This window comes from Mobula hypostoma, chromosome 10 (assembly GCF_963921235.1).
Source record: "Mobula hypostoma chromosome 10, sMobHyp1.1, whole genome shotgun sequence".
Classification (NCBI taxonomy): Eukaryota; Metazoa; Chordata; class Chondrichthyes; order Myliobatiformes; family Myliobatidae; genus Mobula; species Mobula hypostoma.
The window spans coordinates 32,270,839-32,415,017 of record NC_086106.1 but is presented as its reverse complement, the minus strand read 5'-3'; the positions used below and the strand labels follow the sequence as shown (position 1 = coordinate 32,415,017).

The following is a 144,179-nucleotide window of genomic DNA, read 5'->3' as shown; positions in this document are numbered from 1 at the left end:
CCTCGCGGTTAACTTGCTTATGCAGCTCAGTGGGGTTTGAACGAGGTTGGTGGGGGAGTGGGGCCTAAAGCGGAAGGAGGCTGGAAGCCGAGCTGGAACTCAGTAGACAGACTGGGCAGGGAGCAAGGAAGGGCCATTGGATTAAATTGTATTTATTTCAGTGCAGGAAAGTTGGATGGACTCGGGGCTTGGATAGCGACATTGGACTGGAATATCATATCTATGCTACAGGAGGGACAGGGGTGGTAGCTAAATGTCTCAGAGTACGGCTGCTGTAGGTGGGGGAAAGCCAGGATGGAAAATACATTCCTGGTGAAGCAGAATACCTCAGCAGTACTCCGAAACAATATCACTGAGGGGTATTCGAGTGAGGCTTTATGGGTGGAGCTGAGAACTCAGAAGGGGGTGATTGCCTTGTTGAGATTGTGCTAAAGTCAATAGGAATTAACAGAGCACATATGCAGGCGGACTGTAGAAAGATGCAAGAATAGTCTTTGTCATAGTAAGCAGTTTTAGACTGTCAGTGGGCCGTGGGCTTTCAAGGGGTTGAATTTGTTGAGTGTGGTCTGGAGAGATTTTTGTACAATCTGTTGAAGGCCCCACCAGAGAGAGGGCAAAGTTCAAAGTAAATTAATTATCAATGTCAGCAAATACCACCATGAGATTCATTTTCTTGCAGGCATTCAACTAGAAATAAGAAATTCAATAGAACCAACGAAAACTACACACGAAGACTGACAAACAACAGATGTGCAAAAGAAGTCAAACTGTGCAAAGCAAAAATCAAAAACAAATAATAGATACAGAGAACATGAGTTGTAGAATCTGTACATTAATCAGTAGGTTGTGGGATCAGTTCAGTGTTGATGTGAGTGAAATTATCCCCTCCAGTTCAGGATCCTGATGGCTGAGGGGTGATGACCGTTCCTGAACCTGGTGTTGTGACTCCTGAGCTCCTGTACCTCCTTCCTGATGGCAGCGGCGAGAAGAGAGCCTGGCCTAGGTGGTGGGGGATCCTTGATGATGGATAGCAACTCACACAAAATGCTGGAGGAGCTCAGCAGGTCAGGCAACATCTATGGAGAGGAGTAAACAGTTGAAGTTTCGGGCTGAGACCCTTCTTCGGGACTTTCCTGTGACAGTACAGCATGCAAATGTGGATGTGCTCAATGGTGGGGCGGGTTTTACCTGTGATGGACCGGCCTGTAACCATTACTCTTTGTAGGATTTTCTGTTCCGGAGCATTGGTGTTTCCATACCAATGTAAATGTTGACATTCTCATGGGAAATGGGTTGGGACAAGTGATTAAAGTGTCAATGGGGCAGCACTTTGACACCTGTGACCATAGTTCTGTTAGTTTCAAATTAGTTGGGGAAGGGGACACACTGGGTACACAGCAAATTTTGATGGTATCCGATAGGAACTTGTTAAATAGGCAGAGTGACATCTGACAAATGGGAAGCTTTAAAAGTAAGATATTATGAGTTCAAGATCTGGATGTTTCCGTTAGAGTGAAAGGAATAGGAATCCTGGATGACGAGGGATATTGAGGTTCTGGTCAGGAAGACGGAGGCACAGGTAAAGTACAGGCAGGTGGGATCAAGTTAATACCAGGAGTACTGCACCATTACAGGGGAACAGGAAGGAAATCAGAAGAGCAGAAATTGGGGATGGGGTAGCATTGGCAGGGAAGATTGAGGAGAATCCAAACAGATTTTACGTATATCAAGGGGAAAGTATAACCAGAGAGAGGACAGAGCCCCTCAAAGATCAAAGTTGATGCCTTTGTGTGGAGCCACAGGAGACTGGTGAGGTCCTAAATGAATACTTATCCTCAGTTAAGATGGACATGAAGACTTGGACTTTGAACCAGTTAATGGAGAGGTCTTGGGTATAGCCTGCATTGCGTCAGAGGGGGTATAGAATGCCTCAAAATGTATGTAGGAAGATAAATCTTCAAGGCTTGGTCAGGTATATCTAAGATCACAGCATGCAGAGGGACTTGGGAGCACTTGTGTATGAATTGCAAAAGGTTGGTTTGCAGGTGCAGCACTTTATCACGAAGTCAAATGAAATGTTGGTCTTCAATGCTAGAGGGAGTAAATTTAAAACCAGGGAGATTATGTAGCAACTGCGCAGGATACCAGTGAGGCCACACCTACAGTACCATGCGCATTGCTATTTGAAGAGAGGTGAACTGGCTTTGGAGGCAGTGCAGAGGAGGTTCACCAGGTTGATTCCAGGGATGAGGGGGCTAGATTAGAGAGAGATTGTGTCATCTGGGACTATACCCCCTGGGCGCCACTGTAGCAAAATGATTACCGCAACGGCATTACAGGTCAGGGCGTTCCAGCGTTCAGAGTTCAGCTTCAGCGCCGTCTGTAAGGGAGGAAACCCATGTTCTCTCTGTGACCCTGTGGGCTTCCTCCTGGTGCCCTGGAATCACCCGCAGTCCAAAGACACTCCGGTTTCTAGGTTAGTTAGTCAATGTAAATGCTCCCTTAATTAGACTGGTATTAAATCGGTGGGCTGTGCTGAATGGTGCGGCTCGTTGGGCCGGAATATCTCTGAACAAAATAAATATGTTTTTAAAAAACAAAACGGATGTTTTTAAAAAACTAGTAGGAAAGGATCTTATGGAAACATTAAATTATGAAAGGGTTAGATAAAATCGAGACAGGGAAATTATTTCCACCGGTAAATGAGATTACAACTAGGAAACATAATCTCAAATTACACGGGAGTAGATTTAGGACGGATGTGAGGAGAAACAGTTTTTCCCAGAGCGGTAAATCTGCGTAATTTCCCCACAGAAAAGCAGTAGAAGCTACCTGATCAGATGTATTTACTCAGTTACAGTAGATGGGTTTTTGCATAGTTGGGGAGTTATGGGTTTGGGGATAATGCGGGTTGGTGGAGCTGAGTCCGCGGCCCGATCAGCACTGAAGTAGAGGTGAGTATCAGGTGCGGAAAAGGACACATTGAGGTAAGAGTGGCGCGTCTACAGGGCCCAGAGAGGGCAGAACGGTGTGTAGGTGGGGCTTCATTGTTCGGGCTGGGGTTTGTTTCTGTGAAACGGGCCGTATTTGTGCCAAGCGGTGTGTGGGCGGGAGCTTCATTTTGTCAGTGAGTTGTGGTGTAGAACCTGATGTGGTCCGGACTTCATTGTGTGCAGCGATGAACTGCAGCGGTTTCGCGGTCTGGGCAGATGCGCGGCTGGGCTTCACTTTGCGGGACGATACCATCTCAGTTGCGTGGGTCTTGGGGAGGGGAGGAGACCCTGAGTGATAGAACAGGAGTGAGAGGACGTGGAGCGTGACGGCGCTTCAGTCACACAGTGAGAAGGGGGTGGGGGAACGTTGACAGTTCGCGGATTCGGTTCACATTCTGATCACAGGGGATTGTTATCATATATCAGTGAGAGTTCACGTCCAAAGAACCAAAGTTCAAAGTAAAATTTATTATCGGAGTACATACACGTCATCACATATAATTCTGAGTTTCTTTTCCTGCGGGCATACTTAGCAAACTTATAGAACAGTAACTGTAAACAGGATCAATGGACAACTAACTGCGCAAATGCAGATATCAATAAATAGCAATAAATGACAAGAGCACGAAATAACAAGATAAAGAGTTTTTCAAGTGAAACCATCACTTGTGGGAACAGCAGAAATAGAATGAGTGACGTTATCCCCTTTTGTTCAGGAGCCTGGTGGTCGAGGGGTAGTAACTGTTCTTGAACCTGGTGGTGTGAGTCCTGAGGCACCTGCACCTTCTACCTGATGGTAGCAGCGAGAAAAGAGCACGGCCTGGGTGGTGAGGATCTTTGATGATGGATGCTGCTTTCCTGTGACAGTGTTTCGTGTGGATGTGCTCAATGGTTGAGAGGGTTTTACCCGTGATCTGCAGGGCCAAGTCCACTACCTTTTGTAGGATTTTCCACTCAAAGACGTCCCATACCAGGCCATAACGCAGCCAGTCAGCACACTTTACACCACACATCTATAGAAGTTTCATTAATCGATTGATTTGTTGAGATACAGCACTGAATAGGCCCTTCAGTGCCGCCGAGCTGTGGCACCCCCCAATCCTCGATTTAACCCCAGCCTCATTGCGCGACAATTTACAATGACCAATTAACTTGCTAACTGGCACACCTTTGGACTGTGGGAGGAAACCCACGTGGTCACAGGGAGAATGTACGAAGTCCTTACAGTCAGTGGCAGGAGTTGAATTAGCACCGTAAAGCATTGTACCAGTTCTCTCCTGTGCCGTGTTATTATTAATGTAAAATGTTCAGGGTCTGGTGCCTATCCCTGCAACGCCTTACTGGGGACAGTTCTATCCTCTAACCAATGTTCCCCAAAACAGAGCTTTTATGCACTGATCTTTGAATGTTGTCTTATGCTACATCTTCAAGAAATCCTGAAATGCTTTTTTAAATAAAATTATTACCCTTTCATAAATATGATTTTGTTAGGTAGGCTGTGACTGCATTCTTAATAATAGGTCCTAGGATTACAATTAGTACTTTTTTTTATTCCCCCTACAGTGTGAAGACAGGCAACTTAATCAGATGTGATGATAATTAACTGGATTAATAGGAAATAATCCAATTAAAATGAATACTGCAGAGACTGGAAATATGAAATAAATTCAGGAACTGCAGAAGTACTCAAGATTCAAGACCCAAGTTGCTGAGGGAAATAGAAGTTAATCATTAGTCTGTAAATGTCAAATTGTCTATTCAACACGGGCACTTTTGACATTTTAATAATCTCAGGTCTCAGAAATCAACTGCCTGTTCATTTCCATAAATGCTGCCTGATCTCCAGCATACTACGTGTGTTGTTCTGATTTCCACAATCTGCAGAATTTCTCATGTTTATGATTTCCATAATCTTCCCATTTTCCTCTTTCTAACACCCACCTCCAGCCCCCATCACTTATTTTCATCCCCATCCCTCCTTATTCCATTCACCTACTACCCCTACCCACCTACCCTTCATCTAATGGTTCCTATTATCACTGATCAGATTCCAGTCTTTCTTATCCTAGCTGTCACCACCTTCCCTCTGCCCTCTCCCCACCCATTTCCATCACCTCTTTTTCCTCCTTTGTCTGCTCCCAGCTTTTATCCACTCAACTTTGTTTGCCAGCTCCATCCCTCTCCCTCCTGGCTCCATCTGCCCGAGATCCTTTACCATTCCTCAATCCACCAATTACCTCCTTTAATCCAACTGTTTTCTGTAAGGCAGCTACTTCCAAATCCATTAGAACAGGCTACCTGCAATGCTGTAAGTTTTATTTCTCAGTGGGCACCAATCAGAGCAAAAGGTCATTTACTGGTGATGCAGAGAGCGGTTTAAAAAGAGCTCAGGTGCTTTTTGGCTTTTTTTTTTGGGCATGCAGCAATCGGCACAAGGACAATAAAAAGAAAGGGTGTAAGCGGAGCGGCCATTGTTAAAGTGGGCATTGTTAGAGTGGTCCAGCTTTGGCTCAACAGGCTTAGGCAAGCATGAGTGGAGGTTCTAAGTAAGTAAGAACGTTTCTAGTAAGTTGTTTTCCTCATTAGTACCTAGCTAGTGGGCTGAGAATGGATCTGGAGGTAGTGGTATGTTGCTTATGTGGGAAATTTGGGAGACCTGCAGTCTCTCCGTTAACTACCTCAGCACGATGCATCAAGATGCAGCTCCTTAGAGACAGTGTTAAGGAACTGGAGCTGCAGCTCAGTGACCTTTGGCTCATACAGGAGAACAAGGAGGGTTTAGTCACCCCTAAGTTGCAGAAGGGAAGTCCCTGGGTGACCGTCAGCAGAGGGAAAAGGAAGATACTGCCACTGTAGCCGACCCTCAATAAAATAGCTTTGGAGAATGTATTGGGGGAAGTCTGGCTCTGTGGCACAGACGGGAAGTGGGGAGAAGAGGAGTGCAGTAGTGATAGGGGATTCCCTAAGTAGAGGAGTGGAAAGCAAATACTCCGGTTTGAAAGAGACACTCGAATGGTATGTTGCCTCCCGGGTGCCAGGGTCAGGGATGGATCAGATCAAGTCCACAACGTTCTATAGGGGGAAGGTGAACAGTCTTGGGTACATATTGGTACTAATGGCATAGGTAGGAAAAGAGAGGAGGTGCTGAAGAGAGAATATAGGCAGTTAGGCAGAAAGCTGAAAACAGCACAGTAATTGTTGGATTACTGCCTGAACCACATACCAGAGAGAGTAAGAATGGGACAAATTGGTAGATGAATGCATGGCTGAAGAATTGGTGCCAGCCTAGGGTTTCAAATTTATGGTTTATTGGAATCTCTTCTGGGAAGGTATGACCTGTACAAAAATGATGGGTTACTCCCGAACCCAAGGGGGACAAGTATCCTTGCACACAGGTCCGCTAGAGCAGTGGGAAGGGTTTTTAACTAATTTGGCAGAGTAATGGGAACCAGAGTGATAGGGCTGAGGAACGGGCAGTTGGTAGACAAGTAGGTGCAGTGTGTAGTGAGGCTGTGGGGAAGGACAGGCAGATGATAAGGCAAAATTGCAGTCAGTGGGAGGAGTTAAAGTGAAACAAGGGGCCAAAATCAAAAAGGGCATGCAGTATATGGAATAATGTAGATGATCCTGTAGCACAGTTAGAGATTGGCAGGTATGATGTTGTGGGCATCACTGAGTCATGGCTGAAAGAAGATTATAGCTGCAAGCTTAACTATCAAGATACACTTTGTATTGAAGGGACAGAAAGGAAGGCAGAAGGGATGGTGTAACTCTGCCGATAAGAAAAAAACAAATCAAATCCTTAGAAAGAGGTGATGTAGGATCAAAAGGTGTAAAATCCTTCTGGGTACAGTTAAGGAACTGCAAAGGGCAAAACATCCCAGATGAGAATTATATACAGGCCTCCAAACAGTAGCCAAGATATGGGCTATAAATTAAAGCAGGGAATAGAAAATGCATGTCAAAAGGGCAATGTTATGATTATCATGGGGGATTTCAGTATGCAGGTTACATTTGGAAAATCAGGTTGGTGCTGGGTCCTCAGAGAGGGATCTTGTGGAATGCCTCTGAGATGGCTTGTTAAGAGCAACTTGTGGTTGAGCCCACAGGGGGGAAAGCAGTTCTGAATTGGGTGTTACATTATGACCCAGAATTGATTAGGAAGCTTAAGGGAAAGAAACCCTTAGCAGACAGTGATCAGAATATGATGACTTCACCCTGCAATTTGAGAGAGAGAAGCTAAAGTCAGATGTATCAGTATTATAGTGGAGTAAAGGGAATTACAGGGGCATGAGAGAGGATCTGGCTAAAGCTGACTGGAAGTGGACACTAGCAGAGATGATGGCAGAACAACAATGGATGGTGTTTCTAGAGGAAATTCAGAAGGCACAGGAAAGATAGATCCCAATGAAGTACTATTCTAAAGAGAGAACGAGGCAACCGTGGCTGACAGGGAAAATGAGAAACAGCATAAAAGAGAAAGAGAGGCCATATAACACAGTAAAACAGTGGGAAGGCAGAGCGCTAGGAAGCTTTTAAACACCAACAGAAGGCAACTAAAAAAGCGATAAAGCAAGAAAAGATGAAATATGAAGGTAAGCTAGATAACATATAAAAGAGGATACAAAAAGTCTTTTCGGATATAAGGAGTAAAAGATAGATGAGAGTGGATATCAGACCACTGGAAAATGGCGCTTGGGAGGTAGTATAAGGGACAAAGAAATGATGGGTGAACTTTGCATTAGTCTTCAATGTGGCAGACACTAGCAGAATGCCAGAACTGTAAGAGTGTCGGGGGGCAGAAGTGAGTGTACCTGCTGTTACTGAGGAGAAGGTGCTTGGGAAGCTGGAAGGTCTGAAGGTAGATAAGACTCCTGGACTGGATGGACTACACCCCAGGGTTCAGAAAGAGGTGGTTGAAGAGATTGTAGAGACATTAGTAATGATCTTCCAGGAATCACGAGATTCTGATTGCCAAGGTTTTTGATAATACGCCAAATCTCCGCAGGTTCTGGAGGAAGTGGAGGCACTGTTGTGCTTTCTTTGCAATTATATTTATATGATAGGTCTAGGACATCTGAGACAGAGACACCCAGGAATTTAAAGTTACTGACCCTCACCACCTCTGATTTTCCGATGAGAACTGGCTCACGGACCTCTGCTTTCCCTCTCCTGAAGTCTACAATCATTTAAAACCAGCAAGATCAGTAAGATGGGAAAAGGATCCCAGTATACTTACTGCAATTATACAGGGCACCTGGACGATCGTGTGCAGGCTGCTCTCTCTGCCCAAGGAAAATTATAGCTGTAATAGGGGAGACAGAACGAAGGTTCTCCAGCCTGGGACGTTGCATGAAGGTTTATCCCATGAGGAAACATTAAGTGGCCTTCTTAAGTTGAAAAAGACAAAAGGTGATCTCAGTGTAGCTAACATAAGGCTTTCAGGTCCTCAGCTTTGTAGAGGCAGTGGTCATGTCTCCTGTGATTGGGGAACAATGACCCAGGAGTTGCAGAGAGGGTGGGGAAAAGATTAAACATGAATAGGAGCATAAGCAAGACACGTGACCCTTCAATGCTGGCCCGCCTTTCACTCTGGTCCTTGCTGATCTATCCAAGCCTCGATCTACTGCTGGAATTCATCATTGCTCTCAGTCCACTGGTCTCTCCTTTAACTAACCCCAGCAATCCAGCCAGGCTAGTGATCTCCAGAGATTCACCAACCTCTGCAAGAAGAATAGAGATTACCATGCACTTTGGTTTAATGACCAAAGTCAATATTCTCCCGCTGGTGGAATTAGTTCAGTATCTATCCTGTCATGGATGTTGTATATTTCAGCAAGATGACCTCTCATTTGTCTAAACCTCAAAGTCATGGACCTAGTTTCTTTTGACATGTGATAGGGCAACCCTCTGATCCCAGGCATTAGCCAAGAGAATCGCATTTGGACTCTCTTTAAAGCCGGTCTAGCATTTCCAAAGTAGGATGAGTAAAACTCCACACAGTGCTTCAGAAGTGGCCTCATCAATCCTCTGTAATCATAACAGTATTTCCCCCGCAATTTCTAACCTCCAGCCCTTTCTTGCCTCTTATCCTTCCTAAGCACCTGCTGCACCTAATGTGCAAGAACATCTGGATATCCCTGTAGTTTGTTCATCTGCCGTTTTCTTGGTTTGGATAAATCTTCCTGTAGATGTGCATGGCCTCGCACTTACCCACTTTAAACTCTACTTGACAAGTGTTTCCTGGTTCGCTTCATCCATCTGCATCCTGATGGTTTCAAATACTTTGCCCTCATCTCAATGTGCCCATTCACCTGCTCTTGAGTCATGGGCAAACCTCAATGTCATATGCTCTGCCAGGCTTCCGGCTCATAACTAATTACTCTGCTGGCTACACCTTTCCAATCTGAAAAAGGCAAGTTTATTCCAATTCCCTATTCAAAGTTGAAACTAATTTATTATCAAAGTACATATATGTCACAATACTACCTTGAGATTAATTTTCATGCAGCCATTCACAAAGAAAGAAACACAATAGAATCAGTGAAAAACTCCACACAAGGACTGACAAGCAAACACTGTGCAAATACAAAAAAATTATAATTAATAAATAATACTAAGAACATGAATTGTAGAGTCCTTGAAATTGAGTCTATAGGTTGTGTTCAGTGATCAGTTCAGTGTTGTGGCGAGTGAAGTTATCCACACCGGTTCAGAAGCCTGATGGTTGTAGGATAATAACAGCTCCTAAACCTGGTGGTGTGGGACCTGAGACTCCTGTATCTCCTTCCCGTTGGCAGCAGCCAGAAGACAGCACGGCCTGAATGTTGGGGGTCCTTGATGATGCATGCTGCTCTCTTATGGCAGTGCTCCTTACAGATGTGCTCAGTGGTGGGAAAAGTCTCTCCTGTGATGGACTGGGCTGTCTCCACCAGTTTTTGTAGGCTTTTCCATTCTTGGGCATTGGTGTTTCCACACAAGGCCATGATGCAACCAGTCAGGATACTCTCCACTGTGCATCTATAGAAGTTTGTCAAAGTTTTAGATGATACTTCAAGTGTTAGATGCAATAACCAATCTATGATCCAGGCTAAATTACTTTACTTAATATCCAGAATTCCTATCTTGGAATCAGAACCACCTTGTCAAATACTCTCTGAAAATCCAAATATACTATGACCGATGTTTCCTCTTCATCAGCAGTTGTTATTGCATTCCAAAGAACTCCAGAAAGTCTTCAAACAAGGTAGGTGATAACACTTATATTTAATGTGAGCCAAAGGGCCTGTAATGTGCTGTTGATTTCTATGTTCTAAGTTCTCTCAGAATCAGAATTATTAACACCAAATTATAGGACATGAAATTCATTGTTTTGTGCCAGCAGCTTTGTGCAAAGACAGATAGCACAAAATAAAAAGGTAGCGTTCATGGGATCATGGGCCATTTGCAGACATCCCACCTCTCCCGGAAGTTCCGGGAGTCTCTCACGTATTGATAGTGGCTCCCTGATGCCCACAAATTATATACAATATCCCGGAAATCGATTTTTTTGAGAGCGAGCGAGCGAGTGAGAAAGAGAGAGAGAGAGAGAGAGAGAGAAAATATAAAATGTACATCACCCCAGACTACACTAAAGTGTACCCCTGCCTAATAGGGGTCAAAAATAATGACAGTGTTGCTCGCTGCACTGTTTGCAACAGTGACCTTTCTATTGCCCATTCTGGGGTTAAGACTGTAAAAGACATGTTTAGGTGAGTTTAACGGGTGTCATTTGTTCATTAGCACAGGTAATGTTATTTAAACTAGCTGGCTAGCTGCTAAGGAGCCACTCTATTGCAGACATCCCACCTCTCTCGGAAGTTCCAGGAGTCTCCCGTAAATTGATGGTGCTACCTCCCTGAAATTAGTTTTTGCAGGGTGGGATGTCTGCATTTGTAAATTTGATAGTGGAAAGGAAAGAATCTTTCCTGAACTATTGAGTGTGGGTCCTCATGCTCCTGTACCTCCTCCCTGATGGTAGTAACTTGAAGAAGGCATGTTCCGGATGGCGAGGGCACAATGATAGATGTGGCCTTCTTGACGCACCACCTGTTGCAGATGGCCCCCCACGGTGGGGAGGGCTGCCTGTGATGGAGCTGGCTGAGCCCCTTTCTGCAGCCTAGTGCAATCCTAGGCATTGGAGGCATTAGCTATATAGAGAGTCCTGGAAATACGGAACACTACAGAATAGAGATAGGCCCTTCAGCCCATTTAGTTCATGCCTGGTCCCATCCGCCTGCACCTGGACCATAGCGCTTCCATCCATGTACTTATCCAAACTTCTCTTAATGTTCAGTTCAAATCCACATCCATTACTTCCGCTGGCAGCTCGATACACACCCTCACCTCCCTCTGAAGAAGCTGCCCCTCAGGTTTGCCTTAAAAATTAGGCCTCACCAGTGTTTTATACGGCTTCAAAATAACATTTAATTTTTAGCTATTAGACTCCAGTATCTTGCCAACAACTGCATGTTAAGCAAAAAGAGTTATTCGAGCCTGCTTTTTTTTCAGTCTTTTCCTGAACTATTGAGCTATATTTGCCATTTTCCAAGCTGCTGGCACTTCCCCAGAGTGACCTTCGCCAATGGCTCCACTGTGTCTGGACCAAGTCTGTTAAAACATAAAGGAGCAGCCCATATGAGCCTGGTGATTCTTTCTCCCTTTTCATCCCTTTTCCTTCTTCTAATACCTCATCCTTTGCATTTGAAAGTGTTACGGGTTCTTCCTTTCAAACCAACCCATCAGACACCTGTATCTTGGGGTGTTTACAATCAAATACCTGTATCTTGGGGGATTTACAGTCAGATACCTGAATCTTTGGGGGTTTACAATCAGATTCCTGTATCTTGGGGGATTTACAATCGGATACCTGAATCTTGCGGGGTTTACAATCAGGCGCCTGTCTCTTGGGGGATTTACAAACAGATGACTGTATCTTGGGGGGATTTACAATCAGATACCTGAATCTTGGGGGGTTTACGATCAGACACCTGTATCTTGGGGGGTTTATGATCAGATACCTGTATCTTGGGGGATTTACAATCAGATACCTGTATCTTGGGGGGTTTACGATCAGATACCTGTATCTTGGGGGGGGGGTTACGATCAGATATCTGTATCTTGGGGGGTTTACAATCAGACACCTGTATCTTGGGGGGTTTACGATCAGATACCTGTATCTTGGGGGGTTTATGATCAGATACCTGTATCTTGGGGGTTTTACGAACAGATACCTGTATCCTGGGGGGGGGGGTACGATCAGATACCTGTATCTTGGGGGGTTTACAATCAGATACCTGTATCTTGCGGGGGTTTACAATCAGACACCTGTATCTTGGGGGGTTTACAATCAGATACCTGAATCTTGGGGGGTTTACAATCAGACACCTGAACTTTGGGGGTTTTACGATTTGATACCTGTATCTTGGGGGATTTACAAACAAGACTTCTGCTGCAGGAACTCTGGAGCATAAACAGAAAGAGCTGGAAATGCTGGTCGTGCTCGTGTGTTGCTGGAAGTAGATGTAATGGGTGAACCTGTGGGGAGCCATCTTCACTCAGAAGGTGGTAGAAGTGTGGAACGAGCTGCCAGGGGAAGCGGTGGATGTGGGTTCGATTTCAACATTTAAGAGAAATGGATGGCTGTGGCCCAGACGCCAGTTGGTGGCACGATGGTTTGGCATGAGCGAGAAGGGATTAAGGGCCACTTTCTGTGCTTTATGACTCTCTGACTAAGTTAGGCTGCCTCTGCTGAAAGAGGAACTGTTAAAGCTTCAGATTTAAGGCTCTTTGCCTAAGCTGAGTAAACACGTCTTTGTGACGTTTTTAGTGTTCACCACACTGAGGACTGACACTAAAGTATTGATTTAATTTATCTGCCGTTGCCTTGTTTGCCACGATTCATTGCCCTGCCTCTCTTCCCAGCAATCCCATACATTCCTGAGCTAATCCCTTCATTTTCTACACAACTAGAGCAGCCCTTGTTTGTTTTTATATCACTGACCAAGTCAACACACACAAAATACTGGAGGAACTCAGCAGGCCAGGCAGCAAAGAGTAAAGAGTCGCCATTTCGGGCCGCGATCCTTCAGGAGGACTGGAGGAAAAAAGATGAGGAGTCAGAGTTAGAGGGAGGAGAGAGAAGCACCAGGTGATAGGTGAAATTGAGAGGGGGGTGAACTAAAGAGCTGGGGAGTCGATTGGTGCAAGAGAATCAGGGCTGGAGAAGGGGGAATCTGACAGGAAAGGACAGAAGGCCATTGAAGAAGGAAAGGGGTGAGGAGCCCCAGAGGGAGACGATGGGCAGGCAAGGAGATAAGGCGAGAGAGGGAGATGGGAATGGGGACCGGAGAAGGAAGTGGGGGGCGCTATTAGTGGAAGTTCAAGAAATCAAAGTTCATGCTATGAGGTTGGAGGCTATCCAGATGGAATACAACGTGTTGCTCCTCCAACCTGAGTGTGGCCTCATCGCGGCAGTAGAGGAGGCCGTGGATTAATATGTTGGAATAAGAATGAGAAGTGGAATTAAAATGGGTGGCCATTGGGAGCATAGGTGTTCGGCAAAGTGGTCTCCCAATCTACGTCGGGACTCACCGATAAACAGGAAGCCACACCGGGAACACTGGATAGAGTAGATGACCCCAACAGACTTACAGGTGAAGTGTCGCCTCACCTGGAAGGACTGTTTGGGGCCCTGAATGGTGGTGAGGGAGGAGGTGTGGCACTTGTTTTAATTCATTTCTCACTCCTTAGTCAGTCATTGCTGGTTCTTGCCTGACGTCATTTACTTGTCTTGTGAGTTCGGGTTGATGTGCATGTTACCAAAAAAGGCATTTAAAGTGCTGTGCAATTTTCAGGCTGTGTAAAGATGTCGCAGTCTTTGACTTTAGTATTTTCCTTGACCATTTTTGCAAACTAGAGTCAGAATCAGGATTATTATCAGTAACATTTGTTGTTTTGTGGCAGCGGTACAGTGCTAGACAGAAAATATTCTATAAGTTACAATAGGAAATATTTAAAAAATTATGTAAGTAGTGCAGATAGTGAGGAGGTGTCTATCGGTTCATCGTCGGACAGAAGTCGGAAGGGAAGAAGCTTGGGTGTGTGTCTTCAGGCTCCCGTACCCCCTCTCTGATGGTAACAATGTCCCGGGTGGTGGAGGTCCTTTTGGTGCATTTCTGAGGATGTCCTCAATGCTGAGGAGGCCAGTGCCCACAATGGATCTGGCTGAGTTTACAACCCTCTGCATCTTTTTCCGATCCTGTTCAGTGGCCCCTCCGTACCAGAAGCTGACTCACCACCCCGGGGATAAATCTCAGCTCATCATTGTGAACTATCTGGGTTAAGCAGTTGCTCCTTCTCATTCACTGACCTTTCCCTTTTGCACTCCATCAGACTATAAGGTATAGTAGGCCATTCAGCCCATTGAGTCTGCTCCACCATTTGGTCGTTTGAGTTTTTTCCAACCCTATTATCCTGTCTCCACCTTCTATCCATTAACCCCATTCCCAACGGAGAACCTATCAGTCCTATAAATATAACCAATGACTTGGCCTCCACGGCTCTCCACGGCAATAGATTCCATAGACTCACAACCCTCTGGCTGAAGAAATTCCTCCTCATCTTGGTTCTTAAGAGCTGTCCCTGCATTCTGAGGCTGTGCCCTTGGATTCCAGACTTTCTCTAGACACATCGTCTCCACGTCCTCCCTATCCAGGCCTTTCAGCATCTGGCAGATCTCAATATCTTTCTGAACTCCATCGAGTATAGGTGCAGAGATATGAAATTCTCCTCAAGCATTAAGTCCACTCCAGACCACTCTATTAAGTCCAACTCTACCTTCATGCCATTATCATTATTTAAGTTAAGTACATAGGCTTGTGGGCCGGCCAGTGGTGTAGTGACATAAGCCGCAGACTCCAGGGCGGATGGTCCTGAGTTCAAAGTAGCATCTATGCAGAAGAGTAAACAGTCACTGTTTTGGGCTGAAACCCTTCACTGGGTCCTATAATTGCGATGGGTCAGCCGCATCATCCGTGTGCCTGACTCCTGCCTCCCTGAACAACTCCTGTTCCAACAACTCAAGGGTACATTTTGTGTGTCTTGCTTTGAGTTCCAGCATCTGCAGATTTTGTCCTGTTTGTGAAGCCATCTTCTCATTGCAATCATCAGAGAGCAGTTACAGCAGCCTGAAGACCCACACTTAACAACTTAGGGACAGTTACGTCCCCTCCGCGATTGCTTCTGTACTATGTACACTGCAGTACGTAAACTACTGCGAGTTGTGATAAGAAATGTGTGTGTGCGTGTGTGTGTCTGTGTATCTGTGTGTGTGTGTGTGTGTGTGTGTGTGTGTGTGTATCTGTGTGTGTGTGTGTGTGTCTGTGTATCTGTGTGTGTGCGTGTGTGTGTGTGTGTGTGCGTGCGTGTGTGTATCTGTGTGTGTGTGTGTGTGTGTGTGTGTATCTGTGTGTGTGTGTGTATCTCTGTGTGTGTGTGTGTGTGTGTGTGTATCTGTGTGTGTGTGTGTGTGTGTGTGTGTGTATCTGTGTGTGTGTGTGTGTGTGTGTGTGTACGCACGCGGGCGCGTATGTCTGTGTGTTTACGTGTGTATGTACAGAATATATTTCTCATTCCAATTATTGTTTAAGTATTGCTGTGTACTGCTGCTGTGAAACAATAGATTACGTGACGTGCCGGTGATTATAAGCTGATTCTGAGCTGCACTCAGTGCAGAGTATTCTGTCACACTCCTGACACGAGCCCTGCAGATGGTGGACGGGCCTTGGGGTGTGAGGTAGCACCACAGGATTCCCTGTTCTTGCAGCCACACTGAGTACGAAGCTGCCCCAGCTGAGTTTCTGATCAATGTAAACCTCGAGGATATTGACAGCGAGGGGGGGGATGGTGATGTCATTGACTGCCAGGGAGTGAGAGATGGAGTTTTCTCTTGTTGGGTATCATCATCGCCTGGCACTTGTATGGGGGGAGCGTTACTGTCACCTCTCAGCCCAGACCTGGATCTTGCCCAGATCCTCTTGCATTTGGTTGTGGTCTGTTTCATTACCTCAGGAATCTTGAATGCTGCTGTAGGCATCCGTGAAGATCACACACACACAATGCTGGAGGAACTCAGCAGGTCAGGCAGCATCTATGGAGAAGAATAAATCCTCAAAGTTTCAGGCCGAGACCCTTCATCGGGACTGGAAAGGAGGAAGCCAGAAGCCAGAAACAGAGGTTAGGTGTGGGGGGGGGGCGTGTAGGAGGGGGGTGGAAGGAGTACAAGCTGGCAGGTGATGGATGATAAGTCTGGTGAGCACGTAGTCAAGGAGTTGCAGAACAACAGAGACCAAAGAGGGGGAGCAGTGAGAGAGTCTCTCACTAAACTCCCCATCGAAGAGAAGGTTTAAACTTCTCCAAGGTAGGCATACCTTGAAGAGACTTTGCAGAGGAGCAGAAAATCATAAACACAAGAGATTCTGCAGATGCTGGAAATCCAGAGCAACACACACACAATGCTGGAGGAACTCAGCAGGCCAGGCAGCATCTGGAGAGGACTAAGCGGTTGACGTTACGGGCCAAGACCCTTCGTCACATGTGTATGCTGCTCTGGATTTCCAGCATTTGCAAAATCTCTAGTGTTAGTGAACAACTCCACTTCTGACCTTATGACTGATGGCAGCTGAAAAAGGCTGGGCTTTCTACGAGAGATTCTGGAATCTGCAAATGTCCCTGTAGATTTACGAAGGCTGGGCTTTCTATGACAGATTCTGGAATCGGAAAATGCTCCTGTAGATTTAAAGGTTACTAATGTAAACCTGTTGTTCAGAAAAGTGAGAGAGAGTGAAGAAATGGCCGAATATCAAAGGGAAGGAAATGCTGGAATGTGTCATGGATGTAACAAACCAGCAGAACAAGAATAGGAGTATTGAACAGAGTGGATTTATGAATGGGAAACTGCGTTAGACTGGGCTGCTGGAGTTATCTGAGGATGTGATTGGCAGAACGCATCAGCAGGAACTAGAGGATGTGTTCTGACTGAATTTTCAATACAGGAACTGGACAAAGTTGGAAGAGGAAACAGTTACCCTACAGCCACCAGGCTCCTGAACCAGTACGGATAACTCCACTCACCACAACACTGAACGGGTTGCACAACCTACAGACTCACTTCCAAGGAATCTGGAACTCTTGTTCTCAGTATTAGTTATTTATATTTTACTTACGCAATTTGCCTTCTTTAGCACATTGTTTTATTCTGTTTTTGTTCCCTAATTTCTATTGTATTCCTTTATTTTCTGTAAATGCCCACAAGCAAATGTCCGTCAAAGGTCGTCTAGTGACATAGACATTCAACGTAGCTTGCCATTGCATTGGCATGCATTGAGAATTTGTTATTGGACAGAAAGTAAAACATGGGAAGAAACTTTTCTTTAACACAGAAAAAGATTTTGAAGATGGGTTGTGCAGTCAGATTTTCATGGATACCTGGGCACACTAGGGTGGAGGGAAATGAAATTGTGGATGGCATTGCAAAGTCTTCCTTACAGAGCAGGCAAGTAGAAATTAGAGTTCCCCTCAGCAGAGCAGAATTGAGAAGTAGGATTAAAAAAGGTATAGAGAAGAAGTGGCAGGAGGATTGCAAAAATGAATTAAGGGGCAGGCATTATTTTTCTAGTCACCCACAAGTTAAAAAGGTTTCAGACTGTTACCTTTTAAGTTGTAGAGATAAGGTGAAATTTACAAGACTTAGGTTGGGGCATTGTGGGTTAAACTATTATTTAAAGATAATAGGAAAACATCCTACTGGATTATGTGACTGTGGTAGTCCAGAGACAGTCCAGCATGTTTTGCTGAGCTGTAATCGATACAAAATTGAAAGAAGCATGTTGTTCAAGTGGCTATCTGGCTTAAATTTATTGTGGTTTTCTATTAAATCTTTGTTTGGCCATCAAGAGAATGAACATCTGATTGAAGAGTCTATTATTCAGTTTATACGTGAGACCAGGTTGTATTCGAGAATTTGAGTTTCTTGAAGTTCTATAATTAATTATACATCCTACGGTGGGCTGTAATACACCTAGATGCATCCAAACAGCCGGAAATAGAAGATGAAGATTTCTGCAGATGCTGGAAATCCAGAGTGACACACACAGAATGCTGGAGGAACTCAGCAGGTCAGGCAGCATCCATGGAGATGAATAAACAGTTGACATTTCAGGCCGAGACGCTTCTTCAGGGCTGGAAAGGACAGGGGCAGAAACCAGAATAAGGAGGAGTGGTGGGGGCGGGGGGAAGGGAAGGAGTATAGACTGGCAAGTGATGGGTGAAACCGAGTGAGGGGGAGGAGGGCTGATGTGAGGCACTGGAAGGGGATAGGTGGAAGAAGTAAAGGGTTGAAGAGGAAAGGAGAGGAGAGTGGACCATGGGAGAAAGGAACGTGGAAGGAGGTGATGAGCAGACGAGGAGAAGAGAAGAGCTGAGAGGTGAACCAGAATAGGAAATGGAAGAGAGAGGGTGGGGATATTACTGGACGTTAGAGATATTGATGTTCATGCGTCAGGTTGGAGGCAGCCCAGGTGGAACCTGAGGTCTTCTTTCTCGGGTTGGCAGCTCTGACAAATGGAAGAGCGGAGACCGGCTCCTCAGGTCCTCAGCTCTTCGCAACGTGTCTCAGGGGGTGGGGACGGTGAGGGAGACACTAAATGTTACTTCCACCGGTTTGTTGATGATATAAGGCAAGGGTGCAATAGAAGGAGATGCAAAGAGACTTCACAGGATGCAGATGAAGTGACTGAGCAGGTGAAGTATGGAATGTAACATTTGTCATTGCTAATTAACTGGGCTCTGTCAACTCGTGCTCATTCCTCAATCAGACTCTATTTACTGGCGCTCAGGGAGAACGGCTTGGGCCCTGTCATCACGCTGTTCTGAGGTTTTGTCCAGAGAATGCCATTTTCAAACAGAATTGACTAGCGAATACGGATATTGGCCATTTGGCTATCATTCAGGACGCCCATCTCCCAGGACATGCCCTCTTCTCACCGCTACAATTGGGAAGGAGGTCCAGGAGTTTGAAGACCCACAGTCAACGATTCAGGGACAGCTTCTTCCCCTGTGCCATCAGATTTCTGAACGGACCATCAACCCATGAACACTACCTCACCGTTTTTTATTCTATTTTTACACTACTTATTTAATTTAACTATTTATACACACAGATAAATATATATTACTGTGATTCACGTTTTTCTCTATTATTATGTATCGCATTGTACTGCAGCCGTAAAGTCAATAAACTTCACAACGTAAGCCAGTGATAATTAAACCTGATTCTGGTGAACTGTGTATGTTTTAAATCCTTATTTGTGAGATCATTTACCCAGTCACAATACAGGTGTCGATAGTCAATGGAAACTACAAGTGAACAACCGGGCTCCAGCCCTTGCTGGGCAAAGGGAAGCTATGGCCTTCAAAGCCTCTGTTGCTTGGGTTGACTGCACACGACCTGTCAACTATCCTAGTGTTAGCCCTTGTCCTTATCGTGCCACTACTTCCAAACATTGAAAAGTCTGAGTTATCCACTTTGCGTAACAGAAACACAGCAGTTGCTAGATACGGAGGGATGGACGGTGTTGATGTTCAAAAGATTCAGCTGTGTTGTGTATATGTGTCATTGAAAGGTCACACTGGTACAGTACAGTGCATAAAATGCAAACAGTATGTTGGGTCTTCTTGTGAAATGGTTCTGTTACAGCGAAGGAAGTTCACCTCTGTCCCAGGATACTGATGGACTTTTACCGCTGTACTATTGAGAGCATACTCACCAACTGCATCTCAGTGTGGTATGGCAATTGTCCCGTATCGGACCACAAAGCACTCCAACGTGTGGTGAAAGCTGCCCAGCAGGCTGCATCACTGTCTGGTACGGAGGGGCTACTGCACAGGATCGAAAGAAGCTGCAGAAGATTGTAAATCTAGTCGGCTCCATCTTGGGCACTAGCCTACAAAGTACCCAGAACGTCTTTAGGGAGCGGTGTCTCAGAAAGGCAGCGTCCATTATTAAGGACCTCCAGCACCCAGGGCATGCCCTTTTCTCACTGTTACCATCAGGTGGGAGGTACAAAATCCTGAAGGCACACACTCAGCGATTCAGGAACAGCTTCTTCACCTCTGCCATCCAATTCCTGAATGGACTTTGAAGTTTTGGACACTACCTCATTTATTTATAGTATACAGTATTTCTGTTTTTGCATGTTTTTTAATAATCTATTCAATATACATAATTGATTTACTTGTTTATTTATTATGTCTTTATTTTATTTATTATTATTATTTTTTTCTCTCTCTGCTAGATTATGTATTGCATTGAACTGCTGCTGCTAAGTTAACAAAATTCACGTCACATGCCAGTGACAATAAACCTGATTCTGATTCTAGTTTATTTCAGCAACACACAGACACAAAAATACTGGAAGAATTCAGCAAACCAACAAGTATCTATGGAGGGGAATGTTACTTCCCTCCATAGATGCTGCCTGGCTTGCTAAGTACATCAAGAATTTCTTTTTCTGCAAATGGTTTCCAGCATCTGAAGAATCTCTCATGCCTGCCTCTTTATTTATCTAAACAACACATATAAAAGTTGCTGGTGAACGCAGCAGGCCAGGCAGCATCTCTAGAAAGAGGTGCAGTCGACATTTCAGGCCGAGACGCTTCGTCAGGATCTTTATTTATCTACTCATTTACATTTGTAAATGTTTTCCTCTTGGACTGTACTGCTGACATAAATCAACGGATTTCATGATAAATGTCCGTAAGACCATCAGACAGGAGCAGAATTGGGGCATTCGGCCCATCGAGTGTGCTTCTGCATTTCATGATGGTTGATCCATTTCCGTCTCAACCCCAATCTTCTGCTTTCTTCCTGTTACCTTCCACGTCCTGACATCAAGAATCTATCAACTTCTGCCTTAACTACATCCAATGACTTGGTCTTCACAGCCCCCTGTGCCAACAACTGCCACAGATTCACCACCCCGGGTTAAAAAAATCCCTCCTCATCTCCATTCTAAAAGGATGTCCCTCTATTTTGCGATTGTGTCCTCTCATCCTATACACCCCGACTATAGGAAACATCCTCTTCACATCCACTTTATCTGGGCCTTTCAACACTCGGAAGGTTCCCATGAGATTCCCCTCTCATCTTCTAAATTCCACCCAAGTACAAACACTCCTCATACGATGAGCCTTTCATTCCCGGAATCATTTTTGTGAACTTCCTTTGCACCCTCTCCAGTGTCAGCACATCCTTTCTTAGATAAGGACCCAAAACTGCTCACAATACTCCAAGTGAGGCCTCACCAGAGCTTTCAAAAGCCTTGGCATTACATCCTCATTTTCATACTCTAGTCCTCTCGAAATGAATGAATAATTACATTTACCTACCTCACCACCGACTCAACCTGCAAGTTAACATTTGGGGTGCCCTGAATGAGAACTCACAAGGTCCTTTGCCTCTCAGATTTTTGAATTTTCTCCCTGTTTAAAAAATCCTCTGTGCTTTGAATCCTTCTTCCAAAGTGTATGGCCATACACTTCCTGACACGGTATTCCATCTGCCAGTTCTTTGCCCATCTCCTAATCTGTGTAAGTCCATCTGGAGCCTCTCTACTTCCTCAGAACAACCTGCCCCTTCACCTACCTTTGTGTTGTCCTCAAATTCGGCCACAAAACCATCAATTTCATCATCCAAATCATTGACATACAACGTTAAAAGGAGCAGTCCCAACACTGACCCCTGCAGAACACCACTAGTCAGTGGCAGCCAATTAGGAAAGGCTCCCTTTATTCCCACTCTTTGCCAATGCTTTGTCCATGCTAATATGTTTCCTGTAATACCATGGGCTCTTATCTTGTTAAACAATCTCATGTGTGGCACCTTGTCAAAGGTCTTCCAAAAATCCAAGTACACAACATCCACCAATTCTCCTTTGCCTATCCTGCTTGTTATTTTGTCAAAGAATTCCAACAGATTTGTCAGGCAAGGTTTTCCCTTAAAGAAACCATGCTGTCTTTGGCCTATTTCATCATGGGCCTCAAGTACCCAAAATCACATCCTTAGCAATCGACTCCAACATCTTCCCAACCACTGACGTCAGGCTAACTGGCTTATAATTTGTAATTATATTCTTCTGCCTCTCTCCCTTCTTGAAGAGTGAAGCGACATTAGTAATTTTCCAGTCTTCCAGAACCATTTGAGACTCCAGTGATCCTTGAAAGATCAGTAGTAATGCTGTCACAAGCTCTTCGTCCACCTCTTTCAGAACCCTGGACTTTAATCCATCTGGTCCAGATGATTTATCTGAATATAGATTTGCCCTAGTAATAGCAAATACACTCACCTCCGACCCCTGACACTCTCGAACTTCTGGCGTTCTGCTAGTGTCTTCCACAGTGAAGACGGATGCCAAATACTTAATCAGTTCATCTGCCATTTCCTTGTCCCCTGTTACTACCTCTCCAGCATCATTTCCCAGTGGTCCAGTATCTACTTTTGCCTCTCTTATGCTCTATATATTTATCAGAAAAAAACTTTTAGTATCTTCTTTGATATTATTGGCTAATTTACCTTATTTTTCCCCTCCTCATGGCTTTTTAGTTGCCTTCTGCTGGTTTTTAAAAGCTTCGCAATGCTCTAATTTCCTACTACTTTTGCTCTATTCTAAGCCCTCTCTTTTGCTTTTCTGTTGGCTTTGACTTCCCTTGTCATCCTGCCTTTAGACTTGGGGAAGTATCTATACTGACCTTACAAACTGCTCACAAAAACTCCATCCATTGCTGTTCTGCTGTCATCCCTGCTATTGCTCCTACAGCCAGCTCCTTTCTGATGCCTCTATAATTCCCTTTACTCCCCTGTAATACTGATACAGTTGACTTTAACTTCTCCTTCTCAAGTTGCAGGGTGAATTCGATCATATTATGATGACTTACTCCTAAAGGGTGCTTTACCTTCAGCTCTCTAATCAATTCCAGTTACTCACACAACAAGCAATCCAAAATAGCTGATCCCCGAGTGGGCTCATCCACAAGCTAAGGAAGCCATCTTGTAGGCATTCTACGAATTCTCTCTCTTGGGATCCAAAATAAGCAGCAAGCTGATTTTCCCAATCTACCTGTATAATGAAACTCCCCATGACTACAATAACATTTCCCTTTTGACATGCATTTTCTATCTCCCTCATAATTTGTAGCCCACATCCTGGCTAGCGTTTGGAGGCCTCCTGTAAGGATTTTTACCCCTGTGGTTCCTTAACTCTACCCACAATTCTACATCTTCTGATTCTCTGTCAGCTCTGAGGATTTGATATCATTATTTTTTACCAACAGAGACATGCCACCCCCTCTGCCGACCAGCCTGTTCTTTCAATACAATGTGTATCCTTGCATATTCAGTTCCAAACTATCATCTTCCTTCAGCCATGACTCAGAGATGCTCTCAATGTCGTACCTGCCAGCCCCTAACTGCGCTACAACATCATCTACCTTATCCCATGCATTCAAATATAACACCTTCAGTCACGTACTCTTTGCCCTTTCTGATTGGATATGTCACTGATGATAAACGTGATTGTGATTCTGGTTTAGATCTGTGTTTATTGAGTTTGTGATGTACTATTTATGATGAGCCAAAAGCTCATTTTCATAGCATTTATACTCCTTGCCCGTACGCCAATAAACTTGACTCTAGGTTCATTTATTATCAAAGTATGTATGCAGTATAGAATACAACTCTGAGAATATTCTTCTCCCACCCCCACGATCTCCCCCCCACATAAAACACAGAGAACATCGACCCCCCAGACCCCACCCCCACACAAACCACAAAGAGAACATCAACTCCCCAAATCCTCTTCCCCCACACAAAACAACGAGAAAGAGCCAGTGGAAACACAGAATATAAAAACTATAAAACTGAAAAAGAAGTCCACAATCCCTATCGATTTCCTTCACTCCTTTAATCCTTTGGGCCAGTCCAGTCTAAATCTTCCTGGTGGGATATGGGAGCAAACGGGAGTGCCCGGTGGGATATGGAGGAAATGGCACCCGGGGGGATATGGGTTGAAACGGGAGCACCCGGGGGGATATGGAGGAAATGGGAGCTCCAGTGGGATATGGAGCAAATGGGAGCTCCGGTGGGATATGAAGGAAATGGGAGCTCCGGTGGGATATGGAGGAAATGGGAGCTCTGGTGGGATATGGTGCAAACAGGAGCTCCGGTGGGATATGGTGCAAACGGGAGCTCCGGTGGGATATGGAGGAAATGGGAGCTCTGGTGGGATATGGAGGAAATGGGAGCTCCGGTGCGATATGGTGCAAACGGGAGCTCCGGTGGGATATGGAGGAAACGGGAGCTCCGGTGGGATATGGAGGAAATGGGAGCTCCGGTGGGATATGGTGCAAACGGGAGCTCCGGTGGGATATGGAGGAAATGGGAGCTCTGGTGGGATATGGAGGAAATGGGAGCTCCGGTGGGATATGGTGCAAACGGAAGCGCCCGGTGGGATATGGAGCAAATGTGAGCTCTGGGGGGTATGGAGGAAATGGGAGCTCCGGTGGGATATGGAGGAAATGGGAGCTCCGGTGGGATATGGTGCAAATGGGAGCGCCCGGTGGGATATGGAGCAAATGGGAGCTCCGGTGGGATATGGAGCAAATGGGAGCTCCGGTGGGTTATGGAGGAAATAGGAGCTCCGGTGGGATATGGAGCAAATGGGAGCTCCGGTGAGGTATGGAGGAAATGGGAGCTCCGGTGGGATATGGAGCAAATGGGAGCTCCGGTGGGATATGGAGGAAATGGGAGCTCCGGTGGGATATGAAGCAAACGGGAGCGCCCGGTGGGATATGGAGGAAATGGCACCCGGGGGGATATGGGTTGAAACGGGAGCACCCGGGGGGATATGGAGGAAATGGGAGCTCCGGTGGGATATGGAGGAAATGGGAGCTCCGGTGGGATATGGTGCAAACGGGAGCGCCCGGTGGGATATGGAGCAAATGGGAGCTCTGGTGGGATATGGAGGAAATGGGAGCTCCAGTGGGATATGGAAGAAATGGGAGCTCCGGTGGGATACGGTGCAAACGGGAGTGCCTGGTGGGATATGGAGCAAATGGGAGCTCCGGTGAGATATGGAGGAAATGGGAGCTCTGGTGGGATATGGAGCAAATGGGAGCTCCGGTGGGATATGGAGGAAATGGGAGCTCCGGTGGGATATGGTGCAAACGGGAGCGCCCGGTGGGATATGAAGGAAATGGGAGCTCCGGTGGGATATGAAGCAAACGGGAGCGCCCGGTGGGATATGAAGGAAATGGGAGCTCCGGTGGGATATGAAGCAAACGGGAGCGCCTGGTGGGATATGGAGGAAATGGCACCCGGGGGGGATATGGAGGAAATGGCACCCGGGGGGATATGGGTTGAAACGGGAGCACCTGGGGGGATATGGAGGAAATGGGAGCTCCGGTGGGATATGGAGCAAACCGGAGCGCCCGGTGAGATATGGAGGAAATGGCACCCGGGGGGATATGGGTTGAAATGGGAGCACCCGGGGAGATATGGAGGAAATGGGAGCTCCAGTGGGATATGGAGCAAATGGGAGCTCCGGTGGGATATGGAGGAAATGGGAGCTCCGGTGGGATATGGTGCAAACGGGAGCTCCGGTGGGATATGGAGGAAATGGGAGCTCCGGTGGGATATGGAGCAAACGGGAGCTCCGGTGGGATATGGAGGAAATGGGAGCTCCGGTGAGATACCGGAGTACCAGGTGGAAGCCCCATATGGTCACAGGGTGAGCTTGCAAACTCCACACAGATCACACCTGAGGTGAGGATTGAACCCGGGTTACTGGAGTTGTCAGACAATCGCTCTACCCTCTCTGCTACTGTGCCAGCTCCTCCTCGGCCTCCACACTTGCTTCAAATTACTGAACTTGCAGATGTAACAGAACACCATCGACCTTAATCTGCTTCAGCAGAATTGGCCTGAGGTGCTGTAGTTTCCATTTCAGTACTGAATACAACTTCCTGTTCGCTCCCAAGCTGATCCAGGTAAAAATCTTTGAATATATTTGCTTTCAAGATTCAAGTACATTTATTATTAGAGAATGTATAAATTATACACCCTTGGGATTTGCTCACAGGTCGCCACAAAGCAAGAAACCTGAAAGAACCCAGTTAAGAAAAAAGACTAAAAAATGAAAATAAAAGACCACCACTCGATACAAAAGAGAAAAAACACAAATCACGCGAACGATTGGAGCGAGCGACAGCAATATGAACCGAAACCGAGTCTTCAGATCTGAACGCTGGAGTAGCCCAGTAGAGTAGGCCCAAAGCCTCCTTTATCAGTTTATCAGATTAGCTGGCACGGAGCACAGCAGCTGGGGCCGTCGTCATAGCCTCAGTGCTGTGGAGAGAGGAGTGGCCATCGTGGAGAGCGGTCCTCACCTCTTACATCTATGCATCATGAATGTTAGGTATGTGTGGAGCAGGAATGCCAACAGGGTGGCAAGACCAAACACTTTTACTGTGTCAGGTTAACCATAGTACTCGCAAGGCAACTTGACGCAACTACACCTGAGATGCAGACTTGACAACCGCGTAAAGAGAGAGGGGCCTTCCGCACACAGGAAGCCTCATTAAGTCACCACTCGATGTGAGAACTCGTGACCGCGAGGGCTTGCCTCCGGCCTCTTCCCACAGTCCAAAGGTGTAACGGGTCGGTCATTGTAAACTGTCCCGTGATCAGACTCCGGTTAAATGGTTGCTTGCTGGCTGTGTGGCTCAAAGGGCCTATTTCACGTAGTAGCTCAATGAATAGATAGATAGATAGGAAAGAGACAGGTGTTATTGGCTTGCCAGGCAGAGTAACTTAATGCCAAGTTCTTTTACATTGTTCAAGACGTCAGCTTTCTTTGTGTGTTGCTGTGCTGGAGATCGTCGTGCAGCAAGGAAGGTTTTATAAGCTGCTTTTCCCTCCCGCTTGTGAAACCTCCTGCTCCGGACAGCAGCGAGACTGTGGAACTTGCAAGCACGGGCAGTGGCCGAGAGGAGGCAAAAGCTCAGTGCAGTGGGAAGGCAGGAAGGCAGGAACAGGAGGATGCCGGGCTCCCTCAGTACACAACCATGGGCAGAGGGCCAGGCTTACCTCCGTGGCCGGTGCATCCACTGAACCCTACAGATTGGAAGGAAGCCATTCAGCCCAGAGGGCCAGTGCTGCCTTTAAGACATAGACCATTCAGCCCATCGATTCTGCTCCATCTTTCCATCATGGCTGATTTATTATACCTCTCAACCCCATTCTCCTGCCTTCTCCCTGTAAATCATAAACAGCAGAGAGCAGGAACAGACCCTCCATCACATCATGTCTGTGCCAGTCACTGTGATGGTCTCACTAATCCCATCGGGCTGCACGTTCTCCATATCCCTCTCGTCCTGGACAAGTGACAGGTCTGTGTAAGCACCTCTTAAATGTTGTATTAGGTTCCACCATTTCCCAGCTGCACATTCCAGATGTTTGCCACCCCCTGTGTAAAACAAACACTTGCCCTGCATATCTCCTGTAAACGGATCCTCTCTCGCCTGGAAGCTATGCTCTCTCGTATTTGACATCTCCACTCTGGGCAAAACGACTCCATCTATCCCATCTAGAATAAAGTTTGTTCATGGAGTGTACATCGAAACCAACAGTGAAACGACGTCAGGAACGTCAACGACTCATCATGGTAGCATAGTGGTTAGCACGATTACAGTACCCACGACCAGGGTTCACTTCCCGTCGCTGTCAGTAAGGGGTTTGTACGTTCTCTCTGTGACTGCGTGGGTTTCCTCTGGGTTCACCCCTGACCCCCAGCCCCACAGTCCAAAGGCCTGCCGGGTGGCAGGGTTGTAATTTGTCCCATGATTAGGCTAGGACTGCTGTGCAGAAAGGCCTATTCTGTGCTGTATCTCAATATGTAAATATTTTATAATTTTATAACCCTTGCTCAGCCTCCGACACCGCAGAGGAGGCAAATCCACACTCCTACCTGCTCCAGGTTTCCTCACTCCTACCTGCTCCAGGTTTTGTCACCTCTCACTGCTCCAGGTTTCCTCACCCCTACCTGCTCCAGATTTCCTCACCCCTACCTGCTCCAGGTTTCCTCACCCTTACCTGCTCCAGGTTTCCTCACCCCTACCTGCTCCAGGTCTCGTCACTCCTACTTGCTCCAGGTTTCCTCACCCCTACCTGCTCCAGGTTTCGTCACCCCTCACTGCTCCAGGTTTCATCACCACTCCCTGCTCCAGGTTTCATCACCCCTCCCTGCTCCAGGTTTCGTCACCCTACCTGCTCCAGGTTTCGTCACTCCTCCCTGCTCCAGGTTTCCTCACCCTACCTGCTCCAGGTTTCGTCACCCTACCTGCTCCAGGTTTTGTCACTCCTCCCTGCTCCAGGTTTCCTCACCCTACCTACTCCAGGTTTTGTTACCCCTACCTGCTCCAGGTTTCCCCACTCCTCCCTGCTCCAGTTTTCATCACCCCTACCTGCTACAGGTTTCATCACTGCTACCTGCTCCAGGTTTCGTCACTCCTATCTGCTCCAGGTTTCATCACCCCTACCTGCTCCAGGTCTTGTCACTCCTTCCTGCTCCAGGTTTCATCACCCCTACCTGCTCCAGGTTTCATCGCTCCTACCTGCTCCAGGTTTCGTCACCCATACCTGCTCCAGGTTTCGTCACCCTACCTGCTCCAGGTTTCGTCACTCCTCCCTGCTCCAGGTTTCCTCACCCTACCTGCTCCAGGTTTCGTCACCCTACCTGTTCCAGCTTTCCTCACTCCTACATGCTCCAGGTTTCCTCACCCCTCCCTGCTCCAGGTTTTGTCACCCCTACCTACTCCAGGTTTTGTCACCCCTACCTGCTCCAGGTTTCCCCACTCCTCCCTGCTCCAGTTTTCATCACCCTACCTGCTACAGGTTTCATCACTGCTACCTGCTCCAGGTTTCGTCACTCCTATCTGCTCCAGGTTTCATCACCCCTACCTGCTCCAGGTTTCATCACCCCTACCTGCTCCAGGTTTCGTAACTCCTACCTGCTCCAGGTTTCGTCACTCCTACCTGCTCCAGGTTTCATCACCCCTACCTGCTCCAGGTTTCATCTCTCCTCCCTGCTCCAGGTTTCGTAACTCCTACCTGCTCCAGGTTTCGTCACTCCTACCTGCTCCAGGTTTCATCACCCCTACCTGCTCCAGGTTTCATCTCTCCTCCCTGCTCCAGGTTTCGTCACCCCTACCTGCTCCAGGTTTCGTCACTCCTACCTGCTCCAGGTTTCGTCACTCCTACCTGCTCCAGGTTTCATCACCCCTACCTGCTCCAGGTTTTGTAACTCCTACCTGCTCCAGGTTTCGTCACCCCTACCTGCTCCAGGTTTCGTCACTCCTACATGCTCCAGGTTTCCTCACCCTACCTGCTCCAGGTTTCGTCACTCCTACCTGCTCCAGGTTTTGTAACTCCTACCTGCTCCAGGTTTCATCACCCCTACCTGCTCCAGGTTTCATCTCTCCTCCCTGTTCCAGGTTTCGTCACCCCTACCTGCTCCAGGTTTCATAACTCCTACCTGCTCCAGGTTTCGTCACTCCTACCTGCTCCAGGTTTCATCACCCCTACCTGCTCCAGGTTTCATCTCTCCTCCCTGCTCCAGGTTTCGTAACTCCTACCTGCTCCAGGTTTCGTCACTCCTACCTGCTCCAGGTTTCATCACCCCTACCTGCTCCAGGTTTCATCTCTCCTCCCTGCTCCAGGTTTTGTCACCCCTACCTGCTCCAGGTTTCGTCACTCCTACCTGCTCCAGGTTTCGTCACTCCTACCTGCTCCAGGTTTCGTCACCCCTCACTGCTCCAGGTTTCATCACCACTCCCTGCTCCAGGTTTCATCACCCCTCCCTGCTCCAGGTTTCGTCACCCTACCTGCTCCAGGTTTCGTCACTCCTCCCTGCTCCAGGTTTCCTCACCCTACCTGCTCCAGGTTTCGTCACCCTACCTGCTCCAGGTTTTGTCACTCCTCCCTGCTCCAGGTTTTCTCACCCTACCTACTCCAGGTTTTGTTACCCCTACCTGCTCCAGGTTTCCCCACTCCTCCCTGCTCCAGTTTTCATCACCCCTACCTGCTACAGGTTTCATCACTGCTACCTGCTCCAGGTTTCGTCACTCCTATCTGCTCCAGGTTTCATCACCCCTACCTGCTCCAGGTCTTGTCACTCCTTCCTGCTCCAGGTTTCATCACCCCTACCTGCTCCAGGTTTCATCGCTCCTACCTGCTCCAGGTTTCGTCACCCATACCTGCTCCAGGTTTCGTCACCCTACCTGCTCCAGGTTTCGTCACTCCTCCCTGCTCCAGGTTTCCTCACCCTACCTGCTCCAGGTTTCGTCACCCTACCTGTTCCAGCTTTCCTCACTCCTACATGCTCCAGGTTTCCTCACCCCTCCCTGCTCCAGGTTTTGTCACCCCTACCTACTCCAGGTTTGGTCACCCCTACCTGCTCCAGGTTTCCCCACTCCTCCCTGCTCCAGTTTTCATCACCCTACCTGCTACAGGTTTCATCACTGCTACCTGCTCCAGGTTTCGTCACTCCTATCTGCTCCAGGTTTCATCACCCCTACCTGCTCCAGGTTTCATCACCCCTACCTGCTCCAGGTTTCGTAACTCCTACCTGCTCCAGGTTTCGTCACTCCTACCTGCTCCAGGTTTCATCACCCCTACCTGCTCCAGGTTTCATCTCTCCTCCCTGCTCCAGGTTTCGTAACTCCTACCTGCTCCAGGTTTCGTCACTCCTACCTGCTCCAGGTTTCATCACCCCTACCTGCTCCAGGTTTCATCTCTCCTCCCTGCTCCAGGTTTCGTCAACCCTACCTGCTCCAGGTTTCGTCACTCCTACCTGCTCCAGGTTTCGTCACTCCTACCTGCTCCAGGTTTCATCACCCCTACCTGCTCCAGGTTTTGTAACTCCTACCTGCTCCAGGTTTCGTCACCCCTACCTGCTCCAGGTTTCGTCACTCCTACATGCTCCAGGTTTCCTCACCCTACCTGCTCCAGGTTTCGTCACTCCTACCTGCTCCAGGTTTTGTAACTCCTACCTGCTCCAGGTTTCATCACCCCTACCTGCTCCAGGTTTCATCTCTCCTCCCTGTTCCAGGTTTCGTCACCCCTACCTGCTCCAGGTTTCATAACTCCTACCTGCTCCAGGTTTCGTCACTCCTACCTGCTCCAGGTTTCATCACCCCTACCTGCTCCAGGTTTCATCTCTCCTCCCTGCTCCAGGTTTCGTAACTCCTACCTGCTCCAGGTTTCGTCACTCCTACCTGCTCCAGGTTTCATCACCCCTACCTGCTCCAGGTTTCATCTCTCCTCCCTGCTCCAGGTTTTGTCACCCCTACCTGCTCCAGGTTTCGTCACTCCTACCTGCTCCAGGTTTCGTCACTCCTACCTGCTCCAGGTTTCGTCACCCCTACCTGCTCCAGGTTTTGTAACTCCTACCTGCTCCAGGTTTCGTCACCCCTACCTGCTCCAGGTTTCGTCACTCCTACATGCTCCAGGTTTCCTCACCCTACCTGCTCCAGGTTTCGTCACTCCTACCTGCTCCAGGTTTTGTAACTCCTACCTGCTCCAGGTTTCATCACCCCTACCTGCTCCAGGTTTCATCTCTCCTCCCTGGTCCAGGTTTCGTCACCCCTACCTGCTCCAGGTTTCGTAACTCCTACCTGCTCCAGGTTTCGTCACTCCTACCTGCTCCAGGTTTCACCACCCCTACCTGCTCCAGGTTTCATCTCTCCTCCCTGCTCCAGGTTTCGTAACTCCTACCTGCTCCAGGTTTCATCACTCCTACCTGCTCCAGGTTTCATCACCCCTACCTGCTCCAGGTTTCATCTCTCCTCCCTGCTCCAGGTTTCGTCACCCTACCTGCTCCAGGTTTCGTCACTCCTCCCTGCTCCAGGTTTCCTCACCCTACCTGCTCCAGGTTTCGTCACCCTACCTGTTCCAGCTTTCCTCACTCCTACATGCTCCAGGTTTCCTCACCCCTCCCTGCTCCAGGTTTTGTCACCCCTACCTACTCCAGGTTTTGTCACCCCTACCTGCTCCAGGTTTTCCCACTCCTCCCTGCTCCAGTTTTCATCACCCTACCTGCTACAGGTTTCATCACTGCTACCTGCTCCAGGTTTCGTCACTCCTATCTGCTCCAGGTTTCATCACCCCTACCTGCTCCAGGTTTCATCACCCCTACCTGCTCCAGGTTTCGTCACCCCTACCTGCTCCAGGTTTCATCACCCCTACCTGCTCCAGGTTTTGTAACTCCTACCTGCTCCAGGTTTCGTCACTCCTACCTGCTCCAGGTTTCATCACCCCTACCTGCTCCAGGTTTCATCTCTCCTCCCTGCTCCAGGTTTCGTAACTCCTACCTGCTCCAGGTTTCGTCACTCCTACCTGCTCCAGGTTTCATCACCCCTACCTGCTCCAGGTTTCATCTCTCCTCCCTGCTCCAGGTTTCGTCACCCCTACCTGCTCCAGGTTTCGTCACTCCTACCTGCTCCAGGTTTCGTCACTCCTACCTGCTCCAGGTTTCATCACCCCTACCTGCTCCAGGTTTTGTAACTCCTACCTGCTCCAGGTTTCGTCACCCCTACCTGCTCCAGGTTTCGTCACTCCTACATGCTCCAGGTTTCCTCACCCTACCTGCTCCAGGTTTCGTCACTCCTACCTGCTCCAGGTTTTGTAACTCCTACCTGCTCCAGGTTTCATCACCCCTACCTGCTCCAGGTTTCATCTCTCCTCCCTGTTCCAGGTTTCGTCACCCCTACCTGCTCCAGGTTTCGTCACTCCTACCTGCTCCAGGTTTTGTCACTCCTACCTGCTCTAGGTTTCCTCACCCCTCCCTGCTCCAGGTTTCATCTCTCCTCCCTGTTCCAGGTTTCGTCACTCCTCCCTGCTCCAGGTTTCATCACCCCTACCTGCTCCAGGTTTCCTCATTCCTACCTGCTCCAGGTTTCATCACCCCTCCCTGCTCCAGGTTTCGTCACTCCTCCCTGCTCCAGGTTTCAAACAACACATGAAGGTGCTGGAGGAACTCGGGGTCAGGCAGCAATGATCGAGGAAAATGGACTGTCCCCCGCCACGGGTCGGGACCCTTCATGATGCAGATTCCGGTGTCTGCAGCCTCTGACATCTCCTGGCTTAGAACACGCCCGTCAAATCTCCACTCAGTCTCAGGTGTAGTCAGAACCCCAGCGTCACCGATCTTTCAGTCGTGACCCTTGCAGTTCAGACGTTAGTTTGTAACTGTAACACTATTTTCCTGTTTTCTGTTGTTGATTTTCCATTTGTACCATCTTGATGGCCTGGCTGGATTTGTTTTTTCCCCCTTTTTTTTGTTTATTTTTGTCACACAGCAGCAGATCAGACCATTACACAGTATTGAGGTAGGCAAGATAAAACAATAACAATGCGGAATAAAGTGGAAATGCACTGTAGATAAACAAGAAAGTGCAAGATCGTAAACTAGAGAGAATCTGCAGATGCTGGAAATCCAGAGCAACAGACACACAAAATGCAGGAGAAACTCAGCAGGTCAGGCAGCATCTGTGGAACAGTCGGATGTTTCGGGCCGGAAGCCATCATCAGGACTGGACTGAAAAGGTGAGGTCAGGGTAAGAAAGTGTGTGGGAGGGGGAGCAGAATGTGATGGGTGAAACTGGGAGAAGGGGAGGAGAGAAGTAAAGAACTGGGAAGTTGATTGGTGGACGAGATAGCGGGCTGGAGGAGGGGGATCGGATAGGAGAGGGCAGAAGGCCATGGAAGAGGTTGAACAAGTTGGATCTTTATTCTTTGGAGCATAGAAGGTTGAGGGGGGACTTGATAGAGGTATTTAAAATTATGAGGGGGATTGATAGAGTTGATGTGGATAAGCTTTTTCCATTGAGAGTGGGGGAGATTCAAACAAGAGGACATGAGTTGAGAGTTAAAGGGAAAAAGTTTAGAGGTAACATGAGGGGGAACTTCTTTACTCAGAGAGTGGTGGCTGTGTGGAACGAGCTTCCAGCAGAAGTGGTAGAGGCAGGTTTGATATTGTTATTTAAAGTAAAATTGGATAGATATATGGACAGGAAAGGAATGGAGGGTTATGGGCTGAGTGCAGGTCGGTGGGACTAGGTGAGAGTATGAGTTCGGCAGGGACTAGAAGGGGCGGGATGGCCTGTTTCCGTGCTGTAGTTGTTATATGGTTATAGGGTGGGGTGGGGTGATGGGCAGATAAAAAGATAAGGTGAGAGGGGGAGATGGGAATGCTGAAGATGTGGGGTGGGTTGGGGGGGGGCGGAATGCCAGAAGTTCGAAAATCAATTTTCATGCCATCAGGTTGGAGGCGACCCAGACGGAACACGAGGTGTTGCTCCTCCAATCTGAGTTGTCCCCTCATCGCGTCAGTAGAGGAGGCCATGCATAGACACATCGGAATAGGAATAGGAATTAAAGCAAGCGGCCACCGGGAGATCCTGGTTTTCACCCCGGGGACGTAGGTGCTCGGCGAAGTGACGCCGGGCCTCACCGGGCGCACCGGATACAGTGGATGACACTAACAGACACACAGGTGAAGTGTCGGCTCGCCGTATCAGGCAGATTGTGAGGTCAAGAGAGAATCTTATTGTTCAAAGTAAAGTAATTATCTTAGTATGTAAACCATAATCTATCAACCTTGAGATTGTTAGTCTTGCCGGAGCCCGCAGAACAGTAAAGTCAACGAAAAAAAAAGACACAACAAAGGCCGACAAACGTCAGATGTGCAAACGGGAACAAATCGAGCAAACAGTAAAAAAGTAGATAATTAATAAAAAGAACGTGGAAGTGCGGAGTCGATGGAAGTGAGTGCGGGGTCGGTTCGGCGCCGAGGCGGGCGAAGCCGGTCCACAAGCCCGGCCACGGCCAGAGCAACGGCTGACCCGAACCTGGCGGCGTGGGAGCCGAGACTCCAGCACCTCCCGCCCGGTGGCAGTAGCGAGAAGAGAGGGAGGCAGCCGGGCTCAGGTAGGGAATTACTGTACCAGGGAACCAGTGGGGTGGAGACTGTCCTTGGGCCTGCAGGGATGTGCTTTCGGCCTTCTTGTGTCTCCTGCCCGATGGGAGAGGGGTTTCAGGGGGTGTGGGGGTGGGTCTTTGCTTATATTGGCTGCTTTACTGAGGCAGAGGGAAGTATTGAAGAGGATCAGTCGAGGGGTGATTTGTTTCCGTTATGGGCGGTGCTGTGTCCATAACTCCAGTGGTTTGTTGCGGTCACGGGCAGAGCAGTTGTCACAGCGGACCGTGATGTGTCCAGAAGGACGCTTTCGATGGCGCATCATTAATTGGCTCTCTACCTTGATACGGGTGGCAAAACAATCCAACTACCAGTTATTGTCCCGTCCATTTCTGCTGGGCCGGTTCTTCAGCGGCCAGTTAAAGACTCAGCGTAATATGTCACATTATAGACATTAGGTGCAAGGGTGGACCATTCGAGCCAGCACCGCCATTCACTGTGATCATGGCTGATCATTCACAATCAGTACCCCGTTCCTGCCTTCTCCCCATATCCCTTCACTCCGCTATCTTTAGATTAGATTCAACTTTATTGTCACTGTGCCGAAGACAGATACAAAGCCAATGAAATGCATTTAGCATCTGACCAGAAATGCAAAGAATAATGTTATTTACAAAATAACTGCAAATAAAAAAAGTGCTACAGCACACAAATAGAAAAGTACTGAGACAGTACAATATGGGTGCAGTACTGCTTAGCGCTGTGATGAGACGTTCAGCGGTGTCACAGCCTCAGGGAAGAAGCTCTTCCTATCTCTTGAAAGCATCCAGAGAATTGGCCTCCACTGCCCTCTGAGGCAGAGCATTCCACAGATTAATTATGAACGTGTCATAATTAAAACCATAAGATACACAGGAGCAGAATTCGGCCATTTGGCCCATCATGTGCCCCACCATTCGATCACGGCTGATTGATTCTCCCCCTTAACCCCATTCTCCTGCCTTACAAGTCCTTATTAATCTCCACTTTCAATATACCCAGTGACTTGGCCTGCGCGGCCACCCATGGCCAAGAGTTCCACGGGTACAGCATCCTCTGGCTAAAGAAATTCCTCACCTCTTCTACATGCTTGGATTCTGATATGATGAAGACTTGATTTGTCAGTCTACCCCGTCATGTCCTTTCCATCGTTGTGTCTACCTGCACTGCACGTTCTCTGCAGCTAAACTGTGACATGGTTAATCTGATCATGCTCTTCCCTTTCCTACCAGCTCAATGTAATGACGTTGGGCAATGATTTGCATGGTTGGCATGCAAAGCAAAGCTTTTCGGTTTACTGCGGAGAACGTGAGGAAAATAAACCTTACATCTCACAGCACCAGGGTCGGGAACATTTATTCCCTTTCAGTAATCAGACTGCTGAACCAGCGTGGGTAACTTCACTCACCTCAACACTGAACTGATTCCACAATCTACAGCCTGACCTTCCAGCACTCTACAATTCATGTTGTCAGTATTAGCTATTTTTTGATTTGTACCAAGAGGACTCTCTGATCTATGGGCTGTTCCCGGGGACGCACACGGAGACCGACATCCGGTGCTGCTGGCAGATCATCAACTCGGTGAAAGATGCTCTTTGGTCGGCCCGAAACTTGATGATCTACCAGCACATGGAGATGTCCGTGGGAGAATGCTGCCGACTGGCACATTCTCGGCTGCAGGAGTACATGCTGAGGGACGCACTGAAACTCGGTGCAGCCACCGCAAGGGCCCGGTGGGGAAGGCCCACGGTTTAGGTTTCTTCCGCAGGAGTGGGAGGGGTCAGGGGCGGGGAGTTTACCCCTCAACAATGGTGTGGTAAGGTGAACCAACGGAGCGCCACGTGGGTGGCCAGAAGTATGTATATGTAGAGAGCATAAGGGAAATATATGTAAAGGATTGAGAGTCATTGAATGGTTTATTGTACATAATTTTATTTTTGAATAAAGTATATTTTGAAATATTAAAAAATTGTCTTCTTTTACACATTGGAGGTTTGTCGGTCTTTACAGTCCCCTCCCCCCACTTGTAAATGCCTGCAAGACAGTAAGTATATGGGTGACATTTACAACATGTACTTTGATAATACATTTACCAAACTTGGTGAAGCCCATAGATCCCACCTGTATTTTAAACAACCTCAGTGCCACCACAGATGCTGCCTGGAGACGCAACAGAGACCGAGCTTGCTGGAAATTCCAGCAACGCACAAAGCTGTGGAGGAACTCAGCAGGTCAGGCAGTGTCGATGGAGGGAAGTGGGCAGTCAATGTTTAGGTGGAGACCCTTCATCAGGGATGGAAAGGAAGAGGGGAGATAGTCAGGAGACATGTGGGTCCAGGTGAGGGAGGGGAGAGTGGGAATGATCTCTGATGCTGGGACGAGAGAGGCAGAAGGCCGAGGAATGTGGAGCATGGCTAAGGGGAGGCGAACCAGTGGGAAGAGTGTGTGGATGATGGGCTGATGCAGAGGGTGGAGGAGGGGAAAGGGAGGCAGTGGTTGGGGCCGGAGAGAGAGAAGAGATGGGGTAGGAAATGCCACCCGAGTCGGTAAGCTGCTCCACCAGTTAGCATCTCACTCAGGTTCCAGCATCTGCAGCATCTTGGAAACAGATTTATTATCAGGTGTACATTTGCATACAGTGAAACATGTCTGTGGTAACAACCAACATACCCAAAGATGTATTTGTGGCAGCCCACACACGCCGGTGCCAACATATCGTGCCCACAATGCCTGGCAGGGCAACAGGGAACACAACAAACTGGAACGCACCAAGCAACAAGAGCAAGACAAGCTCTATCCCCCTCCCCCACCCATCCAGTCTTCTAACCCCAGGGCAGATCATCATCTTCACCTACACCCTCACTGCTGGCCTTTGAATGCAGACCAGAGGCTTAGATTCCGGCCTGTCTTCTAATTCCCTCCATTCCTGTACCCAAACCCTATCTCCTCTCTCCACCCACAAACCATCCCCAAGAGCCCTAAGCACATGTATAAAACAACTAGGTCTGACACACAAACTCAATGGAGGCTGCAGCTTTGCCCCATCTTGTCCACTCGGTATCTCCATTCTCACTTCACCACGCGCCCACTTTGAAATTCCTCTGCCCGACGGGATTCCTGTGAAATCTTCTCCCACTGCTCTCTGGCCACGTTCTGCACACTCACCACCAGGCGCCCCTTCACCCCCTTCCCACCAGCATTCCTGGCCATTGTTCCCACCACTCCTTGGCTTTTGGGATTGGGTGAGTCGCCCCACCCCCACTGTCTGCATTCATATTCCTGATTGTGGTTTCCTTCTTCCTGCTAGAGGTTATCAGTCAACAGCAGAAGCAGAGAGAGCTCAACCAGCCCTTTAATCCCAGTACAACGATGGCTGACTTACCCATTCCCGCACCACCTCCATTAGCCTGGACCTTTTAGTTCCAACATTTACTGTTTCCAGTATCTGTACAGTTTTGCTCTCAGGTTAATGTTTATTCACCAACATTGCTTTTGCACTTAGATTTTGGCTCTGCCCACATTTTTTTCCTTTTCTGTTGAAAATCACTTTCATTCTCTTCACCCCCCCCCGCCTTTTCTGTATCTTAATACTTGTTCTACCTCCACCTTTCCCCAGTTCTGACAAAAGGTCATTGACTAGAAACTCTCCCTACAGGTGTGATTGACCTACTGGGTATTTCCAGGTTTCTAACTTCCAGCAGATGCAGTGTATTCTTTTTTTGGATTTCAGCTTTGTTGACTGTCGCTTCACTTTGAGGATTGCCGCTCCCCCGCCCCTTTGTTCCATTTGCCTCTTGTTCACCCCCTTCCTCTGAATGGGATCAGAAATACCTTCCCTCTCCTCCCTCCTTCATCAAAGACGTTTCACCTCCAGCCTGTCCCATCTCTGATGAAAAGTCATTGACACGTACTTCGCTCTCCACAGTTGCCGACTGACCTGTCCAGCATTAGCACTGTCATTCTCGTTCAGTTGATTTCAACATCCGTGTCATATTTCTTGCCACACAGAGGGAAAATCAAGTCTACATCAGCTCTTGGATCGTTCCACCCAGCCCCAGTTCTTACATGTCCATGCTTCCCCACACCTTGTCCCCATCCTTCCACAGCTACTTATACAGCACAGAGACTGATCCACGTAGCTTTGGGATGAGTGTGGAAACCCATGCAGGCTCAAGGGGTGCACACATTGCACACAGACAGAAGCAGATCAAACCTGGGTCACTGGAGCATGGGAGACTGCCTCTGGCATGATTTTCAAGTATGACACTGGCTTCATTGAGAGCTCTTGGCATTTGGATCATGGGTTGAGGGGAGGATTAAATGGAGATGACAAAATACAATTATCGGAGGAGTGATGGGGGGGGGGACCAATGCCTCTGATCTGAACCCTGTAAGTTGAAGCTATGCTCAGAAATGCAGTTAAGGATCAAACATTGCATGGGATCCCCTCCACTCACGCCAGAGGTACAGAAGCCCAAAGTCCCACACCTCAATTCAAGAACAGCTACTTCTTTTCAACCATTCCATTCTTGAACTGACGAGGCATCCCTAACCACCTCATCAGAATAGCAACACCACGGCCACCTTGCCCCAGACTGGACCTCATTTTAGTTGGTTCTATTTCCTTCTGAAAAATGTGTGTAATTTATGTTTTTGTGAATGCTGTTTATGTGACGCTACATGCCTGTGACACTGATGCAAATCTCTTTCATGCACTGGTGCATTCACGTGTGTGCAGAAGGTCATAAACTGCAGGTTCAACTTTCCTGCAGATGCTGCAGTTGTCCCAGTGCACAGAACACAAGGGGCCCCCTGCCTGCAGTTCCAGCCCACTCCTGCCCTGCCTAGTATTTCCACACACCTGAATGCAGCATCATATAGTGGACACAGCTCTGCACAGCATGGAAACCAGCCTCCCCTCCTTGGGCTCCGTCTATATTTCTGACTGCTTCAGTAACATAATCGAAGTCCCTCCACCCATCCCAGACTGTCTGTCTTCTCCCCTTTTCTCATCAGGCAAAAGATACAGAAAGCATACGACCTGGCTCCAGCTCAGTTTCCACCCCAGTGCAACAGCTTTTCCCCGGAACACTTTCCCGCACAGCTTTCCTCGTGCAGCACAGAATAACTGCACAAATCTTTAACTGTCATGATCAGATATGATGGACAGCCACTCAATCGGTTAACCTCTTTTTTAAAGAATACACCTGAAATCATATTGACAGGTTGCAGGTTGAGTCAGTGGTAAGGAAGGCAAATACAATGACAGCATTCGTCGCAAAAGGACTAGAATATAAAGGAGGTGTAGTAAGGCACTGGCCAGACTGTATGTGGGGTATTGTGAGCATATCTGGACTGTTTTATCTCAGAAAGGATGTGCTGGCAATGGAGAGCATCCAGAGAAAGGTCACATGTATTATACCGGGAATAAAAGGGTTATCGAACGAGGAGTGTTTGATGGCTCTGGACCTGTACTATCTGGCACTTAGAAGAATGGGGGATCTCATTGAAACGTATCGAACACTGAAAGGCCTCGACAGAGGCGACGTGGAGAGGATGTTTCCGATACCGAGGGAGTCTAGGACCAGAGGACACAGCCTCAGGACAGAGGTGAAGAGGAATTTCTTTAGCCAGAGGGTGAGGTGAATCCATGGAATTCATTGCACATATGGCTTTGGAGGTCAAGTCATCGGGTATGTTTAAAGCAGAGGTTGACCATCTACCTCTCCCACCCCTCCCAAAGTGCCACCAAGCACCACACTATCATGGGTAACTACAAAGAAAGTTTATTGATAAGTAAGCTTCAACAGAAACAAGGCTTAAACAGACAGCGAGTGTAAGCTTAGGTTTACAATACTTGGTGGATTTTACAGCATCTATTCCGAAACAACAAATAAAGCAAGGTTTCCTCTCCGTTCTTCCAGTTGTGGGATCAGGCTGAAACATGCATCTTTACAAGCAGCTTGTCTGCGCACAAGAACGTTGGGCCTGAGTGGGAGGGAGTCAAGCCCACCCCCTTACCAGTTAACAGCCTGCCCGTCAACGCCAAGGCCGCGCTGAGTAAAGCATACATTCCAACCCTTCCCCCAACCCCCACACACCCTCATTCGAGGCTGGGCTCATGCTCTGGCGCAGCAGGGGTGGGGTGCTGGGCAGGGAGGGTGGGGGGGGGTTAATCAACGCCGGTCGGCCAGATGCCATAGGGGTGTGAACCGTTCAGCCCAAGGGGAGGGGGGGGGAAACAGCAAATGCAAACACCAGAAGAGATCACACAGAGGATGTGTGGGGAATGCCCGAGGGGCCAGACAGCAGCAAAGAGAGGCAAACACTTCAGGCTGCAGAGTGGGGAGATGGCAAGAAAGGAGGGTGGGTTATATGGGGGCAAAGAAAACAGGAGGGATAGTCTGTGGCAGGGGAGAGGAGATCAGCCGGAAGTTTCAAATAAAACAAGTGATGACAGTGCACAGTTGTACCATCACCCCTTTTGTTAATTCATCGTCCCCCACATCCCGTTTCCTCTCCCCACTCCTTCTCATCTCCACCGCAGCTTCCGAAGAAAGGCTGTGGTGTTGAAAAGTCAACTCTCTCCACATGGACGCTGCCTGATCTGCTATTTCCTGCTTCTTTAAAACTTAGACTTCCACCTCCACAGTATTTTAGTTTAAAAAAAACACAATGCTGCCTTGCTTTCGAAAGCGCTTATTCGAGACGGCTTCGCCGCGCGAGCCCGATTATTGGGAATCAGCTCTGATTTACAGAGGGCACCAGCCCCTCTGCCACTTCCACCCCACCCCACCCCCATGCACCGGCAATCCGTCCATTTCCCAGGCATTGCACCAGATTAACATAAAGAAAAAAAGAATCACCTACAATATACAGAGATCCTTAGAAATCAATCTACTGAAAGCCCCGATCTACCTAGGATTTGCACCCTACCGCAATGATATCCAAAACGCTGGCTGTCAGATAACCTCCGAGTGAAACCTGACACCAGGGTCACTGACACCCCAGTGGCCGCCTCCTGTGCCCAGGCCACAGACACCAATCCACCCTCCCCTGTTGGTGGATGAAACCAACCCCACATCAACCTTCCCACCTGCTCGAAAGAGACCCCACAGGAACTTCCTCAACTCACAAGTATCCCCCTTTGACTCTGTGGAGGCACACAGGCCTTCACTCCACCAACATAGTCCTCACTGCAGAAAAAAATGATTTGCCCTTCCCCTGCCTGACTCGAGAGCACAACGCACCAAAATGCCTGGAATGAATTTCACGACACATGCCAGTGATAATAAACCTGATTCTGACTCTGATGAACTTCCTCTGTCATCCAGCAGGATTTTGCCGAAGAAAACGTCTTTGGGAAAAAGTTCCGCCTTCTGTAAATCAAGTGACTGTGGGTCAAAATTCAGTGCGTCTGAACTGGACCTCGTTCACGGAGAATCCCCGACAGAGAGCCTGAGAGGGGTTCAACTTCCTCATTCTCCCCTAGTTCTTTCAGATTTGCCCAACACCAATGTTAGCAATCACCCGTTTTGACACACACGCCAGCTCTGGCCGCAGTGATCACCCAACTCGCGCCCCAGAGGTGGAGGGGGTGAGTGCACACCCTCTCACCCAGAACGCACTGGAAAGGGGAAACCAGGCCCAAAGGAGTGGGGTACAGGGCTGGGAGTGGAACACGCTGACTGTCACAGAAAAGTACAGAATGCTCCACAAATCTAATACCAACATGCCCCCCACCACCGTTCACCCGCTATCTGTGCTCCAACCTTTCTCTTTTAGGCCAAAACTCACCATGGTCCGCCATCACCCCACAGGCTCTCTGGTGAGGGAGGTGATGGTAAGAGCGGGATGGAGTGAGGGGGGCTGGCAGAGGGAGGAATGGGATGGGACAGGGATGGGTGGGGCAAGAGGAGGAGGGCAAGATGATGACAAAGGGAGGCAGGGATCGAGTCAGGGGAAGCAGAGGGCAGGGGAACCAGGGAGAAAGGAGGAAATGGGGACGGAAAGAGGGCCGAGAAACTCCTTAGGCCCAGTGAGTCCATACTGACCGCCAATCACCCACAGAAGCTAATCCTAGGCTAATTAATTCCCACACAACCCTCACCCGGACCATCCTCCTCGGCTACGCTGCGGAGGGAATTTGTGACGGGGGTAACCGAGCAACTGCTGGGACGTGGAAGAAAGGTCGAATCCCTGGGGGAAGTCCCACTTGGTCAATATGCCAACACCACCCGGACTGCACGGGGGTGCCAGGACCGAATCTGGATGTCTGGAGCAGTGCAGTGGGCATCTTGGCAGAACACTCCCCACCCTCGATTTCTCCCTCAGCCAGACCCCACCCCAATATTACCATCCAGGCTCTGAGGCCAAAAGGGAATTCAAAAGCGTGGGGGGCGGGGGGGGGGATGGATTAAAACAAACCCAGGCGGTTTGGTTGGACACAGATGATCAGAAGCACAGACAGACGAGCAGACTGGAGGAAAGACGGTTGGGGGGGGGGCCCAATCTCTCCCCTCCCCTCCCCTCCTGCCCCTTCAGACGTGGACCCTCTGGTGCCGCAGCAGGTGGGAGGAGCGAGAGAAACCCTTGCCGCACTCGGAGCAGGAGAAGGGGCGCTCCCCAGTGTGGATGCGCTGGTGGGTGAGCAGCGAGGAGGACTGGGTGAAGCCCTTCTCGCAGACAGAGCACTGGAAGGGCCGCTCGCCACTGTGCACCCGCAGGTGCCTCAGCAGGTGTGACAGGCAGGTGAAGGCCTTGGCGCACACCGAGCACTTGAAGGGCCGCTCACCGGCGCGGGACGGGCGGCCTGTCAGCAGCAGGGAGGCGGGGGCAGAGGGGGAGATGAGGGGCGGCGCGGCGCCGGGGTCCAGACCCTCCCCGGGAACCGGGTCCTCCCCGGCGACCGCCTCCTCCCCGGCCGCCGCGCCCTCGCCCTCCTGCTGCCGCCGCCGCTCCTCCTCCTCCTCCTCCTCCGGGTAGCGGACGGGGTTGTTCTCGGCGTGCACGTGCTGGTGGGCCAGCAGCAGCGAGAGCTGAGCGAAGCCGCGGCCGCAGATGGAGCAGCGGAAGGGGCGCTCGCCGCTGTGGCTGTGCTGGTGGGTGAGCAGGTGGGAGGACTGGGTGAACTTGCGGCCGCAGATGGAGCAGGCGAAGGGCCGCTCGCCGGTGTGCACGCGCTGGTGGGTGAGCAGGTGCGGCGAGCGGGTGAAGCCCTTGCCGCAGACGGAGCAGACGAAGGGCCGCTCCTCGGTGTGGAGGCGGCGGTGCCGCAGTAGCGTGGAGGAGTCAGTGAAGCCCTTGCGGCAGACGGGGCAGGAGAAGGGCCGCTCGCCGGTGTGCAGGCGCTGGTGCCGCAACCGGTTGGAGAGCTGGGTGAAGCCCTTGCCGCAGACAGAGCAGCTGTAGGGCCGCTCGCCGGTGTGCACGCGCTGGTGGGTGAGCAGGTGCGAGGAACGGGTGAAGCTCTTGTCGCAGACGGGGCAGGTGAAGGGCCGCTCGCCCGTGTGCACCCTCTGGTGCACCCGCAGGTCGGAGGAGCGGCTGAAGCCCTTGCCGCAGACCACGCAGGCAAATGGGCGCTCGCCGGTGTGGCAGCGCCGGTGGCTGTCCAGCTCGGACTGGGTGCCGAAGCCCTTGCCGCAGTCCCCGCACTTGAAGGGCTTCTCGACGGCCGTCTGGGTGCCCTTGTCTCTCGCCGGATGGGCTCGCGGCCCGGCGCCCGGATTCAGCACCGGCTCCGCGGCGGCCTTCTTGCCCCCGCCACCGTCCTCGTCCATCCTCGGAGGCCGGCTTCCCTTCTCAGCCGCCGGCTTCGGCCGCCCCCCTCGCGCAATGGCTCAGCCTCGACGTCGAGCACCTCTGTCAACCGAGCTCGCCTTTCCAATCCCCTGCAAAAAGAGCATTTGACCAAACGTCACTCGCACAGCAACAGAGAGCTCTAACAAATTACAGACAGCAGCATCAAGCACTGAACTCCGAAAGAGAATTCAGCAAATAAATGCTTATTGTTCTTTAGAGAAACAGAAGATTTTGGAAATGGACTGCAAGTCAGTCAACAACTTTGAGACCCCTTACCAGAAGTGGGAAAGAGAAACGGTTTGGTCTATAAGTAGCAGTGGCGTACACCTTCCTGCTTGTGCAGGGATCAACCAAGTTAACGTTTTGCGGCCAGGGACCAAAGGTCAAAATGCTGGGCAAAAGTTGGAAGGATCAGTAGCTTAGCGGTTAGCATTATACTATTACAGAGACAGTGGCTCGGGAAACGCAAATGAAGCATTGCACTGTGTGTTTCAATGTACACGTGAGAAATAAATCTGAATCTATCCAACTAGAATAAACGATGCCCAGCACAGACACTGTGGGCCGAAGGGCCTGTTTCAGAACCAGAATCTTCCATCATCACTGACAGATGTCATGAAATTTGTTGGTTAATTACTGAGTTACAAAGGTCTGTGAGGCGGGGACTCGAGCTGACTGTAAAGGCACCGAAGCTAAACCCCAAAGGGACGGGGAGACCGCCGTGTCAGGGTGCAGAGGGAGCTCGAGAAAGCAGGGAAACGGGATCAAGGGTATTGGGGTATTTGTGAAAATAGGTTTGAGTTGGAACTGACAAGCTGTGAAGATGTTGGCTTTGACATGATCTTCTGGAACTGGGGGATTGGCTTTAGACTGAATGGCCTCAGAATTATACAGCACAAAGAGGGGCTTTTCTACCCAACTCATCTGTATCAGGCAAGCCGCCTACCTGAGCCAAAATCCCCCGAGACTTTTCCTATCCATCTACCTGTCCAATTACCTATTGAATGTTGTAACTGAATACAGGTCAATACTAATGGCCATCACCCTGTGAGAAAACATTGCCTCCCAGGTCCCCTTTGAACCTTTACCCGGAATCTCTGTCCTGTAGTCTTACACGACCCTACCCCGGGGCAAAGACAGTGACTCCATACCTCTCCGAGGTCACCCCTCAGCCTCCCGAGCTCGAGGGAGAACAGCCCTCGCCTGAGGCTTACAAGAGGTTCTGCAGATGCTGGAAATCCAGGGCAACGCACACAAAATGCTGGAGGAACTCAGCAGGCCAGGCAGCATCTGAGGAGGAGAATAAACAGTTGACGCTTTGGGCCGAGACCCTTCATCAGGAAAGGGGAAGAAGCACGAATATCCGGGCAACACACACGAAATGCTGGAGGAACTCAGCGGGCCAGGCAGCATCTCTGGGAAAGCCTACAGTCAACAGTTTGGGCCGAGACCCTTCCGCAGCACTCTCCTTCCCACGGATGCTGCCTGGTTCCTGCTGAGTTCCTCCAGCATTTTGCACGTGTTACTTGGCTTTCCGGCATCTGCAGATTTTCGCTTGTTTGTGATAAGAATATCCAATTTCTCCTCATAACTCAAACTCCCCCCCATGGCAATTATTGTTTGGGATATTGCCGCTATTGTGCTGTTCGCAGAGTGTTTGGTTGTCTGGCTTCTTTACGGCCAGTGTCAAGGCAAAACCCGGGACACACAAAGCAAAGAGTACTCCTCGGAAGTGTTGTACCAATCAACCTAACCGGCCGCATCAACAACTCATTTGCAAAGAGCACTAGGCAGAAAATCCCTTCCCTCCCCAGCACAGTAAACCCCACCTCTTCAAGCCGGACTCTTTAAAACCAAGTACAAGGAAGATAAAGGCCCCCTTTTCTGTAGCAGCCCCGAGCCAGCTGACAAAATTGCTCGCAAGCACACTCACCTACATGACACATGTACAGCATTCAGATTGTGCACAGTAAGATGTCACAGACTACAATGAAATAATGAGACCCGCTAATCCTTTTGTAGCTAGTTTAGCTGAGAAATCGGCCCCGGGGCTGGGTAAAATGTTGGATCTGGCACCAAAGCGGCGTGAGATCAACACGGCTGATACTGCTGAGAGACAGACACCATGGCAACAGCTGAATTTAAATTCATAATGAATTAAGTCTGGACTTTGAAAAAAAATATATCGGCAGTGGTATCTATAAAACTATCTGAAACCACATCTGGCTCACGAATGTCCTTTGGGGAATGAAATCTGCTAGCCTTACATAACCTGCCCTACTTGTGACTCCAGACCACCCAATCGGCTGGGCTCTCAGCTGGGACAGACAATGAATGCTATCGCCATCACTGCCTTACACAAGCAGCAGCAGCAGGTCAGTCTGCCTCGCTCTCTGAGAAGATCGCAGTGTGTTCGCCCTCCACCTCGTCACTACCATCGCCCTTCTCTTCCATACTCCGGCTCCCTTGCGATCTGACAACTCTTCCTACCACAGCTCTCTGAGTTCGACAACTCCAACGATGCAAAACCCTCCGGAGATAAGAAACCCCTCCTCACCTCCACCCTGCTCCTCCCACGAAGCTCGCGATCACCATACTCAGTGAAATGTCCTCTCAGCTTGTTTACGTCCCTCCTCTGAATCTAACCTCTCGTCCTTCTAAACTCCATGTGTGTAGGTCCCCTCTGAACATCAACTGTTCAATAGCAGGGACCAAGCCCATGAACCCTCCAACATAGACCAGTACTACCCACTCTAACCCTCCCTTCCTACACAGCCCTCTACTTTTCTATCATCCATGAGCCCATCTAATAATTTATAAAAATGTATTTGCCTCTACACCATCCTGGTAAGGCGTTCCATGCCCTATATAAAAAAAAGGCATCCCTGACACCCCCTCCCCATATTTTGAATGCATCGTTCCTTCACTACAGCAACTGAAATCATACACAGCTCTCCAGCCGTGGTCCCATTCACGTCCTACAGAATCCCATCAAAACCTTCCCCCGTTTATACTCCACGCCCCTTGCAATAAAGGCTATTGTTCCACTGGTCGTATTAATTACCAGCTGTACTTGCAATGCCAACTTACTGTGGGTCCAGACCTTTGAACCTCAGTAGTTTGGAGTCTTGCTCCATTTAAATAATAACTTGGTCATTCTTGCCCCCCCCCCCAAAACTGGATGAACATTGTACTTATCCACAATTTGCCACAACTGCTAACCTCTTGTCCACTTAACCCTCTGAATGTCCAACCACACACTCCACAAACTTGGACTACCCTGCGTTTGTCTTGTCAGTAAATCTGGCTGCAGTTCCTCTGGTCCATTCAACCAAGTCATTACTGTAGATGAAAGAGCACATAAACAGATTCTCCAGCCCAGAACCACCACCAACTGGCCACCCCACACCAATTTCATTGTATTCTTCCTGCCTGCCCGTCAACCTCCCCCTACATTCTACCAGTCATCCACTGCTGGCAACCTGCAGCTAATAACCCCACGCGGCCGCGGGAAGAACGCAAGAACCCTCACCCAGGCAGAGCCCAAAGTCTGGAACTGTGAGGGAGCCGCCTTACGGGACTGCCCAGCCCATGATCTCTGTGCTGCCCCACCAGGAATTACTCCGTTAACCCATTAATGGTGCTGCTGGGCAAGACCAACACTGCGAGGCCCAATCTCAACTGTCCTCAGTAAGTCACTCTGGAGTCCAGGATTCAGACCTAGTGACTATGAAGCACGAGTCCTGCCCACAACATCAATGCCCCCCGGATGATGATTACAGAAAAATACAATTTCAGCAGAGCACAACATCAGAATAGGCTATTCAAGCCATGGCACCTGCCAGTTTTAACTAATCCCTAGCATCTACACTGGGTCTATGTCCCTCCTTCCCCTGCTGTCTAAATCACTCTAAAACGTTACTGTTCTATCCTCAAGTTCCAGACACCTACCACTCTCTGTGTTTTATAAAAAAAAACTTGCCCCGTGAATCTCTTAAAGTCCCCTCCCATCTCAAACTTGCAATGCCCTTTTGTATTTGACGTTTCCACCCAGGGAAAATGACCAACTCGCTCCCCAGCTTTAAAAGCACCGCAGGACCTATCATGCCTGCTTCAAAGAGTGCAGAGGACCTGGGTTTAATGCAAGTGAAAAGCAGCACTTCTACAGGGAAGCTCACTGCACGCCAACCTAGACTGTTGTGCTCAAGTCTCGGGAGGATGACTGGCCTCTATGACCTCCTGACAAGAGTTGAAAAAAAGTTTAGCCATTTAGACACAACCTCCACAAGAAGGTGACTATTATGTCATGGGCTGCAAACCAAATCCGAAAGGCCAAGGTCACTGGGGGAAAATGCCAATGCAATCACATACTACACTAATGAGGACCCTCTCTAAGAAATACAGACAGAAGTGCAAGTGCCCCTTTAAATATCTGCCCTGGTTCCACGATCTGCAAACTTAGAAGAATGGGCCCAATGGAGTTCTCGGAGATTCAGGTCACTAGGAAGCTAAGTAGGCCATTCAGATCTCTCAGTCACCAATTAGATCAGTGCTGACCTGACAATGATCTATCAATCTCTACCGATGCACCAAGATTTTTACGGTGTGCTCACTCCTCCTTACATAAAAGGCAGCACACTTCATTTATGAATGTAAACAAGACAATAGTGAGTCACAGCCTTTAAATGCGATATCTCCTCCCCCCCCACCACACACACACACACACACTCAAGCAGGAATATTTTACTGATGGGAGCACCCCACACACAGAATGGGGCACTTTACACGGAGGCTGTCTCTCTCACGGACATCAGCACAGATGCTGCCCCTTGAAGAGCCGGTTGCAAGGCGACAGGCCGGTTGTACAGGAGCGGATCAGGCACCAATGCTGCTCAGGAGGAGGATCTAAGGCGCCAGGACTGCCTCCTGCTTGCGGGCCACACGCACGGGGACTGTCCCTTTAAGAGCCGGACCCTCCCCCACTCTGCAGCCTCACCGCCCTGAAATCCCAGGGAAAAAAAGGAGAGGAATCTTCACAAACCGCAGGCTGCAGATTTCTTCGAAGATTCTAATAAACCTCCAGATCCCTCTCTGCAGAATGCATAAGGGTCGAAGTGCCCGAGCGGCGGCGGGGCGGTGCACGGAGCCGGCGCTGCCCTGCCCGGCCCGGCTCGGCTCCTCCAGGGCTTCAGACAAAGAGACACTCGCCTCACCGACACCGAGCTGGCTGGCCCCGGACACGCCCCCTCCCCGCCGCCATTGGCTGCAGGACAATCGCCGGCGCCCGCGCCCTCCCATTGGCCGCGCCGCCCAGTCAATCACCGCGGCCGTCGGCGTCGGGGCACGCGACTTACGCTCGGCGCCGGCGTCACGCACGCCGGAGGAGTCGGCGCGTCGGATGGAGCGGAAAAACACTAGTCCAGTGAAATACCCCGTTTCCTGTTAGATATTTACAGATAAATATTTCTAAACATTGTAGATATAAGTTACAGGTTGATCACATTAAATATTTTCCCTACTGGATTGAAACTGCGCGTGAAAGCTCTTCTTTTATAGCCATTAATGGCGGCGCCGTTACCCGGCGTGCCTCTCGAGCACTACACTGCTCTATTCATCACCCTCACCACCACCAATGGTCCTTCTCTTCACAATCAGGCTACAAGAAACACTCATTAACTTACTTTAAGCGACGATGTGGAGAATCGCACCGCCCTACACGGCGGAATGAGGTCTCGTCCTCAATTTTGGTCGACCAATGCGCATGTTCAGACCGCGGACGTCAGCGCATGCTCAGAAACGAAGCCGCGCTGCTGCGAAATGGAGGTCGTTGTGTCTCGGTAAGGTAGGGTGATCGCCTGTAGCTGGGTTCGGAAGGAGGGCCGTGCAATGCCACTTATGAACTCCGGCTGTGGTTCCTGGGCCGAAGGAACACGTGCAGAGTGCTGAGGGGCGTTGCAAAGTCAGCAACAGCTTTCTTTCAAAGCCATGGTGTAGGGTTGCTAGGGAAACCAGCCGCCATCTTATTGGAATTGGGACGAAAGGGCTGCGCATGCGTGGGGGGGGTTGCTCAGTTAGTGCGCATGCGCAGGCGCTGCCTTGGCCCGTAGTCCCTGGTATCTCAGAAGAGTGGGATAATCCTGGCGTTATATACAGTGTCAGTATAATGTGAAAGGGCTGCTTTCTCACATCCAAGGTCCTCTGTGGGTTTAGTCACTTGCTCTTAGTGAATCTGAATTCAATGCAGAATTTTCAATTTGGTTGACAAGTTGAAGTTCAGACCACAAACGTCCCTGCTATCACCACATTTGTGAAAACCTGTGGCAGGAGCTGCTGCCGAAACCCTGGTCTAATGTCGTTTTGTCACCTCTACCATTCGCCCGTCCCTGTCTGGTTCGAAGCAGAAAGCGAAAGTACTGAAACTCAGCACCTGCAGAAAAAGGAAAGGAAATAGTTAGTGGTTCAGGCCCACACCCTTTATCAGACCCTTCAGTCTGATGAAATAAGACCATAAGTCATTCGGGTAGAATTAGGCCTGATCTGTTTCGCCATTCGATGTGCTATTGCTGTTGCTGATTTATTATGCCTCTCAACCCCATTCTCTTGCCGTCTCCCTGTAGCCTTCGACGCCCTTACTAATCAAGAACTTAAATACTGTATACCCAATGACTTGCCGTCCACAGCCATCCGTGGCAATGAATTCCACAGATTCATCACCTCTGGCTAAGCAAATTCTTCCTCATCTCTGTTCTAAAGGATGTCAATACTTTCTGTCTTCATGGCTGGGAGTCTCCTAACCTGTTGAGTGTTTCCAGCGTTGTTTTTAAACATGTATTTTACTTGCAGAGTATCTTACAATTGTTAGTGTGGCAGGCACTCTGGCCATCTAGTTTAGAATAGAACCTAGTATAGCATTCTGGTTAGCCAAGATTCCCACTTTGTCTTTTTTAACCCTATATTGCCACATTTGTTGCTGGGCAAACTTGATGATTCTGCATTTGTGAGAAGAACAAGTTCTGAGCCAGTATCCTTCACCAGAAGCAATCCCCTTTGAAAATGCTCCTAACACTAGTTCCAGCTAACTGTTAACTTCTGCAGGCTTTTGAGTTGATGGTATCACGTGCAGGATTTCAAGCCTATAGCCAGTCTTCGGCTATTTCATGGTAGTCCTTGTGTTTACTGGTAAAACTTGGTTATTTGTTTAATTTCTGTTAGTAGAGGTAGAGTCCAGGTTCTGGCTATCTTTAGATGTCAAGATGTCCCTTGGCCTTTTCCTACGTTAGCATCCTGGCAATTAGAGTTGTTTTCTTTATTTGGGAGTATGGGTCTCACTGGTGAGAAAATTTGCAGATGCACACACAAACTGCTGAAGGAACTCAGCAGGCCAGGCAGCATCTATGGAAAAGAGTAAACAGTTGATGTTTCAGGCTGAGACCCTTCATCAGGACTGGAAAAAAAAGATGAGAAGTTAGAGTAAGAAGGGGAGGGGAGGAAGAAGTAAAAGGTGATAGGTGAAACGGGGGGGGGGGAGGAGTGGTAAAAAGCTGGGAAATTGATTGGTGAAAGAGATACAGGGCTGGAGAAGGGGGAATCTGATAGGAGAGGACAGGAGACCTGGAGGAAAGGGGAGGAGCACCAGAGGGCAGTGATGGACAGGTAAGGAGATAAGGTGAGATGGGAATGGGGAATAGTGAAGTGGGGGTGAGGGGGGCATTACCAGAAGTTTAAGAAATCGACGTTCATACCATCAGGTTGGAGGCTACCCTGACGGAATATAAGGTGTTGCTCCTCCTGTGTTGTCCACCCGCTGATTTCCCTGGCTGTGAGTGGTTTGGCTAGAGGAACAGTTCAGATGGAACAATAAGCAGGGCTTTTCTCTTTGGAGCAAGGACACTTGTTAGAGCTGTATAAATTGATAAAAACCATTGACTGAGTGCCTTTTTCCCAGGGCAGAGATGGCTAATACGAGACAGCATAATTTTCAGGTGATTGGAGGAAAGTTTCTTTTTTACACGGAGTGGTGGGTGATTGGGACGTGCTGCTGGGGATGGTGGTAGAGGCAGGTACATTAGGGACATTTAAGAGACTGTTAGGTAGGCCCCGGTTTTTCTCTTTCATCCATGTGCCTATATCGGAGCGAAGAGTTAACTGACCTTCGAGAAGGTTGAAAGGTTGGCCTGTAGGGCCTGTGGTGAGATCTGTTCTGTGTATATTTATATGTTGCTGTGCTCTGAGACACACTGGTTACGCCAAGTGAAGGTAGAGGCTTCTTCTTCGTAGAAGGATCCCACCCATCCATCCAGCATCTGATGCATAAAGACAAGAACAGTCAGGATGTGAAACAGTTTCTTCCCCCAGGCCACTAGGCTTCTGAACTGCCGGCCACATTGCATTCAAAGTGTCACTGGTTAACCTGTTCCGTACCTTCCAATATTCAATATCAAGGCACTTTAGTTAGTTATTTATGTGTGATTTATTTGTAGGTTTTATCCTTACCTTCATAAGCTATCGTGTGTTATGCAGGCATCCCACCCTGCAAAAACTCATTTCAGGGAGGTAGTACCATCAGCTTGCGGGAGACTCCTGGAACTCCCGGGAGAGGTGGGATGTCTGCAGTCGAGTAGCTCCTTAGCAGCTAGCCAGCTAGTTTAAATAACATTAGTTATGCTAATGAACGAATGACACCTGTTAAACTCACCTCACATGTGTTTTACAGTCTTAACCCACCATGGGCAATAGAAAAGTCACTGTTGCAAACAGTGCAGCGAGCAACACTGTCATTATTTTTGACCCCTGTTAGGCAGGGGTACACTTTAGTGTAGTCTGGGGTGAGGTACGTTCTATATTTTCTTTTTTTGGAATACTTTGCCATGTCTCTCTCTCTCTCTCTCTGTCTCTCTCTGTCTCTGTCTCTGTCTCTCAAAAAAAAATCGATTTCCGGGATATTGTATATGATTTGCGGGCGTCAGGGAGCCACTATCAATATGCAGGAGACTCCCGGACCTTCCAGGAGAGGTGGGATGTCTGGTTATGTGTATCACTGTGCTTCACACCCTGGTTTGGAGAAACTGTCTCATTTCTACATTCATTATATGGTTATATACATGTATATAGTTAAGAGACAATAAGCTTGACTGGACTTGAGATGCTGATGAACAGAATGGAGCTTTTACACAATGTGCCAGGTTCGTGGCCTCTTTGACCGCTTTTTGCTTAGCTCTATGATTTGCTTTTTGTTCCAGGGGTTGAATGGCCAGAATTTAAATACTCTGCCCTCCAGAAGGATGGAGAGAGGAGGGTTCAGATGCTGCAATCTGCAGCAAGGTACCAAATGCTGGAGGAGCTCAGCAGGTCGGGCAGCATCTGTGGAGACTAAGGGTTGGCAGACATATCAGGTCACGAAGGGGATCTTGCAGGCCACGTCAGCGTTGGATCTCTGAAGCAGCCTCGGGCTGGGCGGCAGGGGTGCAGGCCTGGACGATATCGCGATGGCGGGGGGACGACCTGGTGTTTGAACAATTTAAACGTTGGCCCAGATGGATTGAAAAGTCGGAGTATGGGACTGGAGACGGGGTTCAGGCCGACTCGGTAGGTTTGACTCCTCTCTCTGCCGCGCTGAGGCTGTGACACTGCTCCGTGCTTCGTGTCTGTGAGCTTTGCAGTGATTTGCCCTGCTGTGTGATGAACTGAGTCTGAGGCTGTGGGCCTGCTCCAGGTCTATGGGCTCAGTTTGGCTTGGGATGCTGGTGCTTGCTTTTATTGTTCGTATGATTTGTGTGTGTGTCTTTTCTCCTCTTTCTCTGCACGGTGGCTGTGGTCTGTTTTTTTAAATGAATTCTTTCAGGTTCCTTGCTTTGTGGCTGCCTGTTAGGAAACGAATCTCACAGTTGTATAATTTATACAAACTTTGATAATAAATGTAGAATTTGACTGGCGAGGAATCAGTAGACTGTACGAACTCCAGAGGGGTCTTGTGCTGATGAGGTGTTTGGATTAGGACCTCGTTCTAACAAGCACCCTGTTTCAACAGCGATGAGTATTAGGACTGGTCAGCCACTGGAGCCTGTTGGATGTGGTTGCTCTTGGCATCCTCCGCGCCTTGGGAAGTGATTCTATTATTTCCATCGTTGGTACCCTGAAACACCAGCAGCAGTAGCAAGGCAGCCCCAGGTGGGTCAGTGCAGAGGTGTTGAGGATCAGTCCTCCTTGGTCAGCACCTTGCAGCTGCCCCAAAACCTCCCCCTGACCAACTGCAGTCCTCCAGAACAGGTAAAGGGGCCCTGGCTTCTCAGCCGGAACATTCCAGGGCCGGTGGGTCGAGAACAGGCAGGAGGTAATCATTCACAAATAGAAGCTGTTCTGGAAACGCCATATTACAGAGAGGAAGAACAACAGTTCCGTCGGCACCTGCGGGCCGAGATCCAAGAGGGAACATGTGGCCTAAAGAATGTATGACTGTCGTGTGGGGCAGGTCCTTCACTGTTGTCATAGTGTCTACAGCCCAGATAGAAAGTTTAAAGTAAATTTATTATCAAACCACATATATGTTACTAAATACTATCTTGAAATTCATTTTCTTGCAGGCATTTACTGGAAAGGACGAAATACCATGGAGTTGGAGCTTAAGACCACGTGAGCTGTTCTTGTGGTGAGTAAGCCAGTGATTTACATGGTAGGCAGGCTCTCTTGTACTTTCATTGGTGCCTGAGATCACTTGGATTATTAGGCACTTGGCAAGGGTCGATTAAAGTTGAAGTGGAGCAGCCTGTGTTGGAGTGCACCAGGGTTAGATTGGGGAGCCAAGACTTTGGCTCAAGAGGCTTCAGTGAACAGAAGTGGAGGTGAAAGCAAGCTCCTGGTATGTTTCTTTTGATCACAGTTAGAACAAAAGGCACAGGAGCAGAATTAGACCATTCAGTCCACTGAGTTTGCTCTACTATTCTATCATGGCTGATTTATTATCCATCTCAACCTCATTCCCCTGGATTCTCCCCATAACCTTCAACACCCTGACTTATCAGGAACCTGTCACCCTCCGTTTTAAATGTACCCAATAACTTGGCCTTCACAGCTGTCTGTGACAATGAATTCCACAGATTCACCACTCTCTAGCTAACGAAATTCCTCCTCATCTCCATTTTAAACGTCCCTCTGTTCTGAGGCTGGGTGTCCTCTGGTCATAGACTCCCCCACCATGGCAAACATCCTCTCCACATCCACTCTATCTAGGCCTTTCAAGACATCGATAAGTGTCAATAAGATCCCCCCTCATTCTTCCAAACTTCAGTGAGTGCAAGCCCAGAGCCATCAAATGCTCCTCATTCATTAACCTTTTCATTCTCGTGAGCCTCCTCTGGTCCCTCTCCAATGCCAGCACAACCTTTCTTAAATCAGGGCCCAAAACTGCTCACGATACCCCAAGTGCTGTCTGACTAATTACATCCTTGATGTGATCGAGGTGTACAGAATTGAGGTATAGATAGGGTAAATGCAGTCAGGTTTATTCCTCTGAGGTTTTGAGAGACTAGAACAAAAGGCTGAAAGGTGAAATAGCTGAGGGGGGACTCCTTCGCTCGGGGGGTGAGGGAAGCGGTGGGGGGGTGGTGAGAGCTGCCAGTGAAGTGGTGGATGCCGGCGTGTTGGCAACATTTGGTCAGTACGTGGAGGAGGCGGGTACAGGGGAGTGTTGAATGAAGCTCTCCATGCCAGTTCAGGAGCTAATGGTTGTAGGTAATTACTGTGGGACCTAAGACTCTTGTACCTCCTGCTTAATGATAGTCGCAAGAAGAGGGCATGGCCCAGACGGTGGGGTCTGATGATGCTTGTCTGTGGGCAGCCAAATGTGAAGGAGAGTTTTGGGGACTAAGGCAACACTGCAGAACTCAACTGAGTTCCAACATAGCAGGTTCCTCAATATTACCAGAGAAATCCTCCAGAGGTTCAATAACTACACCTGAGACACTCGGGGCAATGATGTTGTCCTCCACAACTCATCAGTCTGTCTAGCGTAAACCAATAACGGTTTAGCTTTGAAACATTTTAACCTGCTGTACAATATGTATCTATCAAGTGGAAGGTATTGACGGCCATAAATGCAAATGACAAACCCACTGTCTTGTCACTTGCCACTTGTTTTAAAGGCACAATTCAAAACCACTAATAGTGGGATCTTCACCATGTCCTGGGGGGGGGGGGGCGGGTTGTGAGGGCAGGAAGTTCCAAGGCCTCCAACCCTTGTTCTCTAATATGAAGTCAAGAATGGCAAAATCTCTGCTCGAGATCCAGAGAAAGCCGAAGGACATTTACTCTCTGGCACCAAAAAAATAAAGCCAATAAACATGACATCATCTGCCTTAGTGTGGCCTTTTATAACTTCTCAAAGATGACAGTGCTTCTCAGATGTAATTTCTCAGTATGAGTTACCGAGTGCATGATTGCCCTCAAACCAGAAAATGACAGCAGCCACATTTGCTGTTTAATATATAAAAACTCAGGAGTCCAGCGCGGCTAGTGCAATCACAGTACAGCAACTGCGATCACCGATCGGGTTTTCACTTTCCACCACTGTCCCTGAGGAGTTTTTACGTTCTCCCTGTGAACGTGTGGGTTCCTGCCACGTTCCAAAGCTGGACGTTTAAATTCGTGTGTAGTGAACACACTCCATCACAATCCTCCCGGTGAATGGGATGACACCACACTGCAGATGCTGGGCCCTGGAGCAACACACAAAGTGCTGCAGAAGCTCACCACAACACGAGACCATAAGACATGCGAGAAAAACCAGGTCATTCGGCCCATCGATTCTGCTCTGCCATTCCATCATGGCTGATTTATTCTCCTCCTTGACCCGGTTCTCTTGCTTTCACCCCATGACCTTTGATGCCCTGACTAATCAGACCCTATCAACTTCTGCCTTAAATATACCTGATGATTTGGCCTCTCAGCTGTTTGAAATTCGCTGTCCTCCATCATGGGGAGGATGCGCCAGATTGTCCATAATGGATAACAGTTTGTTTAGTGACCTCCTTTCCACCACTAACTCAAAAGAGTCTGGATTGTAGTTGAGGACAGATCCAGCCTTTCTGATGAGTTTGTTTTTTCCATCACCAGTACTGATGCAGCTCCCCCAACATAGAGCAGCAAAGGAGACTGCACTCGCTACAACAGACTGGTAAAAGATCTCCAGCATCCTGCTGCACACATTGTAAATGTACTTTGAACTTTGAGAGCATGAGGTGAAGAGTCCTTGAAGGTGAATCCGTCAGTTGTAGGAACATTTCAGTGATGGGGCAAGTGAAGTTTGGTTCAAGAGCCTGATGGTTGAGGGGTAATATCTGTTCCTGAACCTGGTGGTGTGAGTCCTGAGGCTCTTGTACCTCCTTCCTGATGGAAACAGTGAGAAGAGAGCGTGACCTGGGTGTTGGGGGTCTCTGATGATGGATGCTGCTTTTCTGCGACCACTCCGTGTAGGTGTCTCAGTGGTGGAGAGGGCTTTACCCATGGTGGACTAGGCCATACTCTTTCCATACCAGGCTGTGATGCAGCCAGTCAGTATACTTCCCACCACACATCTATAGAAGTTTGTCAATGTTTTAGATGCCATGTCAAATCTTCACTAATTCTTAAGGAAGTAGAGTGGCTGCTGTGCTTTCTTCTTCGTTGCACTCGTGTGTGGGCCCAGGATAGGTCCTCCAAAAAAAATTATACCGAGGAATTTAAAGTTGCTGAGTCTCTCCACCTCTGATCCTCTGATGAGGATCGGCTCATGGACCCCTGGTTTCCTTCTCCTGAAGTCAGTAATCAACTCCTTGGTCTTGCTGACATTGAGTTGTTGTTGTGCCACCACTCAGCCAGATTTTCAGTCTCCCTCCTCTATGCTGATTCATCACCACCTTTGATTTGGCCAACTACAATGGTATGGTCAGCAATCTTGAATATGGCGGTGGAGTTGTGCTTAGCCACACGAGTAGAGCAGGGGGTTAAGTACACAGCCTTGTGGTGCACCTGTGCTGATGCAGATTGTGGAGATTTGTTGCCAGTCTGAACTGATTGGGGTTTGCAAGTGAGAAAATTGAAGATCCACTTGCAGAAGGAGGTATTCTGGCAAAGATCATGAAGTTTATTGGTTAGTTTTGAGGGGCTGATGCTATTGAATGCTGAGTTGTAGTTGATAACTGATCTATGATCTTCTTCACTGCCAAGAAGGCCCACCAGCGCCTTTACTTCCTGAGAAAACTAAAGAAATTTGGCCTGTCCCCTAAAACCCTCACTAATTTTTATAGATACACCATAGAAAGCATTCTTCGAGGGTGCATCACAACCTGGTATGGAAGTCCTGTCCAAGACCGAAAGAAGCTGCAGAAGATCGTGAACACGATGCAGCACATCACACAAACCAATCTTCCGTCCTTGGTAATCACGAGGAATTCTGCAGATGCTGAAAATTCAAGCAACACACATCAAAGTTGCTGGTGAACGCAGCAGGCCAGGCAGCATCTCTAGGAAGAGGTACAGTCGACGTTTCGGGCCGAGACCCTTCATCAGGACTAACTGAAAGAAACGTCGTCTGTACCTCTTCCTAGAGATGCTGCTTGGCCTGCTGCGTTCACCAGCAACTTTGATGTGTGTTGCTTCCGTCCGTGGACTCACTTTACACCGCATGCTGTCAGGTCAGTGCTGCCAGGATAATCAAGGACACGACCCCCCCAGCCAACACACTTTTCGTCCCTCTTCCCTCCGGGAGAAGGCTCAGGAGCTTGAAGACTCGTACGGCCAGATTTGGGAACAGCTTCTTTCCAACTGTGATAGGACTGCTGAATGGATCCTGACCCGGATCTGGGCTGTACCCTCCAAATATCCGGACCTGCCTCTTGGTTTTTTTGCACTACCTTACTTCCCATTTTTCTATTTTCTATTTATGATTTATAATTTAAATTATTAATATTTATGAATTTTTACTATTTTTAATATTTAATATTTGTAATCCAGGGAGCGGGAAGCGAAGAATCAAATATCGCTGTGATGATTGTACGTTCTAGTATAAATTGTTTGGCGACAATGAACTATAAAGTATAAGTATGTATCTTTGCTGTCCCGCTTTTCCAGGGTTGAGTGAAGACCCAGTGAGATGGCACCTGCTGTGATGTGTTCCTCTGGGACGCACGTTGAAGCAGATCCAAGTGACTTCTCAGGCAGGAGTTGAAATGTTTTATTATCAACCTCAAAACACTTCATCACTGTGGATGTAAGTGCTACTGGACGACATTCATTGAGGCAGTTTACCATGTTCTTCTTGGGCACTGGTATAATTGAAGCCTGCCTCAGATGGCCAAAGTGAGAGGTTAAAGATCTCAGTGAACACTCCAGCCAGTTGATCAGCACGGATTTTTACTACTAGGCCAGGTACCCTGTCTGTGCCGAATGCTTTTCATGGGTTCAGCCTCCTGAAAGCTGCTCGCACGTCGACTTCAGAGGCTGAAATCACAGGATCGCCGTGGGCTGCGGGAGTTTGCGATGGTTCTCCGTGATTTCAGGGTCAAAGCAAGCGTAGAAGGCATTGAGCTCATCAGGAAGTAGAGCCCTGCTGTTGCCTATGACACTTGATACGAGGTGATCGTACTCAAGCCCAGCCACAACTGTCGAGTACCCTTTGCTGATTAAAGTTTAGACCAAAATTGCCACTTTGCCTGTGAGATGGCTTGCCGGAGATTGTACCTGGACCTCTTGTAAGCTTCTTGGTCACCAGACTTGAATGCCTCTGATCTGGCCCTCAACAGGTTGCAGATCTCATGGTTCACCCATGGCTTCTGATTGGGGAAGACTGAATGATTTTGTGGTGAGACACTTCTCGACAACTGATTTAATAAAGTCAGTGACAACATGGTGTATTCACTCAGATCCTCTGGTGAGACCTTGAACACGGCCCAGTCCACCAACTCAACTCAATCCCATAGCTGCTGTTCCGCCTCCCACAATCACCTCTTTGTTGTCCTCATCTCTGGAGCTTTGCTCTTTAGCCTGTGCCTGTATGCAGGTAGGAAAATGGCAGCCAAGTGATCAGGTTTACCAAAATGCGGTCTGGACATGAAATGATCAGAGTTCCTTATCTTAGTTCAACAGTGGTCTAGTATGTTGGGACCTCTGGTGCTACAGGTTATATGCTGATAGTAATTGGGCAGGGTTTTCTTCAAACAAGAAGACTGTTACTTGTTTTGAGACAGCATCATGCAGAATCTCAAGCACTTGATTATAGTTGGCTGCTGGTGGTATGTAAACTGTGGTCAGGAATATAGAGAACTCACTGGGGAAATGGTATTTGACCGTTAAATGTTGGGGGGACATGAGTTTGACAAAACTGCCACTTTGGAACACCACCAATACTTTAACATGAAATCTATACCTCCATCTTTTGCCTTTTCTGAATCAGTTCCATTCTATAAATCGAGAAGCCTTCAGATCAGATCACTGTATCTGGCATGCTAGGAGAAAGCCAAGTCTCACTCGAACATAGAGTACAACAATCTCTCATTTCCCTCCGATACAGAAATCTTGCCCTCAGGTTCTCAATTTTGTTCTCCAGCTACTGCAGATTTGCTAATAAGATGCTGGGTAGAGGGGGCCTCATCCCTCTGCGTTTTAACCTGGCTTGGAGTCCCCCACCCCCGTCCTGCCAATCTTCCAGCCATGGCGATGAACTTAAAGATGTCGTACCTGCTTGGTCTGCCAAGTCCTTCAGAAGATTGTGAAATCTGTATATCGTTAAGTTGATTTAAAATTATATTGCCTAAAGGAAATTTTGTATGCTGCAGATTGCAGTAAGAGTAATTCAAAAGAGGTATGTTTAGAAGTATTGTATGTAGCCCGCAGGACGTCGCCGTGGTTCACCGGCGCCATCTTGAAAGGCCCAGTTTGTGGCTACTACTACGTCGACTCAGGCCTAGGGGGCTGGCATCAGGCACGATGACGGACTCTCCACTTCTCCCTCTCCCTCATCAGTGTGTTCAGTTCATCTACATTAGCCGCGCTGCTGTCTTCTAGGAGCGTGTTGACCATAGTCTTGGGAGGGAGCCCAGGGTTCATCCTCCCGTGCTTGGGCTCCCATATGATGACTAGGCTGGCAGGTAGCTCAGGGTGGCAGAGACAGTGCCCCGCTAGTTGCAGTGTTCTTGCCTCGATTTTAGTGGTGAGCATTGGTAGGTTGATGTAGAGCTCGACGTTCGTCATGTGCTGTTGCCAACTCACGTCAAGAGTCAACCAGAGCATTCGTGTATAGCAACCATCTAGAGACTTTCACATCGTCTTGGTGAGTGTCCACGTCTCGCATCCGTTTGTGGCTCCTGCACTATAAGTTGCCAGTGTGTATGGTGGCTAACTTGACTCGTTAAAAATGTTTAATCCTACTACTCAGCTGTTCTCGTTCTGCACATATGTAACAAAAACCTCTGAATTACATGATAGTAAATAGAAATCTAGATAGTCTTTGATGTGAGGAAGAACAGTTGAAGATTGAGAGCAACAAACATAGTGCAAAATTGAGACCTGACGAAGGGTCTCAGCCCGAAACGTCGTCTGTACCTCTTCCTATAGATGCTGCCTGGCCTGCTGTGTTCACCAGCATTTTTTATGTGTGCTGCTTGAGATTCCAGCATCTGCAGATTTCCTTGTGTTTGCAAAATCGTTAACTGGGCAGTAATGATCCCTGTCATCTTGTATGCTTCCGGGATAGGGGCTACTCACAGCAGGTTCCCCAGGCTCTGGTGAAATACCATCCACATTATCCCCAACTGGCAGGTTAACCAATGCTGGTACTGCCCCCTTTCCTCCATTCCTCCCCACCAAAAGGCCGGCAGATGGATCACGTCACGACAGCTCCAAGTTGCGTGACCCACTGAAAATGAGACTCCCAAAGCAGACCCTCTGTTCCTAACTCTGTCGTGGCAAGAATTTACCTGATGTTGTTAAAAACCTGTTCACTGCCTCAGGGAAATCCCAGTCTGAGGCTGATTCAAAATGATGAATCCATGCGTATGTGATTATTGGACAATGGCAGCATAGCGGTTAGCACTTCACCTTACACGGCTCAGGGTTCAATTCCTGCCACTGTCTGTAAGGAGTTTGTACGTTCCCCTTGTGACTGCGTGGTTTTGTCCAGGTGCTCTGGGTTCCTCCCATATTTCAAAGACAAGTGGTTAGGGTTAGTGCTAAAATGGCGTCAGAATCATGGCAACACTTGTGGGATGCCCGGCACAATCTTTACTGTTTGATTTGATGCATTTCATTGTATGTTTTGATGTCCACTGGGCAAATAAAGTTCATCTTTCATCTCTAAAAATTCATATGACACGGCACTTCCCCATCTCCCTTTTGTGAAAATGCACGTCCACTATAAATGACAGAAGGAGGGCCTCATCTGCTATATCACCCACCCACCCACTGTGTGGAGAACCTCCTGCTCCACTTGTGACAGTCTGTTGGTCTCACATTGGCCTGAATATTCGACCGGAGAGCCCATAAACCGAGTATCTCAGCAAATCGTCATGAACTGAAAGGACAGCCTATACAGGCAAGAACATTAAGCACAGAAATGAGCTTTCTTTTTTGTTCCAATCCATTGCTAGCATTTATTCTCCGCTTGAACCTCTTCCAGCCGTTACTGTATCACGTCCTGTGTCTTTCTCCATACTTGCCTCCCCTCGAGTGTATTAGCAGTTCGTAATCGCCATTCTTTTAGATTCCCCGTTCAGTTTGCTGGTACAGGTTTGTATTTTTCACCTCATCCACTCCTCCCTCCCTCCCTTCCCACCCACCCCGTTCCTGTGCTCAGTAAAACCTTTCATCATTTGAAACCCTCCATTGGGGCATCTTGGAACTTTATCCTTGCGTGGGCTGGAAGGGAAAGGGAGACTTCATCTTCTCCATGTTTTGAAAAAATTCTGTAGATGTTGCATCATAATTTTAAAAAAACCTATTTGATTCTCTCCAAGGCCTCTTTATCCTTTCTGTAATATAATTACCAGATTGGTGCAGAGTACTTCTGAGTGTGGCTAGCCAAGGTTTGTACAGGTTTAGCAGAACTCGTCAATTATGTAGGAGGAAGTTTGAGTGTTTTGGAAATATTCATCCATATTGCTCCTCATGATCAGTACTGTTGAATTATTTTGAATTGCCCATTAAACTTTGGATTCTTTTTACTCTTTGGAAAATATGACTTTGCTTTGGAGAGGAATTGATACGGCATGGTAAGGATTCCAGATGCAATTCACGATAGTATTATTAATTTGTGTTGATGGTAGGTGGCAGGAGGAGATTTTTTGGCAGTATGTTGCAGGAAAACAAGCCGGGATTTCGAGGGAATTCCAGTGCCTTTAGAACCTCAGCAATTGAAATGAGACTCATTTGGGGATTCAGTGCAAGCTGGCTCCCCCTGAGAGGGAGTGCTAATAGTGGGTGCGGCGGGTATGAGCGAGAGAGTGTTTCATTGCCAAATATGATAGAGGCTAGTCCCAAGGAAGACAGCTGCCTGTGTTGATTTATCATTTTCAAACTGTCCTGCACTCTGGAATGAGAGTCTGAAATGAGTGGTCACTGGGAAACACGTTTTCCCTCCTGCTATCTGCCCCATCACATTTCACTGTAATATTTCTCCTTTTTAGCACTGTTGCCGCTGTTCAATTTTAATTTTTTTTCCCTGGTCTCTCATAATTGCCCGTCAGCCTTCTGTTTCTGTACAGTTCACCTCCCAATTTTTTTGACATTATTTATCCAGTATCTCTGTGTACATCTTTTCCAGAATACCGTTAAAACACATTCTTGTTTGAACACAGCATCGCCAATGGCTTTCCGTCACTGAGTTCCAATCTCAGTCCATTGATACTGAGTTTCCCCTGGATTTAGCTCTGTTCCGTGCTCATGTGTGGTTCTCTGGGATTGCTCTGCCCCAGACAGGGGTTGAAAGGGTTAAACTCGTGTCTGAAAAGTCTCTGATACAGCAAGTCATCAGGGAGGCCAACACGTTATAGATTGCTGGATGTTATGTGTCGGTAATAAAGTTCAAAGTACATGTTGGCCTCCCTGATGGCTTGCTGTACCAGATACTTTATACAACCTTGGTACTACAGTTGGTCCTTCTTATCCGCGAGGGATTGGTTCCGGGTCCCCTCACAGATATCAAAAAACGCGGATGCTCAAGTCCCTTATTCAACCTGTCTGAACCCGGTGGATCTTAGGACCCAGCGGAACCCTGGACCTTATTTAACCTGTCTCAGTGCTGTGGGCATTAGGACCCGGCGGCGGAGCTCTGAATTCGCAGTGTTTCTGTTCACGAAAATAATCACGATTGAAAATAAAGTGGAAACAATAAAGTGATCAGAAAGAGGTGAAACGCTATCGGTCATTGGAAAAGCGTTAGGCTACAGTTGGTCAACGATCGGAACAATTTTAAAGGATAAAATGAGAAAGGCCCTGCCCGATTAAAGTGACAATTATTACTAAGCAACACAGTGGTTTATTCTGTTTTGGGGTTTGGGGTTTTGGGTTTTTGATCCTTCACATCAACCCGACAGGGATGGAGAGCGCGCTTGGGAGTGGTCTGTCACTGGATCGAACTCAGGAACTTCTGTTCCTAAGCCCAGTGCTGAAACATGTGTTTCTTAAGTATTTTATATGCATAGAAAGGTAAAATATATACTAAGACAAACGTTTGACTAACTGACGCTAAATAATACCAGATGTACCTGTTCCGACTTATTTAGTAAGAGAACTTATGGTTTTTTATTGATCTCGATCCATGATAACCTACGCACATCCTTCCGTATACTTTAAATCATCTCTAGATTACTTATAATACCTAATACAATGTAAATGCTATGTAAAATAGTTGTTATACTGCATTGTTTAGGGAATAATGACACGAAAAAGTCTGTACATGCTCGAACAAGCGCTGGAAGAGCACTTCCGGGTTTTCTCGATTTGCGGTTGGTTGAATTCGTGCATGTGGAACTCATGGATAAGGAGGGCCGACTGTATGTACAGCCTTGAGATTCAACTCCTGACAGGCAGCCACAAAACAAAGAAACCCCATGGAAAACATTTTTTTAAAAAAAATCATCAAACACTCAATGTGCAGAAAAAAAACCAAATCTTGCAAATAACATTGGGAACTGAAGTTCACGGAATTGAGTTCACAGCCACGAAGCCAGTCATCACGGCAGCCGACCCAGGAGCCCGGTAGTTGCAAGGCACAGCCTCGGTTCAGCACAGAGACGACTAAACCTCGCAGGGCGGTGAGCTGAACTCTGGCCCTGACCCTCTGACCTTTCCAATTCAGCCCAGTGAGCTGAACTCCGGCCCTGACCCCCTGACCTTTCCAATTCAGCCCAGTGCTTAAATTGGCCTGACTCCCAATCGTTCTTCACTCTTGGGGCCTGGGCCTGGCCTCAGTTCTGCAGCTTCGAATCGGCTCCAAGTCCACTCCAGCAATGGCCAAACGTTGGCTCTTTCCCTGCACTCGGACTCGGGCCCAGGCCCCGCAGCCTCAATTTGACCTGTGCCCACCATGCCGCGCCTTCAAGACTTCAGCTGACACCGCAGATATGCCAGGTCCTACAGGCGGTTCAATAGCTCAGCTCTGAAAGGAAAGTTACAGGCTATTGATGGCAGTGATTGTTTACTGGAAGAAGTGTGAGTTAATAAATTAGTTAATGGTTTTGTTTGCTACCAGTAAGTCATCACTGTGCTTCACCAGCACTGTCTTTTTAGGCATTACTGAGGCATAAGATTCAGATTTATTTATCACATGGTCATCAAACCATCCAGTGAAATGAGTTTTCTGTGTTAACATCCAACAAGGGTGCACTGGCGGCAGACCGCGAGCGTCGCCACACATTCCAGGGCCAACACAACACGTTCACATGCTCGGCAGAACAACACAGAACACAACAACAGCAAAACCAGCCCCGTTTCTCTCTCACACACACACATAACTTCAACCCTACCCCCAGGACTGGCTGCCTCCAGTAGACTTGGACTCGCGCGTGGCCCAGTGGTTAAGGCGTCGGTCTAGTGATCTGAAGGTCGCGAGTTTGAGCCTCAGCTGAGGCAGCGTGTTGTGTCCTTGAGCAAGGCACTTAACCACACATTGCTCCTGCATGTTTATAGCCCAGAGGCAGCGGTTGGTGCAGTATGGACAAGACATTGCGGGTTTGACTGCCCCAGTGGACACAGAGATGTGCAGATTCAGCACTCTGGGCAACAGGTCACAGCTTTGGACTTTGACAGGTGTCGAACAGTAAGCAGTCCAAGACTGATACATGGAATGGTGGGGTGGGCAGAATTTGATTTGAGGAAAATTTATATAGGCTAAGCTGTATCTGCTGAAGATTAGAGTTGGGAGATCCCGAGAGGTGTTGATATGGCTGGTATTTTTACTTTTGGTTTGGGCCCTTAGTTCTCAAGTGGAGAATGGGCCATCGATGACCTCGCGTCTCCATCATCCTCTGAAGTCGATGGTATGATTGGGGTTCATTGATGTTTCTCCATCATCCTCTGAAGTCGATGGTACGATTGGGGTTCATCGCTGTTTCTGTAGTTGATTGCATCCACTGTACAGGGAGTTGGTCCACACAACCTCACCAGAGCCCTCTTGGCCGGCCTTACCCAATCCACCTCTCACCAGTAGGATTGGACTTTGAGTGGCGACGTGGTAGGTATTGAGAAGGTATGATGAGGAGAATCTGGAAATTTGGGCCAGTTTTAATTCCCCATTAAAGCTGGATGATGAAATGCTGCTCTGATTTCCCTTCCTCCGCCCAAGGGGTGGAAGTGGAGGCTTTGAATTTTTTATGGGAGAGACGGGTAGGTACTTGACAGGCAAGAGTGTAGGCAGAGTACCTCTGAGACTCTCCCCTTGGATCCTAGGCTCTCTTACTAATGGAAAGATCCTGTCTATATCCATTATTTAGATTTTTTACTAATCTCTAGGTTTCAGTGAGATGTTCTTGCAGCTACTCTTCCTCTCCACCCCCCCCCCCCACCAAATAGAAGTACAAGTACAGACACAGAGCCATCAAGCACTCTTCATGCTAATTGTTGTGATCCTCCTCTGGGCCTCCTCCAGGGCCAGCATCTCTCCTTGGATATGGGGCTCAGAATTCAAAGGTTCATTTATTATCAAAGCATATACACAACTCTGGAATTTGTCTTCTCCAGGTAGCCACGAAGCAAAGAAAGCCCCTGAAAGTCGATCAGAGAGAATCCTCAACCCTCCAAAAATAACCCCTCCCCTGCACAAAAAAACTTACAGAACATTGACCCCCCCCAACACCCTCCCCTCGCACAACAAAACGTAAAAGGAATGGGTGATTGAAAAAAGCACCATGTCTGAGAAAGTCCACAATAATCCAATCCATAAACGCAGAGCCATGATCCTGTCCTCCGATATCACCGACAGGGGCACCACACGAGGCAGAGAGACCTGCCTGCCTGCCACAGCAAGCCACACAAGCTCTCACTCACCTCTGTATTCACCCAGTCTTCCCCGACACTTTAGTTGGCAATTAATGGTCACCTTAAACGGTGAAATAGAGTCAGACATCGGCTTGCACCTCATCTGGAAGTTTATTTGCACTGGCCAAGTACACACTCGCTTCCCCTAATCTACCCGGAGCCAGCAAAATGCTGGATCATTCCATCATCCTCCAAACTGTAAATCGTAGACTCTAACATGTTTAAGGTGAAAACCAGATGTAAAAGAAGTGAAAAAAGCTATTTTCATTTGCTATCTGGATGATGTCGACCGAGGGAATGTTCTGCGCTGGCACCATCTTGACCAGAAGTCACAAAACTGCCCAGAATATTGCAAATGCCCTGCAGCCAATGTCTTCTAAAGTCCTGGCTGTACATCCGTGCTTTTACAGTACATCCCAGTGCTCTCGAAATGAATGCTAACACTACATTTGCCTTTCTCATTACCGAGCCAACCTACAAGTTAACCTTGAGGGGATCCAGAACGAGGACTCCCAAGTCCCTTTGCTCCTTCACTTTTTAATTCTCTCCACATTTAGCAAGTTCTTCCTGCCAAAGCATATAACTTTACACCTTCCTGCACTGTACTCCTTCTGCTGCTTTTCCCATTTACCTTCTTACTCCAAGCCCTTCTGCCTACGTCCTACTTCCACGGCACTACCTGCCCTCTGCTTCTCTTGGTATTGCCTGCAGACTTGACCACAAAACCATCAGTTCCTTCATCCAGGTCATTAACATAAAGTGAAATGTTCTGGTTCTAACACTGACCCCCTAAGTCACCAGCTCAGGTGTCTTGATTCCCACTCTCAGCCTTCTGCCAGTCAGCCCGTCTATCCATGCTAGTACCTTGCCTCTTGTCTTGTTGAGCAACCTTATGTGGCACTTGTGGAAGGTCTTCTGAAAAGCTCAGAGTCGACTGGCTCTGCGTAACATGATCATTAACTCCTCCGTTCCAGCAGATACGAGAGACACGATCTCCCCGAAACAGTGTTAACTTTGCCCTGGTTTACCATACTTCTGAAATGTTGTCCTTAATGATGGACTCTAATCCCACCAGCCATAGTTTCCTTTCTTTTGTCAGCCTCTCTTCTTAAACATTGTGTAATATTTGCAATTTTCCAGTCGTCTGGAACCCTCCCTGACACCAGTGATTTTTGAACAATCACCACTCATGCCTCCACAACCTCTTCAGCTCCCTCTTTCAGAACCCTAAGGCATGGTCGAGGGATCCACCTTCTCCTTAGTAATGACCACTGCACTCACCTCTGCCCCCTGACTCCTGAATTTCTGGTATATCGCTGGTGTCCTCCAATGTGAAGACTGACACATTTTCAGTTTCTTCATAGTCTTGTTCCCCCTTGCTACTTCTCTGGCATCATTTTCAGCGATCCAGAGTCCATTCTTGCCTCATACCCTTCTTGAATGCCCAACATTGATTGAGGAACTGCTTTGTGAAGCACCTTCGCTCCACCTGCAACAGGCAGGAACTCCCAGCGAACTAACGCTCCCATTCCCATTCTGACATGTTGGTCTATGACCTCCTCAACGCTCATGATGAAGCTACGTTCCGGGTAGCCTGACGGCATGAACATCAATTTCTCTAACTTCTGGTAATTTCTCTCTCTGCTCCTTTTCTCTCTTTTCCCATTCCCCATTCTGGCTACCTCCTATCCCTCTCTCCTCACTCTGGTTCCCCTCCTTCTTCCCTTTCTCCCATCATTCACTCTCCTCTCCTATCAGATTCCTCCTTCAGCCTTTTCCTTTTCCATCTATCACCTCTTAGCTTCTCACTTCATTTTCCCCCTCCCCCCATCTACCTTCCCCCTCACCTGGCTTCACCCATCACTTGCTAACATATTTCTTCCCCTCCCCCATTTATTTCGGATTGCGTCCCCCGCCCTCCCCATCCCTCTTCCTTTCAGTTCTGATGAAGGGTCTTGGCCCAAAACATCAACTCTTTATTCCTCTCCATAGATGCTGTCTGACCTGCTGATCTCCTTCTGCATTTTGCATGTGCTACTCTTTTTTTAAAAAAAACACCTTCTATCTTCTATATTATTGGCTAGTTTACTCTCATTTTGTTTTTTTTTTCTCTCCGCCCCTTCCGTTGTGTTTTTAGCTTTTTTATATGCTTCCCACTGATCTTTGCCATATTGTTTACCTTCTCTCTTGTTTTTACTCCACTGTAATACTGTTGCATTTGATTCAGAATCTCTCAAACTGCAGGGTGAACTCTATCATATTATGGTCACTGTCTCCTAAGTATTCTTCCACCTAAAGCTCCGTGATCAATTCTGCCTCACTACCCTCTAAATTGAGAATTGTCTGTTCCCTGGTAGGCTGATCTAAAGAGAAATTTTGTAGATATTCCCAAATTCCTTTATCTTGGAGGTCCTCTACCAACCTGATATTCCCAATCTACCTGCATATTGAAGTCCCCCGTGATCACTGTAACATTGCTTCTCTTGCATGTTTTTGCTGTCTCCTGTATTTTGTAACCCACATCCTGTACGTAATTCCTCCCATCAGGATCTTATTTTCAAACACGAGAAAATCTGCAAATGCTGGAAATCCAACGCAATACACACAAAAGACAGGAGGAACTCAGCAGCTGAGGCAGCATCTATGGAAAAGACCGAGACCCTTCATTGGGACTTCTTACTTTTAGCAGTTCCTCAACTCTAAAGATTTGTACATCTTCTGATCCAATAATCACTCTTACCTGTTGATTTAATGTCCCTTTTACAACTAATGGGTTATCTCCTCCCCACACCACCTATCTTTTTGCTAGCATGTATTGTTAAAATGTTTAACTCCCAGAAAGATCCTCTTTCAGCCACATCTCCATGATGCACACAATGTTGTACCTGTCAATTTCAGTCTGTGTTATAAACTGTGCGCATTCATACACCTTTAATCCTGTATTTGCAGCCTCCCTTCTCAAATGTTTCCTGAAGATGGATTCCTAACCTTTCCAAACTTCCCATTGTATATTCTGGAGACATTTTAATAACCTCTCCTTCCCTTTTACTTTATCCAAATGGTTCCAATCTGTTAAACTCCCCCAACCCCTTACCCTTTTAAGTTTAAGCCCTAATTCTGATATTTGTCAGGATTGTGGTCCCAGCCTGATTCAGATGGGGCCCATCCCATTGGAGCAGCTCCTTCCTGTCCCAATATGGGTGGGAATGTCTGACACGTTCAGCCCCATTTCTCCCACACCGGTCTTTCGGCCGCACGCTACTGCGTGACATTTTGTTGACTCTCTGCCAGTTGTGATGTATTTCAGGAAGTAATCCAGAGATCACCTTTTTATTGCTTCTGCTCTTCAAATTCAGTTCCCTGCTGCTCCCACTCCCCACTCCAAATAAACTGTGCAGGCCAGAGGAAGCCAGGCACCAGGCAGGCAACACAGCGATCAGAACTCTCAGTGCTGGCGAGAAAGGAATCTATCCCATCTCCGGTTACAACTACGTTTCTCTTCTCTCCCCTGCTGGAACGGCACTGTGAACTGCAGCACTTGGTTAGGTTGCTTCGCACCCCGCAGCCCTCGCTCCCATCCACACAGGGCACAAGAATCTCAGACCAATTAGACAAGCTCATAAATACAAGCGATTACGCAGATACTGGAAATCCAGAGTAGCACACACTAAACGCTGGAGGAACTCAGCAGGTCAGGCAGCATCACGAAGGGTCTCTGCCCCAAATGTTGACTCTGTATTCCTCTCCGTGAGTTCTGCCTGACCAGCGGAGTTCCTTCAGCATTTTGTGTGTGTGTGAGTCCAGATAAGCTCAAGGGCTAAAGCTTCTTCAACACTTGGATCCCTCTTCCTGCTCCACACACGGTCACACTCTCCTGTTCCGGATGACTGACTGAACTTGATGTAGTTAATGCAAAGTGTATGACTGACTGCCTCCTGAGCCAGTGTGCAGGTAGTTCTCCCTCTCACTGATGTGTCACTGTGTTTGGAGCTAAGACTGCAGCTCATCGAGCAACCAACGCTTGCAATAGATGCCCGGAATTATTGCAGGGTCCACATGCAGCTACAGCACATTACAGTTACTTTACCTCATTAATATTGCTTAAATCCAAATACTTCAATTCGTATTGTTTAAATTACAAACACATACCGACTGAGCAATTTACCTTAGCAATTGAAGAAAGGGAAGTTAAAGGATCTTGCCTGCTCTTAGCTGGGCCTGCTCGGGAAGCGGTTGCAAGAGCCTTGGGTGCCACACCACCATGTTGAGGAACAGTTATTGCCCTTCACTCACCTCAACTCTGAACTGATTCCACAACCTACAGACTCACTCTCAAGGATTCTACAACCCGTGTTCTTGATTGTATTCATTTATCTCTTGATCTGCACAATTTGTCTTCTTTTGCACTTTAGTTGTTTGTCAGTATTTGTTCATGTATAGTTTTCATAAATTATATTGTATTTCTTTATTTTCCTGTAAATGCTGCCAGAAAGTGAATGTCAAGGTGGCGTATGCTGTATGTACTTTAATAATACGTTTCCTTTGACACTCAAACTCTGGCTGTTCTGGTAGAACCTGCCTCCTTGATTGGTCTCCCAATTAACCAATCAAAGCTTATTGGGGCTGTTAGACTTTGCTACTGCTGTCCTCCAAGAAAATGAGCCCAACAAACTGCCAAGTTGTTGTCCCATGTTATCCAATATTGCAGCTCCTCCTCTGCTCCCTCCCTTCTCTCTTGCCTCCACTTTTATAACGTTTGTAGTGGTTGTACCCTGGAACATCGAGGTGTCAGCCCTTCCCCTCTCTCAACCACGTTTCTGTCACATTTCATCCACGCCCCGAGTTCATCTGCCTTGCCTTTCCAGCTTTTTGCATGTTTAGACCATCAGACACCCCTTACTCCCTGGCCTGCTTACTGGACTTGCTTCATCTCCTATATTTACCCAGGCTTTCTCATTTGCCACACTGCTGCTTTGGGCGCCACTGTCCTGCCTGACTAGTTAAATTGTCTGCCCCTGGATATTTTATCCACTCTGCAGGACCTCATCTTCATTTGTTTCCGTCATAGATCCCAGTGTGTACAACAATCTCTCTCCATCTACATATCTATCTATCTATCTATCTATCTATCTAGCTATCTCTATCTCTATCTCTATCTCTATCTCTATCTCTATCTCTATCTCTATCTCTATCTCTATCTCTATCTCTATCTCTATCTCTATCTCTATCTCTATCTCTATCTCTATCTCTATCTCTATCTCTATCTCTATCTCTATCTCTATCTCTATCTCTATCTCTATCTCTATCTCTATCTCTATCTCTATCTCTATCTCTATCTCTATCTCTATCTCTATCTCTCTCTCTCTCTCTCTCTCTCTCTCTCTCTCACTCTCACTCTCACTCTCACTCTCACTCTCACTCTCACTCTCACTCTCACTCTCACTCTCACTCTCACTCTCACTCTCACTCTCACTCTCACTCTCACTCTCACTCTCACTCTCACTCTCACTCTCACTCTCACTCTCACTCTCACTCTCACTCTCACTCTCACTCATGTTTTGTGACTGCTCTCAGACATTCTTCACTCTGGCACCCAGAGGGCAACATACAATCCTGTCGTCTCATTCTCAGCCACAAGCCACAAAATCTCCTGTCTGCCCTGCTCGTGTCACTCTGCTCTCCTCGTCTCCACTGTCCGTTGCTGTGCATCGGAGCCAGTTGTGCCTCAGACCTGTCTACTCCCACGACCTTTCCAGGTGGTTACCCAATTACCCACTGCCTACACCCTTGCTGTATTGTCTCACCTAAGCTCCTCTCAGAATCTGAATCAGGTTTATTATCACTAACATATGTCATGAGATTTGTTGTTTTGTGGCAGTGAGATACATAAATATACTAGAAATTATATTGAGAAATACATATTTAATTTTTATATTAGTGCAAAAAAAGAACAAGGAAGTCTGAGGTAGTGTTCGTGAGTCCATTGTCTGTTCAGAAATCTGATGCCGTAGGGAAGGGTAGCTGTTCCTAAAATATGGAGTGTGTGTCTTCATGCTCCTGTACTGCCTCTGTGATGGAAGACATCATGCTTTGGATGGTGGGGGTCATGAATGATGAATACCACCTTGTTTAGATTAGATTATGAGGACACTCAGTCCTCGTTTATTGTCATTTGGAAATGCATGCATTAAAAAGTGATACAATGTTTCTCCAGAGTGATATCACAGAACACAAGACAAACCAAGACTAAAACTGACAAAACCACATAATTATAACATATAGTTATAACGATGCAAAGCTATACCGTAATTTGATAAAGAGTTGACTATGGGCACGGTAAAAAAATGTCTCAAGTCCCGATAGCCCCAACATCTCACACAGGCGGTAGAAGGGAGAAACTCTCCCTGCCATAAACCCCCAAACGCCGCAAACTTGCCGATGCAGTGGAAGCACCTGACCGCAGCCGACTCTGAGTCCATCCGAAAACTTCGAGCCTCTGACCAGCCTTCCAACACTGAGCACCATCTCTGCTGAGCGCTTTGACCCCACCCCGGCCGCCGAGCAACAAGCAAAGCCGAGGACTTGGGACCTTCCCCTCCGGAGATTCTGGATCACACAGTAGCAGCGGCAGCGAAACAGGCATTTCAGAAGTTTCACCAGATGTTCCTCCGTGCTCTCACGTCTGTCTCCATCAAATCAGAATTGTGCACGGCATCCTACTTGACAGATAACAGATATTCATCACCGGAGTGGCCGCTGCGCGCTGTGTCGCACTGCCATCTTCTCCTCCTCTCCTATTGAAGATGTCCTCGATGCTGGACTGCCCAGTGCCCATAATGGAGTTGGTTGAGTTTGCAGCAATCTGCAGAGGTTTTCTGATCCAGTGCATTGGCCTCTCCATTCATATGATGGTACAACCTGTTAGAATGCTCTCCATAGTACACCTGCAGACATCTGGTGACCTGAGCCAGTGCAACTCTGATTGACCTAATGCCTGCTTTACATTTTAATCTCCTTTTTAACATGTTCCTCTTTGCCACCAGGCCTCACTTTCTTTGTGAGACAATGACCCTTTGGCAAAATGGTGCATGGGCTCTTATTTGCCTTCTACTAAACAGATGCTGAATGTCAAGCACATTACATGTGCATTTGAGGCCATCGGTACCTGGCTGCTCACCACCATCTTCTAAAACAGTGTGATTGCATCAATGCAAGCTTTTCGAGAAAAAAAAATTCTAAGCTCAAAGATTAAAGCTCGGTGTAAATTTATTATCAAAGTACGTATGTCATATAACCATATAACAATTACAGCATGGAAACAGGCCATCTCGGTCCTTCTAGTCCGTGCCGAATGCTTACTCTCACCTAGTCCCACCGACCTGCACTCAGCCCATAACCCTCCATTCCTTTCCTGTCCATATAGCTATCCAATTTTACTTTAAATGACAATATTGAGCCTGCCTCTACGACTTCTGCTGGAAGCTCGTTCCACACAGCTACCACTCTCTGAGTAAAGAAGTCCCCCTCATGTTACCCCTAAACTTTTGCCCTCTAACTCTCAACTCATGTCCTCTTGTTTGAATCTCCCCTACTCTCAATAGAAAAAGCCTATCCACATCAACTCTATCTATCCCCCTCATAATTTTAAATACCTCCATCAAGTCCCCCCTCAAACTTCTATGCTCCAAAGAATAAAGACCCAACTTGTTCAACCTTTCTCTGTAACTTAGGTGCTGAAACCCAGGTAACATTCTAGTAAATCTTCTCTGTACTCTCTCTATTTTGTTGACATCTTTCCTATAATTCAGTGACCAGAATTATACACAATACTCCAAATTTGGCCTTACCAATGCCTTGTACAATTTTAACATTACATCCCAACTCCCATACTCAATGCTCTGATTAATAAAGGCCAGCACACCAAAAGCTTCCTTCACCACCCTATCCACATGAGATTCCACCTTCAGGGAACTATGCACCATTATTCCTAGATCCCTCTGTTCTACAGCATTCTTCAATGCCCCACCATTTACCATGTATGTCCTATTTTGATTAGTCCTACCAAAATGTAACACGTCACACTTATCAGCATTAAACTCCATCTGCCATCTTTCAGCCCACTCTTCTAACTGGCCTAAATCTCTCTGCAAGCTTTGAAAGCCTACTTCATTATCCACAATGCCACCTATCTTAGTATTATCTGCATACTTACTTGTCCAATTTACCACCCCATCATCCAGATCATTAATGTATATGACAACACTGGACCCAGTACAGATCCCTGAGACACACCACTAGTCACCGGCCTCCAACCTGACAAACACTTATCCACCACTACTCTCTGGCATCTCCCATCCAGCCACTGTTGAATCCTTTCTACTACTTTAATATTAATACCTAACGATTGAACCTTCCTAACTAACCTTCTGTGTGGAACCTTGTCAAAGGCCCTTACTGAAGTCCATATAGACAACATCCACCGCTTTACCCTCGTCAACTTTCCTCATAACCTCTTCAAAAAAAATTCAATAAGATTTGTCAAACATGACCTTACACACACAAACCCATGTTGACTGTTCCTAATCAGACCCTGTCTATACAGATAATTATATATACCATCTTTAAGAATACTTTCCATTAATTTACCCACCACTGACGTCAAACTTACAGGCCGATAATTGCTAGGTTTACTGTTTAGAACCCTTTTTAAACAATGGAACAACATGAGCAATACGCCAATCCTCCGGCACCATCCCCGTTTCTAATGACATTTGAAATATTTCTGTCAGAGTCCCTGCTATTTCTACACTTAACTTCTCTCAAGGTCTAGGGAATATCCTGTCAGGACTCGGAGACTTATCCACTTTTATATTCCTTAACAGTGCCAATACTTCCTCCTCTTTAATCATCATAGTTTCCATATCTTCCCGACCTGTTTCCCTTCCCTTACACAATTCAATATCCTTCTCCTTAGTGAATACCGAAGAAAAGAAATTGTTCAAAAATCCTCCCCATCTCTTTTGGTTCCATGCATAGCCATCCACTCTGATTCTCTAAGGGACTGATTTTATCCCTCACTATCCTTTTGCTATTAATATAACTGTAGAAACCCATTGGATTTATTTTCACTTTACTTACCAAAGCAACCTCGTATCTTCTTTTAGCTTTTCTAATTTCTTTCTTAAGATTCTTTTTACGTTCTTTATATTCCTCGAGCACGTCATTTACTCCATGCTGTCTGTATTTATCATAGATATCTCTCTTTTTCTGAACCAAGTTTTCAATATCCCTTGAAAACCATGGTTCTCTCAAACTTTTAACCTTTCCTTTCAACCTAAGAGGAACATAAAGATTCTGTACCCTCAAAATTTCACCTTTAAAAAATGACCTCCATTTCTCTATTACGTCCTACCCATAAAACAATTTGTCCTAATCCACTCCTAAATCCTTTCGCATCTCCTTAAAGTTAGCCTTTCTCCAATCAAAAATTTCAACCCTGGGTCCAGACCTATCCTTCTCCATAATTATATTGAAACTAATGGCATTGTGATCACTGGACCCGAAGTGCTCCCCAACACATACCTCCGTCACCTGACCTATCTCATTCCCTAACAGGAGATCCAACACTGTCCCTTCTCTAGTTGGTACCTCTTTGTATTGCTGCAAAAAGCTAGCCTGCACACATTTTACAAACTCCAAACCATCCAGCCCTTTTACAGTATGGGCTTCCCAGTCTATGTGTGGACAATTAAAATCTCCCACAATGACAACCTTGTGCTTACTACAAATATCTGCTGTCTCCTTACAAATTTGCTCCTCTAATTCTCGCTACCCATTAGGTGGTCTATAATACACTCCTATAAGTGTTACTACACCTTTCCCATTCCTCAATTCCACCCAAATATCCTCCCTAGACGAGTCCTCTAATCTATCCTGCCAGAGCACCGTTGTAATATTTTCTCTGACAAGCAATGCAACACCTCCCCCTCTTGTCCCTCCGATTCTATCACACCTGAAGCAATGAAATCCAGGAATATTTAATTGCCAATCACACCCCTCCTGAAACCATGTTTCACTAATAGCTACAACATCATACTTCCAGGTATCAATCCATGCTCTAAGCTCATCCACCTTTCTTATAATGCTCCTCGCATTAAAATAAATGCATTTAAGAAATTTTCCACCTCTTACTCTCTGTTTATCACTAACGGTGCAAACAACTTTACTATCTCCTTTTTCTTCCTTCTCCCCTATATCTGTTCCTATCCTCCGGTTCTCCTCCCCCCTTGTATTTAGTTTAAATCCACTGGAGCCTCTCTAGCAAACCTACCTGCATGAATATTTGTTCCCCTCCCGTTCAGATGTAAACCATCCCGCCGGAACAGGTCCCACCTTCCCTGGAAAACTGCCCAATTATCTATAAATCTGAAGCCCTCCCTCCTGCACCATGTCTTCAGTGTTGATCTGCGCTATCTTACTATTTCTAAACCCGCCTGCACGTGGCACTGGTAGCAATCCTGAGATTGCTATCCTGGAGGTCCTGTCCTTTAACTTGGCGCCTAACTCCCTGAACTCACCTTTCAGGACCTCCTCACTCTTCCTACCCACGTCGTTTGGTCCCTACATGGACCACGACATCCGGCTGCTCACCCTCCCTCTTGAGAATACTGAGAACTTGATATCGCGGACCCTGGCACCAGGGAGGCAACAGACCGTCACCATAGACAACCTTGAGGTTCATTTTCTTGTGGGCATACTCAATAAATCCATAACAGATTATTAACCATAATAGAATCAATGAGAGACCGCACCAACTTGGATGTTCAACCAGCATGCGAATGCAGAAAGAAAGAAATAATCAGAATCAGGTTTATTGTTACCAGCGTGTGTACTGAAATTTGTTAACTCGGCAGCAGCAGTACATGATAATTTAGAAAGAAAAGAAAAAGAAAATAAATATCAAAAGCATGAGATGAAGTCCTTGAAAGTGAGTCCATCAGTTGTGGGAATGTTTCAGTGGTGGGGCGAGTGAAGTTATCCCCTTTGATTCAAGAGCTGGATGGTTGAGGGGTAATAACTGACTCCCCAATTGTTCCAGTCTATCTCCCAAAATACCAATTTCAGATTCCCAAATTAAATGTGCACCAATTACTCCAAATCCCAGTTTATCTCTTAAGTGACAGGATCTCGTATCCAGCGTAGAGATTGCCCACATTTCTGGCACCATAACCTGGATTCCACATGGTCATTGTGCTGGAGGAACTTAGCAGGTCAGGTAGCAGCCATGGAGGGAAATGGATAGTCGATGTTTGAGGTAAGACTGGAAAGAAAGAGGGAATCAGAATCAGGTTTATTATCACCGGCAAGTGATGTGAAATTTGTTGACTGAGCAGCAGCGGTTCAATGCAATACATAATATAAAAGAAAAAAAACAAAATAAAATAATAATAAATAAGTAAATCAATTACAGTATACATATTGAATAGATTAAAAGTCGTGCAAAAAGCAGAACTACTATATATATTTTTTAAAAGTGAGGTAGTGTCCAAGGGTTCAATGTCCATTTAGGGATCGGATGGCAGTGGGGAAGAAGCTGTTGCTGAATCGCTGAGTGTGTGCCTTCAGGCTTCTGTACCTCCTAGCTGATTGTAACAGTGAGAAAAGGGCATGTCCTGGGTGCTGGAGGTCCTTAATAATGGACACTGCCTTTCTGAGACATCGCTCCTTGAAGATGTCTTGGGTACTTTGTAGGCTAGTGCCCAAGATGGAGCTGACTAGATTTACCACCCTCTGCAGCTTCTTTCAGTCCTATGCAGTAGCCCCCCACCACCCGCTCCCACCCCCCCCATACCAGACAGTGATGCAGCCTCTCAGAATGCTCTCCATGGTACATCTATAGAAGTTTTTGAGTGTATTTGTTGACATACCAAATCTATTCAAACTCCTAATGAAATATAGCCGCCGTCTTGCCTTCTTTATAACTGCATCGATATGTTGGGACCAGGTTAGATCTCAGAGATCTTGACACAGGAACTTGAAACTGCTCACTCTCTCCACTTCTGATCCCTCTATGAGGATTGTTATGTGTTCCTTCGTCTTACCCTTCCTGAAGTCCACAATCAGCTCTTTTGTCTTACTGACGTTGAGTGCCAGGTTGTTACTGTGGCACCACTTCACTAGTTGGCATATCTCACTCCTGTATGCCCCCTCATCACCACCTGAGATTCTACTACAGCAGAATCAACAGAGCAGAAAGCTCAAGAAGGGATCGTACAGTATGGCCAAGTGAAATAGGAATTGATATGGGAGGTGAGGGGAGTAATGAATTAAAAGTATTGTATATGGATGCACGGAGTATAAGAAATAAAGTGGATGTGCTTGAGGCACAGTTGGAAATTGGTAAGTGTGATGTTGTGGGAATAACAGAGACATGGCTTCAAGTGGACAGGGCCCGGGAAATGAATATTCAAGGATATACGTCCTATCGAAAGGACAGACTGATGGGCAGAGGGGGTGGGGTTGCTCTGTTGGTGAGGAATGATATTCAGTCCCTTGCGAGGGGGGACATAGAATCAGGAGACGTAGAGTCAGTATGGATAGAACTGAGAAATTCTAAGGGTAGAAAGACCCTAATGGGAGTTATCTACAGGCCCCCAAACAGTAGTCTGGATGTAGGGTGCAAGTTGAATCAAGAGTTAAAGTTGGCATGTTGCAAGGGTAATGCTACAGTTGTTATGGGGGACCTCAACATGCAGGTAGACTGGAGGAATCAGGTTGGTACTGGACCCCAAGAAAGGGAATTTGTGGAGTCCCTCCGAGATGGATTCTTAAAACAGCTTGTACTGGAGCCTACCAGAGAGAACGCAATTCTAGATATAGTGTTGTGCAATGAACCGGATTTGATTAGGGACCTTGAGGTAAAGGAGCCATTAGGAGGTAGTGACCATAATATGATAAGTTTTAATCTACAATTTGAGAGGGAGAAAGGAAACTCGGAAGTGTCAGTATTACAGTTGAACAAAGGGAACTATGGTGCTGTGAGGGAGGAGCCGGCCAAAGTTCAATGGAACAATACCCTAGCAGGGATGACAGTGGAACAGCAATGGCAAGTGTTTCTGGGAATAATGTGGAAGGTGCAGGATCAGTTCATTCCAAAGAGGAAGAAAGATCCTAAGGGGAGTAAGGGGAGGCCGTGGCTGACAAGGGAAGTAATGGACAGTATAAAAATAAAAGAGAAGTATAACATAGCAAAGGCAAGTGGGAAGCCGGAGGATTGGGAAACTTTTAAAGAGCAACAGAAGGTAACTAAAAAGGCAGTACACGGAGAAAAAATGAGGTACAAAGGTAAACTAGCCAAGAATATAAAAGAGGATAGTAAAAGCTTCATTAGGTATGTGAAAAGGAAAAAAAATAGTTAAGACCAAAATTGGGCCCTTGAAGACAGAAGCGGGTGAATTTATTATGGGGAACAAGGAAATGGCAGACGAGTTGAACAGGTACTTTGGACCTGCCTTCACTAGGGAAGACACAAACAATCTCCCAGATGTAATAGTGGCCAAAAGACCTAGGGTAATGGATGAATTGAAGGAAATTTATATTAGGCAGGAAATGGTGTTGGATAGGCTGTTGGGTCTGAAGGCTGGTAAGTCCCCGGGACCTGATGGTCTGCATCCCAGGGTACTTAAGGAGGTGGCTTTGGAAATTGTGGACGCATTGGTAATCATTTTCCAATGTTCTATAGATTCAGGATCAGTTCCTGTGGATTGGAGGGTGGCTAATGTTGTCCCTCTCTTCAAGAAGGGAGGAAGAGAAAAAACAGGGAATTATAGACCAGTTAGCCTGACGTCGATGGTGGGAAAGATGCTGGAGTCAATTACAAAAGATGAAATTACGACACATCTGGATAGCAGTAACAGGATTGGTCCGAGTCAGCATGGATTTACGAAGGGGAAATTGTGTTTGACTAATCCTCTGGAATTTTTTGAGGATGTAACTAAGAAAATAGACAAGGGAGAGCCAGTGGATGTAGTGTACCTGGACTTTCAGAAAGCCTTTGATAAAGTCCCACATAGGAGATTAGTGGGCAAAATTAGGACACATGGTATTGGGGGCAGAGTACTGACATGGATTGAAAATTGGCTGGCTGACAGAAAACAAAGAGTAGCGATTAACGGGTCCCTTTCGGAATGGCAGGTGGTGACCAGTGGGGTACCGCAGGGTTCAGTGCTGGGACCGCAGCTGTTTACAATATAAATGATTTAGATGAGGGAATTAAAAGTAACGTTAGCAAATTTGCTGATGACACAAAGCTGGGTGGCAGTGTGAAATGTGAGGAGGATGTTATGAGAATGCAGGGTGACTTGGACAGGCTGGGTGAGTGGGCGGATGCATGGCAGATGCAGTTTAATGTGGATAAATGTGAGGTTATCCACTTTGGTGGTAAGAACGGGAAGGCAGATTATTACCTAAATGGAGTCAAGTTAGGAAAAGGGGAAGCACAACGAGATCTAGGTGTTCTTGTACATCAGTCACTGAAAGCAAGCATGCAAGTACAGCAGGCAGTGAAGAAAGCTAATGGCATGCTGGCCTTCATAACAAGGGGAATTGAGTAGAAGAGCAAAGAGGTCCTTCTGCAGCTGTACAGGGCTCTGGTGAGACCACACCTGGAGTACCATGTGCAGTTTTGGTCTCCAAATTTGAGGAAGGACATTCTTGCTATTGAGGGAGTGCAGCGTAGGTTCACAAGGTTAATTTCCGGGATGGCGGGACTGACATATGTCGAAAGATTGGAGCGTCTGGGCTTGTATACTCTGGAATTTAGAAGGCTGAGAGGGGATCTTATTGAAACATATAAGATTATTAAGAGATTGGACACGCTGGAGGTAGGAAGCATGTTCCCGCTGATGGGTGAGTCCAGAACCAGAGGCCACAGTTTAAGAATAAGGGGTAGGCCATTTAGAACGGAGTTGAGGAAAAACCTTTTCACCCAGAGAGTGGTGGATAAATGGAATGCTCTGCCCCAGAAGGCTGTGGAGGCCAAGTCTCTGGATGCTTTCAAGAAAGAGATGGATAGAGCTCTTAAAGATAGTGGAATCAAAGGTTATGGGGATAAGGCAGGAACTGGATATTGATTGTGGATGATCAGCCATGATCACAGTGAATGGCGGTGCTGGCTCGAAGGGCCGAATGGCCTACTCCTGCACCTATTGTCTACTGACAGTGGTTGTATGGTCAGCAAATTTATAGATGGTAGTTGAACTATGCCTAGCCACTGAGTCATGTGTATACAGAGATTGAACAGTGGGCTGAGCACACACCCCTGACAGGAATCCTGTGAAAGCCTCCCGGCTACTCTCTGGCCATGTTGAAGACCCAGTCCTGATCCAGTATCTGCACTGACCAGCAGGTACCATCTCCTAACCGAACCCCTGGTCATTGATCCAGTAGTTTGAAACTGCACTACACTTTCTCTGCAGCTGCTGCACGTCGTTCTCGTTTCACCTCAGTGCACTGTGTCATCATTTGATCTGTACGAACGGTATGCAAGACAGGCTTTTCACAATAATAAACAAATTCCAATTCCAAACTATAAATACAGTAAACCAGATTCCAAATTGGAATCAAGTTTAATATTACAGGTATCCCCCGCCATTCGAAGGTAGAGCGTTCCTATGAAACGGTTCGTAAGCCGGAATGTCATAAAGCGAAAAAGCAATTACCATTTATTTATATGGGAAAATTTTGTGAGCGTTCGCAGACCCAAAAATAAACTACCAAATCATGCCAAATAACACATAAAACCTAAAATAACAGTAACATATAGTAAAAGCAGGAATAATATGATAAATACACAGCTTATATAAAGTAGAAATACTTTTCCACAATCATTTCTGCACTGTTCTCTGTAGCGAAAATCTCACGCAAGTGCCATCGGCAAAAACACGGCGCAAGCGCTCTCCAGTAAGCTTTAAGCTATGAAGCTGCCAAATCATACCAAATAACACGTAAAAATACACAGCCTATACAAAGTAGAAATAATGTATGTACAGTGTAGTATCACTTCCCAGAATTGGGAAGGCAGCGCCAAGCACACTGATGACGGTGTGTTAGGCTGAGTCGTAGGTTGGGGTGGTGCAGTGGCCCCCACCCTCCGGGCAGCGACCCGATACATTGCCGCAAAGCATGCAGGGGTCCAGCGGTAGCCGGGAGGCCCACAGCACATCTTTAAGAAAAAAGCCGAAATAAACAAAGTAATTAATTAGGTGCCACCCGGCACGTAATTGTCGGCCCACATCAGTGCCGATTGCTGACTGCATCACCTCTGATCTGGACCGACAATTAGGTGTCGGGCGGTACCTAATTAATTAGCATGTTTGTTTCGGCTTTTTTTCTTAAAGATGTGCAGTGTCTCCCGGCTACCGTTGCATTTCTGCAAATCGGAATCTGTCCACGGCCCGGGGGTTGGGGTGGTGGGACACTGGGGTGTCATCTCGCCATCTGTTTCCATTAGAGCAGGCAGCTCATCTTCTCCTATGACTCTCCGCCTCAATGTTGAAAGTCGAGGTTCATCGTCTGCTGTGGCTGATGTGGAAGGCTTGCTTGACTGCTTAGCCTCGCGCATTTTTCTATCATATAATTCTTTGTAAGCACTCAAACCATCCTGCAAATATCCCCAAAACCTACATACCTTTTCAAAATTAAAGTCGTACTTTATCATTACTCATTCGGTTTCCATTGTTATCCTTTACTCTTCCGATTGCATCAGCTCTTCATCTATCAGTTCTTGGTCATGGGATGCCAAAACCTCTTCAACATCATGTTCGTCAGCTACCACAAGCCAAACTCACGTTGTCCTTACTTCGTTCACCATGATCAAAATGCTTAATTATGTCCAGTTTTACGTTAAGTGTAACACCCTTACGAGCTTTTTTAGGCTTTTCCGATACCTTAGAACTCATCTTGCAAACGGCTGCTCACAGGCACGTGTTTAAGCAATGCCGTTCCGAATCCGGGGCAGAGCGGCTGCTCGGGGCATGCACTGCCTTTTATTGCGCGCTGCTTTTTTCGTAACAGTGAAAACACCTTCTGTTAGCGAAAACAAGGTACTAATGTAGGTCTTTCGTAACAGTGAGATTTCGTAAAGCGAACGTTCGAAAAGCCGGGGGACACCTGTACCGGCATATGTGGTGAAATTTGTTAACTTTACAGCAGCAGTACAATGAAATACATAACAAACAAATATAGAGAAAAAACTGTTACACTAAGTAATATAAAAAAAACAGAAATAAAAAAGTAGTGAGGTAGTGTTTATTGGTTCAACATCCATTTAGAAATTAGATGGCAGAGGGGAAGAGGCAGTTGCTGATTCGTTGAGCGTGGGCCTTCAGGCTCCTGTACCTCCTTGCTGAGAGGCCATGTCCTGGGTGATGGGACCCTGGGTGATAGATGCTCCCTTTCTGAGACATCAGCTTTTGAAGATGTCCTCGATGCTGAGGAGGCCAGTGCTCTTAACGAGCTGGCTGAGTTTGTAACTTTCTGCAGTTCTTTCCCGATTCTGTGTGGTGGCCCCTCCATACCAGACCGTGTTGCAACCAGTTGGAATGCTCTCCACGGCACATCTGTAGAAATTTTGCACGTCTTTTGTTGTCCTACTCTTTGAACTCCTGATGAAATGTAGCTGCTGCCGTGCCTGCTTTGTAATTGCTTCAATACAATGCTGGGCTTAAAGTCTTAGAATACCACAGCATAGAAACAGGCCTTTTGGCCCATCTAGGCCATGCCAAACTACTACTCTATCTACCCGCACCTGGACCATAGCCCTGCCACCTATGTACTTATCCAAGCTGCTCAATCTCCTTCACTGTGTGAAGGAGATTCTTCTTAAGTATTTCACCTTTCCCTCTTAATCCATGACCTCACGTTCTATTCTCACCCAATCTCAGTGGGAAAAGATGCTTGCACTTACCCCATCTGTATGTACCCCAAGGGCGCTGTAGGATAAGGTTTGGAATGGAGCAGTCCTCCCTCAACGTATTGACAGGTTCAGCCCCCGGTCACCATCCTTGTTTACACCAGTCCAATTGTTGTTTACACCATCCCTCTCTGCTCTGACTACAGTGAACTCTCTGCCGCTGTTCTTGGCCAACAGATTCTGGACACGGCGTAGTTCTGCTGCAGGAATCAGCCCCACTGCAGCCATGCCTGGTGCAGCTGCCTCCTCAGGAGTTTCTCCCATCTTGGACAGTCTGCCATGTTTCTGACTTCTCAGAACCAAAGGAGGAATTTCTTCACCCAAGAGGGCGTTGAATCTGTGCAATTCATTGCCATGTTCAGCTGTGGAGGCCAGGCCACTGGATATATTTAAAGCAGAAGTTGATAGATTCTTGATTGAAATAACAGTGTCAAACATTACGGGGAGAAGGCAGGAGTATGGGCTTGAGAGGGAAAATAAATCAGCCATCTAGTCAAATGGCAGAACAGGCCCAACGGGCAAATTGTTAATGCTGTTCTTTTGTCTATGGTCATTCAGGAATGTAGAAAATCTTCAGGTTAAGGTTCAGCTTGTGGTAAATTCCCAGCCACTGGCAGAGGGAAGGAAGCTAACTTGTGGAGATTACCTTACCCTTCGGCTATTCTCGCTTTGGCCAGTTTTATTTGTCTCATTGAACCCAGTGAATAGTTTCAGAGTCAGATTCGGATGTAATTCGTCAATGTACTGTACATTGAAACATACAGTGAGCTGCATTACCTACGTTAACAACCAGCACGCCCTAACCATACGACAGGCCAGCCCGCAAGCATCACCACACATTCCACATAGCATGCCGACAATGCTGGGCAGAGCAACACTGAGCATGACAAAACAGAACACAACAAACAGCAGAACAAAGGACCCCATTCGGGACCAGTGGACCTTGTCTCCAACCTCAGCAACTGTAGAGATCTCCTAGCCACTGCCACCAACCTGATAGTTCACTGCTCGTTTCTACCTCCTGCCAAAATCCACAAGCCTTCCTGTCAGGTAGGGCCATTGTCCCTGCCTGCTCCTGCCTCACTGAACTCATGTCCTCATACCTCAACGTCATTTTATCCCCCTTGGTTTGGTCCCTTCCCACCTACAAATGTGACACTTCTCAAGCTCTCGATCTCCCCAACAACTTTCAATTACCTGGCCCTGATTGCCACATTTTCACCATGGACGTCCAGTTGCTGTACATTTAAATTCTCCATCAAGAAGGCCTTAAAGCTCTCCACTTCTTTCTTGACAACAGACCCAACCAGTTTCCCTCTACCACCACCCTCCTCAGTCTGGCGGAGCTGGTCCTCACACTCAACAAATTTTCTTTTGGCTTCTCCCACTTTCTCCAAACTCAAGGTGTAGCCATGGGCCCCAGCTGTGCCTGCCTTTTCATTAGCTATGTGGAATGGGCCATGTTGCTCCCCAACTTTTTGAGTCATTGGGTTCTCTTCCAGGGAAGGTGGGACCTGTACAGAAGGGACAGTTTGCACCTGAACTGGAGGGGGACTAATATCCTAGTGGGAAGGTTTGCAAGTGCTGCAGGGCGGGTGGTGGGGTGAGAATGTGCAGGGTTTAACGTAGACTTGCAGGGGGTTGGGAACCTGAACACCAGAACATTTAGTGGAGTGGTTGTGGAGAAAAATGATAAGCTAACATACAACATCAGGAATTAAAAGGTCAAGCATGGTGCGACTAATGTCCTGAGCTGCATATATTTCAATACAAGGGGTATTGTAGGAAAGAGAGATGAGCTAGAGCATGGAATTATGACACTGAAGCCATTAGTGAGACTTGGTTGCAGGAGGGGCAGGACAAGACTGTTCTGGAATTCTGTTTTAGACGTGATAGAGTGTGAGGGGTTAAAGGGAGAGGTGTGGCATTACTAGTCAGGGAAAATGTCACAGCACTACTCAGTCAGGACAGAGTGACTAGTGAGACATTATGGGTGGCACTCAGGAATAAGAAAGGTACCACCATGTTAATGGTCATACTTTTATAGACCACCCAGCACTCCACAGGATTTAGAGGAGCAAATTTGTAGAGAGATCGCATAAGGTTGTGTTGATAGGTGATTTTAACTTTCCACATATTGACTGGGATTCCACAGTGGTAAAAGGGCTGGATGGGTTCAGGAAACCTTCCTTAAACAGTACATTGAAGTCCCAAAGAGAGAGGGCACAATACTAGATCTCCTGTTAGGGAATGAGTCAGACCAAGTGACAGAAGTTTGTGTAGGGGAACACTTTGCACCTAGTAATCATAATGTCCTTAGTTTCAAGGGAATTATGGAAAAAGATAGGTCTGGTCCTCAGGTTGAGATTCTAAATACAACAAATGCCAGTTCTGATGGTATCAGAAAGGATTCGGTGAGAGTGAATTGGGACAGGTTGTTTTCTGGCAAAGGTGTACTTGATAAGTGGGAGGCCTTCACAAGTGAAAGTTTGAGAGTACAGAGTTTGCATATTCCTGTCAGAATAAAAGGCAAGGGTAACAGGTTTAAGGAAATTTGGTTTTCAAGAGATATTGAGGCTCTGGTTAAGAAAAAAATAAAGGAGATGCATAACAGGTATAGGCAGGTAGGAACAAATGAGGTACTTGAGTATAAGAAATGCAAGAGAACACTTAAGATGGAAATCAGGAGGAGTAAAAGAAGGCATGAGGTTGCTCTAGCACAGGGGTCCCCAACCTTTTTTGCACCACAGACCGGTTTAATATTGACAATATTCTTGCGGACCGGCCGACCGAGGGTGGGGTGGGGGGGGGTAGTGAGTGAATCACGACCGGAATATAGGTGATAAGTCAAATATAAGTCACTTATAACTGCCTACTACACTCAATTTCGTTTCTAAAAGGGTTTATCTAACAAATTTAATATTAAACACACAACGCATATTTTCCTCGCATGAATATAGTGATAAGTCAATTATAACAGTGGTCCCCAACCTCCGGGCCGTGGACCGATACATTGCCGCGAAGAATGCAGCGGTACGGCGGTGGGACGTTGCCTCTGATCTGGGCTGACATTTACGTGCCGTGTGGCACCTAATTAATAAGCTTGTTTATTTCGGCTTTTTTCTTAAAGGTGTGCTGGGTGCGTTCCAGCCACCGCTGTACTGCTGCATTCTTCGCGGCCCGGACACTGGGGACCACTGAATTATGTCACTTATAAGTCAATAGCATCATAACATTTTAAGTAACGTCTAGATATTAAACACACAGTGCATATTTTCCTCATATGAACATATAAAATTATGGTAACACCAATATCGCTGAATCAATGGGAGCCCTGGGCTTGTTTTCCTGCAACAAGACGGTCCTATTGCGGGGTGATGGGAGGCAGCGATACTCGAAGGGGTTCCTTATGTCCAGTCTATTCTGCAGTTTAGTTTTCGTTGCATTCATTGCAGAAAACTCCACTTCTCAGAGATACGATGTTGGAAATGGAAGCAACGTTTTTAGTGCTTTCATGGCTATCTCAGGATATTTAGCCTTGACTTTGATCCAGAATGCCGGCAGAGATGTTATGTCAAACATACTTTTCAGCCCACCGTCATTTGCAAGCTCGAGGAGTTGATCTTTTTCCCGCACTGACATGGATGATTCACCGGGGACATTCACAAATGGGTCACGGACCCATTCCTTTGCACGTCTTGGGTCACTGATGTCCTCACATGCGTTCAAGTTCAACAGTGTGCGTGACAGGGAATGAAGAAAGGTGCAGCTGATTCATATCGCCAAGTCATATCGTTTCCTTGCGGCCCGGTAGTACGTGCTTTGCGGCCGGGTGGTTGGGGACCACTGGTCTAGCAGACAAGGTGAGGAGAATCCTGGGGATTCTACAGATATATTCAGAGCAAAAGGATTGCAAGGGACAAAACTGGTCCTCTGGAAGATCAGTATGGTAATCCATGCAAAGAGCAAAAACGGAGGGGGGAGATCTTAAATGGACTTTTTGCATCAATATTTACTCAGGAGTTGGACACCGAGCCTATAGGTGTGGGGCAAAGCAGCAGAGAGGTCATGGAACACAGACAGATGACAGAGGAGGAGGTGCTTGCTGTCTCGAGGCAGATTAGGGTGGATAAATCCCCAGGGCCTGACAATGTATTCCCTCAGAACCTGTGGGAGGCAAGTGCAGAAACTGCAGAGGTCCTAGCTGAGTTATTTAAATCATCTTTCACGACTGGTGAGGTTCTGGAGGACTGGAGGATAGCTAATGCTGTTCCATTGTTTAAGAACGGTTCTTAACATAAACTAGGAAATTATAGGTTGATGAGCCTGACATCAGTAGTGGGAAAGTTGTTGGAAGATATTCTAAGTGACCAAATATATAAGTATTTGGATAGACACGGACTGATTCGGGATAGTCAACATGGCTCTGTGCGTGGTTAAATCATGTCTAACCAATCTTAGAGTTTTTTCAAGGAAGCTGCCAAGAACGTTGATGAAGGCAAGGCAGTGGGTGTTGTCTATATGGACTTTAGCAAGGCCTTTGACAAGGTCCCACATGGGAGGTTGGTCAAGAAGGTTCAGATGTCCAGCATTCAAGATGAAGTAATAAATTGGATTAGACATTGGCTTTGTGGGAGAAACCAAAGCGTGGGTGTAGATGGTTGTCTCTCTGACTGGAGGTTTGTGACTAGTGGAGTGCCTCAGGGATTGGAATGAGTCCTTTGTCATCTACAGTACCTGAATCAAATCTCCCCCCTAATCTTCTACATTCTAGGGAATAAAGTTCTAACCGATTCAACCTCTCCCTATTCCTCAAGTCATCAGTCCTGAAGGTCGTAACCTGAAATATCAACTGCTTATTCTTTTGTGTGTGTTGCTTTGGATTTCCAGCATCTGCAGATTTTCTCTTGTTTGTGATCGCAGTTCCTGTACTCAGTGCATTGGTTTTTGAAGGCTGATGGACCAAAACTTCTCTTTATGATCCTACACGTTATTGTTTACAACTAATCATCCAGATCATTGATACAAAGTACGCAACATTATGAGGGGTATAGATAGGCTAAATGCTTGTTCCGCTGAGGCTGAGTGTGATCACAACTAGATGTTATGGGTTAAGGAGAGGGGAGTGGGGGGGATCTTTGTCATTCAAAGCAGTGGTCCCAACCACCGGGCCACAAAGCATGTGCTACTGGGCCGCGAGGAAACGATATGATTTGGCGATATGAAACGATATGAGTCAGCCGCACCTTTCCTCATTCCCTGTCACACACTGTCGAACTTGAAATAACCTACCAAATCATACCAAATAACACACAAAACCTAAAATAACACTAACATATAGTAAAAGCAGGAATGATATGATAAACACACAGACTATATAAAGTAGAAATAATGTATGTACAGTGTAGTTTCACTTAACAGAATCGGGAAGATGAAGCCAAAACCGATTGGTAGTAAAAAAATCGGCATGTATACGCATGTGCACACAGGTGCCCGCGCAAGGCTTCATGGTCATGGTAGTCTTTCTCGGGGTAAACACAAGTGTCCCATATTTGACTGCTACTTTTGTCCCTTATTTGGGAGTGAGAAAGTTGGCAACCCTACTTGAACACCCCTCCTGTTGGCCGGTCCACAAGAATATTGTCAATATTAAACTGGTCCGCAGTCCGAGAAAGGTTGGGGACCCCTGATTCGAAGGGTGGTGGGAGTGTGGAATGAGCTGCCGGCATCATTGGTGGATGTGAGGTCAAATTCAAGATCTAAGGGAAATTTGGATAGGAGCATGAATAGGAGGGGTGCGGTCTGGGTGCCGGTCATTGGGACTAGGCTGGTTAATGGTTCGGCACAGACTAGATGGGCTGAATGGCCTGTTTTTGACCTGTAGTGTTCTCTGACTCTCTAACTCTTTCTGTGCTACATTGATGACTGCATTGGTGCTGCTTCATGCACCCATACTGATCTTCATCAACTTTGCCTCCAACTTCCACCCTGCCCTTAAAATCACTTGCTCCATTTCTGACAGCTCTCTCCCCTTTCTCGATATCTCTGTCTCCTGTAAAAATCCCATTCCCTTTTCTCAGTACCTCTGTCTCCGCTGAATCTGTTCCCAGGATGAGGCGCTCATTTCCAGAGCATCGGAGGTGTCCTTCTCCTTCAGAGAACAGCATTTCCCTTTCTGCAGCGTCAATGCTGTCCACACCCACATCTCCTTCATTTCCCAGACATCCACCCTCACCCCAACTTTCCACCGCTTTTACGGAGATAGACCTCCTCTTGTTCTTACCTGCCACCTCAGGGTCTTCCGCATCCAACACAACATCTGATATTCTCTGCAACTTCTTCCATCTCCAACAAACACATCCTTACCTCCCCCCCCAAACTCTCTGCTTTCTGCAGAGATCGCTCCCTCCATGATTCCCCTATCCATTCATCCCTCCCCACAAATCTCTCTCCTGGTACTTATCCCAGCAAGTGCTGGAGGTGCTACACCTGCCCATTTACCTCCTTCCTCATCTCCATTCAGGACCCCTTCACTTCGCCTGCAGACCTTTAGGGGTCGTCTCCCGTATCCAATTGATGCGGCCTTCTCTACATTGGTGAGACCCAACGTAGATAGAGGGACTGTTTTGTTAAGCACCTTTGCTCCGTCAGTGACAGGCAGGATTTCCCGGGGGAGCAAATATCTTAATTCCAATCCCCATTGCCATTCTGACATGTCAGTCCATGGTCTCCTCTACTGCGTTATGAGGCCACTCTCAGATTAGAGGAGGACCACCTCATTTTCTTTCTAAGTAGTTTGCACCCTAATAGCAAAAACATTCATTTCTCTAACTTACATTAATTTTCCCCCCTTCCCCTTTCTTCCTCTTAGATGTCCCTGTCAGGCTCCCTTCTTACTTTTCTCTTCTCACCTCCTCCTTCCCTTTCTCCTGTGATCAACTCTCCTCTCCTATCTTCTCCAGCCCTTTACCTTGTCCACCTATCACCTCCCAGTTTCGTACTTCATCTCTCTTCCCCCGTTCACCTGGCATCACCAATCACCAGCCAGCTTGTACTCATTCCCCTCCCCTCACCTTCTAATTCTGGCATCTTCCCCCTTCCTTTTCAGCCCTGATGAAGGATCTTGACCTGAAACAACAACTGTTTATTCATTTCCATAGAAGCTGCCCTGCTGAGTTCCTCCAGCGTTTTGTGTTCGTGTTGCTCTGGATTTCCAGCATCTCTTGTGTCCATCAACAAAGCAAGTCCCTTTCCTTTCTCCCACCCACCCTAATGGACAGTTCTCCAACTCCAGGCCAGGCCTCTGGGCCTGCAGGCTCTGGCCACTGAGCTCAGACTTCAGGACTTTAATTTTCAGGAGCAAACCCTGGACTCGCTGACTGACTGGCCCTAGTGCCTCATCGTAAACGTGCTCAGTGATGGGGAGGGCTTTGCCTGTGATGGACTGGGCTATGTCCACCACTGTCTGTAGACATTTCTGATGGTCGCCCCGCTGGAACCAGCCTGTGTATTCAGTGCAAGGGCTCTCAGTACCAAAGCAAGCAGCTGCTCGACTCAATGAGATACTTTAACTCTTTTGAACTGTACTGAATATTGGGCTAGTTGACCATATCACTCCATATACATCAATACTGCTAGCTTGGTAAACCAGTGCACTCCTGCTAGAGCAGTGATATCTGTTATTGAGTGAGGTGACCAAACTGCACACACTGTTCTGGATCGGCTCCCACTTGAAGTCCTCTGTTGGTCAGGGACAACCTCGGATATTGCATTACAGCTGTCTATGTGAACTGTACAACATGGAGAGCAAGGTGCTGCCCCGACAGCAGGGTCCCCCTCTTCACAGAGCTGACGAATCCAAAGGAATGGCAGAGGTTGATACGGTTTGGCACCAGAAGTTGCCAGTCAGTGTTGAGTTCAACACAGGACTGCCTTAGGGCCTCCAGCTCTGGATCCTTCCCATCAGGGTTTACTCCCGAAACCTTCCCCATGAGTTGGTACAGCCACATGGCAGCAGAAGATTGAGATCAGAGTGTTCCTTCCCCTGGATGAGCTGCCAACCACAGATGATGAGCCCCTTCTGGCCAAAGTGACTGGTTTTAAGACAATGGTAACCTGCCTTTGCCCCTTCTCCTGTCGGGTTTAGTAGCTGAGCCACACGTGAAGGCCAGGAGCTGGACAGTTGTCAGAGGCTATTTGAGGCGCACGCCATTGGCAGCATTTAATGGGTAGTGATTGTGACAGCCTTAGGGAACTGGGCTCCTACTGTGGCCCTGTCTAACCGTACTTCGACTTCTTTGTCCACAGGCTCCACAGAGGACTGTCTTGTCTCCCTTTCTCTTCACCATTTACACCTCGGACTTCAACTACTGCACAGAGTCTTGTCATCTTCAGAAGTTTTCTGCTGACTGCCATAGTTGGATGTATCAGCAAGGGAGATGAGGCTGAGTACAGGGCTACAGTAGGAAACTGTGTCACATGGTGTGAGCAGAATTATCTGCAGCTTAATGCGAAAAAGACTAAGGAGCTGGTGGTAGACCTGAGGAGAGCTAAGGTACCGGTGACCCCTGTTTCCATCCAGGGGGTCAGTGTGGACGTGGTGGAGGATTACAAATACCTGGGAATACCAAATTGACAATAAACTGGACTGGTCAAAGAACACTGAGGCTGTCTACAAGAAGGGTCAGAGCCGTCTCTATTTCCTGAGGAGACTGAGGTCCTTTAACATCTGTCGGACGATGCTGAGAATGTTCTACGAGTCTGTGGTGGCCAGTGCTATCATGTTTGCTGTTGTGTGCTGGGGCAGCAGGCTGAGGGTAGCAGACACCAACAGAATAAACAAACTCATTCGTAAAGCTAGTGATGTTGTGGGGATGGAACTGGACTCTCTCACGGTGGTGTCTGAAAAGAGGATGCTGTCTAAGTTGCATGCCATCTTGGTCAATGTCTCCCATCCGCTACATAATGTACTGGGTGGGCACAGGAGTACATTCAGCCAGAGACTCATTCCACTGAGATGCAGCACAGAACGTCATAGGAAGTCATTCCTGCTTGTGGCCATCAAACTTTACAACTCCTCCCTTGGAGGGTCAGACACCCTGAGCCGATAGGCTGGTCCTGGACTTATTTCATAATTTACATATTACTATTTAACTATTTATGCTTCTATTACTATTTGTTATTTATGGTGCAACTGTAACGAAAACCAATTTCCCCCGGGATCAATAAAGTATGACTATGACTATGACTATTGTCCAAGACCTCTTGCAATGGACAAAGGAGCCCATGACAATACAAACAGGATTTGGCTACCCACCCAGCAATGCAACTAGATCATAAGCACAAGAGTTTCTGCAAAAGCTGGAAAGCAAGTTCCTCCAGCATTTTATGTGTGTTGCAATTAGATCGGCCTTGGGCTGTCCCAGGTCTCAATTCCTCTCCTGTGTTAGTTCCCCACAGGTTTCAATCCCTCCATCTTCCAAAGATTTATCTTCCCTACTAAATACCCTAACCACCCAGAGAATCCTAGAGATTTGCCATCCTCTGGACAAGCAGCACCTATGCAACTCACTTCTAAGTGAGAGTCCCCTCATCTTGTGACCATATCCCCTCAAGACTCTCTCAGCTGGGAAACATCTCAACATCTACCTCGTCCTGTATATCAGGGGTAGCTTTTTTACAGAGAACACACCATCGAGGGCGGTCGTTGAGAGTAATACATGAGGGGCATTTAAGAGTCTCTCGGATAGTTACATGGATGAAAGAAAAATTGAGGGCTTTGGGCTTTGTGGGAGGGAAAGGGTAGATTGATCGTGGAATAGGTTAAGAGGTTTGGCACAATATCGTGGGCTGAAGGACCTGAGCTGTCTTTGGATCTTGTCTTTCAATAAGATTATCCGTAACTCTTCTGAAAAACATGTCCAAAAAAGATTTTTGTTTGCCTTTCATGATGGGACAGATTGCTCATCCCGGGAATTAGTCTTGTGAATTTTATCTAGACTTCCTCCAATGTTCATTAGAGTTTTAAAATCTGGGGACCAGCTCGGTGGACAGTGCCCCCTCGCACTGAGGAATGGTGAGATGGGCAGGCTCACTGTATCCACTCCACTTGGTTAATGATGCCTGCCACGTCACCGTTCTGTCTTCACTTCCCTAATGTAATGTCCTGTACTCCAGTTCGTTCATCCCTCATGGGCGAGGGAACATGTGGCATTGACTGCTTCTCTCCCATCAATTCTCCACTGCTCCATGCCTTGTATCCTTTGGATCCAATCAACATGGTCCTTGTCTTCTAATTCACGTGCTTCATCTTCCTGAATGAAGCCGTTAAGGTCCATGCCCAGAACATCCACGCTTCCCTGTTACTTTGTCAAAGAATTCATAATGGAATTAAGGAGTTTTCCTTTAAATCAGTCTGCTTTTGTCATCTCAGCAGACTTTTGGTAGCCCTTTGTTACACTCCTAAGGCAGGTACATGCACTCTTGGGTACTGCTTTGGGCATAATCTCACTACAGCCCTGTACAACTGTACTAAGGCCTCCTCACTGCCGTGGTTGAAATCTCTTGCAATAGAACACCAGAAAATGGAAGCAGGATTAATCTTAGCTCGTTTATCCCTGGAATTATCCTAGTGAATCTCTTTGAGTGCAAGGCCTGTGCCAGATTGATTAAAAACAACTGTGCTTTTCAAACACAAGAGATTCTGGAAATCCAGAGCAAGCACACAAAATGCTGGAGGAACTCAGCAGGTCAGGCAGCATCCATTGAGAGGAATAAAGAGCTGACATTTTGGGCCGAGACCTTTCATCAGTTAAGACCCTGGTGAAGGGTCTCAGCCCGAAATATCAGCTGATGAGTGTAGTTAACCCCTTTTGTTCAAGAGTCTGATGGTTGAGGGGTAGTAACTGTTCTTGAATCTGGCGGTGCGAGTCCTGAAGCTCCTGTACCTTCTACCTGATGGCAGCAGCGAGAAAAGAGCATGGCCTGGGTGGTGAGGATCTTTGATAATGGATGCTGCTTTCCTATGACAGTGTTTCATGTAGTTGTGCTCAATTGTTTACCCATAATGTACTGGGCCAACCTTTTGTAGGATTTGACGTTCCAGAGCATTGGTGTTTCCATATGCGGTCAGTCAATACACTCTCCACTACACATCTATAGAAGTTTGTCGAAGTTTTTGATGTCATGCCAACTCTTGTGACGCTGGAGGTTCACCGTCCGTGTGAGATGGTGGGACTTCCGAGAGACTCTGAGACTTTTACTGTGCCATGGTCTGTTCTTATCAAATTACGGTATTGCTTTGCACTGTTGTAACTATATGTTATAATTATGTGATTTTTGTTAGTTTTTAAGTCGGTTTGTCATGTGTTTTTGTGATATCATTCTGGAAAAACATATTTTATCATTTCTAAATGCATTACTAAATGACAATAAAAGGGGACTGCGTGTCCTCATAATCATCATCATCATCTCCACAGACTTCTAAGAAAATAAAGGCGCTGCCGTGCTTTTTTAACAATTACATTTATATGATGGTCCAGGACAGGTCCTCTGAGATAGTGATACCCAGGAATTTAAAGTTACTGACCCTCTCCGCCTCTGAGCTTCTGATGAAAATTGGCTCATGGACCTCTGGTTTCCCTCTCCTGAATTCTATAATCAGTTCCTTGGTCTTGCTGACAATGACGTCCCTCCTGTATGCTGATTCATCACCACCTTTGATAACAGTGGTGTCATCAGCAAATTTGTACATGGTGTTGGAGCCATGCTTAGCCACACAGTCATAGGTGTAAAGTGAGTAGAGCAGGGAGCTAAGCACACATCCCTGTGGTGCACCAGCAGGTTCAAGAACAGTTACTACCCCTCAGATATCAGACTCTTGGACAAAAGGGGGTAAACACACTCATCCACTGAGATGTTCCCACAACCAATGATCTCACCTTAAGGACTCTATCTTGTTATTTCATGTGCTGATGATGATCATGGGGGAAGTGCTTAGTATTTGATTTAATATTTTCCCTGACCTCTGAAGACCAATGTACCATTTCCCCTCACCACCGCTTGCTACACTTGTATGCTTTCAGACATCAGCATACAACAATACTCTGGACTCTTTTGGAAGTTTAATCTTCTCCATTTTTCCACAATGCAGAATAAAGTTCCAGTCAAGATGGTGCCAAGCTCCGGCCTCCATCGTGTTCTGTGCGGTCTGTGGTTCCAACAGTTGTTGTTGAAGTATTTTTAGGTTTGTAGGGATGGTTTTGGAGACAGAAAGGGAAGTTAGGGATCAGATTAGGGTTTAGGGACAGAGATGTGAGTGGATTAAAGCACAGGCCAGAGACTCAGCCTCTGTGCTGCTTTCAAAGTTCAGTGACATGGACATGGTCAGATGTCAGGTGAAGATGAAGACTGGAGTCATCGACATGTTCCAGAATTGGAGTTCCATAAGGGAAAGAGAACCATGGGCTGGTGACCCTCTAGGTATCCGAATAGTGAGACCAGAGTTCAAGACCGAGTGTTCGGAGTCCCATCACCGGTTAGTCTGGAGCTTGAAGCCTAGTATTCAGCATCCCCATTACCAGCGAGTCCAGAGCTCGAGGCCTAGCGTTCAGGGTCCCAATACCAGCAAGTCCAGAGCTCGAGGCCTGGTGTTTGAGTTCCAATCACCAGTGAGTTTGGAGCTCAAGGCCTAGTGTTCGGTGTCCCATCACCAGTGAGTCCAGAGCCTGAGGCCTGCATTTTGGGTTTTATTCAGACTGCTCATTCATTGTCTTTGGCGAGTCCTGGGTCGATACCAAAGATCAAAGTCTGAAGCTTGATTGGAAATCCAGAAGTCGAGGTCTGATGGCGGGTGCCCCGATTCTCTGCGAGTGCTTTGGGGAAATTAAACCCAGTGCCTGCAAGTCCATGCAGCTGGCCTGAGCTGGGGTTGGAGGACTGTGTACTGTACTTGGGTGGGTGGGCGAAAAGGGGCTTGCTTTGCCTTTGTTGCTTTATTGCTTGGTACATTCTGCTTTGAAGTGGTTTGTATTCTGCTGAACATTGTGAGACACACACGTGGCAACACTTGTGGGCTGCCCCTATCATATCCTTGGGTGTGTTTGTTGGGGCAAACAACCCGTTTCACTGTATGTGAATGTACACTTGATAAATAAATCTGAATTCAAATAATGCCTTTTATATTTTAATCAGATGCAGCAAGATGTGGATACACTGGCACTTACCCATGTGTGGCTACATCTGCCATATATTTACCCTCTTTCTGTGTACATACATCTACTGATGCCTCTGGACACATCTTCAGTGATGTTCCTGGAATCATCAGGTGTTTCGGGTCTTTCAACATCATACAACCTCCTCCAGGTGACCCAGCCGGGGCTGATCAGACCCCAGCTTGTGTCCAGATGGCTAGCTACTTATGACTCCATGGCTCCCCTCTTTCTCTCTCCCTCAATGCCCAAATTGCTGAAGGCTCTAACTAAAGAACGGGCTACGAATCCCCTACAACCAACCTCCACTGGGAGACACCTCGCTCTCCATCCAGCCTGCTGATAGTTGCTGACCAGTCCTGCGTACTTGGAGAGCTTCCTTTCAAAGGCCTCTTCTAAGCTATTCTCCCATGGGACTGTCAGCTCCAGCAGCACCACTTGCTTAGTCGACTCAGACACTAGGACAATGTCTGGTCGCAGGGTGGTGGCTGCGATATGGTTGGGGAACTCCAGCTGCCCTTCGAGGTCCACCAACAGCTGCCAGTCCCTTGCAGAGGTCAGAATGCCTGCAGATGTCCTTTTGGCAGGTATTGGCTGCTCCCCAGCTCTGACAAAGGCAATGGTCTGCTTGGAGGGTCGGGACCGCTTCGCCCACTCAACTCCTGCGCTGACGGCTTCAGCGATGGTCTTCAGGACCTGATCATGCCTCCACCTGTACCGTCCCTCACCAAGTGCCCTTGCACAGCCTCTGAGGATGTGCTCCAGGGTTCCTCGCTTGGAGCACAGTGGGCACGCAGATGACTCTGCCTTGCCCTATGTGTGCAGGTTTGATGGGCTTGGAAGCACATCATACACTGCCTGGACGAGAAACTGGAACTAAACATGTTTAATTTGTAATCTTTGTATATTTTGAATAGGTGTAGCCCAAGCACTGATCCAGTTATCCTTCCTGTCCTCTATTTTTTTTTGTGTGGCAGCCGGTTTGAGTTCCTTGCTGGTATGTTACCCTCATGCCATGTTCGTGTGGAGCCGTCTCGATGCTTCTGCGAACCCAGCTCCACTGCTCCTCTCATTCATTCTACCACTTGCATCCTCAAGTTCCAGTACGTTGTCAACCGGATCCCTTTGTAAATACGTGTTGCCTTTGCTAATCCCATTGAAATTTCACTACTCTCTTCAAAGTTCAAAGAACATATATTACCAAGTTATGTATAACTATTACAGCCTTGAGATTTGTTTGCTTACGACAGCCACGAAGCAAGAAACTCGAAAGAACCCAATTTTTAAAAAAGTAAAACGAAGGCCAACACCCAATCTCAGAGAAAGGGGAGAAAGACAGTAATCATGTAAACAGCTGAAGCGAGCAACAACATTCTGAACCACACTGAGTCCTTGGACCGGAACCGTGGAGTAGGCCCAGAGCCTGGGTATCAGTACCATTATGGGCACCTCCAGTATTATGGGGGTTAAGCTGACTAGACTTCTGGTAGAGGCACTGGCTGGCCTTCTTTCTGATGGCACTTGCAAGCTGGTCCCAATAAATTTTATCAGGAATAGTTGGCTCCCTGTACGCTGTGGCTCAGCAGACCTCAGGCTTCTGAATGCGAAATTAGCCATGGAAATTGGTTAGGAGCTGGCAATCAGAGTCCTGCTGTGCCACCAGACTGACAATCGAGCTAAAGAGCACCAACCTGTTGAGATGTTCTTGGCTCCATATTTTATGCTCTGCAGTCTCTTTAAATGGTGGGATTACATTTATCAATCTCCAATCTGCACAAACTGTTCTATTTAGGATTTTAACATGGATGTCTTCCATTGCCAGGGCTCAGGTAAAGGTGTGGCAGCATCTCCACACCTTTGTGCTCTGTGTCCTCATTTATTGAGCCAACCTATTTGCTTTTTTTCCTGCAGCCTACCTGTAATCTTTAGGGACCTGACTCTGTGCTTTCACAGAAACCTCTCCATTTCTGGGGTGCAGCTGTCTGTGCCCCTCACATTGCCCTCCCAGACCGCCACATTGCCGCTTGGTGTTTACTGTGTCACCACGTTGTGAAATGTAAACTCCTTCACCCAAGTCCTGCCCATGAATCCCACACGAGAGAGGCATTGGCGCGAAAGCTGACGTGTGGTGTGAAGGCATTGCCTGCTTCTCTCCAGTCAGAAAGGCCCCCATTGCCCACTCCTCCACGGACCATATCAGCACACTCCTTCTGTAATAGGTGCTTCGACTTTTAATAAATTTATCACTGGGAATTTATCTGCCTTTACACACCTCAGGGCAGCCGGTACTTCCTCTTTTATATGTTTAAGGACATCGCTGTTCCCCGAATTCCCTAGCTTCCATGACATTGAATGCAGGTCAGACCTTGCCCATCTCCCATGGCTCGATACGCTGATTTCTAATGGCACCTGTTATTTCCCCAGTTATCCTTTTGCTCTTAACATACTTGTAGAATCTCTTATAATACTCCTTTACCTGATCTGCCAATGACATCACATTTCCTTGTTTAACCCCACTGATTTCCTAAAGGCACTCCTCTATCCCTTGTACTCAAGGGATTTGCTTGATTTTAGTTACTTATACCTGACAAATGCCTCCTTTCTCCTGACCAGAGCCTCAGTAACCCTCGTTAGCCAGGGTTCCCTAATCCTTTACTCTCTCAGGAGCATGTCAAGTCAAGTCACTTTTTATTGTCATTTCAACCATAACTGCTGGTACAGTACACAGTAAAAACGACACGATGTTTTTCAGGACCATGGTGTTACATGAACAATACAAAAACTACACTGAACTACAGACCTACCCAGGACTGCATAAAGTGCACAAAACAGTGCAGGCATTACAATAAATAATAAACAAGACAATAGGCACAGTAGAGGGCAGTAGGCTGGTGTCAGTCCAGGCTCTGGGTATTGAGGGGAAGAAACTGTTACATAGTCTGGTCGTGAGAGCCCGAATACTTTGGTGCCTTTTTCCAGATGGCAGGAGGGAGAAGAGTTTATATGAAGGGTGCATGGGGTCCTTCATAATGCTGTTTGCTTAACGGATGCAGCGTGTGGTATAAATGTCTGTAATGGCGGGAAGAGAGACCCCGATGACCCCAACAATGTAGATCGTGAAGTACCTATCTTACTTCTCAAAGCCCACAACTCGCCAGATCTCTTTTTACCTGCTAACAGTCTCACCCAATCAACCTTTAATGCCAGGTTGTAAGCAGACTCACTACTCATTAATGAAAGATCTCCCATTTGTCATCAAGCAATCCCAGGACATGCCCTCTTCTCATTGCCACCATCAGAGAAGAGTTACAAGAGCCTGAAGACATAAGTTTAACAGTTTAGGAACGGCTTCATCCCGTTTGCCACCAGATTTCTGAAGAAACACTGAACTCTACCTCACTACTTTTGCTCTCTCTTCGCACTAACTTATTTTTTTACACTCAGTGGCCACTTCATTACGAACAGGAGTGGAACCTGGCATGCTCTTCTGCCGCTGTGGCCCATCCATTACATGGTTCGACGTGTTGTGCACACCGCTGTTGTAACGTGTTTGAGTTACTGCCGCCTTGAACCAGTCTATCATTCTCCTCTGACCTCTCTCATTTTCATCCGGAGATCTGCCGCTCACTGAATGTTTTAGTTTTGGAGGGTGGGGGGGGGTGGTGGTTTGCCATTCTCTGTAAACTCTAGAGACCGTTGTGTGTGAAAACCCCAGGAGATCAGCAGTTTCTGAGATACTCAAACCACCCCATCTGTCACCAACAATCCTTCCATGGTCAGTCACTTTGATCACATGTCTTCCCCATTCTGATGTTTTGGTCTGAGCAACAACTGAACCTCTTGACCGTGTCTGCATGCTTTTATGCATTGAGTTTCTGCCATGTGATTGGCTGATTAGATATTTGCATTAATGAGCAGGTACCTATTAGAGTGGTCACTGAATGAGTAATTTATAGTACATTTTATGCATTGCACCATGCTGCTGTGGCAAAACATTTCACGGCATATGTCTGTGATAATAATCCCGAGTCTGATTCTGGTCACAAGTACTATTACTCTGTGCCTAATAAACCCACCCCCCAGTCCCTGACACTGCCACAGCTTTATCCTGTCTGGTACAAAAACTTGTTATCACTTACACCAATCTCTTCCTGTATTGTTAAAAAGAAAATTTCAGTGACGTGACTTTCTTTCTGTATGATATAAACCAAACCCTCCCACTGACACCAAAGTCTTCTTATCCGCTAAGCCATTCCCACAGATCTCTTGGGGATCACTTGACCCATTTATTACAGATTCTGTTTCATCTGATTAAAATGCGACTCCACTGTCATGGAGACCAATCTTTGATAGAAACCAACTGCACTCTCACTGAAAACAGTCTTTCCTAAATTAAATGAACCAGCTGTGCAGTCATTGGTGGCGGTAGCCTTCTCTCATAAATCATTCCAACAATAATTGATTCTAATTGTTGTCCATCTGAACAGACCCCACAGACAGCAAGAGCTTTCTCATCCTTCCTGATCCAACACATATCCCTCACTGACCATCCCCACTCAGTATAATCCCGGCCCATGGTCACTGACAGTCTTAACCTGTGAAAGTTCAAAGTTAATTTATTATCAAAGTTCATACCTCACCATATACTACCCTGAGGTTCACTCTGTTGCAGGCTCTCCCAGCAGGACAAAGAAATACAACAGATTCAATGAAAAACTACACACAAACAACCAATGTGCAAAAGAAAACAATATGTGCAAATACAAAACATATATTTATTCAAAATTCTGGATCTCTTCTGTACAAAACGGACAGGTTACGTCTGAACCCAAGAGAAACCAATATCCTTGCAGGCAGATTTGCTAGAGCTGTTGGTGGGGGGTGGGGTTTAAACTAATTTGGCAGGAGGATGGTACCGGGATGACAGGGCTGAGGATGCAGCAGTTGGTATACAAGCTGAAGTAGAGTGTAGTGAGACTGTGAGGAAGGACAGGCAGATGATAGGGTAAAATTACACTCAGTGCAATTTGTTGAAGTGTAACATGGGGGCAAAATTGAAAAGGACTGAAGGTGTTATATTTAAAAGCACATAGTATACAGATCTTGCAGCACAGTAACAGATTGGCAGGTATGATGTTGTGGGCATCACTGAGGTGTGGCTGAAAGACGATCATAGTTGGGAGCTTAACTAAGGTTGAGTGACTCGGCCTTTTTTCCTTGGAGCGACAAGAGCATGAAAGGTGACCTGATACAGGTGTATAAGATGATGAGAAGCATTGATCGTGTAGATCGTCAGGGACTTTTTCCCGGGGCTGAAATGGCTAGCATGACAGGGCATAAGTTTTAAGGTGCTTGGAAGTAGGTACAGAGGAGATGTCTGGGGTAAGTTTTTATGCAGAGAGTGGTGAGTGCCTGGAATGGGCTGCCGGCAACTGTCGTGGAGGCGGATACGATAGGGTCTTTTAAGAGACTCCTGGAGAGGTACATGGAGCTCAGAAAAATAGAGGGCTATGGGTAACCCTAGTAATTTCTAAGGTAAGCACATGTTCAGCACAGCTTTGTGCCGAAGGGCCTGTATTGTGCTGTAGGTTTTCTATGTTTAACAACCAAGGATACACATTGTATTGAAAAGACAGGCGGGTAGGCAGAGGGGGTGGGGTGGCTCTGTTGGTTAAAAGCTGAGATCAAATCCATAGAAAGAAGTGACATAGAGCTGGGAGATGTAGAATCCTTATGGGTAGAGTTAAGAAATTGCAAGGGTAAACAGACCCTGATGGGAATTATATACAGGCCCACAAACAGTAGCCAGGGTGTGGGATATAAATTACAACAGGAGGCAGAAAATGCATGTCAAAAGGGCAATGTTATGATAGTAATGAGAGATTTCGATGTGTAGGTTAGATTGGGAAGATCAGGTTCGTGCTGGATCCGAAGAGTGGGAACTCATAGAATGCCAATGAGATGGCTTTTTAGAGCAGCTTGTGGTTGATCCCACTAAGGGATCAGCTATTCTGAATTGGGTGTTGTGTAATGAACTGGATTTCATTAAGAAGCTTAAAGTAAAGGAACCCTTAGAAAGCAGCCCACATGCAAGAGAAAGTCTTCAGGGTGCTGGAAACCCAAGCAACCCACACAGAATGCTGGAGGAACTCAGCAGGCCAGGCAGCATCTATGAAAAAGAGTAAACAGTCAACATTTTGGGCCAAGACCCTTCATCAGGACTGGAGATAGAGGATGAGAAGTCAGAGTAAGAAGGTGGGGGGAGGGGAGGAAGAAGTACAAGCTAGTAGGTGATATGTGGAACCAGGGGAGGGGTGAAGTGAAGAGCTGGGAAGTTGACTGGTGAAAGAGATAAAGGGCTGGAGAAGGGGGAATGTGATAGGAGAGGACAGAAGGCCGTGGAAGGAAGGGGAGGGGGAAGAGCACCAGAGGGAGGTGATGGTCAGGTAAGGAGATAAGGTGAGGGAGGGAAATTGGAATAGGGAATGGTGAAGGGAGAAGGGTGGCATACTTTATACTTTATTGTCGCCAAACAATTGATACTAGAACGTACAATCATAGCGATACTTGATTCTGCGCTTCCTGCTCCCTGGATTACAAATCGATAGTAAATATTAAAACCTTAAATTATAAATCATAAATAGAAAATAGAAAAATGGAAAGTAAGGTAGTGGAAAAAAACCGAGATGCAGGTCCGGATATTTGGAGGGTATTACCAGAAGTTTGAGAAATTGATGTTCAGGTTGGAGGCTACCCAGACGGAATACAAGGTGTTGCTGCTCCAATCTGAGAGTGGCCTCATCGTGGCAGTAGAGGAGGCTGTGGACTGACATGTTGGAATGGAAATGGGAAGTAGAATTAAAATGGGTGGCCACGGGGAGATCCCACTTTTTCTGGCAGACGGAGCGTCGATGCTTAGGGAAGCAGTCTCCCGATCTATGTCGGGTCTCACTGTTATACAGAAGGCCACACCAGGAGCACCGGATACAGTATATGACCCTAACAGACTCACAGGTGAAGTGTTGCCTCACCTAGAAGGACTGTTTGGGGCCCTGAATGGTAGTGAGGGAGGAGGTATGGGGCAGGTACAGCACTTGTTCAACTTGCAAGGATATGTGCCAGGAGGGAGATCAGTGGGGAGGAATGAATGGACAAGGGAGTCATGTAGGGAGAAATCCCTGTGGAAAGCAGAAAGTGGGGGGATGAAAAGATGTGTTTGGTGGTGGGGTCCCATAGGAGATGGTGGCAGTTATGGAGAATTATGTGCTGGACATGGAGGATGGAGGGGGGGTAGGTGAGGACAAGAGGAACCCTATCTCTGGTGGTGTGGCAGGAAGATGTGGTGAGGGCACATTTGTGTGAAATGGAAGAGATGTAGGTGAGGACAGTGTTGACGGTGGAGGAAGGGAAGCCTATTTCTTTGAAGAAGGAGAACACTTCCTTAGTTCTGGAATGAAAAGCCTCATCCTGAAAGTAAATGCAGTGAAAATGGAGGAACTGAGAGAAGGGGTTGGCATTTTCACAAGTAACAGGGTGGAAAGAAATATAGTCCAGCTAGCTGTGCAAATTAGTGGGTTTATAAAAGATATCAGTAGATTAGCTGTCTCCAGAGATAGAGACAGATAGATCAAGAAAGGGGAGGGAGATGTCGAAAATGATAGAGAAAGGGGAGGGAGCAGTGATCATAATATGATAGACTTCACCCTGCAGTTTGAGACAGAGAAGATAAAGTCAGATGTATCAGTATTACTGTGGAGAAGGGAATTACAGAGGCATGAGAGAGGAGCTGGACAAAGTTGATTGGAAAGGGACATTATCAGGGATGACAGCAGAATAACAATGGCTGGAGTTTCTGGGAGCAAGTTCAAAGGCACAGGATAGATAATCCCAAAAATGAAGAATTATTCTGAAGGGAGGATGAGGGAACCATGGCTGACAAGGGAAGTCAAAATCAGCATAAAAGCAAAGGAGAGGGCATACAATACAGCAAAATTAGTGGGAATTTATAGGATTGAGAAGCTTTTAAAAAACAACACAAAGCAAAAGAAAAGCCTTAAGGAGAGAAAAAAAAAAAGAAATATAAAGGGAATCTAGAGAATAATATAGAAGAGGATACCAAAGGTTTTATCAGATATATAAAGAACAAAAAGCGGAAAGAGTGGATATCAGACTGTTGGAAAATGATACTGGAGGGGTTGTAATGGGGGATAAAGAAATGGTGGATGAACTGAATAAGTATTTTGTGTCACTTTACTGTGGAAGACACGAGCAGTATGCCAGAAATTTGAGAGTGTCACAGGATAGAAGTGAGTGTAGTTGCTATTACTAAGGAGAAGGTGCTTGGGAAGCTGAAATATCTGAAGGTGGATAAATCACCTGGACCAAATGGACTACACCCAAGGATTCCAAAAGAGGTATCTGAAGAGATTGTGGAGGACTGGAAAGTTACAAATGTCACTCCACTCTTTAAGAAGAGAGGGGAGTAAAAGAAAGGAAATTATAGACCAGTTAGCCTGACCGCAGTGGTTGGGAAGGTGTTGGAGTCCATTATCAAAAATAAGATTTCAGGGTACTTGGAGGCATATGATAGAATAGGCCATAGTCAGCATGGTTTACTTAAGGGGAAATCTTGTCTTACAGACCTTTTGGAATTCTGTGAGGAAATAGCAAGCAGGATAGGCAGTGGATGTTGTGTACTTGGACTTTCAGAAGGCCTTTGACAAGATGGCGCACATAGGCTGCTTAACAAGATAAGAGCCCAGCGTAATACAGGGAAGACTCTAGCATGAATAGAAGATTGGCTTACCAGCAGGTAAAGAGTGAAAATAAAGGGGGCCTTTTCTGGTTGGCTACCAGTGACTAGTGGTGTTCTACATGGGTTACTGTCGAGACCACTTCTTTCTACATTATATGTCAGTGAATAGGTTGACAAAATTGGTGTCTTTGTGGACAATATGAAGATAGGTGGAGGGGCAAGTACTGTCGAGGAAGCAGGAAGCCTGCAGAGGGACTTGGACAGATAGGGAGAACGGGCAAACGTAATAGATGGAATGTAGTGTATGGAAGGATGTCATGCACTTTGGTAGAAAGAATAAGAACATAGACTATTTTTTAAACCGAGAGAAAATTCAAAAATCAGGTGCAGTGGGACTTGGGAGTCCTTGTGCAGGATTCCGCAAAAGCTAACTTGCAGGTTGAGTCGGTGGTAAGGAAGGCAAATGCAACATTAGTATTCATTTCGAGAGGATTGGAATATAAGACCAAGGATGTAATGTTGAGGCTTCGTAAGGCATTGTTCAGAGCACACTTGGATCATTGTGAGCTGTTCTGGGCCACTTACCTGAGAAAAAAATGTCCTGGCATTGCAGAGAGTCCGGAGGAGGTTCACGAGAATGATTCCAGGACTGAAAGGGTTAACATATGAGGAATGTTTGATGGCTCTGGGCCTGTACTTGCTGAAAATTAGAAGAATGTAGGGGAAATCTCATTGAAACCTATCAAATTTTGAAAGGTCTAGATCAGCCTTTCTCAACCTGGAGGAACCCTTGAAATAATTTTCAGTTCTCAGGAAATCCCTGCATAAAAATTATTACATCTACAGCTCACAGTATGTTAGCCTGATCTGTAACTTGTAGATTTAGTAGTCCAAAAATAATTGTCAATCATAATCATAGTCATAGTCATACTTTATTGATCCCAGGGGAACTTGGTTAATGCTCTTTTGAGTAGAGAATTAATTTTAGCCAACCTTTCTTGGGGGGAAAAAAGATTGTTATGCTTAATTTACCTTTCTTGAAATTAATCACTTTCTTTCCCTTTCATAAATTTTTAAAACCCATAAGACAAACAATCAATTTCTCAATTCTGAGTCGAATTTGAGATAAGCACACACAGATTTCCCCTTCAACTGAAATGAGATGATTTCTATCCTTGCTCTTGATGTTTTTTTAAACAAGAGAAAGCTTGCTCACACGTAAGAAGTTGAAAACTGCAGCAAAATTGCTTTCCTATGAATGGCAGGACACTCTTCTTTCACAGAAATCCAGAATTTGTCCAGGAGCAGGTCAGTAAATCTCATCTTGAGTGCATGATTGGAGCACAGCTCACAAAGTTCTTCCTGTTCTCTCAAAGTCAAGTTCTCAGGCTGAGCAGAAGATCCAGAGAAAGGATCCCTCACCCATTCATACACTTGTGTTGACAGGGAGGGAAAATACTCCTCGAATTTATTCTGCTCTTCTTCCAGGTGGTTTTCAATAAGACTTGAGACTTTCTGGTATCCTTCCTCACTCTCAAGCCCAAGCAGCAGTGGAAACATTTCAAGATTTCCTTTTGCAATATGATTTTTCCAATGATTCAGTTTCCTTTTAAAACCAAGAATTTTGACACTTGAAATCAAAACATTTTCTTAAGAGCCTTGTAGAGACTTGTTCAACTGGTTCCTATGATGAAAAATGCTTACTGAGTAGGCTAGTTTCTACAGCCATTCTTCATCTTCAGAGCACTCACGAAAATCTGGCTTACTATTTTCTTGAAAGTACTCCAGCAATTCACCGTTCAGTTCAAGCACCCTGTTGAGAACTCTTCCTCTGCTAAGCCACCGGATTTATGTGTGTAGCAGGAGACTGGTGTGTTCCCTGTCCGGGTTTTCACACAGTTTTTTTAAACATCTTGAGTGAACTGCTCCTAAAGTCGCCAAATAACTTGCTTTTTAGTGACTGTGACTTTATTTTCAAAAGCTTTAATCTGCTTGTTTTGGGATTCCAATAGTCATTTAAAATAATCAGCACTTTTACATGTCATATGGTTGTGATTTGTAGTTAAGTGTCTTTTCAATTTGCTGGAGCCATTGGTACATTTGTAAGTTGTTTGCCACAGAATAGGGCAACTTGGATCACCAGTCCAAGGAAAGTCCATTGATAAGTAGCTTCCATTGTAAAGACGGACTTTTTTTTAATCATCAAGTCAGGTAGTATCTGCAGAGAAAGAAACAAAGTTCATGTTTCAGGTAGGAGAACTTGAACCAGAAGTAGAAGATGTTAATGTTTTGGGTTGCAGGGAGGAGTTGAGAGATTAAAAGGAATGTCTGTGACAGGTTGGAGAGCAAAAGAGATTGAATGACATAAGTAGCAGTCGGTGTTATAGAGTCGTACAAACAATGCCTTCTACATTCACATCTAAATCACAAACAGTAAAGGTCCCAGCACCAATCCCCATGGCACACTTCTTGACACAGGTCTTTCATCCAAGAAACAACCTTCGACCATCACTCTCCGTCTTCTGCTGCTTGAGTCCGTCATGGATCCAGTCTACTGTCACCCCCTAAACTTCCAGATTAGCCTCCCCTGAGAGACCTTGTCAAAAGCCTTGCTGAGGTCCATATAGAAAACATCTATTGTTCTGCTCTCGTCTACCCCCTTAGCTAACTCCTTGAAGAGCTCCCAGGAGGTTTGTCAGACACAAATTCCCACACATAACTGTCCTGCATCAGATCCTGTCTCTCCAAATGTTGGTAGATCATGTTTCTCAGGATTCCCTCCAGCAGTTTACCCACTGCTGATGTCAGGGTCACTGGCCTGTGGGTTCCTGGCTTGTTGTTAGCCATCCTCTGTAAACAATGGTCCCACATTAGTCACTCCCCAGTCCTCTAGAACTTCACCTGTGGACAGTAGCAAGGAAGGCAAATACAATGTTAACATTCATTTCAAGAGGACTAGCATATAAAAGCAAAATATTGTGTTGAGACTTTATAAAGCACTGGGGAGGCCTCACTTACAGTACTGTGAGCAGTTTTAGGCTCCTTATCTTAGATGTGCTGAAACTACAGAGGGTTCAAAGGAGGTTCACGAAAATTATTCCAGGAATTCCAGGATTGAACGGCTCGTCACATGAAGAGCATTTGGATGGCTCTGCGCCTGCATTCATTGGAATTTAGAAGAATGAGTGGGGATCTATTTGAAACCTATCAAATGGTGAAAGGCCTTGATAAAGTGGATGTGGAGAGGATGTTCCCTATGATGGGAAGAGTCTAAGACCAGAGGCCACAGCCTCAGAACAAAGGGGCATCCTTTTAGAATGGAGATGGGGAGGAATTTCTTTTGCCAGAGGGTGGTGAATCTGTGGAATTCATTGCCACAGGCAGCTGTGGAGGCCAAGCATGTATGTATATTTAAGGCAGAGCTTGATAGATTCTTGATTGGTTAGGGCATGAAAGGATATGGTGGGGAGGGGGGTGAGGTGAAGGTAGGAGCTTGGGGCTAAGAGGGAAAATGGATCAGCCATGATGAAATGGTGGAGCAGCCTTGATGGGCCAAATGGCTCAATTCTGGTCCCATATCTATGGTTTGTCTTCTGGACAGAAGTCTGCAAGAACCATCACAATTTCTTCTCTAGGTTTGTTTCCTAGAGCAAAACAGCACAGAGGTAACGAAGCCAGTGAGCGGAGGGGTCTGGGTTTGTTTATGACAGCTGATTTACCTGGACAAGGAAATAAAGAGATGAATGAGTCACAGAGAGACAAAGTAAATGCTCACTGGATGAGATACAAGGATTCATGATCGGCTGCTATCTATAGCAAGGATGCAACTCGAGCTGGATGGTCATGTACAGATACAGTGAAAATCTTTCTTTTGCATGCAGATCGGTGCATCGATAGGGGAAAGGCAATGAGAGAATGCAGAGTGTAGTTTCCAGTCACAGGGCTATGACCGGGTAGGCTGAGAGATCAGGAGCTCATCTCTATTACTTAAGGAAGTCCACCCATTCAAAAGTGTCCATCGCTGTCAGCCTGGTGGTATGTGATTTCAAGCTTTTGTGTCTTCTGTCGGGTGGAAGTGGCGGTTGGGGAGGAGATGTCTTTGATTCTGTTGGCTGCTTCCCCGAGAGCAGGAAGTGTAGACGGAGTCGGTAGAGGAGAGGCTGGACTTTGTGATAGACTGGACTGTGTTCCCAACTCTCTGCAATTTTCTTGCTGTCTTGGGCAGAGCTGTTGCATTTCCAAGCTGTGGTGCATCTGAGTAGGATGCGGTCTGTGCATTTATAAAAACTGGGGATGGTCAACCTGCTGAATTTCCTTAGCCTGGTGTGCTTTCCTACCCCTAGGGTCAACATGACTCGACCAAGACAAGCTATGGGCGATGTTTACATCTGGGAACATGAAGCTCTCAACCATCTCCACCTCAGCACAATGCAGAGCCATGTATTCCACCTGCTTCGCAATTCAGTGACCAGCTCTCTTGCTGGCATTGAGGGAGAGAATGTTGTCATGATTCCATGCCACTAGCCTCCCTATCTCCCTCCGGTACAACAGCCCATCACTGTTTGAGATGGTGGTGTCATCTGTGGATGGAGCTGCAACAGAATCTGGCCCCACGTTCGTGGGTGTACAGGGGTAATGTAAGGGACTGAGCATGCAGTCTTGTGGGGCTCCAGTGCTAATGTGGAGACATTACTGCCTATCATTATTGAAGTGGTCTGTCGGTCAGCAAGTCAAGGATTCTGTCTGTTGCAGAGGGAGGTATAGGAGTACTTTCTCTGACTATCCTGCAGTTTAGGATTGAACTGAGTACAGGTGTTGGGGTTGTGTAAGACGTTGGTGAGACCTAATTTGCAGTATTATGTGCAGTTCCGGTCACCTACCTACAGGAAAGATGTCAATAAGATTTAAAGAGTGCAGAGAAAATTTACAAGGATGTTGTTGGGACTTATAGGGAAGCTTGAGAAGGTAGGACGTTATTCCTGGAGCATCGGAGCATGAGGGGAGATTTGATAGAGGAATGCAAAATTAGGAGGGGTATAGATAGAGTCAACCTCAGGCTTTCTCCACTGAGGTTGGGTGAGACTAAAACTAGAGGTTGTGGGTTAAGTGTGAAAGGTGAAATGTTTAAAGGGAACATGAAGAGTTTGGAGTGAGTTGCCCGTGGAAGTGGATAGTCATAGTCATAGTCATACTTTATTGATCCCAGGGGAAATTGGTTTTCGTTACAGTTGCACCATAAATAATAAATAGTAATAGTAATAGTCATGGAAATAATAAATAGTAATAGAAAAATAGTAATAAATAGTTAAATAGTAATATGTAAATTATGCCAATAAATTATGAAATAAGTCCAGGACCAGCCTACTGGCTCAGAGTGTCTGACCCTCCAAGGGAGGAGTTGTAAAGTTTGATGGCCACAGGCAGGAATGACTTCCTATGACGCTCTGTGCAGCATCTTGGAGGAATGAGTCTCTGGCTGAACGTACTCCTGTGCCCACCCAGTACATCATGTAGTGGTTGGGAGACATTGTCCAAGATGGCCTGCAGGTTCAATTTGAACAAATGAGAGAAGATTGAATAAGTACATGGATGGGAGAAGTGTAGAGGGCTATGGGCCAGATGCCGGTCGATGGGATGAGGCACAGTAACAGTTTGACATGACCAGATGGGCCAAAAAGCCTGATTCTGTCCGGTACTTTCACCGACTCTTAAGAAGATCCTGCAGTTTAGGACTGAACTGGGGTTCCTATTGTCACGATTCCAGGGTGCATATGCAGTCCAGTGGGGGGAGGGGGGAAGAATACTTGAGAGCAACTGCAGAAAATTCTGGAACAGCAGAAAGAGCTACAAATCTGGTACCAGCAACATCAGTAGAAAAGGGGTTGAAATCCTTTGATAATAGCAAGGAAATCCTGGATCCTGGTAACGGTGTCAATGTCAGCAAAATTGAAGTGTTCATTGTTGACTTTAGGGTTGAAAGCTTCAATTTCCGAAGGGTGAACATTACCAATTGCCCGTCCTGGTCCAACCACGTAGATGTCACAGCCACGAAAGCTCTCCAAAGCCTTTACTTTTTCAGGAAGCCAAAGAAATTCAGCAAGTCACTTCGTCCCTTAGCAGTTTTTATCAATGCATCCTGCTGTCAGAATTAAATTCAAGATTGTTCATTGTCATTTCCTGTAAGCTAGTGTAAAGGAGAACAGAATAACTGTTACTCAGCTCTGATGTAGCACAAAAAAGAACATGATAAGGCAATAAATATAAATATCTAAGATAGCTCATATACATTGATTGTAAGGAGGAGGAGAAGATGGCGGCGCGACATGAGAGCACAGAGGAACATCTGGAAAACTTCTGAAATGCCCGCTTCGTTGCCCCTGCTACTGTGTGGTAACCGGAATCTCCAGAGCTGAAAGCCCCAAAATCCTTGGCTTTGCGTGTTTCAGCGGCTGGGGAGAGGTCGAAGGCGCTCGGCAGAGGATGGCGCTTGGGGGGCTGGTCGGAAGCTTGAAGTTTTCAGACGGATGGACTCAGTGTCGGCTGTGGTCAGCTGCTTCCAAGGTATCGACAAGTTGACGGTGCCTGGAGGTTTATGGCAGGGAGTTTCTCCCTTCTGCTGCCTGCTATCGGGGACTCGGGAGTCGATCGACTCGGGGACTTTTGAGACTTTATTTACCATGTCCATGGTTTGTTCTTCATCAAATTATGGTATTGCTTTGCACTGCTGCAACTATATGTTATGTGGTTCTGTCAGTTTTAGTCTTTGGTCTGTCTTGTTTTCTGTGATATCACTCCGGAGAAACATTGTATCATTTCTTAATGCATGTATGCATTTCTAAATGACAATAAAAGAGGACTGAGTGTTCTCATAATCTAATCTAATTTGAATCTAGGCACAGGAGTGTCTGTACATAAGGTGATTCTGACAGGAAATGGTAAAGTAGTGGTGGTTGGGGGTGTGGAGGGTGGGTTACTGGGTGGAGGTGTTGATCAGTATTACTGCTCGGGGAAAGTAACTGTTTTTGAGCGGTGTTCTCGGCGTGAATGTGACGTAGCCTCCTCCCTGACAAACAGTCCACGAGCAGGGTGGGTGGGATCCTTCATGATGACACTGGCCTCTTTCCAGCACCTTTCTGTATACAGGTCCTTAATGGCAGGCAGGCTGATGGCAGTCATCTTCCTCAGAAAGTAGAAGTGAGCTTTGCTGATAGTGCAGAATGTGTTCGGGGACCACGAGAGGGTGCGCGAGATGTGCCAGGGTATTTGAAACTGTTCACAGTTTCCACTGCCGATGTAAGGAGGAGCGTGAGAGGGGCAAGTTCTGACGTTGATAACCTTCCCCGTTTATAAGACTATTAAATATTTCCCTGCTATGGTAAGATGGACTCTTGGCCACATAATCTATTTCGTTAGGACACTGCACCTCGCAGTTTTCCTGCACTGCACTTTCTCTGCAGCTGTTACGCTTCATTCTGCATTGCCATTGCCTTACCTCAGGGCGCTGTGTAATGATTTGATCTCTGTGAACAGTATCCAAAATAAGCCTTACATTGCAACGCAGTATTTGTGAGAATAATAAACCAATCCTAATTCCAGATAGGTTTTTGAGAAAATAGCTCTTCAAGGGTAGCAAGTCCAGGCCTCTTTCTCTGCTGCTCAGGTACAGAAATATGAGAATAGATCAGATAAGTAGGAGACTAGAGAGAAGGTGCCAATGAGAGGGCCTCTGCAGTCTGAGCAGTGCCACTGTAACAGAACTAGATCAGTGCCCTTACAGAAAAGTGTGAGAGAAGGTAAATGTCTCTGGGTACACGCTATTCGAGGAAAGTGGCAGAAGGGAGAAATAAGGGAAGTGGAACTAAGATGGTGGCAAATGGCTGCTTCTTCGAGCTCATCTGTGGAAACAGTTTAATTTCCTCTCTTTAATGCCTCTTTTTCCCTGTTCAAGGTGGGCGGGGTTCTTTTGAAGTCCGTGATGTGAGCTGCACTCAAACTCTGGGTCTTCACGGTGGGCAAGTTCCTGCTCCCGGAGCTCATTGACCAGCCGTTTCTCGACAAATCCAGGAGCTGTCTGGAAGAGGGACCTCTGGGGTGCAGCCCCTTCCATGCCAGTGTCATCGGCTGAGGCTCGCGGGAGAAGGTACGTCAGAATTTTGCAGCTGACGGAGCTCGTTCTACTTGAGCGATTGCTCCCTCTCTTTTTCCCAAAGGTAGGGAAAGTTTGCTGCCGATTCTCAAGTTGGAGAATCTCAGGATAAAAAATGACGTGGCAGATTGTAACACTGTAACAGCAAAGGCTGTTGGTCTGCCCTTTTGCTCTGAAGTGGGTATCATCTCTCTGTCCCTTGTTAGTGAGAGAGAGAGCCTGTGGCACGTTGAACTGTCGGGTAAACAATAGTTTGTGTTGACTGCAGATCATGGTCTCTCTTTGGGGGCCTTTCTGCTGCTTTTTACTCTTTTAAATGCCCATGGATATGGTGCTGGCAATGGATGCCACTGTTGTAAAACCACTGGAAGAACGTGGGTTAAGTACGGCTAGCTTGGGAGCACAGATGTTCAGTACCACTGATTGGCTCCATTCACATCTTTTTACAGTAATGTAGACCAAATCGAATTGGCTGAAGTGTGGCTTCTACAATGGTGGGGACCTCGAGAGGAAGCCAAGGTGGGCCATCTCTTTGGTACTTTTGGCGCAATGTGGTTGTGAATGCTTCAAGCTGGTCGCCAGCGCTCACAAGGTCGGGTCCCAGTAAGACTGAGAATGAGGGTGTTCCTGGCTCCTCCTCCTCTTAAAGGCTGATTTATACTTCTGTGTCAAATGGACGTCACAGGTACGGCGTCACCGCGAACCCTACACAGAGCCTACGTGGATCCCAACGCGCACCTCTCCCAAAATGTAACTACGCGTCGCGGCAACGCAGACCGCAACAACTGTGATTGGTCCGCTTGGTAGCATCGCATGTCATCCTACACTGCAATAGCTTCCCATTGGGCGACTGAAGGGCAGGGAAGGAACTCTGGCTGCAATGCTTTCCATAAAGCTTTACAGACCTCCAAAATTACGCAGGACACATTTCACTTTTACGAGAAAAGACACTCGCCTTAAACTTGGCCCCTGCCATTGATCTCGCCGGCTCCAACACCTCAGGGGCAAAGATCGCAAGATCCTACATCTACGGACTCCAGAGCCTGCCGGCCCCGATGCTAGCAGGCATGAACTTCAGATTGCGGCTCCTGCCATTGATCTCGCCGGCTCCAACACCTCAGGGCATATTCAAAACCCGGACTCCAGCAACAACCATGGACACATTCACAGCGATTGCGCAACCACCAACTGCGACTCCAGCCTTGAACTCCAGGCCGGGTCTTTATGTGCTGCTGTTGTGACTCCCGTCTCCCCTTCCCCCACCAATACTCTGCAATCCCGTCTCCCTCCGATCCCATCGTCAGCTCCTGGGCCCTCAGAGGCTCCATCTTCCTCTCACCCCAACCCTCCCCTCTCCATTGACACCACCAGCCTCCCCCCTCCCCCCTCTGATCCCAGCTGTCATCCGTGCCGGGTCTTTACCATCCCCTCCGACCTTCAACTGTCGGAGGCAGAACGCTCTGTTCTCAGTAAGGGCCTCACCTTTGTCCCCCTTCGCCCACACCTCAGCGAGTTCCGTGTTCGCCACGATGCGGAACTTTTCTTCCGCCGTCTCCGTCTCCGAGCCTACTTCTTCGGCAAGGACTCTTCCACCCCCACCGATGACCCCTTCTCCCGTCTTCAACCCTCCTCTTCTTCATGGACACCCCGCTCTGGTCTTCTGCCTGCTCTGGATCTCTTTATCGCTAACTGCCGACGGGACATCAACCGTCTCAACTTCACCGCACCTTGTCCCCATTCCAACCTCACTCCTTCGGAACGCTCTGCTCTCCACTCCCTCCGCACTAATCCTAACATTATTATTAAACCCGCCGATAAGGGGGGTGCTGTTGTAGTCTGGCGTACTGACCTCTACCTTGCCGAGGCACAGCGACAACTCGCGGATACCTCCTCTTCTTTACCCCTCGATCGTGACCCCACTAAGGAGCACCAGGCCATTGTCTCCCACACCATCACCGACTTTATCCGCTCAGGGGATCTCCCATCCACTGCTACCAACCTTATAGTTCCCACACCCCGCACTTCCTGGTTTCTACCTCCTACCCAAGATCCACAAACCTGCCTGTCCTGGCAGACCTATTGTCTCAGCTTGCTCCTGCCCCACCGAACTCATTTCTGCATACCTCGACACGGTTTTATCCCCCCTTGTTCAATCCTTTCCTATCTATGTTCGTGACACTTCTCACGCTCTTAAACTTTTCGATGATTTTAAGTTCCCTGGCCCCCACCGCTTTATTTTCACCATGGATGTCCAGTCCTTATATACTTCCATCCCCATCAGGATGGTCTCAAAGCTCTCCGCTTCTTTTTGGATTCCAGACCTAATCAGTTCCCCTCTACCACCACTCTGCTCCGTCTAGCGGAATTAGTCCTTACTCTTAATAATTTCTCCTTTGGCTCCTCCCACTTCCTCCAAACTAAAGGTGTAGCTATAGGCACCTGTATGGGTCCTAGCTATGCCTGCCTTTTTGTTGGGTTTGTGGAACAATCTATGTTCCGTGCCTATTCTGGTATCTGTCCCCCACTTTTCCTTCGCTACATCGACGACTGCATTGGCGCTGCTTCCTGCACCCATGCAGAACTCGTTGACTTTATTAACTTTGCCTCCAACTTTCACCCTGCCGTCAAGTTTACCTGGTCCATTTCCGACACCTCCCTCCCCTTTCTAGATCTTTCTGTCTCTGTCTCTGGAAACAGCTTATCCACTGATGTCTACTATAAGCCTACTGACTCTCACAGCTGTCTGGACTATTCCTCTTCTCACCCTGTCACTTGCAAAAATGCCATCCCCTTCTCGCAATTCCTCCGTCTCCGCCGCATCTGCTCTCAGGATGAGGCTTTTCACTCTAGGACGAGGGAGATGTCTTCCTTTTTTAAAGAAAGGGGCTTCCCTTCCTCCACTATCAACTCTGCTCTTAAATGCATCTCTCCCATTTCACGTACATCTGCTCTCACTCCATCCTCCCGCCACCCCACTAGGAATAGGGTTCCCCTGGTCCTCACCTACCACCCCACCAGCCTCCGGGTCCAACATATTATTCTCCGTAACTTCCGCCACCTCCAACGGGATCCCACCACTTAGCACATCTTTCCCTCCCCCCCCCGCATTCCGCAGGGATCGCTCCCTACGCAACTCCCTTGTCCATTCGTCCCCCCCATCCCTCCCCACTGATCTCCCTCCTGGCACTTATCCGTGTAAGCGGAACACGTGCTACACATGCCCTTACACTTCCTCCCTTACCACCATTCAGGGCCCCAAACAGTCCTTCCTGGTGAGGCGACACTTCACCTGTGAGTCGACTGGGGTGATATACTGCGTCCGGTGCTCCCGATGTGGCCTTTTATATATTGGCGAGACCTAACGCAGACTGGGAGACCGCTTTGCTGAACATCTACACTCTGTCCGCCAGAGAAAGCAGGATCTCCCAGTGGCCACACATTTTAATTCCACATCCCATTCCCATTCTGACATGTCTATCCAAGGCCTCCTCTACTGTAAAGATGAAGCCACACTCAGGTTGGAGGAACAACACCTTATATTCCGTCTGGGTAGCCTCCAACCTGATGGCATGAACATCGACTTCTCTAACTTCCGCTAAGGCCCCACCTCCCCCTCGTACCCCATCTGTTACTTATTTTTATGCACACATTCTTTCTCTCACTCTCCTTTTTCTCCCTCTGTCCCTCTGAATATACCCCTTGCCCATCCTCTGGGTCCCCCCCCACTTGTCTTTCTTCCCGGACCTCCTGTCCCATGATCCTTTCGTATCCCTTTTGCCTATCACCTGTCCAGCTCTCGGCTCTATCCCTCCCCCTCCTGTCTTCTCCTATCATTTTGGATCTCCCCCTCCCCATCCAACTTTCAAATCTCTTACTCACTCTTCCTTCAGTTAGTCCTGACGAAGGGTCTCGGCCTGAAACGTCGACTGTACCTCTTCCTACAGATGCTGCCTGGCCTGCTGCGTTCACCAGCAACTTTGATGTGTGTTGCTTGAATTTCCAGCATCTGCAGAATTCCTGTTGTTTGTGTTAAACTTGTTTACCCCGAGAAAGACTACCATGACCATGAAGCCTTGCGCGGGAAGGTGTGTGCGTATGCGCGACACACATCAAAGTTGCTGGTGAACGCAGCAGGCCAGGCAGCATCTATAGGAAGAGGCGCAGTCGACGTTTCAGGCCGAGACCCTTCGTCAGGACTAACGAAGGGTCCTGACGAAGGGTCTCGGCCTGAAACGTCGACTGCGCCTCTTCCTATAGATGCTGCCTGGCCTGCTGTGTTCACCAGCAACTTTGATGTGTGTTGCTTGAATTTCCAGCATCTGCAGAATTCCTGTTGTTTGCGTATGCGCGACATGCCTGAATTGCAGAGCGACGCAGACATACCAACGCACAAGTATAAATGCTCACTTCGCGCGTAGGCTATGGTGTCCATTTGACACAGAAGTATAAATCAGCCTTTATCTGTTCACAACTACAAGCTGCAGGTCCGTGGAGCTTTATCCATTTCCACAAGTCTTCTATTTTGTGACAGGGAAGATGGCCACTTGGCCCACCAAGTCGTGGCAACTGTCGGCGGAGCGATCCCACTGATTCCATTCCCCATGACCCTGCAGTTCATTCCTCTCACAGCCTCCCCTCCTGTCCCCACTTTGGCATTGAAGAATCCATGGTCATCCACTGCAGCCAAGGGAGACCCCAGCGGTGACAACTACTTCTGCTGGACCCGGACCTCCGAGGTGGAGAGACTGAAACTGCCCCAGTGCGACAGCTTTTCCACGTTACAGACTCTCCTGCTCAGGTTTCTTCGTGCAGCACGGCAGAAGAACAGCACAGGTCTTTAACTGTCATCGTCAGATGTGATGGACAACCGATCAATCACTGCGGCACCAGTTAACCTGCTCTTAAAGAGTCACGGGGAGTAGGTGTGGACTGCACACTCTCAGGATCGAAACAAGATGTTGCACAAACTGCTGCGTGCTGATTCTGCAGTTTTACATGTCGCTGCTTCACTCGATGGATGGCTGATTCCTTCAGGTAAAGATAGTGTTGCTTCCGACATGCCCTTCTGCAATCCTGTTCTGTAAGTATACCAAGGAGCAACTTCATTCACCATGTACATTCACACGTATTCAGATTGTGCTGTGGTGTGTTGGGACGGAATGCAACAATTAACAGCAACATTCAGCAATTATAATGAGGAATTTAAAGAAAATAAAGTTACAGGTTAAAAGTCCAGATAGGTGCAATAAATACCTGCGTATTGACGATATAAACATCACAAAAAGTGGTTGAAAATGTTTACCTTCCACTGACTGAAGTAATAGATAGTGGAGGGATGGCCAACTGGAAAGGATGATCATTAACTGCCCTGAGGTGGCATGCGATTTTTGTTTTAATAACCTGACCACGCTTTTCCAGAAGGAGATTTTGGGAAGGGCAGCTTGCTGGGTGGGTAGTGCCCCCCGATGTTTCTTCCTGCTGGAAGAAAGAGGGGAAGGAAGAAAAGATTACAGTCCCTGAGGGAGCATAGCGACAGAGGCAGGGGATGTAGGTGATGTCCTAACTAAATACTTCTCATCTGTATTCACTGAGGACACGGGAGTGGGACAGGGACAGTGATATTCTAGGGTGTATCAGCATGAAGAAAGGAGAGAGGCGAGACATCATTGGAACAGATAATTTCCCTGGACCTGAAAAAGTGTATTCCTGGCTGCCAGGGTAACCGGGGTGAGAGTGGGGTGGTACTGGGCCCCAAAAGCCAGATAACTGCAGGATGAAGCTTTACATTGGTGGTACTGAGTGTACTGGGAGAAATTCCTAAAAGACCAGATTTATTTTAATTGGAACAACAAGCAAACTGCTGGAGGAACTCAGTTTCTGTGGAGGAAAATGTACAGTCGGCATAATAGGTCGTGACCCTTGAATTTCAGTGGGGTTAAAGATAAGTGGTGACATTTGTCGACATGAACTTACAAAAGTCTACAATAAGGTGGCATTGCATGCTGGCGTGGAAGGCCAGAGCCCAGGCCCGGTTGGTAAAGGGAATGGTAACTGTGAACCGTGACAAGGACGGGAATGGACAGTAGGAACTGGAGAGCCGTCCCCGGCCAGCCAGACGGCTCCGCGTTACCGCTGAGCGCATGCGCACTGATTCTGAATGGGTTTGTTCCAGCGCGGGGACTGGTGGGCGGGGCATCAGAGTGACGGCACATTGCTTCGGCTCTTTATTGGTGGATATGTCAGTGGGCGGGGCTCCAGTGGGAGAGCCCCGCGAGTGGGCGGGGTGAGGAGCCGGGCCGGGCTGCCGAGGGAAGTTCTTTTGTATTTTTATTTTGAAGAGTGCCTGTTTTTAATATATTCCAAATATAATTTGTAACTGAAAAGGCTCCAGAGTGTCATTACATAACATCAACACACCCAAATAAAGCCTGAATGACATTGGGAGCAGCGCCGGGCATGAACATTAAACCGCAACAATAGGTGCAGCGGTCTGCCATGAATGGATAGATCTAAATGATCTAACTATTGGATCAAACTGAGCCTCTGCCGCGTTAAACTACCCGCCATCGACAGTGGCGGGGAACGGTTACGAGGTTTGTGTGAGGAGGAGGCCGAGAGATTCCCTGTTCTCAACGCCCGAGTTCTCAGTTGCAGTCGTGTGCAGCCAGACGGGATCAACAGATGATCCATCTCTGCCTGCCCCTGAGATCTTCACCATTGCAGAAGTCTTTCCTCGGCCAGTTTGTCACAGTTGTACCTGGGCCCCACTTTTCCCACACTTCTGGTCCCCTTACCCTTTTCGGATGAAGTAGCGTTGGACTTAATCCACAGACAAATCACCAGACAACACACATCAAAGTTGCTGGTGAACGCAGCAGGCCAGGCAGCATCTCTAGGAAGAAGTACAGTCGATGTTTCAGGACGAAGGGTCTCGGCCCGAAACGTCGACTGCGCCTCTTCCTAGAGATGCTGCTTGGCCTGCTGCGTTCACCAGCAACTTTGATGTGTGTTGCTTGAATTTCCAGCATCTGCAGAATTCCTGTTGTTTGCGTTGACAAATCACCAGGCTAATTCCCGGGGTTCCGGTACAGAGGCCGTACAAATTGGGTCTGTTTCGTAGCGCGAACAGTGATCTTTTAAAACATACAGACTTCTGAAGGAGGTGATCAGGGTGGACGTGGGGATGTTTGCACTAATGGGAAAATCTTGAATGAGTGGACAGAGCATCAACAAAAGAGGCTGGTCATTTAAAAGTGAGGTGCATAGAGATTCCTTCCCACACAGGATAGTGAATCTCTGGCCCAGTTGTGTGGATGGTAGATCATAACGACTCTCTGACAGTGGTGTCTGAAAAGAGGATGTTGTCTAAGTTGCATGCCATATTGGTCAATGTCTCCCATCCACTACATAATGTACTGGGTGGGCACAGGAGTACATTCAGCCAGAGACTCATTCCACCAAGATGCAGCACAGAGCGTCATTCCTGCCTGTGGCCATCAAACTTTACAACTCCTCCCTTGGAGGGTCAGACACCCTGAGCCAATAGGCTGGTCCTGGACTTATTTCATAATTTACTGGCATAATTTACATATTACTATTTAACTATTTCTGGTTCTATTACTGTTTATTATTTATGTTGCAACTTTAACGAAAACCAATTTCCCCCGGGATCAATAAAGTATGACTATGACTATGACTATGAAGAAAGGTTTGAAAAATGGGGCTTTGGTGGAAATGTCAATGGGCAGGGCTTCACAGGGAGAGGACAGTGTGGGGAACTAGTGAAGCCATGATTACAGTGGGGCAGGCCTGAGGGGCTTGTTGGCTATTTCTTCCCGTATTGTCTTACACTCTTGTTTTCACTGCTGCATATATTGAGAACAGAAAGGGATCTTGGGGTCCATGTCCTTTGATCCTTCAAAGTTGATTGGGCTGTTAAGAAGGAGTATGGTCTCATTAGTCAGGGGATTGAGTTCGAGAGTCGCGAGGTAGTGTTGCAGGTCTGTAAACCCCGGACAGATCTCACTTGGAATATTGTGTCCAGTTCTTTTGGGATGTGGAAGCTTTAGAGAGGGATCTACCAGGATGTTGGGTTAGACAGCTTGTCCTATGAGGGTGGGCTGAGCGAGCTGGGGATTTGTCCCTTTGGAGTGAAGGAGGATGAGAGATAACTTGATAGAGGTGTACAAGATGATAAGACCATCGACAGCCAGGGACGTTTTCCCAGGGTGGAAATTGCTAACACACAGGAGCGTAGTTTTAAGGTGATTGGAGGAGTGTATGTGCGGGGGGGAGATGTCAGAGGTGGGTTTTTCACACAGAGAGTGGTGAGACATGGAACAACTTCTGGGGTGGTTTTAGAGGCAGGTGCATCGCGGCACTTGAGAAACTCTTAGAGAGGCACAGGGATGAGAGGAAATTAGAGGGCTCTGCAGGAGGGAATAGTTAGACTGTTCTTAGAGTAGCTTAAAGGGGAAGCACAACATTGCGGGCCGAAGAGCTTGCCCTGTGCTGTAATGTGCTAGGTTCTGAGGATACTGCCAAGACTGAGTGGGCCCAGGTCACATCCCAGCTGTGGTGCTGAAGCCCTGGACTGCAGGGATAGCCAAGCTGTTTCAGTACTGTTTCAACTGTGCCCAGGCAAGGAACAAGACAAATAGCACCCAGACAGTCTAGTCTCAATCATCAACCAGGTGTTGGAATTGACAGGGTTAATGCTAACTCACCAATAACCTGCTGACTGATGCTCAGTTCCAATTTCTGTCTGCTCGCAGTTTTGCTGTAAAGAACAGAACAGAAGGGCTGAACTCCAGATGTGATGTGATAGTGACTGTCCTTGGCACAAGGCAGCATTTGACCGAGGGTGACATTGGGGGGCACTGGTATAACTGACTCAGTGGGCATGCAAGGTGAAAGTACTCCTGTGCTGGTTATACCTTACACAGTGGAAGATGGCTGTGTTTGGTGGAGCCCCAGGACATCACTGCAGGAGCTCCTTAGGACAAAGGCCTGGGCCCAACCACCTGCAGCTGCTTCATCAATGATCCTCCTTCCCTCAGAGGTTGTAAATGGGAACATTTGCTGATGGCAACTGTTTGGTTCCATTCCTGACACCACAACAAGTAAAGCAAGGCATAGGCAGTGTAGAAACATAGAAAACCTACAGCACAATACAGGCCTTTCGGCCTACAAAGCTGTGCCGAACATGTCCCTACCTTAGAAATTACCAAGGGTTACCCATAGCCCTCTATTTTCCTGAGCTCCATGTTCCTGTCAAGGAATCTCTTAAAAAACCCTATTGTGTCCATCTTCACCACCGTCGCCGCAGCCCATTCCACGCACTCACCACTCTCTGCGTAAAAAACTTACCCCTGACATCTCCTCTGTTCCTGCTTCCAAGCACCTTAAAACTTGTGCCCTCTCATGCTAGCCATTTCATCCCTGGGTAAAAGCCTTTGACTATCCAGACGATCAATGCCTCTCATCATCTTATACACCTCTATCAGGTCACCTCTCATCCTCCGTCGCTCCAAGGAGAAAAGGCCGAGTTCACTCAACCTATTCTCATAAGGCATGCTCCCCAATCCAGGCAACATCCTTGTAAATCTCCCCTGCACCCTTTCTATAGTTTCTACATCCTTCCTATAGTGAGGCGACCAGAACTGAGCACAGTACTCCAAGTAGGGTCTGACCAGGGTCCTATATAGCTGCAACACTACCTCTCAGCTCTTAAACTCAATCCCACCATTGATGAAGGCCAATACACCGTATGCCTTCTTAACCACAGAGTCAACCTGTGCAGCTGCTTTAAGTGTCCTATGGACTCAGGCCCCAAGATCCCTCTGATTCTCCACACTGCCAAGAGTCTTACCATTAATACTATATTCTGTCATCATATTTGACCTACCAAAATGAACCATCTCACACTTATCTGGGTTGAACTCCATCTGCCACTTCTCAGCTCCGTTTTGCATCCTATCAATGTCCCGCTGTAACCTCTGACAGCCCTCCACACTATCCACAACACCCCCAACGTTTGTGTCATCAGCAAATTTACTAACCCATCCCTCCACTTCCTCATCCAGATCATTTATAAAAATCACAAAGTGTAGGGGTCCCAGAACAGATCCCTGAGGCACACCACTGGTCACCGGCCTTCATGCAGAATATGACCCATCTACAACCAGTCTTTGCCTTCCATGGGCAAGCCCATTCTGGATCCACAAAGCAATGGCCCCTTGGATCCCATGCCTCCTTACTTTCTGAATAAGCCTTGCATGGGGTACCTTGTCAAATGCCTTGCTGAAATCCATATATACTACATGTACTGCTCTACCTTCATCAATGTGTTTAGTCACATACTCAAAAAATTCAGTCAGGCTGGTAAGGCATGACCTGCCTTTGACAAAGCCATGCTGACTATTCGTAATCGTATTATAGCTCTGCAAATGTTCATAAATCCAGCCTCTCAGGATCTTCTCCATCAATTTATCAACCACTGAAGTAAGACTCACTGGTCTATAACTTCCAGGGCTATCTCTACTCCCTTTCTTGAATAAAGGAACAACATCGGCAACCCTCCAATCCTCTAGAACTTCTCCCGTCCCCGTTGATGATGCAAAGATCATCACCAGAGGCTCAGCAATCTCCCTCGCCTCCCACAGTAGCCTGGGGTACATCTCATCCGGTCCTGGTGACTTATCCAACTTGATGCTTTCCAAAAGATCCAGCACCTCCTCTTTCTTAATGTCTACATGTTAAAGCTTTTAGATTTAGATTTAGATTCAACTTTATTGTCATTGTGCCGAGTGCAGATACAAAGCCAATGAAATTCAATTAGCATCTGCCCAGAAATGCAAAGGATAGTGTTATTTACAAAATAACAGCGAATAAAAAGTAAGTGCTACAGCACACAAATATAAAAGTACTGAGACAGTACAATACAGATGCAGTACTGTTTAGCGCTGTGATGAGAGGTTCAGCAGTGTCACAGCCTCAGGGAAGAAGCTCTTCCTGTGCCTGCTGGTGCGGGAGCGGAGGCTCCTGTAGCGCCTACCGCATGGGAGGAGAGTAAAAAATCCATGGTTAGGGTGAAATGCTTTTCGCCCTGCCCAGGCAACGTTTATGGAAGATTATTTTCAGACCACTGCAAGTCATCCCTACCATCGCCAAGGTCCTTTTCCGTAGTGAATACTGAAGTAAAGTATTCATTAAGTACCTCTGCTACCTCCTCTGGTTCCATACACACTTTTCCACTGTCACACTTGATTGGTCTTATTCTCTCACGTCTTATCCTCTTGCTCTTCACATACTTGTAGAATGCCTTGGGGTTTTCCTTAATTCTGTCCGCCAAGGCCTTCTCATGGCCCTTTCTGGCTCTCCTAATTTCATTCTTAAACTCCTTCCTGCTAGCCTTATAATCTTGATCTCTATCATTACCTAGTTTTTTGAACCTTTCGTAAGCTCTTCATAAGTATTGTTGGAAGTGATGGGTAATATTATTGTAGAAAGGCACCAGGTAATGACATCCTCCAACTGGAGATTGCACCTACTCTGAACCTTCAATCGCATTACAATTCCTTTGTCCTCCAGAATTAACAACTCCATTAGGCGAGCCACCAAACACCTTGGCTACAGGTGAGATCACAGCCTGGGTATCCACCGATGGTATCTCTTGATATTCAGCACCTGTAGCTATAAAGAAGGCAAAGCAGTGGCTATATTTCATTAGGAATTTGAAGAGATTTGGTTTGTCACCTAAGACCCTCAAAAACTCCTACAGACATACCATGGAGAACATTCTGACAGGCTGCAACACTGTCTGGTCTGGGGTTGGGGAGCTACCGCTCAGGATTGGAGGAAGCTACAGAAAGTTGTAAAATTGGCTCCATCTTGGGTACTGGCCTCCATAGTATCCAATCCATCCTCAAGGAGCCGTGCCTCAGAAAGGCAGCGTCCGTTACTGAGGTCCCCCAGCACCCAGTCTTCTCATTGTCGCTGTGGGGAAGGAGGTACAGAGGCCTGAAGGCACACACTCAGCGATTCAGGAACAGCTTCTTTCCCTCTGCCATCACATTTCTGAACGGACCATCAACCCATGAACACTACCTCACTGCTTTTTTTATTTCTGTTATTGTTGCACTACCTATTTTAACTAAATTATTTAGGAGACATAGATATACTTAGTTTAATTCAGATTTTTCTCTATTTATTATGTATTTCACTGTTCAAATTTCACAATATATACCGGTGTTATTGAACCTAATTCTGATGTCTGAGTCTTGGTTACTGGGAGAAGGCAGGGGAATGAGGTGAGGGGGGCTAATAAACCAGCCAAGATGGAAAGGCAGAGCTTACTTAATGGGCCGAATGGCCTAATTCTGCTCCTGTGTCTTATGGTCTGTTCCACCATCTACAAGGTAGGAGCAGATGAAATGCCCTGCACTTGCCTGGGCAAGTGGAGTACCAACAACGCTGACAAGAGTCTCAGCATCATCCTGGACAAAGCAGGCCGCTTGACAGACACCCCCTCGACCACTCTAAACACACGCTCCCTCCACTACCTATGCACAGTGGCTGCAGTGCGTACTGTCTACAAGATGCACTGCAGCTCTTTGCCTGGGCTCCCGCTGACAGCACTTCCTGCATTAACATATTACACTACAGTGCAGTACAGACCCTCTGCCCAGGATGTGCCGACCATCCACCCTACTCTGAGATCAATATAACCCCTGCCTCCTACATACTTCTCCATTTCTGTTATCATCCATGTGCCCCTCTAATGATCCATAACATCATGAAGGACAAGGCGCAAGGGATCACCAGCACCTGCAAGATCCCCTCCCAGTCAATGTGTTTCTGTCACTTTAGTGTTGCTTTTCGACTTTATTCCATGTGCACTGTTGTCTTTGCACAATTGCTGTATTTATTGTTACCACGTATACTCACTGGACACTCCGTTAGCTACCTCCTGTACCTAATAAACTGGCCACTGAGTGTATGTTTGTGGTTTTCTGCTGCCGTAGCCCACCCACTTCAGGGTTCGACGTGTTGTGTGTTCAGAGATGCTCTTCTGCACACCACTGTTGTAATGCCTGGTTATTTGAGTTATTGTCACCTTCCTGTCAGCTTGAACCAGTCTGACCATTCTCCCCTTACCTCTGTCATTAACAAGGCATTTTCACCCACAGAACTGCTGCTCACCGGATGTGTCTTGTTTCTCACACCGCTCCCTGTAAACCCTAGAGACTGTTGTGCATGAAAATCCCAGGAATCAACAGATTCTAGGGTGCTTAAACTATCCGGTCTGGTAGCAACAGTCAAAGTCACTTAGATCGCACTGCTTCCCCATTCTGATGTTTGGTCTGAACAACAACCGAACTTCTTGACCATGTCTGCATGCTTTTTTTTATACATTAAATTGCTGCCACATGATTGGCTGATTAAATATTTGCTTTAACGAGTAGGTGTACCCAATAAAGTGGTCACTGTGAGTAGACAGTTGCTCTGTGAGTTTCACATGAGCCACTTATTTCATTGTACTCTGACGTGTACGACAATAAACAGATCTTTCATTGTCCCTGGGTATGACTTTTAGCCAAACGGTGGGAGTATCTTCATTTGTAGGTCTCCAACTCCTCAAGGCAATTGGAAATGGGTAACAAGCAAGTGAAACTTAAATCTCCAAAACAGGAATACTTTTTAAACTGTAATTGTGGAACTCTCTGTTGCTAATATTGCTAGTTCCTCACCAGTTCACCATGATTTTGACCCACACACACCCTCCATAACTGAAATAATCTTGCAAACCTATCCAGTACAGTGTGAATAGTGTCATAGTGTCAGGAAGTCAACCAACAACTCTCTCCTGACTGAGCACCCAGATCTAGATTTCCCCAGAGGAAGCTTTCAGCCTGCACACTGTGAGTAAGAGGGGGGCAGTGTGGGCCGGTGCTCCACTGGAGTGCCAGGGGGCGGTGTGGCCAGTGCTCCACCTGAGTGCCAGGGGGCGGTGTGGGCCAGTGTCCAACCTGGAGTCCATGTTGCTCCCCCAGTGATCGCTGAGCAGAAGAGGAGCCACATTGTGTTTGAATGCAGACTGCTGCAACATTCATGCACTCGGGGTCTGGGATTCTTTTTTTTGTGACTCTGTTTTACTGATACACTTGCCGTCTTACCTTTTGCACCTTCACCCCGGGGGTAACACTGCTTTGTTTGGCTGTATTCGTGGGTGTCCATGTGTGGTTGAATGACAATTACACTGGGACGAACTGTGTGGGTGTCGCAGATTCCTGTGCTCCGTCTCCCTCTCTCGACTCATCATTAAATTACATAGTTGCCGCTGTAAATCTCCAACATCATTCTGAAGAAATTAAACAATTTGGTCCTTGCGAAGGATTTATGCTGAAGTTATCCTTTGTCTTAAAAAGATTTTTTGCATTTATGATGGTGGATTTTTCAAATACGCTCATTGCCTGAACAGACCGACTGAGCTGATGACTGACTGGTGATTCAGTGTCGAGTTCAAGAGGGTTGCTACCATATCTCACTGTGATTGTCTGGACCTCCCTCGTCACACTCTGGTGCACAGATTCCTGCCTCTCGTGATGAACACCAGTGCTGCCCAGGTAAATGAAGAGACTCTGACTAAGCTGAACTTGTGAGCCACGAGCTATCGCACAAACTGTTCATTCATTCATAAAGCCTACCTTCCTATTGGTTATGCTCTGGGTGGGGAGTGATGGAGCTCACAGCCAAGATGTCGATCGTCCTGAGGAAACTCTGAAGGCTGGAGAAAGTGCCAGAGAACAGCTAGACATCGATCACCAGGTGCTCGTGATGTGGGCCCCCCTTTATCACCTGTCTGATCTCAGCCTGGGAGGACAGTGCCCTGTGGCAAAGTTGGTGGATCCGAAGACGTTGAGCTCATTCCTGACCCCTGTGTGCAGTTTGCATCTTTCCCCGGTGAGTGTGTGGGTTACTCATAGATGCCCCCAGTCTCACAGAGGTGAGGATAGAGGCAACTGCCCCAATACACATTCAGGTGGTGGAATGTGAGGGGGGGAGGGAGTGGAAATAAGAGGCTAAAATGGGATTGGTGTAACTGGGGTAGTCTAGAGCTGATGGGCTGAAGGGCCAGTTTACTTACCATATCTCTCTGTGACTGACATTGTGACATTAGTCACTTCCAGTTTGAGGTGCCCGAGGGCCCCACGCACCTGATTGAACATTTTCTGTAGATCATCACACAGGTAACAGGTGGCTGAGCGGCAGGATCCTGTCTGTAGGGAGGGGGCACCAACACCACAGATGGTGCACAGTAGATTAGACAGCGGGAGATGAACGATGTTGGAGACTGACCACCTGAGCACCTCCAGCCTGAGCACAGACAACGAAAGACAGGTTCAAAAATCACCAAGAGCTCCACAGGACGATGGGGGCAGTGAGGCAAAGAGACCGTGGTGAGGGGTAATATCAGACACGGGAGTGTGGGATCACTGCTCAGGGCAGGAGTCTGGTGTCAGTGACTGTGGGGAGTTTATATCAGACAGCAGACTGGTCAGTGACTGTGGGGAGTTTATATCAGACAGCAGACTGGTCAGTGACTGTGGAGAGTTTATATTAGGAGACTGGTCAGTGACTGTGGGGAGTTTATATCAGACAGGAGTCTGCTGTCAGTGACTGTGGGCAGTTTATATCAGACAGGAGACTGGTCAGTGACTGTGGGGAGCTCATATCAGACAGGAGACTGGTCAGTGACTGTGGGGAGCTCATATCAGACAGGAGACTGGTCAGTGACTGTGGGGAGCTCATATCAGACAGGAGACTGGTCAGTGACTGTGGTCTCTACAGGACATTGAAAATGCAGCACAGACACACAGTGAGGATAGCCACTGCCCAACACCACCAGAGATCCCAATTCAGTCCGGCCCTCAGGGACAGTCTGCGTGGAGTTTTCACGATCTCCCTGCGACCGAGTGGGTCTCCTCTGTTGTGCTATGGTGTTTCAAGCTCTTCCCAAGGACTTGCCCATGGTGTCTGGATGAGTGATGGAATCTGGTGGGGTGAAGGGGCAGGGAATGGGATGGGTTTAGGATTCATGTAAATGGGATGGTCAGCACAGAATTGTTGGGCTGTAGGGCCTGTTTCTGTGCTGCGTAGTGCCATGATGGAGTGAACCCTTCCGTCTGTGCTGTGATGGAGAGAACCCCTCTGTCGGTGCTGAGTGAATATAGTTCCAGTGATCTGGTGAGGCTTCGAGGCAGATGCTGTTAATAATTTTCCACCCAAGTGCTCGGGGGATTTGAAAGTCACTTCCAGAGCTGTTGGGGAAGGCAGAAAGCTTCCCCACCCTCCCGCACACAGAGTTCAGACACCGAGATGCTGTGAGAGTTTCTGCCTCCTCCAACCCTCAGGAGTGCAGTGCAGAAACCTACAAGGGTGAGAGGGATAGGAAGTGGGCTGAATGGTGTCTTTTCATCAGCATGGATATCGCCTTGTCTTTGCTGCAGATTGTGATCAGATCTCTGATATTTGGAGAGGGTTCAGGGGTCATGGGTCACCAGGGAGAAATCCCCAAATCTTCTCCCAAATAGTGAACTGAGGATCCCCAACCTCCACCTCAGGGGGAAGATGAGATCTTGGCTTAATGTTGCTTCCAACAGAGCTATGAGCAAGAATGGCCGTGGAACATTACAGCACAGTACAGGCCGTTCGGCCCATGATGTTGTGCCAACCCTTTAACCTGCTCTAAGATCAATCTAACCCTTCCCTCCATTTCCCTATCATCCACGTGTCTATCCAGAGTCCCTTAAATGACCCTAATGTATCTGCCTCTACCACCACCCCTGGCAGGATGTTTCACCGTTCTCCGAGTAAAAAAACTTTCTTCTAACATCCTCCTAAATTTTCATCCCATCACCTAAGATTATGGTCCTTAGTTTGAGCTGCGTTCACCCCAGGAGAAAGTCTCTGGCAGTGCATTATGTCTGTCCTTTTCCACTTTACACGTCTATCAAATCACCTTTCACCCCCCTTTGCTGCAAGAGGAAGAGCCCGGCTGGCTCAAGCCATCTTCACAACACATGATTCATAGAGCACTGCAGCACAGAAACAGGCCCTTTGGCCCATCTAGTCCTTGCCGATCCAATCGCCTGCCTCATCCTGTCGACCTGCACTGGGACAACAGCCCTCCCGTCCAAATATCTCTTACATGTTGAGATCGAATCCAAATCCAGCCCTTGAGCTGGCAGCTCGTTCCACATTCTCACCACCGCCGAGTGAAGAAATTCCCTCTCATGTTCCCTTAAACATGTCACCTTTCCCCCTTCACCCATGACCTCTAGTTGTCTCACCTTATCTATGTATACACCTCTCTCAAACCTCCCCTTGGCCTTCTAAACTCCAAGGAAAAAAGTCCCAACCAATTCACCCCTTCCCTGAAACTCAGAACCTCAAGCACCTGCAACATCCTTGTAAATCACATCTCCATCTTTCCTGTAGGTAGGTGACCAAAACTGCACACAATACGGTACTCCAAATTAGGCCTCACCAACGTTTTACACAGTTTTACCATAACGTCCCAACTCCTGTACTCATTGCATTGATAGACGAAGGCCGATGTGCCAAAAGTATTCTTTATGAACCTGTCTACCTGTGATGCCACTTTCATTGAACTATGAACCTGTGTTCCCAGATCCCTTTGTTCTACCACACTCCTCGGTGTCCTGCAGCTAACCATGTATAACCTACCCTGGTTGGTCCTCTCAAAGCACGGCACCTCACACTAGACTGCATTAAATTCCAGCTGCCATTTTTTCAGAGAGGGTCAGTAACTTTAAATTCCTGTGTGTCACTATCTCAGAGAGGACCTGTCCTGGACCCATCGTATCAACATTATTGCAAAGAAAGCACAACAGCACCTCTACTCCCTCAGGAGTCTGGGAATTTCAGCATGTAATCAAAAACCTTGATAAACTTGTATGTGGTGGAAATTGTATTGGCTGGCTGAATTACAGCCTGGTATGGGAACACCAATGTAGAACAGCCTCCATCGTCACAGATCCCAGCCACCCAGGCCGTGCTCTTTTCTCACTGCTGCCATCAGGTAGAAGGTACAGGTAGCTCAGGACTCACACCACCAGGCTCAAGAACAGTTACTACCCCTCAACCATCAGACTCCTGAACAGAAGCAGATAACTACACTCATTCTATCTCTGCTGTTCCCACAACCGATGGTTTCACTTGAAGAAATCTTTATCTTGTTATTTCATGCTCTCATTATTTATTGCTATTTATTTATATTTTCATTTGCAGAGTTTGTTGTTCATTGATACTGTTTACAGTTACTGTTCTATGGATTTGCTGTGTATGCCCGCAGGAAAATGAATCTCAGGGCAGTGACACGTATGTACTCTGGGAATAAATTTTACTTAGAACTTTGACAGTCACGGAGACAGTTGACCCTGCCCTCCCTCAACACCAGCCCTTTTGGGGACGGTGGAAATTTATGTACCAGAATGACAGTGAACTGGGACAGAGGGAAGATCAGCCCTGGGGCAGATCAGCCAGAGTCACACTGAGTGGCAGGACAGGCTGGTTGAAGGGGCCGAGTGGCCTAATGTTAAGGGGGTTAAAAAGCTTTGCGACTCTCAACCCCAGAAGCTTTATGAAGTATGCTTTTATTCCTACTGCGGAGAGTCTTTCCTCGTATGTGGTCCTATCTGGGTTTCGGAACTGAATTTAGTCAGGTCGGCTGATCCATTTCGAGATGGGCAATAATGGATTCTCACGGCCCAACAAGCCCACACCACCCAGTGACACCCACGCAATCAACGCACCGACGACTCTGGAACGTAGAGGAAACCAGAGCACCCAGAGGAAATGGGGAGAACGTACAAAGGGCTGACGGACAGTGGTGGGTGATCAACCCAGGTCACTGGCATCACTGTGGTACCAGGTGCTGCCCGACTGATCCGTCGATATATCCTCTCCCCCGTTTCCTGACCCCACCCCACCCACTGGCATGTGCTCAGCTGTGATTCCACGAGCAGTGGTCACCCTGTCCCTGGGGATACAGTCCCATCAGCAAACCTTTGGACGTGACCTAAACAACAGAGAAGGTGTCGAACATTCAAATCTGTTCTGTGCCAGGATCCAATGCGTTGGCCAGCGGTGTCTGACTGGTAGAGATAGAAACGCTCCATCTCCATGAAACAACCCCTACTGGACAGTTCTGATCCACTGCATGAATAAAGACAGTAAGAACCACCGAGCCTGCCCCCATCTCCCACTCGCCAGCTAACACCATCTCTGTGACCACCTGTCACCCGCGAGCCTCAGGCACTGTCTCCCCACTTCCCAACCCCACCTGCGGAGCAAATCCCCCCACCTGGATCCACCTGTCACCTGCAGCCTCCTCCTCCATCTCTCCTCCTTCCCAACCCCACCTGCCGAGCAAACCCCCTCCCCCCCACCACCCGGATCCACCTGCCAGCCTCTTCCTCTGTGACGATATCCTGAGGTATTCATTATGGACTGTGCCTTGAAAAAGAGAGAGTGTGCAGCTGTACAGCACAAACAGCTCATTACTGAGAGAGAGAGGGATGAAGACTGCTCACAGTTTGTTTAGAATTTCTGCAAGGACACTGCCAGCTTCTGAGTTCCTACTGAGAGAGAAGGGAGGAGTTACTTGATGGACGGCTGGTGTTCAGCACAACAGTATTTAAACCAGCGTAATTGCTTGTTTCACAGGACACGCAAACGCACTGAGGTGTGGCGAAGTTACCACTACACTTTCAGGTGCCTACGAGTGTGGGACTGAGGATCAATTCAGAGGGATCGATCTGTGATTATTGGTGCGTGAAAGAGCACCCCTGTGGAGTCTACTGGTGTGTCTAACCCTTCCCTGCGTTGGTAGACTATCACTTTAGACGACGCTCTTAAATTGGTCAAGTTTGGCTAACTTGGAAGTTTCGGAGGACAAGGAGAAGAATCAACGGCATCGGCTTACGTGGACGACCAAACCAGCTCTGTCTCTCTCCTCAATTCTACTCAACGTAATAACACGAACTGAACTGACTTTGTTTACCTACCATCGTAAGACTGTATCAATTATCACCTAAGCTTGAAGAAGTTTAAGTTTATACTTCCACACCTATATATGCATAATCTCTGCTAATCTGTTAGATTTATCCGGTTTTATGTTACTTTATTACGTAGTTACTAATAAAATAAAATTAGTTAACAGCAAAACCAGACTCTGGGTGTGTTCCATTTCTGCTGGTTCTTTAACCTGTTACGGGGTACGTAACACCTTCATCTCCCCTCCTTCCCAACCCCACCTGCCGAGCACACCCCCCCGGCACCTGGATCGGCTCCAGCCACTCCCTCCCCCTCACCTCTTTACAGCGCCGTCTAACTCTTTCAGTACAGGGCGAGGCTCGAGGTGAAACATCACTGTCCACTTCCATTCACAGATGCGGCGAGTCCCTCCAGAAGTTTGATTTTTGGTCACTGTGCCCTACAAAGATGCAGTATATACCCCCACCCCACCCGGCACTGTAACCTCCAAAAGCCCCCTCTTCTCTCCGTCCCTGTAGCTTTTCAGGGTATCTCTCACTATCTGCACGGATGAGGCTCAGTACTTCAGTACCAGACACAACACGGAATCAAACTTCCCAGTCTTGTTCCATAACGTTCCTGTTCCGTGTGCATCCGTTTGGTCCATTCCCCACCACACCCACCCACCCCCGCCCCGCCAAAGAGCCCTTCTCAGACACCTCCTTCTGCAACTTACCCTTCAGCTCAATCCCCACATCCCAGGCAGCAGCTCATCACCCAATTCATCAAACCACCCTGTCTTCTCTCCAACTGTGTCTCTCCGACTTGCCCCTGTCCATAACCTCCCGCGACCCTCTCCCTCTCCATAACATCCCATGACTCTCTCCGTCTCCATAACCTCCCATGACTCTCTCCCTCTCCATAACCTCCCACGGCCCTCTCCCTCTCCATAACCTCCCACGACCCTCCACCTCTCCATAACCTCCCACGACCCTCTCCCTCTCCATAACCTCCCATGACTCTCTCCCTCTCCATAAACTCCCACGGCCCTCTCCCTCTCCATAACCTCCCACGACCCTCTCCCTCTCCATAACCTCCCACGACCCTCTCCCTCTCCATAACCTCTCACGGCCCTCTCCCTCTCCATAACCTCCCACGACCCTCTCCCTCTCCATAACCTCCCACGGCCCTCTACCTCTCCATAACCACCCACGGCCCTCTCCCTCTCCATAACGTCCCAGGACCCTCTCTCTCTCCATAACCTCCCAAGACCCTCTCCCTCTCCATAACCTCTCACGGCCCTCTCCCTCTCCACAACCTCCCACGACCCTCTCCCTCTCCATAACCTCCCACGGCCCTCTCCCTCTCCATAACCTCCCAGGACCCTCTCCCTCTCCATAACCTCCCACGACCCTCTCCCTCTCCATAACGTCCCACGACCCTCTCCCTCTCCAAAACCTCTCACGGCCTTCTCCCTCTCCATAACCCTCTCCCTCTCCATAACCTCCCACAATCCTCTCCCTCTCCATAACGTCCCACGACCCTCTCCCTCTCCATAACCTCTCACGGCCCTCTCCCTCTCCATAACCCTCTCCCTCTCCATAACCTCCCACAATCCTCTCCCTCTGCATAACCTCCTACGACCCTCTCCCTCTCAATAACCTCCCACGACCCTCTCCCTCTCCCTCTCCATAACCTCCCATGAACCGCTCCCTCTCCATAACCTCCCACGACCCATTCCCTCTCCATAACCTCCCACGACCCTCTCCCTCTCTATAACCCCCACGGCCCTCTCCCTCTCCATAACCTCCCATGTCCCTCTCCCTCTCCATAACCTCCCGCGATCCTCTCACTCTCGATAACCTCCCACGACACTCTCCCTCTCCATAACCTCCCACCACCCTCTCCCTCTTCATAACCTTCCACGACCCACTCCCTCTCCATAACCTCTCACGGCCCTCTCCCTCTCCATAACCCTCTCCCTCTCCATAACCTCCCACAACCCTCTCCCTCTGCATAACCTCCTACGACCCTCTCCCTCTCAATAACCTCCCACGACCCTCTCCCTCTCCCTCTCCATAACCTCCCATGAACCGCTCCCTCTCCATAACCTTCCACGGCCCTCTCCCTCTCCATAACCTCCCACGACCCTCTCCGTCTCCATAAACTGCCAGGAGCCTCTCCCTCTCAATAACACCCCACGACCCTCTCCCTCTCTATAAACTCTACGACCCACTCCCTCTCCATAACCTCCCACGACCCTCTCCCTCTCCATAACCACCCAGGACCCTTCATCTCCATAACTTCCCAGGACCCTCTCCCTCTCCATAACCTCCCATGACCCTCTCCCTCTCCATAACCTCCCACGGCCCTATCCCTCTCCATAACCCCCGATGACCCACTCCCTCTCCATAACTTCCCACGGCCCTCTCCTCTCCATAACCTTCCATGACCCTCTCCCTCTCCACAACCTCCCACAACCCACTCCCTCTCCATAACCTCCCCCGATCCTCTCCCTCTCCATAACCTCCCACGAACCCCTCCCTCTCCATAACCTCCCACGGCCCTCTCCCTCTCCATAACCTGCCACGACACTCTCCCTCTACATAAACTCCCATGAACCTCTCCCTCTCAATAACCCCCCACGACCCTCTCCCTGTCCATAACCTCCCGTGACTCTCTCCCTCTCCCTCCCCATAACCTCCCACGACCCTCTCCCTCTCCATAACCTTCCACGACCCACTCCCTCTCCATAAACTCCCACGAACCTCTCCCTCTCAATAACCCCCCACGACCCTCTCTCTCTCCGTAACCCTCTGCCTCTCCATAAGCTCCCACGACCCTCTCCCTCTCCATAACCTCCCACGGCCCTCTCCCTCTCCATAACCTCCCACGAACCTCTCCCTCTCCATAACCTCCCATGACCCTCTCCCTCTCCATAACATCCCACGACCCACTCGCTCTGCATAACCTCCTACGACCCGCTCCCTCTCAATAACCTCCCACGACCCTCTCCCTCTCCCTCTCCATTACCTCCCACGATCCATTCCCTCTCCATAACCTCCCACGACCCTCTCCCTCTCCATAACCCCCACGGCCCTCACCCTCTCTATAACCCCCACGGCCCTCTCCCTCTCCATAAACTCCCATGTCCCTCTCCCTCTCCATAACCTCCGGCGATCCTCTCCATCTCGATAACCTCCCACGAAACTCTCCCTCTCCATAACCTCCCACCACCCTCTCCCTCTCCATAACCTTCCACGACCCACTCCCTCTCCTTTACCTTCCACGGCCCTCTCCCTCTCCATAACCTCCCACGACCCTCTCCGTCTCCATAAACTCCCACGAGCCTCTCCCTCTCAATAGCACACCGCGACCCTCTCCCTCTCCATAAACTCTACGACCCCCTCCCTCTCTATAACCTCCCATGAACCTCTCCCTCTCCATAACCTCTCGTGGCCCTCTCCCTCTCCATAACCTCCCACGACCCTCTCCCTCTCCATAACCTCCCACGACCCTCTTCCTCTGCATAACCTCTCACGGCCCTCTGCCTCTCCATAACCTCCTATGGCCCTCTCCCTCTCCATAACTTCCCAGGACCCTCTCCCTCTCCATAACCTCCCACGACCCTCTCCCTCTCCATAACGTCCCACGACCCTCTCCCTCTCCATAACCTCTCACGGCCCTCTCCCTCTCCATAACCGTCTCCCTCTCCATAACCTCCCACTATCCTCTCCCTCTCCATAACCTCCCACGACCCTCTCCCTCTGCATAACCTCCCACGACCCTCTCCCTTTCCATAACCTCCCACGACCCTCTCCCTCTCCATAACTTCTCACGGCCCTCTCCCTCTACATAACCTCCCATGACCCTCTCCCTCTCCATAACCTCCCACGACCCTCTCCCTCTCCATAACCTCCCACGACCCTCTTCCTCTGCATAACCTCTCACGGCCCTCTGCCTCTCCATAACCTCCTACGGCCCTCTCCCTCTCCATAACCTGCCAGGACCCTCTCCCTCTCCATAACCTCCCACGACCCTCTCCCTCTCCATAACGTCCCACGACCCTCTCCCTCTCCATAACCTCTCACGGCCCTCTCCCTCTCCATAACCGTCTCCCTCTCCATAACCTCCCACTATCCTCTCCCTCTCCATAACCTCCCACGACCCTCTTCCTCTGCATAACCTCCCACGACCCTCTCCCTTTCCATAACCTCCCACGACCCTCTCCCTCTCCATAACTTCTCACGGCCCTCTCCATCTACATAACCTCCCATGACCCTCTCCCTCTCCATAACCTCCCACGACCCTCTCCCTCTCCATAACCTCCCACGACCCTCTCCCTCTCCATAACATCTCATGGCCTTCTGCCTCTCCATAACATCCTACGGCCCTCTCCCTCTCCATAACCTCCCATGAACCGCTCCCTCTCCATAACCTCCCACGACCCATTCCCTCTCCATAACCTCCCATGACTCTCTCCCTCTCCATAAACTCCCACGGCCCTCTCCCTCTCCATAACCTCCCAGGACCCTCTGCCTCTCCATAACCCCTCACGGCCCTCTCCCTCTCCATAACCTCCCAGGACCCTCTCCCTCTCCATAACCTCCCACGACCCTCTCCCTCTCTATACCGTCCCACGACCCACTCCCTCTGCATAACCTCCTACGACCCTCTCCCTCTCAATAACCTCCCACGACCCTCTTCCTCTCCATAACCTCCCACGTCCCTCTCCCTCTCCATAACCTCCCACGACCCTCTCCCTCTCCATAGCCTCCCAGGACCCTCTCCCTCTCCATAACCTCCCAGGACGCTCTGCCTCTCCATAACCCCTCACGGCCCTCTCCCTCTCCATAACCTCCCAGGACCCTCTCCCTCTCCATAACCTCCCACGAGCCTCTCCCTCTCTATACCGTCCCACGACCCACTCCCTCTGCATAACCTCCTACGACCCTCTCCCTCTCAATAACCTCCCACGACCCTCTCGCTCTCCCTCTCCAGAACCTCCCATGAACCGCTCCCTCTCCATAACCTCCCACGACCCATTCCCTCTCCATAACCTCCCACGACCCTCTCCCTCTCCATAACCTCCCATGACCCTCTCCCTCTCCATAACATCCCACGACCCTCTCGCTCTGCATAACCTCCTACGACCCTCTCCCTCTCAATAACCTCCCACGACCCTCTCCCTCTCCCTCTCCATAACCTCCCACGACCCATTCCCTCTCCATAATCTCCCGCGATCCTCTAACTCTCGATAACCTACCACGACACTCTCCCTCTCCATAACCTCCAACCACCCTCTCCCTCTCCCTAACCTTCCACGACCCACTCCCTCTCCATTACCTACCACGGCCCTCTCCCTCTCCATAACCTCCCACGACCCTCTCCCTCTCCATAACCTCCCATGACCCTCTCCCTCTCCATAACCTCCCACGGCCCTCTCCCTCTCCATAACCTCCCACGACCCTCTCCCTCTCGATGACCCTCTCCCTTTCCATAACCTCCCACGACCCGCTCCCTCTCCATAACCTCCCACGACCCACTCCCTCTCCATAACCTCCCACGACCCTCTCCCTCTCCATAACCTCCCATAAACCTCTCACTCTCCATAACCTCCTACGTCCCTCTCCCACTCCAGAACCCTCTCCCTCTCCATAACCTCCCACAACCCACTCCCTCTCCATAACCTCCCACGACCCTCTCCCTCTGCAGAACCCTCTCCCTCTCCATAACCTCCCACGACCCTCTCCCTCTCCATAACCTCCCACGACCCTCTCCCTCTCCATAACCTCCCACGACCCTCTCCCTCTCCATAACCTCCCATGAACCTCTCCCTCTCCATAACCTCCCACGTCCCTCTCCCTCTCCAGAAACCTCTCCCTCTCCATAACCCCCCACGATACTCTCCCTCTCCATAACCTCCCACGACCCTCTCCCTCTCCATAACCTCCCATGACCCTCTCCCTCTCCATAACCTCCCATCACCCTCTCCCTCTCCATAACCTCCCACGACCCTCTCCCTCTCCATAACCTCCCAGGACCCTCTCCCTCTCCATAACCTCCCACGACCCTCTCCCTCTCCATAACCTCCCACGGCCCTCTCCCTCTCCATAACCTCCCATGACCCTCTCCCTCTCCATAACTCCCAGACCCTCTCCCTCTCCATAACCTCCCACGACCCTCTCCCTCTCCATAACCTCTCACGGCCCTCCCTCTCCATAACCTCCCACGACCCTCTCCCTCTCCATAACCCTCTCCCTCTCCATAACCCCCTACGACCCTCTCCCTCTCCATAACCTCCCAGGACCCTCTCCCTCTCCATAACCTCCCACGACCCTCTCCCTCTCCATAACCTCCCACGACACTCTCCCTCTCCATAACCTCCTACGGCCCGCTCCCAGTCAATAACCTCCAACGACCCTCTCCCTCTCCATAACTTCCCACGGCCCTCTCCCTCTCCACGACACACTCCCTCTCCATAACCTCCCATGACCCTCTCCCTCTCCATAAATTCCCACCACCCTATCCCTCCCCATAACCTCCCACGACCCTCTCCCTCTCGATGACCCTCTCCCTTTCCATAACCTCCCACGACGCGCTCCCTCTCCATTACCTCCCACGACCCTCACACTCTCCATAACCCCCCACGATACTCTCCCTCTCCATAACCTCACACGACTCTCTCCCTAACCTCCCACGACCCTCTCCCTCTCCATAACCTCCCATAACCCTCTCACTCTCCATAACCTCCCACGACCCTCTCCAACTCCCTCTTCATAACCTCCCACGACCGTCTCCCTCTCCATAACCTCGCACGACCCACTCCCTCTCCATAACCTCCCATGACCCTCTCCCTCTCCATAAATTCCCATCACACTATCCCTCCCCATAACCTCCCACGACCCTCTCCCTCTCGATGACCCACTCCCTTTCCATAACCTCCCACGACCCGCTCCCTCTCCATAACCTCCCACGAACCCCTCCCTCTCCATAACCTCCCACGACCCTCTCCCTCTCCAGAACCCTCTCCCTCTCCAAAACCCCCTACGACACTCTCCCTCTCCATAACCTCCCACGACCCTCTCCCTCTCCATAACCTCCCACGACCCTCTCCCTCTCCATAACCTCCCATATACCTCTCACTCTCCATAACCTCCCACGTCCCTCTCCCTCTCCATAACCCCCCACGATACTCTCCCTCTCCATAACCTCCCAGGACCCTCTCCCTTTCCATAACCTCCCACGAGCCCCTCCCTCTCCATAACCTCCCATGACCCTCTCCCTGTCCATAACCTCCCACGACTCTCTCCCTAACCTCCCACGACCCTTTACCTCTCCATACCCCCCACGACACTCTCCCTCCCCATAACCTCCCAGGACCCTCTCGCTTTCCATGACCTCACAGGACCCTCTGTCTCTCCATAACCTCCCATGACCCTCTCCCTCTGCATAACCTCCCACGAACCTCTCCCTCTCCATAACCTCACACGACCCTCTCCCTCTCCATAACCTACCAGGACCTTTTCCCTTTCCATAACCTCCCGCGGCCCTCTCCCTCTCCATAACCTCCCA

The 144,179-nt window shown here is 47.8% G+C and overlaps 2 protein-coding genes across 4 annotated transcripts; one reads left to right on the top strand and one right to left on the bottom strand.

The window, feature by feature from the left end:
* Positions 1-37,135: 37,135 nt before the first annotated feature.
* Positions 37,136-50,973, bottom strand: LOC134352798 (zinc finger and SCAN domain-containing protein 2-like). Of its 3 annotated transcripts, none has more exons than XM_063060273.1 (3): positions 50,646-50,973; positions 46,116-46,254; positions 37,136-45,053 (listed from the first exon to the last, which is right to left on the bottom strand). In XM_063060273.1, exon 3 carries the CDS (start codon positions 44,940-44,942, stop codon positions 43,701-43,703), a length of 1,242 nt encoding a protein of 413 aa, XP_062916343.1. In that variant the 5' UTR covers positions 44,943-45,053; positions 46,116-46,254; positions 50,646-50,973; the 3' UTR covers positions 37,136-43,700. The 3 variants fall into 3 exon arrangements, with proteins under 3 accessions (XP_062916343.1, XP_062916342.1, XP_062916344.1); XM_063060272.1 differs by lacking the exon at positions 50,646-50,973 and adding an exon at positions 50,006-50,195; XM_063060274.1 differs by lacking the exons at positions 46,116-46,254; positions 50,646-50,973 and adding an exon at positions 50,006-50,195.
* On the top strand, positions 50,720-97,852 carry LOC134352486 (uncharacterized). The gene is made up of 4 exons (XM_063059759.1): positions 50,720-50,801; positions 54,245-54,549; positions 55,545-55,609; positions 94,742-97,852. The coding sequence occupies exons 1-4, from the start codon at positions 50,720-50,722 to the stop codon at positions 95,067-95,069; spliced, it is 780 nt and encodes a 259-aa protein (XP_062915829.1). The 3' UTR covers positions 95,070-97,852.
* The last annotated feature ends 46,327 nt before the right edge of the window (positions 97,853-144,179 follow it).

Coding starts and splice junctions, on each gene's coding strand:
- LOC134352798 (XM_063060273.1), bottom strand. CDS start 44,942: ATGGACGAGGACGGTGGCGGGGGCAAGAAGGCCGCCGCGGAGCCGGTG.
- LOC134352486 (XM_063059759.1), top strand. CDS start 50,720: ATGCGCATGTTCAGACCGCGGACGTCAGCGCATGCTCAGAAACGAAGC. Junction 54,550..55,544: donor ACGGGGTTCAGGCCGACTCG/GTAGGTTTGACT, acceptor ATTTTCTTGCAG/GCATTTACTGGAAAGGACGA. Junction 55,610..94,741: donor CCACGTGAGCTGTTCTTGTG/GTGAGTAAGCCA, acceptor CTTTGTCCACAG/GCTCCACAGAGGACTGTCTT.